The 144,179-nt window shown below is 42.9% G+C and overlaps 3 protein-coding genes across 6 annotated transcripts; 1 reads left to right on the top strand and 2 right to left on the bottom strand.

Moving 5' to 3' along the window:
• Window positions 1-4,336: 4,336 nt before the first annotated feature.
• scrn3 (secernin 3) lies at window positions 4,337-22,089 on the bottom strand. Of its 4 annotated transcripts, none has more exons than XM_003226432.4 (8): window positions 21,956-22,089; window positions 17,835-18,006; window positions 17,083-17,264; window positions 14,701-14,900; window positions 12,334-12,546; window positions 7,099-7,261; window positions 6,197-6,377; window positions 4,337-4,601 (listed from the first exon to the last, which is right to left on the bottom strand). In XM_003226432.4, the coding sequence occupies exons 2-8, from the start codon at window positions 18,003-18,005 to the stop codon at window positions 4,446-4,448; spliced, it is 1,266 nt and encodes a 421-aa protein (XP_003226480.1). In that variant the 5' UTR covers window position 18,006; window positions 21,956-22,089; the 3' UTR covers window positions 4,337-4,445. The 4 variants fall into 4 exon arrangements, with proteins under 4 accessions (XP_003226480.1, XP_062825244.1, XP_062825243.1 ...); XM_062969174.1 differs by lacking the exon at window positions 21,956-22,089 and adding an exon at window positions 19,205-21,949; XM_062969173.1 differs by lacking the exon at window positions 21,956-22,089 and adding an exon at window positions 18,567-21,949.
• Window positions 22,090-22,168: 79 nt separating this feature from the next.
• Window positions 22,169-66,756, top strand: cir1 (corepressor interacting with RBPJ, CIR1). The gene is made up of 10 exons (XM_062969176.1): window positions 22,169-22,300; window positions 27,442-27,536; window positions 28,540-28,613; window positions 33,638-33,651; window positions 37,769-37,824; window positions 38,517-38,565; window positions 38,721-38,838; window positions 60,275-60,381; window positions 62,313-62,398; window positions 65,287-66,756. The coding sequence occupies exons 1-10, from the start codon at window positions 22,229-22,231 to the stop codon at window positions 65,966-65,968; spliced, it is 1,353 nt and encodes a 450-aa protein (XP_062825246.1). The 5' UTR covers window positions 22,169-22,228; the 3' UTR covers window positions 65,969-66,756.
• Window positions 66,757-90,146: 23,390 nt separating this feature from the next.
• Window positions 90,147-94,786, bottom strand: sp9 (Sp9 transcription factor). The gene is made up of 2 exons (XM_062969178.1): window positions 94,617-94,786; window positions 90,147-92,793 (listed from the first exon to the last, which is right to left on the bottom strand). Exons 1-2 carry the CDS (start codon window positions 94,635-94,637, stop codon window positions 91,420-91,422), a joined length of 1,395 nt encoding a protein of 464 aa, XP_062825248.1. The 5' UTR covers window positions 94,638-94,786; the 3' UTR covers window positions 90,147-91,419.
• Between the last annotated feature and the right edge of the window lie 49,393 nt (window positions 94,787-144,179).

The following is a 144,179-nucleotide window of genomic DNA, read 5'->3' on the forward strand; positions in this document are numbered from 1 at the left end:
GCTAAACGGAGGGCTGCACAAACACAGCAAGGACCAAGTACAGAGAGCACAATAATCCGAAATAAACAGTTTGAGGGGAGGTCACAGGGGCTTACATGTCTTTATGCACATGTCTTTATGCACTAATGCACAGAGCATGGGAAATAAGCATGACGAACTCCAACTCTTAGCACAGCACCACACATACGATGTCATAGGCATCACTGAAACCTGGTGGGATGACTCCCATCACTAGAATTTAGCCATTGAGGGCTATAACCTCTTTCACAGAAATAGAACAAAGGGGAGAGGAGGGGGAGTAGCTTTATATGTCAAAAACAGTTACGTTGTAGAAGAAATGCAAGACTGTAATCCGGAAAACCAGCTTGAAAGCATCTGGATAAGAATCAAGGGAACCGGGACTCAAAAAGATCTTGTCGTGGGTGTCTACTACAGACCTCCGAGTCAGGATGAAGGACTTGATGAAGCCTTCTGTCAACAGCTGACCAAACAGGCACAAAGAAGAGATATAGTAGTCATGGGCAATTTCAATTATCCCGATATCTGCTGGAAAACAAACTCAGCCAAGAGTACAAAGTCCAACAAATTCCTCACTTGCCTTGCAGACAATTTTATGGTCCAGAAGGTAGAAGAGGCAACAAGGGGATCAGCAACTCTTGATCTAATCTTAACAAATGTGGAAGACCTGATCAATACAGTTGAAGTGGTTGGATCCTTAGGGGCAAGTGACCATGTGCTCTTGCAGTTTGCAATACAAAGGAATGCTGAAACTAAGACAAGTCAAACACGCATTCTGGACTTTAAGAGAGCTGACTTCCAAAAAATGAAGGAATTACTGAGCGGCATTCCATGGACGCCAATATTAAAAAACAAGGGAGTTAAGGATGGATGGGAGTTTTTCAAAAGTGAAATACTCAAGGCGCAAATGCAAACAGTGCCAACAAAGAAGAAAAATAAGACAAGTGCAAAGAAGCCAGAATGGATGTCCAAAGAACTTCTAACTGAGCTAAAGCTCAAAAATGACATGCACAAGAAGTGGAAAAGGGGAGAAATCACCAAAGAAGAATTCAAACGTATAGCCAACACCTGTAGGGAAAAGGTTCGCAAGGCTAAAGCGCAAAATGAACACAGGCTTGCCAGGGACATAAAAAACAACAAAAAAGGCTTTTTTGCTTACATTGGTAGAAAAAGGAAGAAAAAGGAGGCGATAGGGCCACTGCAAGGAGAAGATGGGGTGATGGCGACAGAGGATAGGGAAAAGGCAGAACTGCTGAATGCCTTCTTTGCCTCAGTCTTCTCACAAAAAGAAAGCCATCTTCAACCTCAGCAAAGTGGAATGGACGAAGGATTGGGGGAAATCCAACTCCAAATAGGGAAACAAGTTGTCCAGGAACACCTGGCCACTCTAAACGAATTCAAGTCCCCAGGGCCAGATCAGCTACATCCAAGAGTATTGAAGGAACTAGCGGAAGTTATTTCAGAACCACTGGCAATTATCTTCGAGAGTTCTTGGAGAACGGGAGAAGTCCCAGCAGATTGGAGGAGGGCAAATGTGGTCCCTATATTCAAGAAGGAAAAAAAGAACAACCCAAACAATTACCGTCCGGTCAGCCTCACATCGATACCAGGCAAGATTCTGGAAAAGATCATTAAGGAAGTGGTCTGCGAACACTTAGAAACAAATGCGGTCATTGCTAATAGTCAACACGGATTTACCAAAAACAAGTCATGCCAGACTAATCTGATCTCTTTTTTCGATAGTTACGAGTTGGGTCGATACAGGGAATGCTGTGGATGTAGCCTACCTGGATTTCAGTAAGGCCTTCGACAAAGTCCCCCACGACCTTCTGGCAAATAAACTAGTAAAATGTGGGCTAGACAAAACTACGGTTAGGTGGATCTGTAATTGGCTAAGCAAACGAACCCAAAGGGTGCTCACCAATGCGTCGTCTCCATCATGAAAAGAAGTGACAAGTGGAGTGCCGCAGGGCTCCGTCCTGGGCCCGGTTCTGTTCAACATCTTTATTAACGACTTAGACAAAGGGTTAGAAGGCACAATCAAGTTTGCAGACGACACCAAACTGGGAGGGATAGCTAACACTCCAGAAGACAGGAGCAGAATTCAAAACAATCTTGACAAACTAGAGATGGGCCGAAACTAACAAAATGAAGTTCAACAGGGACAAATGCAAGATACTTCACTTCGGCAGAAAAAATGGAAATCAAAGATACAGAATGGGGGATACCTGGCTTGACAGCAGTGTATGCGAAAAAGACTTTGGAGTCCTCGTGGACAACAAGTTCAACATGAGCCAACAATGTGATGCAGCAGCTAAAAAGCCAACGGGATTCTGGCCTGCATCAATAGGGGTATAGTGTCTAGATCCAGGGAAGTCATGCTCCCCCTCTATTCTGCCTTGGTCAGACCACACCTGGAATACTGCGTCCAATTCTGGGCACCACAGTTGAAGGGAGATGTTGACAAGCTGGAAAGTGTCCAGAGGAGGGCGACTAAAATGATTAAGGGTCTGGAGAACAAGCCCTATGAGGAGCGGCTTAAAGAGCTGGGCATGTTTAGCCTGCAGAAGAGAAGGCTGAGAGGAGACATGATAGCCATGTACAAATACGTGAAAGGAAGTCATAGGGAGGAGAGAGCAAGCTTATTTTCTGCTGCCCTGCAGACTAGGACACGGAACAATGGCTTCAAACTACAGGAAAGGAGATTCCACCTGAACATCAGGAAGAACTTCCTCACTGTGAGAGCTGTTCGACAGTGGAACTCTCTCCCCCGGGCTGTGGTGGAGGCTCCTTCTTTGGAGGCTTTTAAGCAGAGGCTGGATGGCCATCTGTCGGGGGTGCTTTGAATGCGATTTCCTGCTTCTTAGCGGGGGGTTGGACTGGATGGCCCATGAGGTCTCTTCCAACTCTACTATTCTATGATTCTAAGGTTTTCTTAGGCAAGGAATACTTGGTGGTTTTGCCAATTCCTTCCTCTGAAATATAACCTACAGCACCTGGTATTCATTGGTGGACCAAGTACTAAACAGCACTGATGCTGCTTAGCTTCCAAGATGAGATGGGAGCTGGTGTCCTTAAGAGTATTCAGACAGACTTGTGTATTTGTATAAAATTACTTACCATTCCTATTTGTTCCATTTGTATGGCCCCGTTTCCGCTTTCGTGTGCTGCTTACGGAAACGGGTGCCTATCCAATGTCTGCAAAAACCAAGCTGGGCCTACAGTTGAGTGCTTGACTGTAGGCTACGAGCACCGAGTGCTCAATGGCTCATGGGGCTGGCTTGCAGGGTCTGCACTCAAGTGCCGAGCACTCGATGCTCATAGACCCTGCCTGCCTGCCAGCCTACAGTTGAGCACTCAATTGTAAGCCTGGCAGGCAGGGTCTACGAGCATCGAGTGCTTGATGGCTCATAGGTTCTGCGAGCTGGGCCTACAAGCATCAAGCGTTCGACACTCAACTGTAGGCCCTGTGAGCCAGCCCTGTGAGCTATGGTCGTAGGCCCTGCCTGTCGGGCCTACAGTTGAGTGCTCAACTGTAGGTCTGGCAAGCAGGGTCTATGAGCCATCGAGCACCTGGTGCTTGGCTGTAGGTCTACAGCCAAGTGCCAAAAATCAGCGATCGTTCCCCTCTGCCTTTCATTTCACTGTTTCTTTTGTTACTGTGGGGTTGTGCCGTTCAGTGCAATCCGAACGGACAAAATGGTACAAAACCACGAAAGAAACAGATGAAAAAGGATTCAGGCCGTACTCTAGCTAGATATCTAGGGATCATTAATTTGAACATGTCATAAATACTTAACTATAGGTTAAGGTCTCACATCTGATCTGGTAAATTCCAGCTAATTATTTTTTAAGTACAGTAGAGTTCCGGTTATCCAAGATAAATCTCGGATAACCGGAACTGATGGATAATAGGGAGGCCCCATTATTCCTCCTGGCAATCCGTTTTAGGGGTGAGTGGTCGCCGAGGGACGGGGCTCCGTCCCTACGACGAGCACTCAGCCCAGGGAAGCACCCATGAGCACTGCTGCCTAGCAACGCTCACGGGCGCTTCCTCCTCCCTCTCCTTCTCTGGAGCTCCCTTCCTCGAAGTAACTCAAGAGAAGGAGAGGGAGGGGCGCCCCCGGTGGCGCCTAGGATAATACAGAGTCTCGGTTAACCGGAACTCTACTGTATTTAGAAAATGTAAGTGCTTTAGTACAACTGGGAAGGCTACAGCAGTTTCACACAACTTCACAGTGCAATTAAAAGTCTGAAAATATTGTCTGGAAATATGTTGTGCAAATGCAAAAACATAACATCCAGCTACACATTCACAAATGTTACATGGCCTGCATGGCCCCTAGTTTATCAGCAAATGTGCAAAAACTCAAATTGCTTTGAGAAGCAAGCAGTTGAGAGTGAAACAAAGTGACTGCAAAAGTTCATTAGGTATATATGCAGATTTCTTCTTCTGTGCAGTTAGAAAAAAGATGAACTACTTGATCAGCATCAAGATGTCCATTCTGCAGAATAGTCTCCATTTGGCTAATCTTCTCTTTTTCCAATTTTTGTATCTGTTCAATTATGATTTCAGCCTTCTCCTACAGAAAAGACATTTTAAAATAAAGATAACTCTTGCTGATAAAATCAACATGTCCAAAAATAATTGTACATTAACAACCCACCCATCTCTGAGGTACCAATTCCATACACTCCTGTATAAATCAAGGGCAGGGTTTGGGGCCAAAATTATAGATTTTGACATGATCCAAGAGTAGGTGAAGGGTAAAACTCGGGGATATGTTACAAAGGATGCAAAGCATGTGATTTTTTCTATTTTAAAATACTGTATTAGCTGGTTGGATCATATGCTTATGCCTGGATTAAAATAATGCATAAAGGTTAAACATCCCTTATCCAAAAATAAAAAAATCAGAAAACCTCCAAACTCCCTTTTTTGCCACCAGAACCCCACTTCTGCCTTCAAGAAAAGGGGATTGGCCATACGTCCAGCACCCAGTACGTTTTCCCTCAAAACAGCCCTTGCTCCACTACTGGCAGAAAGGAAAGAGAAGAGGGAGAAGTGGGGAAGATTCCAGTTCCTGCCTTTCTAGTCACATAAGGCTCCTGTAAAAATCAGGCTTCCAAATGTTTCAGCAGCTGTCAGCACACTTTCTGCCCTTTTAGCAAATAGCCCTTGCAACTAGGGAAGGGGGAAACAGTGGATCTGACCACAGCAACAATTGATGCTTTGTTCAGCTGCCACCATCATTCCTTTCTTCTGTATCTTGATCTCTAGTCTGCAGTGGCTCTGCATCAAATGTGTCATTATCAACAACTGTAACCACTACAAGATCTGTTCCTTGGAGAGCTAAGCAGATGTTAACTCCCCTCGCCCCGCCCGGCAAAAAAAACAAAAACCCCACCACTTCAAATTGACCTCTTCTCTTTCTTAGGAAGGAAAAAACTCCCTTTGCAGTAACATGGAGGAAGGCAGGTAGGAATGAACTGATTTGGGAATGCATGAGAGGCTGGGCTGGATTTGTGTCCTGCTCTTCAAAGGATGGTCAAAAAGGTTTGAGGAGGTCTTTGTCTCTGTGATGTGAGGACAGGCATCTGGTGCCATTTTAATGGGATGAAGGCACTCACAAACATATAAGCATATTACCATATTTACTCAAGTCTAATTTGCCATCAAATCTAATGCACAACTCAATTTTCAAAATAGCATACTCGCTGTGAAGGGCGAAATTATTAGAAAGCAACACCAATCAGATCCTTGATCCTTTTTTAAAGCGTCCCATACTACTTTACTTGCTGCTGTGTCATCCTGCTCCCAACTCCTGGATAATAACAGCAGGAAAAGTAGCATACTGAGCGTTCAAGTACATGCCCAAGTGATGCTATTAAATAGTACAAGTAGTATTAAATATACTACTGAAGGGCACCTTGTTTAAAGCCAGAAACTAGATACATGTACCACACACATAAAGCTTTGCCAGAGATTATGAATCATGGTATCCTCTTGACCTTTCGAGTAATGTGACTGAAAGGTTAAATACTCTCTTTATCCAAAAATGGAACTATAAAGTACATAATCCTTCTATAGGTAAAGTAACTTGCATAAATCCTTGCTGAGTTTTATATTGAGATTAACATATTTCACACTATACAGCTCTAACTTAATTCACCATACCTTAGAGGATTCTATTAAGTGAACTGCACTTTCATGTTTTTTGTAGAGTTCATGTCTTCTATCTGGCTTAGTTTGAAACCGTGGTTGCTGTTTAACAGGATCCTCAGGACCAAATACTGGAGAACTCGTTTTTAATAGCTGATCAATATTTGGCACAAATATAAAAGGTTTAAAGAAAGACCTAGAGAGCAAAATAAAACATGTAAAATGAAAATGATCACATGTTCACATATTGCCTCTATCTTTTTTTTTTTTTTTTAAACTTATCCAGGTCAACTGGACATTTTAATTCATTAGAAATGAGTGTTGTGATAGATTTTATACTAGCTTTACAAGACAGCAATGTTATACTTCCTTAAGTATAAACTTTGCCCTTCAAATTTAGCCAGCTGCTTATAATTCTTTTTTTACAAACAAAAGACATATTCGACAAAAATTGCCCAATCAAATCTATCTATATACTCATATGCAAGATGAGAGGTTTTGGAGTCAAAATGATGGAATGTGATACAACCCACGGATGTCAAGAGTTATTCTGAAGAGATGGAAAAGTGCCAATGTTGCCTCAGGGGCTTGCCACTCTGTTGCCAGCATCATCATTGTCCTGTCCAGACATGTCTTTGACCAATCTGCTTAGAGAGGGGATGGTTCTTTTCATTTTTAAAATAAAAGGTAAGTTGTAGTATTAACTCTTATTTTAAAAGGAACCATCCCCATTCTGAGTAGAATGGCAAAAGGAGATATCTTAGTCCATGTCCCATAGAATCAGTGGTGGCTCCAGAGCAGCCCTACAGCATCACTGGTCACGTGGAAGCCAGAAGAGAAAAGCGCACACACTGCTGCCACTACCAGAGCCAGAAGAGGAGTCAGATTTTATTCTCATGACAGTTTATCCGTATTACCTCTCAGGGTCTGGCGTTCCAGTGAAGAAATGTATGCAAGGGAGGCTCGGTTCTTGCGGAAGTATGGAAACCATGCTTCCAGTAGTCATAAAGCCACCTTCCATATTAATGCCACTCTCCTTATCTCGAAGGATTGCCATCATGGTCTCAGCTGTTATATGCCCTATGAAGAGAAAACAAAATGTATTTTCACAGTAACGTATATTCACTTACATCATATATCTATATATATTAAAGTCAAACAACCAGCACCTATTCAAAACACATTTACAAACTGGTTCTAAACAATGTGATAATTACAGTAAGAATGGCAGAAAAACAGCCACACTATTATAGTTTAAATATGAAACATCAATTTCTTAAAAGAAAATATCTGAAACCTGTTTTAAACTCTATAAGATTTTCTTCAGGGAAATCTTGCATTGTTACAAGGACACTTTCTATATAAATTATCCTTTTTAAATAATATAGCATTCTGTTTCCAAAACTTTTCGCTCAACTTGTACACAAGTAAAGCATGAAGGTTTCTCCCTTGCAATGTACTGTCAGTAACAAATATACTGTGTAAAAAATTATGGAAAGGCTATACATGCATGCAACAGCTGGGTTTATGTCAGAACAGTACAAATAAGCCTTTTGAAACCGACAAATTACCCCCCCCCCCTCCGTTGAACTAGAAATCTGATAAGCCGTGGTTAAGAAAAGTAGAGAAAATGTTGTGAAAACATTAAACTATCCAATCTCTAATTGTAGTTACATGTATGTTGACAAAGAACCACATATTAGGAACATAAATTCAAAGCACTGAATTTTAAACAAAAATCGGGTGCAAATCATTTTTAGGAAAAATAATTTTAGAAATATGAAAAAGAAACAACATTTTCACACAGTGCTTTCATTCTTTCCCTTCAGCTGGAAGAGGGTTCATTTCATCTCCTTTAAGGTGTAAGGGACAAAGGGGGACACTTGCACACAAACAGTGCTGACTCAGAATATTAACTCTTACTCTCAAAACTGTGAAGCACAAAGAAATATGTTAGCTATTATCTACATTGTGATGTCTTTAGATTCAAGAAATTTGCAGTAGTGACAACAGCAATCAAGCCTCTAGCGAAAGAAAATGGCAGAAAGAAGGACTTCTGGATGCCATTAGCTCTTGCGGCAAGCAGTGACAGAGGTCATGTTTACGATCCTATGAATAAAAGGGTATAGTAGAATAAGGATATGTTTCGGTAATCTGGTTGGCCAGGTGTCTCTCTCCCGCAAAGCTCAATGGAAGAGGACAAATACGCCAAAAAGAAGGAGCAACACAGGACAAGGATTGAAAAGATAGGAAACCGATGTTGGGGACTGCTACAACAGAATGAACAGAACTTGGAATGTTACTTTAGTAGCTGGATATGTTAATGTCCTATTTTAAAAAGCAATGTTTTATTCACTGCCCATTACTGTACTCCATGAGCACCATGCCAATTTTTCTATTTGTTTATTTATGGTACCTAATTTTTGAAACTCTTTATAAAGGGGAAAATGGCCTATGGCCTTTACCCACAAGCTTTGCTTCAAATCCTATATTTTGAAAATAACTAAGTACTTGTTACACCAAAACATAGCAAAGTTGTCCTTTGTTATAATGTTTTGCAAAAGGCACAGCTGTGCCCTTCTTCTATCTTCTATTTTTCTATCTATCTAAATTTCCATCTTTCCATCTTCTCTTATTTTTTATTATATATATAAAATTTTATTTATTTATTTATTGTATAGAGTAATGGAATCACGGCAGCGGACAAAACAACAAAACTACAGCCCCCCCCCCAACCTCAAAATTTGACAACACAACCCATCATCCATGATACAACAAAAAGAAAAGAAAAATAAAGTCATAATTAGAGGGAGAGGAATAATTGTTTTTATCCAATTTCTGCCAGTTAGAAGGCTAAGCTCCCCCCACTTGGTCTCCTAGCAACCCACTCAGCCCAGGGGACAGGCCTCACTTAGGCCTCTTCCACAGATTATCTAATTATACAGCTGTGAAGAAGGGGCCTCATATAATCCAGTTCTAAGCAGATAATATAAGATAATATAAGATTATCAATATACAGTAGAGTCTCACTTATCCAACATAAACAGGCCGGCAGAACGTTGGATAAGTGAATATGTTGGATAATAAGAAGGGATTCAGGAAAAGCCGATTAAACATCAAATTAGATAATCATTATACAAATTAAGCACCAAAGCATCATGTTATACAACAAATGTGACAGAAAAAGTAGTTCCATGCGCAGTAATGCTATGTAGTAATTACTGTATTTACAAATTTACCACCAAAATATCACAATGAATTTAAAACACTGACTACATTGATTACTAAGGCAGACTGCATTGGATAATCCAGAACATTGGATAAGCGAATGTTGGATAAGTGAGATTCTACTTTAATATGAAATAATTACTGTGATAGAATAATACAGAACAATATAATCTCTAAAACCAGGACAGTAAATAAAGAGTAACACTCTGAAAACAGCGAAATTGGAAATTCCACAAAGGAAACAATCAGGGGTCAGCTAACACCTCCCCAGAAAGGATTCTTCCAGAAAGGAAGCCGAGAAGGGAGTGAAGCAGTGTGTATTACCAAAGTCATTATTATTACTATCATTACTATCATTACTATTATTATTATGATTATTATTGTGTTGCTGTGAACTGTGAAAATGAATACAATCTGGCTCCAAGTATTAAAAACACTAAAATCAGAATATATAAAAATTACTGTGGTATAATAAAACAGAATAAATTAGAGTCTCACTTATCCAACATAAACGGGCCGGCAGAACGCTGGATAAGCGAATATGTTGGATAATAAGGAGAGATTAAGAAAAAGCCTATTAAACATCAAGTTAGATCATGATTTTACAAATGAAGCACCAAAACATCATGTTATACAACAAATTTGACAGAAAAAGTAGTTCATTACACATTAATGCTATGTAGTAATTACTGTATTTACGAATTTAGCACCAAAATATCACAATGCATTGAAAACATTGACTACAAAAATGTGTTGGCTAATCCAGAACATTGGATAAGTGAGTGTTGGATAAGTGAGACTCTACTGTAATACAATCTCTAAAATCAGAACACTAAATAAAGAACAACACACTGAAAACAGGGGAATTCTACACAGGAAACCATCAGGGCCAGCTAAAACCTCCCAACAAAGTATTCTCATCATCAAAGTCCTCTGTTTTCTCAGGGCCACAGACAGTAGAAGCACATAAAATATCGCAAACAACACCACTCTGAAAACAAGGGAATTCCAGACAAGAAACAATCAGGGCCAGCTAACACCTCCCAACAAAAAATTCACTCAGGGAAGAAACAGCCAGGCTTTAAAGCTACAAGGCCATTACATCCTAATCATTTTCCCTAATTGCAGCATTCATACTTGCCTTCAACAGACAAAAAAAAACCAATCAGAAATATTGTATATTCACAACCTTTAGGAAAGAATATCCCCTGATGGCGCAGCGTGTTAAAGCGCTGAGCTGCTGAACTTCTGGACCGAAAGGCCGCAGGTTTGAATTGGGGGAGTGGAGACAGCCCCCACTGTTACCCCCGGCTTCTGCCAACCCAGAAGTTCGAAAACATGCAAATGTGAGTGCATCAATAGGTACCGCTCCGGCGGAAAGGTAACGGCGCCCCATGCAGTCATCCCACATGACCTTGGAGGAGTCTACGGACAATGCTGGTTCTTTGGCTTGGAAATGGAGATGAGCACCAACCCCCAGAGTCAGACACGCTTGGACTTAATGTCAGGGGAAAACCTTTACCCTTTACCTTAACTACCACCAATTCCTCAATACTTTATTTCCCATACCACCATACTTCACCACAGCAACGCGTGGCCGGGCACAGCTAGTGTCCCTATAAGTAGTTTGCTTGTAACATGTTACTTCCAAACTCTGTGAATGAACAAAATCATAGAAGGCAAAATGAATGAGAGAAAAAACAAATGGAGGAAGTGTAGATGGGGGGGGGGGGGGAGAGAGCACATCACTAAGAGACACACAGTGAAAAAAGCTTAAGTTTACATATGATTTTGGAATGCACAAATCTCTGGCTAAATCCCTCTCTTCCTTTTAACAGACAGACTTAGTTTTCCAATTTAGATTTCCAACTCCCCCCCCCCCCCCCAATAAATTTCTAATGCTCCATGGCCATTTGAAAATAACAACCTTAATATTAAAAATAAATCCTCCACACCAATTTTTGAAGATTTCTTTTTAACAATCAAAAGTAAAATCTGTGGAGACTAGTGTCTTACAATAATGATTTCCTTCAAGGTATGGGAGAAAACACTTAAACAGTATCAGCCTGATAACTTGAACACCTGGTGAGACTTAAAAACAACTGAGGTAAGTACCAGAAAAATGGGGATTTACAATGTAGTATCTGATAGAACTTCAACAAAGCCTTTGCATTGCACAGGTATTAAAAATGTTCAGTATTCAGAACCTACAATTCCCCAAATGAGTGTAGGATTTACATGATCACAAGGGTATTATAGCTGCACGTAATCCAGTAGGAAGTACAGAATAGCTACAGCAATTTGGGGTGACAGGGCTCAGAGAATGAAGACTGAAACGCAGGGGTGCAATTTTATTTGGCTTTAATTTTCCTCCCAATGTGTATGTGGTTTTTCAAGCAATTTGGATATCCATATAGTAAGAGAAAATACAACTTTAACAGCTGCTGTAAGAATCATAGGCTGGAAAGACAGTGCAGTTTTTCTTTACAGCATGTATTGTATCTCCCTGTTCATTAAACCCTCAAAGTTTAATGGGAGGCAAAGAGTAACTATTGGAAAATAAGAAACAAACAAACTCAGTTACTGTGTAAAGTATGAGACAAAACACTGAAGACACGGGGAAATAAAATAATTAGACTATTGAGTGAGGGACAGTATATTTTCAATCCTGGAGATTAAGTCTCTTTGCTATAACAGGACACACAGGAGCCACCCATACTGACAATTATAAAATAATCACAGAAAGTATTATTTAGAAATACATAATCTTAAAAATGAAAAGAGGGGAAAAAACCTCTTAAACCCTATCTCTCTAGTAATTCGTAAAATCTGCACATTACCAATGGTTGTATATTATAAAGAGAGAAGTCTTAGTTGATTATCTACACCTACAAATGTAAAGTCTTATGATTTAACAAAGGTACCTTCGTATTTCTTTAGAAGTTTATAGCCTTCACAGTATCTGCTTCTTGTAGTAGTCATCCTGGCAGTATTTACATATGAGTAAGTGGCAGCAAAATCAAATTCTTTTTTGCCATCCCACCAGCCTTGGCTGGTAGCATAACTCCGAACTCCAGGATGTTCACGATCAATTTTGGTTGTTACTGAAAGCTGGTTGGAAATATTCCTTACTCCTTCTGTTGAAAAATGTGAAACCAATTCAAATGTTAAAATAAGGCTCTTCACAGCACAAAATTGGCTGAAAAATATTTAGTTAGGTTTCAATAACACACCAATAGATATTAAGAAGCACGTTAAGTCCAACTGCATGGACTTGCTTGTTGTTCTCCGCTTTTCTTTCTATCTAGAAAACTTATAGCAAGTGATATTATCCAGGTTATGTCACAGAACTGTGTGAAATTATTATGAAGCAGAAACATGCCTCATGCTAATTATAATTATAACAATAATTTACATTAGGCAAATTACAGTTATCACAAACTAGGAGCAGGAACTATGTGGCCCTCCAGCTTCCAGCATTTTTCACCACTATAATAATTAGGGCTACAGGGATTTGCAGTCCAACAATGGCTGCTATCCTGTATGGTTCAGTGTAGTGCAGTAGTTCCACATGAGACAGTATGTTAGGTTGAGGCCTATACAGGTTAAGTACCACTGCAATTCTGAAATCCAAGATTTTCCATGTGGGTAGCTAAGATAGTGATATGTTTGCTCTCTGATGGTTCAATGTACAGAAACTTTGTTTCATGCACAAATTTATCAAATACAGGCAGTCCCCAAGTTATAAACTTACACTTACACTTACAAGGGATGAGACAACACGAAGTGAGAGAAACAACCCCTAGGCAGGGAAATTCACTCCTGAAAGAGTTATCATGACTTTCCACAACAAATCATTTTTTTCAAAACCCAATGATCAGAGGGACAGAAAGTAAAGTGAAATCTGAAACAAACACCACAGGGGCATTAACCTTTAACTATACCATCCAAAACTACTATGTATATATATTAATTTGGAGTTACATACAAATTCAACTTAAGAACAAACCTACAGAACTAACTTGTTCATAACTTGGGACTATCTGTATATTGTGTATGAAATTACCTTTGGGCTATGCATGAAAACATAAATGAAATCTGTTTATAGACCTAGGTCCCATCTCCAATATATCTTATTATGCATGTCCAAGTATTTCAAAATTTTAAAAATCCAAAATATGGAATACTTCTGGGTTGCTGTGAATTTTCCAGGCTGTATGGCCATGTTCCAGAAACATTCTCTCGTGACGTTTCCTGAGGTTGCCTGCCACAGATGTGGGCGAAACGTCGGGAAAGAATGCTTCTGGAACATGGGCATACAGCCCAGAAAACTCACAGCAACCCAGTGATTCTGGCCATGAAAGCCTGGAACACTTCTATTTTCAATTATTTTGGATAAAGGATACTCGGCCAGCATATACAAAACGATGTACGGAAAAGCCTATGAAATCTCCCTGCATGGCTATTATGTGGCGCAGCATGTTAAAGCACTGAGTTGCTGAACTTGCAGACCAAAAGGTCGCAAGCTCAAATCAGGGGAGCAGAGCAAGCACCCACCATTAGCCCCAGCTTCTGCCAACCTAGCAGTTTGAAAACATGCAAATGGGAGTAGATCAATAGGTACCGCTCCAGAGGGAAGGTAACGGCACTCCATGCAGTCATGCCAGCCACACGACCTTGGAAGTGTCTACAGACAACGCCGACTCTTCAGCTTAGAAATTGAGATAAGCACCAATCCGCAGAGTCGGACACAACTGGACTTAATGTCAGGGGAAAACCTTTAACTACAACCTATGTTCTTAACAGAATGCCAGTCAATATCTAGAGGGCTGAACCTAAATTGCAGTCAATATGTTTTAGCTAATTCTGACATCAAACTCACATCTACACTCTCTTCTCTCTCTCTCTCTCTATATATATACACACACACACACACATTGATTGTTTGAAATAGCTAAAAGTGAGAATTAGACTACTTATTTGTCATGTCAGGGAAGAGAAAGATGGGAGATTCAAGACATGACCATGGCCAAGGGAGCAGCAACATCCTCACTATAATTTTCCATCAGTTTGACCTTGTTTGTTCAGTCTCTACTACGCAAAAGCAATGCCTAGTAAAAATATAACCATAGAGAAGTGGTCCTGCTTTCCATGAAACCACAGTAGCAGCAGTTATACCACTTTAATCAACACAGATATATGTTCAAGCATGACAAGACAAGTGTATTTGAAGTTATAAATGCATAACCTAATAAACAGTGTTGAATTTGAGTTAAGGTGAGTAATATTACCTCCTATTTTCTCTGCCGCCCAGTACTTTCCGGAAGTTTCCAATACCCAAGCCTCTTTTCTGTCTGCTATCAGAAAACTATTATAGTATGTAAATGCCATGTGACTCTCCGTGCAGTTTCCACCTTGGCCATATTTATCCAGCAAGTCAACAATGATAAAGACAGCTTTTTCTGCCGTACTAGCTCTTTCAAGACCAAGCCTAAAATCAAATCAACAAGTTAGCTTTCTGTAAGATTCTATTCTTAAATCCTTTTAAACAAGACTGAATTTTATCACAGTTGCAATGTTTACTCTATCAACTGTATGTATATCTCATATGCTGTAATAAGACTCACCACAACTATAAAAAATAAAAATACTTACATACAGTAAAACCCCGCTCGTTCGAGCCCCGCTCGTCCGAGCCTCCGTGCAATCCGAGCAGGAGCCACCCGTTCACCTGCTCGCTGGCGTGCGTGCTGCTAGGTAGATAGCAAGCCACCTAGCAACATGCACGGGGCGCTCGCCACTTGGGAGGTGGCCCCTGCGTGTTGCTAAGTAGATAGCAAGCTACCTAGCAACACGCAGGGGGCATCTCTCAAGGTGCGAGCGGCCCGTGCATGTTGCTAGGTAGCTTGCTATCTACCTAGCAACACGCACAGCCGGCTCCTTCGCCACGCCGGGCGGGGGGGGGGGGGGTGAACGGGGAGGGCTTTTGCAGCTCTCCCCGTTCACCCACCCGCCGAATGAAGGGGCTTTCTCCCTTTGGCAGAGGCCTCCACCAAAAGGAGGGAGAGCCCCTTCGTTCAGTGGGTGCTCCCAACCACGGGGAGGCCTCTCCGTGGGGACGCAGGCTGGATCGGGAGGCGCTGCAAGCGCCTCCCGATCCAGCCTGCATCCCCCACGGAGAGGTCTCCTCGCAGTTGGGACGAGGGCTGGATCGGGAGGTGCTTGCAGCGCCTCCCGATCCAGCCTTCGTCCCCACGGAGAGGCCTCCCCGCGGTTGGGACAAGAGCTCCCTGCCTGGTAATCTGAGTTATCCGGTTGACCGAGCTGAGGTCCGCCCGTTTAACTCAGACTACCGGGGTTCTACTGTATACAAAAAAATCCCTATATCCAGTTGCCACGTATCTAACATTGGTACATGTGTCAAAAATAAAACAAAAGCCTATATTATAAAATGTGTTGGAGTGCATTATGGGCTAGCAGATTTTTATGTAGAGGATTAAGTAAAGCATAGGATTCTTCCATACAGTCTGAAGAAAGATGAATGGACAGAGGTGACAAGATTTTGTGGCATGTAACAGTTTGCCTGGGAACAGGCCTGACCCAAATCCTATGTGACTGTTTGCCTGGGAACAGTCCTGACCTCGATCCCGGGAGTCAAAGGGACTTTCTTTCAGATCTACTGCCCAGGGCAATAGCAAATCTCCCTAATAAATATTGTTAAGAAAAATGATAAATGATAAAGTCACCATAATTTGACAATATCCTGAAGGCACATAATAAAAACAAACACCAGTAAATGAGTACTGTTAACTAGAAATCTAAAAAGCTGCAAATGCCAAAATTGTCCATATGAGTGTCTGAGTGACACTTTTGCTTTTGGATGGTTAATGTACATAATTTGTTTTGTATACAAAATTACTAAAACTATTATGTATGAAATTAACTTCTGGTTTTATATGTAAAGTATATATGAATTTCACATTTAGACTTGTGCTCAATCTCCAAGATATCCCTTTATGTGTAGGTAAATGTTCCAAAATCTGAAAAACATCCAAAATATGGAATATGGAACACTTCTGGTCCCAAGCATTTTGGACAAGGGATACTCAAGCCTATATAGAACAGGGGAAGATCTATGACTAAAATATATAATCACAATGCAGGGTGCTAGGTTTCCACTGCACAGATATTACACAAAGTACTGGAACAATAAAACACTGTGCGAGTTTGATGTGTTTTTTAATATTGCTATTAAAATTAAACAGAATGTTCACATTCACTGCTTATGTAATGAACAATTACAGTGCCATCTTTACGAGACACTAATAGTCTTCATAATATTTGGATTATGAAAAACAATCAATCCCAAATTCAGATATCACATTTGTTTTCCTTTCTAGTAGTATCATAAAACTCACAAACTGTTTTACGGCCTCAACCATTCTGGTCCTATGTGGATAAGCCTTTGATATATAGAAATCTGTTTCATCTTTTGGTAATCACAACATGAGTGAAAGTACTATAAAAATTGAGTAAAAATGCGTGGACATTTTTTGTCACCTCATACTTGTCAATGATAGTTTATAGACAAATGGGTGAACAACTATCAATTCTGATTCCTACCTTCTGCATATTTGAAAAACCAAGCACACTTAACCAAATCTTCTCCAAACCTGACAAGATCCATGCCTAGGAGTGCTTCCTCATCGTAGACGACTTCTTTCCCCCATACTGCTTCATTTCCAATGCAAACTCCATGCTCATTGGCCCCCATCTCAGCACCCCACAACCATGATGGACGACTCAGGACAACTGCATACGTTTCTGGCACTTGCTCTATTTCAATGTAAGTACACTGCAAAAAAGAGAATTCTGTAACCTACATCCCACCAGCTTTTCGGAATGCAACAACACTCTCCACAAGAAGAGGGCCAAGAGTGCCCCATTGTGGTGGTGGGAAATAGACAGGGTTAAGAAAGTCAGGGTAACCTGAAACCCTTTCCTTTCTATGCAAACTGTCCTGCCCCTGCTGTGTGAAGCAGACTGATATTCTCAGGATCTTTCTCCAACTCTTCTCATTCCAGACTTCCCTCTCTACCTTCCTAGAATAGGCAGATTTAGATTAGGTCCCGTTATCTCTCCTATCTACAATGAAGTTCTAATAAAAGGTTAACTTCAATTCTCTTAACTACCGATGTACTCGCTCTTTAGTGGCCATCTTTCTCACCCACGCAGCTGCTGAATCTTTTCATTTTGCTAACACTGATGAGTTTTAATTCATGCACCAGCTTGTAATTTTACTTGGGCATAAAATATTTGTCTCATTCTTTCATCACTTCATCTTTTAAGACAGACAGCAAAAACATTGTGACATTGTTTTATAATCGTCCTAGACACTGATGTTTTATAAGGATTTTGTTCCTACCTCAAGTTTTTCTCCTGGGCTGTGAGTTACAGCAGTGAAGTACACAATTTCTTGGACTTCATCAGAGGGTCTATCTGAGTTTTTACCAAAGATGATCCTATTGCCAATTGTGGCAGGAGGCAGAGCCACAAAAGTGTCACAGGAAGAGAGTTCAAGGCTCCTGAAAGCCATTCTGGAATATAACAAATACAACTTTATTTATTTCGTGTCAAAAGTATTGTACAACAAATACATTTCAAATAATGGAAATTAAAAAAAAAAGAAAAGAAATCACAAGCAACTAAATAGTTTTGGACCAAAAGTGGGCAACAGCAACCACATCGTCTGTAGCTTTAAACAACTCCTCCTCCGTACATGAGGCAGGGCATTGTGGGCAAGCATACATATGCTGAGTTGTTTGTTCAGCTCCACAGTCACACAAGGTGGAGGATTCCTCCAGGTAGTGCCACCTTGCCAAGTTGTCTTTTGATCTGCCCACTCCACTTCTGAGTCTGTTCAGGGACTTCCAAGTTGCCCATTCTTGGTTTGCCCCTGGAGGAAGACCCTCTTGGGGGGCCATCCAGCTAGAATTGCCAGGTTTAGCTGCCCAAAGGGACACCCTTGCTGTTGCTGGAGGAACATCAAGAGGAGTGGTGGTTCTCATGAAGCCCTTCCTTGATTTGAGTCTGGTGGGAGGAGGGTGATAGCCATGCAGTGGGTGGCTTTCACAATGTTCGACCTTTTTTCTCTCACCGTTAGCAGCAACTTCCCGTCGCACGTCAGGAGGGGCAATGCCAGCTAACTGGTGTTTATCAACAGGTGTAGATTTAAGGCATCCTGTGATGATTCTGCATGTTTCATTCAGTGCTATGTCCACCTGCTTTGCATGGGCAGACTTGTGCCAAACAGGACAGGCATACTCTGCAGTTGAGAAAGACAAGGACAACAGCTACCATTTTGTTAGTATGACACAATGATTCTATGAAAAACACAATAGGTTTGATTCTCAATTTTGGATTGTGCTACACAATCAAAATGTGTAGTATAATGCGGAACGCATACACAAAATATGTGAGCAGCTCTTTGTACTGCAGGTGTGTCACTCTGTGTTCCTGTGCCACAGAAGAAGTGTGATGGCTATATGAATAGAAGGGCTGGTCCCAATTTCTGATCCTTCTAAGATAACTTTTTGCCATCTTGACCACACTCTAATGTTGCTTAGCCACGCACTTCCCATTCTTCAACTATGAAATATAAGTGGATATTGCAATACTCCAAAATGGTGTGTGGTGCCTCTCCCATAAAAAAACCTGTTCATTTCCAAATAGAATTTCAATATGTAAAAAAGCAGGGTATAACAACATAAGCAACACAAACAAAACTACACTTACCTGCTATTGCCTCACACTGATATAAAGCCTACAGTCCCTGCAATTCCCAACAAAAATTAACGGAGAAAGCAGGGGCATATCTATATGGGTCATCTAACCCAAGGTGGGCAAGAATAGTCTCTGTGGTATCCAAATGATGCATGAAGCCTTCTTGCCCCAATGTGGAACAAGGCTGCTTAATGCAGTGTTGCCCCGTATTATGCAGTTTGGGGATGCTACAGAACTGCCCTACATGACCGGGTTAACAGTTGGGCTGGTTCTGAATTGGACCCAACTCTACTGTTTCCACAGCTGTCTCGTTTTCCCTGCAGCAAAGGCACAGAGGGATGGCACCCACCTTTGTGTCCTATTGCTGTTGTCAGAGGCCACAACCACCTGGCTGTCCCTGGGTGTTACAGCTGACATTTGCAAGTTACTCACAACTTGGGGAAGGGTAGGAGATTGTGCCTTCCTTTCTCCCCTCCCCGCATCATGTGGATGCCCTTGCAAACATCTGTAACGGTGTCTAGAGACAGCCAGGAACAATTTGGAGCTCTGTGGCTGCCACAACAATGGCAACAGGGTGACAACGGTAGGAGTGGCCATCTAACAGGATGATCTGAAGCCCGACTTGCCAGATTCATCCTGCTTTTGCAGCTGTACGGAGAGAGACAAGTGTAGCCATCTCTGGGAAGTACTAAACTCCTGACCAAGTTTTCTTGCCCATTTGGATGTATTCTAAGTCTATAAAGCTTCTGTTACCTACCTCTTTCTCTCAATTAGGGCCCTTCCACACTGCCATATAACCCAGAACATCAAGGTAGAGACATCACACTGGCAACAAAGGTCTGCATAGTTAAAGCAATGGTATTCCCCATAGTAACCTATGGATGCGAGAGCTGGACCATAACGAAGGCTGAGTGAAGGAAGATAGACGCTTTTGAACTGCAGTGTTGGAGGAAAATTCTGAGAGTGCCTTGGACCGCAAGATCCAAGGAATACTCCAGGAAATAATGTCCGACTGCTCACTGGAGGGAAGGACATTAGAGGCAAAGATGAAGTACTTTGACCGCATAATGAGAAGACAGAAAAGCTTAGAGAAGATAATGATGCTGGGGAAAATGGAAGGAAAAAGGAAGAGGGGCCAACCATGGGCAAGATGGATGGATGGTATCCTTGAAGTAACTGGCTTGACCTTGAAGGAGCTGGGGGTGGCCACAGCCTAAGGGGCTCTGGTGTGGGCAGGTCCATGAGGTCAAGAAGAGTTGGAAGCAACTGAATGAATAAACAATATGGCAGTGTGGACTCAGATAACACAGTTCAAAGCAGATATTGCAGATTGTCTGCTCTGATATTCTGGGTTATATGGCTATGTGGAAGGGCCCTGAGTCCACACTGCCATGTAATCCAGTTCCAATGTGGTATTTTATACAGCTGTCTGGAAGGCGACATACTATTACAGCAGTTGTAGTTTTCCAAGGTCTGTTTCCTCAGCCAACCAAAACTCCCAGGATTCCATCGCGTTGAGCCCTGGCAGGTAGAGTGGTGCCAAGGAGCCCGAATTCTGCAGTGTGGCTCCCCACAAGCGAAATCCCCTTCACCCACAGCTGGCCATGCCTTTCCTGACCAAGCGGCATCCTTCACCTGCTGGGTTTCCTTCTGAGGAAGAGAATGGGAGGAAATGCCTTGGACGTCACCAACGGACCCCGTTCCACTCAGGTGTCTACAGCCTTCCGTTCTGTCTTGCACAACAGGCCTGGTCCCTTTTTACACTAGGCTTTTATACAAAGCATTGCTTGGCCAGGGTTGCTCAAAGGTGGTGGAATGATTCAATTCCTATCTTAGATTCTTTCAAACAGCCAAATAAATGCTTAAAAGAGAGGGACAATAATGACTGACATTAGGGTGGCCGGCTACAAAACAGGACTGACCTCTGTGAAGAAGAAGGCATTTCAACCAGAAAAGCTTTGGGAGTTCTTTCTCCCACCCTGGATTTCATTCCATAGATATACAGTAGAGTCTCACTTATCCAAGCTAAACAGGCCGGCAGAAGCTTGGATAAGCGAATATCTTGGATAATGAGGGATTAAGGAAACGCCTATTAAACATCAAATTAGGTTATGATTTGACAAATTAAGCACCAAAACAGCATGTTATACAACAAATTTGACAGAAAACGTAGTTCAATACGCAGTAGTGTTGTGTTGTAATTACTGTATTTACGAATTTAGCACCAAAATATCATGATATATTGAAAACATTGACTACAAAAATGGCTTGGATTATCCAGAAGCTTGGATAAGAGAGGCTTGGATAAGTGAGACTCTACTGTATAACCTCCGTTTGCCTAGTTTCCAACAGACCTCAGAACCTCTGAGGATACCTGCCATAGACGTGGGTGAAACATTAGGAGAGAATGCCTCTGGAACATGGCCAGACAGCCTGGAAAACCCAAGCAAACAGCAACCCAAGGTTATGTTTACAAGTATTTTGGGGGCTGAATCTCCTCTAAATACCCCCTCCCCTTTTAACTCTTCTAACATAATATGACCCAGATATCAAGACATAATAACCCACAATATCTGCTTTGAACTGGGTTATCTTTGTCCACACTGCCATATATCCCTGTTCAAAACAGAAAATGGGGGATTTTATTCAGCTGTGTGGAAGGGGCCGCCAGTTATGGCTGTGGCCAAGAGGGGAAGATGGCGGCTGGGGCCGGCTGCTCTCGGGCCAAACCTTCCCATCATGGCGACGGGTTACGTCACTCGCCTTCTCGCGCAGAGCTCCGGCCTTCCGTGCCTTTCCCTCAACCGAGAGCGGGAAGAAAAGAAGAGGCCTTTCTCTCCCCGCTTCAGTCCTGACGCAGCTCTCCTCCTGCGGCCCTGACCAGGCTGACGCAAACTGAGGACGAGGAGGACGGGCCGAGAAAGCCCGCCCCTTTTCAGGAAGCTCCGGGTCAAAGCTTGGCTCCGGCGACTGTCAACAACACTCCCGGCGGCCTCCTTTCCTCCGCTCACTCAGAAGGGCCGGCTCGCCGTCATCATGGGGAAATCCTTCGCCAACTTCATGTGCAAAAAAGACTTCCACCCGGCCTCCAAGTCCAACATCAAGAAGGTGAGCTTCCTCTTCGCAGGAGAGGCCTGCGTCCCTTTGCTGCCCTCCCCCCTGGTCACCCTTCAGGGGAATTACTCGTTTCCTAAATACCCTAAAGCAGGCACGGGCAAACTTGGATCCACCAGGTGTTTTGGACTTCAATTCCCTCAATTCCTAACAGCCTCAGGCCCTTTCCTTTCCCCCTTAAGCCAATTAAACACCTGGAGCCAATTAAACACCCGTACCTGCCCGAAAAGCACCAGACCCCATCTGCTCCTGGAAGCTAAGCAAGGTTACCCCTGGTTATAATAATAATAATAATAATAATAATAATAATAATTTTATTTTTATACCCTGCCCCATCTCCCCGAGGTGACTCGGGGTGGCTTACATGGGGCCAAGCCCAGGCAACAAGCAATATAAAACTCAGCAATAAAAACATTTCAACAAATAAAATCACATATACCAATAAACAATAAGCACACTTTGATAAAAATCTGGGTTGACTCCTAAAAAGGATAGTGGGCCAGAAAAGTGCAAATAGTTTTGTACAGTACAGATTAGGAAAGAGGTAGGTACCAGGGACTATTATCCCATTAAGGTGCTGGAGGAGGCATACACCTAAAGACTATATACAGCAAGGAGTAAAAATGCTATAAAAATAGAATGGACAAACAAGGCAATCCCCAACTAAGGAGATCAGTCGCCAAAAGCCTGTTGGAACAGCCAAGTTTTCAGGCTTTTTCGAAAAATAAGGAGGGTAGGGGTCTACCTAATCTCCCTGGGGAGAGAGTTCCAGAGCGGGGGGGGGGGGAGGGGGAGGGGCACTATGGAGAAGGCCCTCTCCCTTGTCCCCACCAACTGTGATTGCGACGGTGGTGTGATCGAGAGGAGGGCCTTCCCTGATGAACGGAGAGACCATGCAGGTTCATAGGGGGAAATACGGTCACGAAGGTAGGTGGATCCCGAACTGTTAGTACTTAGATGGGGAATGGTAAATGAATATAAAGTACCACAGGCTAAATTTCAAAGGAAGGAAGCCACAAAAACCCCTCTAAGGATTCCTTAAGAAAAACCTATGAAATTCAAAGGGGTCACCATATGTCAACAAGCAACTGGAGAACAGGCTCATATGCACAAGGATAATCCAGGGGTTGAACTGTTGACCTGAAGGTTGGGTTGCTGACCTGAAGGTTGCCAGTTTGAATCCCTTAAATGGGGGTGAGCTCCCATCTGTCAGCTCTAGCTTGCAGGGGCATGAGAGAAGCCTCCCAGTTATCACATCCAGGCGTCCCCTGGGCAACTGGATCCTGACATCCCTACATCCTCATGATGATTTTAAAAAAATCAATGTAGTTGCTCCTTCCTTAGCCTCAGCTCCTGCTGGTGTTACCCAGAATCACCCAGTTGGAAATGGCGGAAGAGCCAATTGTATGGTATGTCTGCTTAAGTGTATGAAGAATTTAATGCACTTCAAGATTTCCATCAAGTATTTCAAGGGGCAGTCAGCCAGATCCTGACTAGTTTTGGATGCTAAGCGGAATATGCCCTGATTAGCACTTGGCCAACGAAAAACAAGACCCATGGGCAATTTTTAAGAGAAAGGATACTGTAAGTCGACATGCGGAGTGTGGAGAAGAGTAAACCACAGACCACCCATTAAAGTGCAGTCTGAGCCCTGCCACATGCACAGTGGATGACCACCTCACAGTGACACCAGAAGCACTCCCAAGTGGCCAGCTTCTGGTAAAAGGAAATCTAGTATGTTGTCGAAGGCTTTCATGATGTTTCACCCACATCTATGGCAGGCATAGATGCCTATTGCCTGCCATAGATGTGGGCGAAACATCAGGAGATAATACTTCTGGAATATGGCCATGCAGCCTGGAAAACACACAACAACCCTGAAATCTAGTATAATGCCAAGTTTTTAACTTTGTGGTTTTTTTAAAATACATTATCTGTACCCTCAATTCACTTCTGACACATTAAGAGAAAGGTTCCAGCCAAACTGAGTATTCATTCCCTAAGAAAACCTATGGAATTTAAGGTGTTGCCATAAGTCAATATATATCCTGTCCCTGGTGACCCTTTGAGCCCATTCTATAGCAGCTAACTGGGGACCCTTCCAGACAGGCCGTATATCCCAGGATCTGATTCCAGGTTTCTGCTTTAAACTGGATTATATGAGTCTACACTGCCATATATCCCTGTTCAAAGCAGGGATCCCTGTTCAAAGCAGAAAAACCTGGGATCAGATCATGAGATATAGGGCCTTCCCAAAGGGCCCTGGAGCCTATAAGGGAGCAAGGTTGATCTTTGCAGTTATTCTGAGGGTGATGTCCAATTCTCCTGAACATCAAGAACGTAAGTTTGTAAAATTTCTTAAGGAGCACCCAAACTGCCATGACTGCCAAAGATCACTTCTTAGATATAAAAGTCCCTGTCTAGGTCCCTGGTGTTGTCCTAAAGCAGTGGCATCAAATTTGTGGCTGTTCAGGTGTTTTGGACTTCAGCTCCCAAAATTCCTGGCCATTGGACAAGCTGGCTAGGGCTTCTGGGAGTTGGAGGCCCAAACATGTGGAGGGCTACAAGTTTGACACCTCTGTCCTAAAGTCATCCTTTGAAACCTGGTCATGGGATGTCCAGCACTTTTTAATAAAATAGAGGAGCCATGGTGGTACAATGGGTTAAACCCTTGTGAACTGCTGACTTGAAGGTTGGGTTGCGGACCTGAAACTTGCTGGTTTGATTCAGCGAGATGGGGCGAGCTTCCGTCTGTCAGCTCTAGCTTACAGGGACATGAGAGAAGCCTCCCAGTAACACATCCTGATGTCCCCTGTGCAATGTCTCTGTGGACAGCCAATTCTCTCACACCAGAAGCGACTTGCAGTATGTTCTTAAGTCGCTTCTGACACAATTAAAAAAATGGATTCATAGATTACTCTGTAACAAAATTTGAAAAAAAAATCTGGTCCTGGTTTGAAAGTGTTATTTCTTGTTTAATTGTACAGTATGTACTTTGAAAGTAGTTGTTATATTCCAGAAACCTTGTTTTTGGGGTTGGGACAAACTATGTTGAATTGGTTGAGACAATGAGATATTCATTGGGAAACTATAGCAAAATGTGCTACAGGATCTCCTGCCAAAACAAAGTTTTTGCAGTTTAATAAACTTTTTCCATGTGTTTATAAGAGAACTAATTAGAAAATGATATTTATAACCTAGGAACAAAAATCATGTTACATAGTATTGTCTACATCCTGTTGTCACCTCTTAACCTTCTCATTAAATGTATCTGTAGTCAGTGCTCAAGATTTATTTCCTTCTTGTGAAATGATTCACTGTGATCACACTGCTGATCACCTTTTTGACAATTTGCTATTGGTTTTCTTTCTGGTGACAGGTTGTTTGATGTTTAACTACTAGTACTGAACACTGAATTATAGTTTATAAAAAGGTAAAGGTTTCCCCCGACGTTAAGTCCAGTCATGCCCAAATCTTGGAGTTGGTGCTTATCTCCATTTCTAAGCTGAAGAGCCGGCGTTGTCCATAGACACCTCCAAGGTCATGTGGCCAGCATGACTGCATGGACCGGTTACCTTCCCACCGGAGTGGTACCTATTTATCTACTCACATTTGCATGTTTTTAAACTGCTAGGTTGGCAGAAGCTGAAGCTAATAGCAGGTGCTCACTCCGCTCCCCGGATTTGAACCTGGGACCTTTCGGTCTGCAAGTGCAGCAGCTCAGTGCTTTAACACACTGAGCCACTGGAGGCTCAGTTTATACTAGAAACTTATTCTCCAATTAATGTAGAATTATTCATTTGTCAAATTTATTTAATGAAATAAATAAAACTTGTTTGATGTGGTAGTTACATTGACAATCTCACAACAGCAGCTTGGCAAGTGTACCCAGGTTTTTAGTTGGCACATGTAAGTAAAATAGGGTGGAAATTTATCTTTGAGTGAATACAATCTGAAAGTGAAGTGAAGTCCTGACTTTGGCTTCATTTTTACAATCATTAAAATGTAAAAATTAAGACTTCCTCATTGTTTAATTATGCTTTCAGGTATTTATAGATATGTTAAATAGCAGCAATCTCATCATTCTGACTCCATAAGCTGGTTGCAAGTGTGAGGCCGTGGGGATGTCTGTCGTAATCTCCTTAGACCATTACTTACACCAGAAACTTCGTCAGATAGTGCCAACTCAGCTGCAGAGAGGCAAAACAAGGTTCCAGATCTTTTATTCTGGGCAAATCTTGCTAAACATCACACTACAGCAGGTGAAAAAAATGATAGTTTTCCAGAAGCTGGGCAGCCATGTGCTTTCCTCAGAAGAAATACAGGCCAGAGAGAGAAGGGGGAGGAGTTATAACTAGGGGTACAGAAAGCCAAGAGGGCCAAAGTACAAAGGAGGAGCTATTGCATCATACTAAGAGTACAGAAGGCCAAGAAGGCCAAACTACAAATCAAACACAATGTGGCAGATGAATATACTATGCCGTGGGACATAACACTCATACAGATCTTTGGTTCAGTGCTGGGATGACCAATCTGTAGGGCCAGTGGATGCTTTGCAAGTTAACCAACTGTTTGAGAGCTACTCTGCTTAAACTTTTTTTTCTTTACTTCCTTTCTTATTGTTGGGAAAGAAACATTATCCTCTTTGCTCCCTGATTGACAGTCAAACAAACTTTACTACTACGATAGGCTGAGCAGTAGTCTGACAGTAAGACTATGGAGTCATTCTGAATATGGAACAGTATTAATAATTATGTGTTACCAATCCATAACTATGATACAAATGTCAGCCGTAATCTTTGTGACCTCTATTTCAAATGCATTTTAGAAGTTTTACTCTAAATACTGTGTAGCATACAGATGGGTGAGAGGACCTAAATATATGGTCATTATTATACTCCAAATTAATTTTCTTGTTAGTAACCTCTTGCTATAAATGAGACTTCTAAGTTGTTTAATTTCTAGACAGATTTTTTTAAAAAAGGTATTGGCTGGTATAGTGGTGGTCTGAATGTTATCTAAACTTTGTATGTGAATATATCGGCAGTCTTTGCAAATGCCTGGATTACAATATTTAAATTTAATCAGTGTACATCATGGAGTTCCGCAAAAAAATTCAAATTTTTGTCAATTAGGTATGGATGGCAGAACAGAAAATATCTTACGACAAGAAGAAACAAGAAGAGTTAATGCAACAGTACGTTAAAGAACAGGAATCTTATGACAACAGGTGATGTTTTTATCTAATGTTATGCTAGAGAAAAATATACTATAGTACTTTACTTTTAAGAAATAGTAATAGACAATATTTTGAGATTTCTCAGTTAACTGTTAATTTTCCTTATGCATTTCTTTTTATAAATTATTTTACTCATGATATTTAAAGAGAAAAAGTCAGACAGTGATTAGAATCCTCAACGATGTAGAAGCATGTTAAAGAAAACTGTTCAAACCCACCCAGTTAATCTTTTTAAAAACCTCTTTTTTCATACCTTTCCCCTTTATATTTTAACTATGGTGAACTGCTGTGAGCAATGTATTCATGTCAGAAGGATAAGATAATAGAAATAGTCTTTTGCTAATCTCTTGTTTTCATTTTAAAATAATATTTTCTAATCTCAGTAATTGCTGATGAATATCTTAAAATCGATAAGCCTATCTGCCATAGTTTTTGAAATAGCACTCTAGAGTCTAAGCAAACTTTACCTCAGGAGTTTGCAGCTTTGATAATTCCAGTGGGTAATTTTTTATCCCAGGGTTATGTGGGAGCCTCACAAACTGCCAAAAGGAAAGGGAAAAAAATAGAAGTTACTGGATATCCACTGCACTATTTACAAAATAGATGTAATAAATTGGCCCCAATAGCTTCCAGAATATACTTGGGTTTATGTGACTAGTAGTTTTTCATAATTTGTTTGCATCGGAAAATCCCGAAGTTTTGTTCAAAACATTGAAAACGTATTTTTTAAATTTTGAGTGAATAAGCCCTACTGCTGTTTCTGGTAGTGAGCTGGTCAAGTTTCTAATGTAACTGGTAAGTTTTAATGCAGTTTCCTGACAATACTTTAAGGTTTAACTACTAGTACTGAAGACTGAATTGTAGTTTATTATAGAAGTTTATTCTAGAATTGATGTAGAATTATCTTTATCAGATTTATTTAATTAATTTAATAAATTTGTTTTTTAATGTTGGTGTGTGTTTCTGATATTGGATTGTTATACATCCCATTTAGATTGCTTATGGGTGATGAACGTGTAAAGAATGGTTTGAATTTTATGTATGAGGCCCCACCTGGAGCAAAGAAAGGTAACTTTGTATTCAGTAACTTCAGTGTTTTGTTTATGTTTGTGTTGTAAATATAATATGGTTCTTTGAGCCCATTTTGATTTAATTCTAACAAGCTTCCAATTCCTGTTGTTCCACCAACTCACATACTTTACTAAATTGAGAACTTTTATAATGGACAGGTTGCTTACTTGTAACCATGTGTCTTCGAGTGTACTCTGTGAATTCACACTAATGGAGAGACTGCGTCTGCGCGGGATCCTACGGAAACTCTTCCAAGCTAAAGTTTGAAATTTGGCGGCCTCTCTCCCCGGAGGGCATAAAAGGCTGCCCTGTGCACTCACTCCCCAGTTCCTGCGCTGCAAAGGCTACGAGAAAGGGAGAGGTTTGCACGTGGGGAAGGATTGTGTGAATTCACAGAGTACACTCGAAGAAACATGGTTACAGGTAAGCAACCTGTCCTTTTTCTTCGTGTACTCTGTGAATGCACACTAATGGAGACTAGCAAGCTGAGGTATAGGCTGGTGGGACAGAGCAAACCCGACGAGTTGAATGTCCAAAAACAATAGCTTTATTAAGGAACAAAGTGCAAAACAAGTGCAAGAGGAGATGGTCGAGAAAAAAACGACCCAGTGGCAACAAAACCTTTCAAGAGGTCAATGTATCAAACCGTGATACTCAGTATCAGGGGAGAAGTACAAGAATAACATGTTATAAACACCACCCTTAGGGAGAGAAACGTAGATTATAACAATATCCCCGAGAAAGAAAGGCATGGGGAAAAATAACGTACCAGAGGTACCAGTACTGAAGATAAGGTAACCCAGCATTTAACGGCAAAGAACAAATTGCAAGGTCAAATAGCCCCATACAGGAGGAAAAGACATGGGGCAAGTAAGTGTTACATAAGCACAATAGGGAGGCAGAAAAACACTTCAATAAAGTGGCGTGAACCCTCAAAAAACATAAAAGGCAGTAGATCTCGCTTTGAATAGGGAAGAAATGCTGTGAAAAGCAGGAGGACAAAATTGACCTGGTGAAGGCCGAGTCTCTGAGGTTCTTAGAGTCCATCCGGTAGTGGGATACAAAGGTAGAGGGGGTGGACCAAATTGCTGCCTGACAAATGGAGTTGAGGGGAATGCCCCTCAAGAAGGCAGTGGAGGCTGAAAGCCCTCTTGTCGACCGTTGGCGGATCGACGGAGGCGGAGGGCACTTAGCCAGTTCATATGCCAGTTCAATGGTGTGAGCAATCCAATGGGATAGTCTCTGGGGAGAAATCGGGTTGCCAAGTTTGTCTGCAGCATACGTGACAAAGAGTCTAGGAGTCTTACGTGTATGCTTAGTCCTGTTCCTGTAAAAAAGGAGGGCCCTTCTTACATCGAGAAGGTGAAGCCTCCGCTCAAGCGTGGAAGTCGGGTTGGGAAAGAAGGCAGGGAGGACAATATCTTGATTAAGGTGGAAAGCAGACACCACCTTGGCGAAGAACAGCCCGGTCGTGGTGAAAACGCAGGTAGGGTTCATCAACCCTGAGGGCAGCTAGTTCAGACGGTCTTCGGGCAGAGGTGACCGCCACTAGAAAGGCGACCTTCCAAGAGAGAAGGTGGAGATTGGCGGAAGCCATTGGCTCAAACGGTGCGGAAGTTAGTTGAGACAGGACAAGCTCGAGGCTCCAACCAGGGGTCGGGGGATGAATTGGAGGCCAAAGGTTGTTGTAGCCCCGAAGAAAAGTCTTGACAAGGTGACTGGAAAAGAGAGAAGGCTGTCCAAGACATTGAAAGTGCCAAGAGAGGGCAGCCAGGTAGGACTTCATCGAGGCTAAGGACAGTTGTTGGTCCGCAAGAGTGAGGAGAAAGTCCAGGACCAGCGGGACCGATGTAGAGGAGGGATCGATGGCACAATCTCGAAGGAAGGCCTGGAACTTCGCAATCTTACATGCGTAAGCCTTTGACATGGCTGGCTTATGGGCCGCCTGGAGGATTGTTTGGAGGTCTGGGTGGAAGGAGCTCAGGGAAGGATCCTCCACGCCGTCAGGTGTAGGGACGGAATGTCGGGGTGGGGAACCTGTCCTCCCTGTGAGGTCAGGAGATGAGGGACCGTCGGGAGAGTACGGAAGGTTCCTGAGCACATTTGTAGGAGAGTTGGGTACCACGGTTGGCGGGGCCAAGCGGGAGCTATTAGGATAGCTGACGCCGGAATCAGAAGAAGTCCTTCTAGTACTCTCAGGATCAGAGGGAAGGGAGGAAAGAGATAGATGGGTTCGGCTGACCAGTCCAGGAGAAAAACGTCTTGCCCCGAAGCAGGGAAGGTGTGTGTTGGAGGGGGAGGCAAAAAGATCTAGAGTTGGCCACCCCCACTCGTCGAAGATGGAATGCAGGATTTCGGGATTGAGACGCCACTCGTGGGGGGAGGTTGCGATCCTGCTGAGGGAGTCCGCCAGGGTGTTCTGGGCGCCCGGCAAGTGGACTGCTGACAGGGATATGTCTCTTGCTATGCACCATAGCCAAATTTCTGATGAGAGGGACATCAGTTTTCTCAAGCCCGTATCTCCCTGTTTGTTGATGTAATACATAGCCACGGCATTGTCTGTCTGGATTTGCACTGTCTTGTGGGGAAGAAGGCGGGCAAAGGCTCAGAGAGCTTTGAAGATTGCCAACAGTTCCAGAAGATTTATGTGCTGAGACCTCTCTTGAGGGGACCAGAGATCCCAGACCGTGAGATCGGCCATGTGAGCTCCCCATGCGAAGTTGGATGCATCAGTCGTAATTGTGATCGACGGGAGTGGAAGGTGAAAACGCAGGCCCCTGCAGATGTTCATCGGGTTCTGCCACCATCGAAGAGAAAGACGGACCCGATTCAGTACCGTTAGAAACATGGAGCTGGGATGTAGAAGATGTTTGAAAGTGTCTATAAACCATCTCTGGAGAGGTCTGAGACGAAGCCTGGCGAAAGGAGTGACCATGACGGTGGAGGCCATGTGGCCTTGGAGGACTTGAACGGAGCGGGCTCGGACCCTGCGATTGCACAGGAGGAGGAGCAGGTGTTGCTGGAGAGCCAGGAATCTGTCTGGCGGTAGGGAGGCTGTTTGAGTGAGAGAGTTGAAGAGAGCCCTGATAACGCGTATCTTGTTGGACGGGGTTAGATGTGACTTCTCGGTGTTCAGCTGAAGTCCGAGCAAGCGGAGGAGGCACAAGGTGTAAGATACATGGTTTTGTAAGGATGACGGATCGGGAGCGACAATCATCCAATCGTCCAGGTAAGGAAAGACCATAATGCCTTGTTTCCTCAGGTGAGCTGCTACTACTGCGACCACCTTGGTGAAGACCTGAGGAGCGGTGACCAGACCGAAAGGGAGGACTGCAAACTGGTAAGATTGACCGAGAATTTTGAAGGAGAGGAAGCGTCTGTGAGAGCGGCGTATCTATAGAGGTCTATAGAGGTCTTAAGTCTATAGAGGCAAAATAATCTCCTCGTTGGAGCATCGGAAGGATGGAGGCGACAGAGACCATCCGGAACTTTGAAGGAAGAATGAAGAGGTTTAGTGCTCGTAAGTCCAGGATAGGGCGAAGCCCCCCACCCCTTTTGGGGACAGTAAAATATCTTGAGAAGAAACCCCGAGCGTCCTGCTCGGATGGAGATGGTTGGATGGCACCCTTGGCTAGGAGGGAGTCAACCTCGGCGCAGATTTCCGGCGACGGGTTGGTGGAGAGGACACGGCCTGTGGGAGGAAGGCTTTCGAACAACCATCTTGGACAATGCGGAGAACCCAGGCATCCGAGGTGATAGACGCCCATTTGTGGTAGAAAGGAGCTAGACGGTCCCAGAAGTGGCAGAGAGGGAGTTTCGGACCGGGGTTCTCAGGTGGCATGGTGGCGGCAGGGGTATCAAAGGTAGAGGCGGTACCGGGAGATTGAGTGTCAGGCTCGACACTGGATATGGGGAGTAGTGGCATTACCCCGACCCCTAGTCTTAGAGGCCTGGTGTTGACAGCGGGGCTGCTGTTGCTGGCCGTGCTGGCTAGAGCTGGAGGAACGCCTGAAAATTTGGTGGCGAAAAGGTTGAGGAGGGAAGCGACGGTACCTCTGGGGAAACTATCGGGTTCGTTAGGTGTGAGGTTGGTTGGTTCCGCACTTAGATGCGAGGATTTTGAAGTCATGATTCGATTTCAATTTATCATCAGTCCCCGTGTTAAAGAGGCCGAGGGCATCAAAGGGCAGGTCTTCGATTACTTGTTTAGAAGACGAGGAGAGGCCCGAGGATCGTAGCCAAGCGTGTCGCCTGATCGCCACAGGATGACTGATCATCTTGCCGGCGGTCTGATGGTGAACTAAAGAGTCCACCTCCTGCTGGAGGGTTGAGAGGACGGAATGGTCTTCGTCAGAGAGCTTGGTGAAAAAGGGCTGAGCCTTTTTCCAGAGGATCTGCTGATACGCCCCCATGCAGGCACCGTAATTTGCCATTCGACACAGAAGAAGCGCACCGGAATATAATTTTCGGCCCACTGCATCGAACCTCTTTCCCTCTCTGTCGGCCAGAGAGTTAAATTGTCGGCCCAAAGATTGGGAGGCTTTAACCACCATCGAATTCGGGTTGGGGTGATGCTTTAGCCACTCTAGGGCCTCGTCGTCTGTACGATACCACGCCTCGATCTTTTTAGAGGTTGGAGGTATCAAAGACGGGGTCTTCCAGGTGGCCTGGATGACATCCAGTAGATAGGGAAGGAAAGGTAAGAGTGTGGCTGGGAGAGCTTGAGCCTGGACCCTCTTGAAAACAGGGTCGGTGATGGCCTTGGAGGTCTGTTTAATCTTCATCCCCAAAGCATCCGCCATTCTGACCATTTGGTCGGAAAAGGCACAAATGTTGTCTGTGGGAGATGGCGGATCAACTTCGTAGGCATCATGGGGTGGGGACAGGTCGAGTCCCAAAGAGACGACTAATGCCGACAGAATTGATTCCAGGTGCTCGACATCAAGCTCATCCTCCTTGGCCCCTTGAGGGGATCGAGGGGGAGAAGAAAGCACAGTCTCTGGAGGAGGTATCGCCTCAAGAGCAGCAGAAGTCTGTGGCTGATGGTCCTTAGAGGCGGAGGCCTGAACAGCTCGAGCGAAGCGAGACGTCTGTCTTCCCCTTTTGGGGGTCTGAGGAGGAGGAAAGAGTTCCTGATGGGCCTGCTGACGTGAAGGTACAGGCTGAAGGACCTTGATCACCGTGTGGGTCGAGCGATCAGGAGAGACCTGAGTCCCCCCCATCAGAAGAACGAGGAGGTGGGGACCGGGAAGGCGATAGTGGACACTGTGCCGGTTGTATCGGAGAGGATCTCCTAGAAGAAGCGGAGGAGGATGAACGTTGGGTCATGCGCCTCTTCGCCGGTGGGTGTTTGGATGGAACCCTCATGGATTTTCCTGGAGTCAGCGGAATGGGGCAGATTGCTGCCGGATCAGACTGGGCTTGACGGGATTCTTCCTGGGCCCTTTTGAAAGCAATTTTCATTGCAGAACACGACAGCAGTGAAGCCATATGGGACCGGGTGGAAACTACCAAGGCCAAAGAGCTTGAGGTCAACGATGGGCCCACCTTTCCAGACCGGGTCGATACAGTGGCCGTAGTAGCCGTGCAAGGCGGTTTCGAGGGTCTTCCCTTCGAGGATTTTGAACCGATGCAGGTTTTGTAGGTCTTGCCACCATTGAGGTTGATGTGGAGGCGGCAAACTCAGGAGCGAGTGATCTTTAGTGATCTTTCGTAGAGGGCTGCTCGAAGCCTAGCAGCCCTGTTTCTGCTTGCTTGGGCCATAAAGGCCAGGCAGATCCGGCAGGTACCGACGACATGGCCCTCGCCAAGGCAGAGGAGACACTTGGCGTGGCCGTCGGAATCCGGAATTTTAGCGGCACATTGAGTGCAGCACTTAAAGCGCGTAGTCAACATAAGAATGAATGAAGAGTCCGATGTGAGCTTTGCGGTGGAAAAAAAGGAACTGGGGAGTGAGTGCACGGGGCAGCCTTTTATGCCCTCCGGGGAGAGGGGCGGGGTTACCGCCAAATTTCAAACTTTAGCTTGTAAGAGTTTCCGTTGGAGCCCGCGCAGGCGCAGTCTCTCCATTAGTGTGCATTCACAGAGTACACGAAGAAAAAAGTTAGCTGTTAAATGTGATCAAAGAATCACAACTTTTCTCAAATGCTAAGAAATTGTACCCAAGGTCTGTTTCCTCAGCCAACCAAAACTCCCAGGACTCCATTGCATTGAACCCTGGCAGCTAGAGTGGTGCCTGAATTCTACAGTGTGGCTGCACGCCAACCTGGCCATGGCTGTGGCCAAGAGGGGAAGATGGCGGGTGGGGTTGGCTGCCCTCTGGCCAAGCCATCCCATCATAACTGCATACTGCCTAAAGGTCACATAATTCCCACTCCTGGCTTATAGAAGTGGGCTACTGGTTAAATATTTTTTGTTCTGCATAATATCAAAAGTTTGAATACTGGAAAACCACTGTTCTAATACAGTCCTGTGCATATTTATTTAGAAATCCTTACTAAAATGTATGGATCTTCTGAGTAAAAATATAAGAGATTTCAGCCTTAACTTTGAGTTTGATTTTTAAACTCAAAGTTAAGGCTGAAATCTCTTATATTTTTACTGAGAAGATCCATACATTTTAGTAAGGATTTCTAAATAAATATGCACAGAACTGTATTAGAACAGTGAGATTATTACACATATTGCACACCAATACATTTTGGAATATAAAAGCTTTGTCCAATAATTTTATAGATGTACTAGCTGTGTCCGGCCACGTGTTGCTGTGGCATAGTCAATTGGCCACCTTGATTAGCATTTAATGGCCTTGTAGCCTAAAAGCCTGGCTGCTTCCTCCCTGGGGGAATCCTTTGTTGGAAGCTGTTAGCTGGGCTGATTGTTTCCTGTCTGGAATTCCCCTGTTTTCAGAGTGTTGTTCTTTATTAACTGTCCTGGTTTTAGAGATTTTTTAATGTTGGAAGCCAGGTTTTGTTCATTTTCAATGGATGTCCCTAGGTAAGAAACAGGCAAGCAAGTGTGGTTTATATACCTGTTGCACCCCAGGGCAGCGTGAGCACTGAAAACCAGACAGAGACCAATAAACATATAATATCTTTATTAAAACAATTATAAATCCGGGAATGAATAGGTGGAAAGGTTGAGCAGATAATAGTCCTTTATGAAAAGGTATGAATTAGTCCAAAGCATTGAATGGAAATGTCCGATATTATTGTCCAAAATCCAGAAACCGAAACACGCTCAAAACTGTTGGAAAGTTCTTGAACGGGGAAAAAACAAGGAAGCAAGACAGAACAACAAAGTCCAAAGTCACTAGGAAGTCTTTGATATCAAGGCAGGAACGTGATGAAGCTGAGGCAAAACTTGGTTTAGGAACAAGGCAAGGAAGTAGACTTAATCCGGGTCTATTCGGGAGTCGCGGCTTGGCTTGGCCTGGCCACCAGGATCTGGAAACTTGATTTGGAAGAAACAGGAGCTAGAGTCGGTGAACCTTTCTCAGGAAACAGCAAAGTTGACACCGCGAAGTGTCCACGGTGCAAAACACTTTTATGGAACTTAGATTTGATCACAAACAAGGAAAGCCAAACTCCCTAAAGGTTCCCAAGAGAAAAACCTTCTATCCGTTATCCCCTCGAGATACCAAGCGGTTACTCCTGCAGAGTTCTTGTTTCTCAGATCTCTGGCGATGCAGAAACTCCCTTCTGTTGAAGGACACATTCTCTGGGGAACTAAAAACATCTGGTTCCGCCATGGGAGTAATATTTTCACTTTCTCTCCCAATTAAGGAATCATCCGAGCTATCAACAGCCGGCAGCTGTAATTGGAAAGATCTCTGTAGACTAGGTAAAAGTCAGAATAAGCTTCATCCTGGTCATAGTTCATTTCTGGATCAGGTTCAGAAGCCAAAGGTGGCTGGGTATGACAATACCTGTGGAATAATATCTAGTGTGGGAGAAAGAACTCTTGTCTGTTGGAGGCAAGAATGAATGCTGCAATTAGTCTCCTTGATTAGCATTTAATGGTGTTGTAGCTTTGAAGCCTGGCTGATTCCTCCCTGGGGGAATCCTTTGTTGGGAGGTGTTAGCTGGCCCTGATTGTTTCCCTTCAGGAATGTCCCTGTTTTCAGAGTGTTGCTGTTTATATACTGTCCTGATATTAGAGATTATATTGTCCTGTATTATTATACCACAGTATTTATGTATTATTATATTTATAATCTTATGTTGAAAGTGCTGCTGGGTGGGGAGCCTCTGCCCATGCTCCCTATCGGGCAGCAGCAGCGCCGCCGCCGCCAAGTGGCACAGCCTTCCCTTGGCAGGGAAAAGCCCCCAGCCAACAGGAGGATGGGTCCAAGGCGCTGCCTGTCAGAGCGCGCCTGGGAAGCCACTGAGGTGAAACTCAAGGAAAGCCGCTGCTTGTTCTTCCCTCTCGGCTCTTCTGCCTTCTCTCCCTCCACCCGCTCACCTGCCAGCTCTTGCCTTTTTGCACTGCTCTGGCCGGAGGGAGGACTGAGCTGCAAAAGAGGCGTGTACCAGGAAGGGGAGGGGGGCACACCTCATCAGAAAAGCGCCTGACTGAACTAAAACAAAGTAAGTAAAAAAAAACCAGGAAAGGCGAAAAGCATCCCTTCACACTTTGGAGTGGCTCATAGGGCCTCTGGCAGATAGCAGCAGGCCAGTAAGCAGCTGGGTGCCCCCTCGTAGAGGGCGGTTTCCCCCCACGCACAGGAGAGGGTGGGGCTAAAGGAGCTTTTGTAGCGTTTGCGCTGTATCATATTTCTTTTTGGAGTCTTTAAGTCTTTGTCACTGTGCATTTATGTTTTTTTGTTCGTGGTGGTCACTCATTGAATTGGTAGGCGTTTTGTGGCCAAATTTGGTGTCATTTGGCCCAGTGCTTTTGTTGTTTCCTCGGTCCTACAAATGAACAGTACATGACCTATCAAACGTTGTCTACAATGCTAGTATCTACAGAACTGTATATTTTATCTAATGCATTATCTTTGTTCTTTTTTCTTTCCATTCATGCTGATAATCAAACAAGAGACCAAAGAGGTAATTTTGACAATTTACTGTATTTTACATACATTTATTGGGCATGCATTTCAAAGTGCACAATTTATATCTGGCATTAATTTTTTTTGCTATTCTTTTCAGCAAGAGGGTGAAACTGAGTACAAATTTGAATGGCAGAAAGTAGCTCCACGTGAAAAGTAAGATTTATTTATTTATTATTGGGATGCCATTTATAGGGCTTTTTTTGCTTTCAGTAGGTTTCTAACAGTTTCATGTATCCAGCTGAACTGCAGTATTAAAAAACCTAGAAACTTTTTTGAATCTTTTTTTTATTTTTCGAATATGTATCATTTGAGTCCATGAGCTCTATTTGAGATCATATCCATAAATGGAGGGAAGCCAGATGAATAGAGGTCAAACTTAACAAAGTGCACTTACCACATTATTGACAGTCAGCAGATCAGGTCTGTGGCCATATAACTTTATTGAACTCATCACACAATAGTTGGATTCAGAATGCTTAATTTATACAACACAACCTTCTTGCCTCCAGAGCAGCCTGTAATTGGAGAGCAGGAAATCCATTGAATTCCAGGAGGCTACCTTGCAAAAGTCAGTACCAAAAATGCACCAAAGTGTATTACTAAAAACAACAGCAACTATGAAATCAGCACCTCTCTTTAAAAAAAAAATCAAAGTCTTGACAAATTTGTCAAAATGACAATTTTGGAACCTTTCAAACTAGCAGGTGAGACTTTTATAAACTAGAGTTTTGATTGATTGGAAGCACTCTTTTATTTCTTTTTTTGTATAGCTTGAATGTTCTGTAAAAGATAGCAGCAATGTTCTTTTTCTGTGTATATATATCTTATATTCTTGCATTTAACAGATATGCCAAAGATGACATGAACATCAGAGATCAGCCATTTGGTATCCAGGTAAGTTTTGCGCATCTCTCCCCCAGGTCTTACATATCAATGAATTTAAAATGTTCAGTAGTGTACATAATAGTTTACTAAGCCTTTATTATTCAATAATTTCATTGGACAGGAGGAGACAGAAAAATATTCATGTAGATATCATAATCTTACAGGTGCGGAACGTGAGGTGCATAAAATGTCATAAATGGGGCCATGTAAACACAGACCGAGAATGTCCATTGTTTGGCCTTTCTGGAATTAATGCAAGCTCAGTTTCCAGTGATGGCTCAGGTAGGCACTTAAAATGGCTTTTAATTAGGCAGTGATGTAATACCTTGAAATGTTTTCTCAGATGCATGTGGTTGCTATAGATTGGTAACAGCTTAGGTAGACAACAAAAGTTCTGCAATTGAAGAGTGTTACATTTTTTATGTCACAATCCTGAATAATACTTTATTGTAAAATAATTTGACAGATCTGCTTTGTATGAAATGTTTTCATGGGAAATTGCTTTGAAGAAATATTATGGTGCCCCTTCTCTGAAAGGAATAATGGCCTTTCTGGTTATAGGTGTCAAGAACCATCTAACCGGGGCCCCTTCTCCACTGCCATATAATCCAGATTATCAGATCAGATAATCCACATTATCTGATTTGAAGTGGATTATATGAGTCTACACTGCCATATAATCCAGTTCAAAGCAGACAATCTGGATTTTATCTGGCAGTGTAGAAGGGGCCATAGTGATCCCAGATGGTGTGCTGCAAGGACTGAAATTTTCACTGAAATTTTTAGAGTAATTGAGATGTTTGTGCTGCTGTAGTTACTGGCAAACCTGTGCATCACTGGTTTCTTCTCTCTGCTACTAGTAGAAGTGCCATCATCCTAAGGATGGATGCATTTTATTTTCCTTGTGTAACTCATGCTACAAAAGCAAGGCATAGAAATCCCAGAAATCACTGACTGGCAGGAATGACTATATTGAATGTACTGTACTGGAGATACCCTATGCATGTCTGTCTCACTCATTTATTTATTTGTATATTGTGAGCTCTATGAAGTTGTCAAATTAGCCAAATGATTGCCGTATTGTATGTATGGTTCTCCTTTTCCTTGCAATTTTGTTATCCCACCTTGTGAGATAGATTAAGCCAGTGGTTCTCAACTTGTGGGTCCGCAGGTTTCTTGGCCTACAACTCCCAGAAATCCCAGTCAGTTTACCAGCGGTTAGGACTTCTGGGAGTTGAAGGCCAAAACATCTGGGGAGCCACAGGTTGAGAACCACTAGATTGGGTAGAGGGCCCTTCCAGACAGGATCTATATACCAGGATCTGAACCCAGGTTTTTTGTTTTAAAATGGTTTTTATGAGTCTGCATTTCCAGATAATCTGGGATAAACAGAAAACCTAGTATCGGATTCTGGGATATAGGCCTGTCTGGAAAGGCCCTGAGTGATCATCCAGTGAATTTCTTGACTGAATAGGGCAGTGGTTCCAAACCTTTGGGCCTCCAGGTGTTTTGGACTTCAACTCCCAGAAATCCCAGCCATCTTACCAGCTGTTAGGAAGTGTGAGAGTTGAAGTCCGAAACACCTGGAGGGCCAAAGGTTGGGAACCACTGGAGTAGGGAATTGAAATTAGATGACTAAAATACAGTTCAGCGATCTAATAACTATACTTCACTGAGTCTCCACAGTGTCTTCTCAGAAATGAGCCTAGCCGAGTTTGTAGCTTTCATAAGATTATGGCTCGACAAAAACAAAACACAGCCCCGGCATTATCAAAATTTAGGACACAGTTATCTAACTCATGGATGAACTACTTCTTTATGTTAAGGGGGCAAACTTTACAAACTCATACTTCTATCCCAATTTTCCCCCTTTCAAAAAAATAAAAATAAAAACCACTTGTGCCTTCTACTACGCTAGGAGTAACATTACCATGTTTTGGTTCCCAAAACCTGTTTTAAGACCTCAGAGTCAGAACTAGAAATGGCTGGAAATCACTTCCAGTTTTAAGAATTAAACTGTAAATCCTCTGTTAAATGATATTGTATTAATATCCTCTCTAAGCCATGATGGGCATTTGTAGTAATGCTGGCTTTATAAGGTTCTAATGTAATGGTTTACTGTTCCCAGCATTTTGAATACCGGTGTTCATATAGTAGAACCAACGGGAATTAACCTTAGACATCTAGACCATAAACAAAAGGCTTGTTTTGTAAGATCTAGCATTCTTTGCAGGAATCTCTAGAGTTCTAAGTCATCCATTGGAAACTGGCAAGCGGCTCTGTCTTCTGACCATCTTTATTAATTGCCAATTGCACTTTCAGCAATTTACAGACGGCTTTTATATTTCTGCACAACCCTAGCTAAAAGTACTGGAAAATTTGGAATTTTAGATTTGGGATTTCTAGAGACCCATTTCGGAGATGTATCTGCTTTTTTGTCATTTTAATGAATTTCTAAATTTGTTTGAATGTGTAAGTCATTCTTTCAACACCTTTGCAAGTAGACAGTCTTAAAAATGCTTCTTGATGTTAAGAGTGTCACTTTAGACCAGAGAAGAGAGGACATAGCTCTACTTCATGACACAACCAGTGACTTGGGAATTGACTATAACTTTCCAAATGGAAAAAGGTCATGCCCTTAAACCCTTACATGCATTTGTGCTCACTGAGATTTAAATGCTCGGTCATTACAGAATTGCTGACTAACTGGACATTTTAATGCTCTTCTGTGAACTTTTTCTATATGTGAAGGTATCACCAAACAATTGTGTATTCAAGCATTCTTATAATTTTTAGTAGGAACCTAATTTTCTTGTGAGTTCCATGTGCATAATCAGCCCACTGGATTGCCAAGGATGTTGACATCCTATTTGTACACTTTCTGTCAAGTTGCCTGGTCATACCACATATGTAATAGGTTTAGGATGATTGCACCCATAGAGATTCAAGCTCTTGTCTGGTGCTAATGAATACCTTGTTCTTTAAGAATGGCTGTCTGAGGTTTTTACAATACCAAATAGCCCAGCTCTGTGCTGTAGGAAACAGAGGAAATAACAAGTACTCTGTATGGGTGGATTTCGTTTTTCCCTTTGTATATAGACTGTAGTGCTAATCCAGTTGATGATTCAAACTTTAAAAAAATATAATCTTTCTGCTTTCAAAAGTGTCCTATTGAATAATATATCTTGCTGGTGAATGGAGATTATTTTTACAATAAGACAATTTCACTGGATGTGGTTATCATGGGATAATCACCCCCCTGGGGTACAGCCTTGTCTGTAATCTCCCAGAAGTGTAATTATTTCATGACAACTACATACCCCTGGTGATGTATTTATTTCCATTATGAAATCTTAGTTTGACATATAAAGTAACTTACTTTGATCACTGGAAGCTACATGGTAGTGTTAGAATGTTCCAGCTGCGAGGTTTACTGAGACCAGCTATAAGCTTTACTATGTCCTTTACAAAGTTAAATTAGGCGATCAAAATGCTTCTTTAGGCTAAGCTGGTTTTAGAGATTTTTTCATGTCTGTAATCAAGATAAGGTAAATTCTGTATGCAGAGCTATATCAGTTGGGCTGAATTGGCATTGGTGGTTTACTGAAGTATAGTCAGTTCCATTCAAAATTAGGAGTAGGAATTACTCCTAATTCAACCCTTTCTCTTCCCATTAACTACTGGCATCTATTAGTTACTTATACTAATTATAAAGAATGACAATGGAGATGTAGCTCTGATACAGTAGAGTCTCACTTATCCAACATAAATGGGCTGGCAGAATGTTGGATAAGCAAATATGTTGGATAATAAGGAGGGATTAAGGAAAAGCCTATTAAACATCAAGTTAGATCATGATTTTACAAATGAAGCACCAAAACATCATGTTAGACAACAAATTTGACAGAAAAAGTAGTTCAGTATGCAGTAATGCTCTGTAGTAATTACTGTATTTACGAATTTAGCACCAAAATATCACGATGTATTGAAAACATTGACTACAAAAAGCATTGGATAATCCAGAACATTGGATAAGTGAATGTTGGATAAGTGAGACTCTACTGTACTTCTGAAGGCCAAATGAGACAGAAAGTGAGATGCTGTTAAAGAAGTCTATTTGACATTGGTTCCCCTTCTGTCTCTGAAATTTACATCATTCCAAATTACAGTGTATTCCCTGCCTCCTGACTACTAATGAAATGGAATGGGAGGGCAGAATATCATGATATCAGATCAGGTTTCATTTAATATGTATGCCTCATTTATTTGTCCCTGAAATGTTTTTTAAGATCAAGTTTGGGGCTACTTCATTATTACCATACACTTCAATCTTAACTATCTTGTGTTATTTTCAAATGCAAGACACTAGTTTCAACGTATCTTTTGCTTTAAAGCACATTTTGCTCAAGAGTGCAGTCTGCAGCACTTCAAAATGCATCCAGGGCAGTTTTTCAGTTAATCCATGGGTGTGAAACCTTTTAATAGTGGAGACAACACATTATTTACTCCCCATATTGTTTTTCTTGAATAGACTGGATTGGGTTGCAATGATTTTAACAATATTAATTTGTATTAAATGCCTTGATGAGATAATGTTAATGTTTATAATCCTAAAATCATTTGTGGCATAATCTGATTTGAGATGAATAGTGTATATGCATTCTCCAATTTCTGCACTATTGAAGTGAAACTATGAGAAATAAGAAGTGTCAGTCCCTATGCCTTTTTCTTGAATATTTTTTAAATGTTTTACTTCAAATATACAGATCTGAAAAGTAATTCGTTTCTTGTTTTCTTCCTATGCTGTCTTTCAGTAGGGGAATGACTTAAAGCAGTATTAATTTAATGATATAATGATACATAATAATATTATACTATACTAATATTATAATACATTGTATATACATGTAATATTAATAATATTATGATGTAATACAATGTAATAATAATTATAATTCACTATTATAATTGTATATTTATATTACATGCAATATTACTAATAATATTGCAATATAGTTGTATAATATAATATATTGTATGTATATATACTTGTAAACCGCCCTGAGTCCCCTTCGGGGTGAGAAGGGCGGTATATAAATGTCGCAAATAAATAAATAAATATTAATTGCTAAAGAATGTGTTGGCTAGATAATGGCTAGGAAAGAGGATTATGTTGGTGGACTGTAACACCTTGCAACCTCACAATTGGCTATGCTGGCTAGGGCTGCTGACAATGAAGTCCAAAAAAATCTGGAGGACCCCATAGTTCCCACCCCTATTATACCGGCTTATTTAAGGGCATAATCAACAATGTGTATCTGCTTAATTGGCATAATTGTGCTAACATCTGTTGCTGCAATAAATCAAACTGGAACTACAGTTAGGATACTATGTGGCCCATGTATCAGCTGCACAACAGTTGTATTTGTTGAAAAAAAACTATAGTAAATCCCAGACAAACATTAGGAGCTCCTTGTCTGATGCTGTTGTAATGGCTAAAACTACTTATAACAGAATTGCTGATTATTACAGAGCAGCTGGACTGTGCACAATTTTTGGTATGCTAATTGTTTATAGCATTTTCTCACTAGTGGTGTTTTAACATAGACTTAAACCCAAATGTATAAAGGAATCTTTCTTAAAGTGGCACAAGCTATAAACTAACCTTTTATACATGGGCTAGATGTACCTAACTTTTTATACAAAGGTTAGGCAACTGTGTTTTCCACAATGGTTACTGACCACATAATGATTGGCAGTCACATAATTTATTAAAATATATCAGAGCCCGGGTTAAGTTCACCATCTTTTCCCTTTTTAAATAACATTTTGGAATATCCTAAATTAAATTGAGTATGTGATGTCACGATACAGACTCCTCTTAAAGAGCCACACACAATAAGTAAAGTTAACAAATGTTTATTAAATGATATTTTGAACTCAGAAACACTTAACTTCAGTGTTTCAACCAAAAGTAAATGTCTTTGCTTCAAGAAAAGGCACTAAGCAAGAACAGAAAGATAACCCGGATTATCTATCTTGATAATCCGGTTCAAATGCAACCAAAACGTTCACTGGAACAAGCGCCACGCTATGCTGTGGCACAGAGAGTCAGGGAAGAGCCAAACGCTCTCAAATAATGAGTGCAAATGATACCGTTGTCAAAAGCCAAGCCAAGTTCAACAGCCAAAAGGGGAGCCAAAACGCCAAGCCAGGAGCAAACACTGTCATCAGGAAGCAGACCGGATTCAGGAGCCAGTGGAAGCCAGAAACGCCAAACCAGAAACGCCAAGTCGGAATCGCCAAGCCAGGAGCAAACGTTGTCATCGTCAGGAGCCAGACCAGATTCAGGAGCCAGAGGAAGCCAGAAATGCCAAGCCAGAAACGCCAAGTCAAGAACGCCAAAGCAGAAACGAACGCTGTCGTCAGGAGCCAAACTGAATTCAGGAGTCAGAGGAAGCCAGGAACGCCAAGCCAGAAATGCCAAGTCAGGAACGCCAAAGCAGAAATGAACGTTGTCGTCAGGAGCCAAACTGGATTAAGGAGCCAGAGGAAGCCAGGAACGCCAAGCCAGAAACGCCAAGTCAGGAATCAATCCGGATTCAGGAACACGAAGCTGTACAGCCAGGACCCAACGAGAACAGGCAGCGACAAAGCAATGTCCCAAAAACGACACCTTGCCTTCTGCAAGGGAACTTGTCTTTCAACTCCACTTTTAACTTACACCTCGGAGTCCGATGATGATGAGGCCTCCGCCCTGTCATCATTACCCACAGCTGATCTTGATCTTGATGGGAGGTGGCATACAAAAATATTATTATTATTATTGACACAACAACATTGTATGACACAGCAAACAAGATAGATATGCTGGATTTCGTATCACAAAATCACAAGTCGAACACTTCCCAAGTGTCTAGCACTGTGTGAAGTATTTTTGGATGATGATGATGATGATGATGATTATAAACACAACAAGGTGAGTCCTCAGCATCATCATCATCATCATCATCATTATTATTATTATTATTATTATTATTATTATTATTATTATTAGATGATTCACTCCTGGAATTATTATCATCAAGGGGAAAATATTATTATGGTTATTATGTGTATGTTGTTATCCTTTTATACTTTTGATATTAATTAAGAAATTAATTGTGGCATTGAATGTTTGCCATTTATATGTATGTTAACTGCCCTGAGTCCCTCTGGGGAGAGAGGGCAGTCTAGAAATGAAGTTTTATTATTATTTTATTATTATATGTGAACCTCGCCCACCAGCCCTCCAATCACTCCATCTTTGTTTAAGACTTAGATCTCCCCATGTCTCTGGTGTACCAGTAGTATGCCAGTCTCCCGATGCACCCTCAGAAACTGGTGCTGCACACACATTTACTTGAGTCCAACCTGCAGCCTCTTCCATCCCACTCTCAGACCCATCATCCCCAGAAAAACCCTCAAATGTTTCATCTTCCGTGGGAGCAGTAAGTATATCCCGAATCTTCTTTCTTCCTTATCTGACTCTTGCTCCCGAGTTGACCTCTTAGTTCCTCTACTTTCTGTTAACCCATCATCTTCCAGCATTGATTCCTCTTTACTAGAGAACCCTTCAAACGTTTCATCCTCAGTAGGAGCCATAAGTATTTTCCGAACCCGCTTTACTTGCTGTTCCTCATCAAACACCTGCTCAACATTATCCCTTTTCCTCCTACTAGCAATTTTACCAGTAGTACCAGAACTGCCCCTTGGCACAACTACAACATGTGACATAACATATCAGAAACTGATACAGTTGTTTTCTGGTGCATTTTAAAATTCCTCACCTTTTTCAACAGGATAGCGTGTTTAAATCTATTGTAGCAAAAATGACAAAAGTTCTTAAAAACTAACATTTCTTATCGTGTGAGATGTGTAGACTAAAGCCCAGTTTATCAGACACAATGCTTTGTTCTTTTTGTTCCCAGCCTTGCTAGGCAAAATCCACTAATTGTTTACAGTATTTTATTCATGTTGGTCCAGTACTTGACTATGGAAATTTGGGACTGATCCAAATCTCTGCTGCACAAAATTTGGTGATCCTGTTGGAGTTACTGTGCATACCCCCACAGTATAAGTTAAAATATTAGATAATTTCATTCCGTTTTTCTGTAGTTTCACAAACATAGCCCATCTTTCATGGGTCCCTTTTGTTTTTTCTTGGTCATATACTTTCTAGGTCACTGTTGTCTGGTGCTGTAAAGACTACTTATGTGAACCAACAAAGAAGATTCCTTCACTTATGTAGGCTGATGCCTGATATTGCTATTTATACTGCAAGAACTAATACAAGCAGCCATGTCTTGTTCAGAAAATTGTGACAGGTGGTATATGTAACAGTAGTGAGAAAATTGTAGCTGTAATTTCAAGAAGAAGTGGGCTTAGAATATATTGATGGAGTTTTTAGAGAAGATTTGTAGTGTGGATGTAGTGTATATGGATTTCAGTAAGGCCTTCGACAAGGTCCCCCATGACCTTCTGGCAAACAAGCTAGTCAAATGTGGGCTAGGCAAAACTACGGTTAGGTGGATCTGTAATTGGTTAAGCGAACGAACCCAAAGGGTGCTCACCAACGCGTCACCAAATGCAAGATACTCCACTTAGGCAGAAAAAATGAAATGCAAAGATACAGAATGGGGGACGCCTGGCTCGACAGCAGTTACGTGTGAAAAAGATCTTGGAGTCCTCGTGGACAACAAGTTAAACATGAGCCTATAATGTGATGCGGCGGTGAAAAAAGCTAATGGGATTTTGGCCTGCATCAATAGGAGTATAGCATCTAGATTCTAGATCCAGGGAAGTCATGCTACCCCTCTATTCTGCCTTGGTCAGACCACACCTGGAATACTGTGTCCAATTCTGGGCACCGCAGTTGAAGGGAGATGTTGACAAGCTGGAAAGTGTCCAGGGGAGGGCAACTAAAATGATCAAGGGTCTGGAGAACAAGCCCTATGAGGAGCAGCTTAAAGAGCTGGGCATGTTTAGCCTGCAGAAGAGAAGGCTGAGAGGAGACATGATAGCCATGTACAAATATGTGAGGGGAAATCATAGGGATGAGGGAGCAAGCTTGTTTGCTGCTGCCCTGGAGACTAGGACACGGAACAATGGCTTCAAACTTCAGGAAAAGAGATTCCACCTGAACATCAGGAAGAACTTCCTCACTGTGAGAGCTGTTCGGCAGTGGAACTCTCTGCCCCGGAGTATGGTGGAGGCTCCTTCTTTGGAGGCTTTTAAGCAGAGGCTGGATGGCCATCTGTCGGAGGTGCTTTGAATGAGATTTTCCTGCTTCTTGCAGGGGGTTGGACAGGATGGCCCATGAGGTCTCTTCCAACTCTATGATTCTATGATTTGCAAGTGTGCTCTTTAACTATATTCTTTCTTTCTTTTTTGCTAATAAAATGTTCTGTGTTAAATAATGTGAGGAACATGGCTTGCCTATAATATGGGGGTGGCCTTGTGGACTGTGTTCAGTCTGTGGAACCCTATAGCATTCTCTGAAGCACTCCAATTCCCCCCTTTAAAACCCCATCAAAAATGGCTCAAGCTGCAACCAAATGCTGCAGTTTACCTCCAAGTCCCCACTAGTGCTTCACACACAAATCTATAAAAATGACTCTAAGTCAGCCAAAGATAAAACTGGTCACATTGGGAATGATGGTGAAGTGCTTGCAGGGTTAAAGTATCTCCCAGCTCTCTATAGATATTTACGTGTACTGTAATATATGATGTAAGAAATGTAAGTGAACCCAAAGATCTCAGAAAGAGCAGATTTCCTATTTACCCATCCGTTCTTTTTGCTGTTTTTCAAAATGCTTTTTCAGTACATTGGGATCCTTTGTCCACTGAAGTTTGCAGTATCTTATAAACAGATGGTTTCAGTAATCAGGAACATCTTGGTTCCATTGGCCAAACATCAGTCATTTCCTTGCATCCCTCTTGATCAGTTGCTGGTGCTTCTTCTCCAATTCCTCCCTTCTTCTGGAGTATCTCACCACAAACCAGGTTTTCAGAGTCCAAATTTGTAAGACTGTAGTGCTTCCAATAGACAGTGTCCTTATTCAGTGTCCTCTTTTGTAGCCTGTAAAGTTTGTACAGTTTAAGGCTGTGAGGCTAGGCTGGAGAGCTCACTTACTCAGAAGTACTTGCAGTTTGCTGCAATATTACAGAACAGCCAAGAAGTGAGAATACAGTACCAGATATAAAGTTCAACTTCACACAAATTTCAGCTTTCACTTTCTACCTCAATAAAAACAATTTATTGCTGATTTGAAAATGTGTGAGCTGTTCTTCTGAAATCTTAAATGTATAATGGCTAGAGTTTAAGCTTTCATATTCTTTCCTGCACATGACTAGGAAAATAGAATAGATAAATAGGAAAAATTATATTATGTTATTTACTATGCCAGCTTCACTAGTTAGAGAATTCAGCTTTTGTTGGTACGTATATTTTGTCTTGTTTGAATGTGCAGTTTCTGATTTTAACAATGGAGTGAATGAGAAAATTACAAATACAAAGCCCTGTTTTAAAATACTACTTCATCTTCTTCAGCCTTTGTGGTCTGCCATCCTCATAATTACAAATTATAACTACAAGTAGGTATACCAGCCAGGATGATGGGAGCAGAATTCAAAGACATAACTGTGTTAATCTGGAATATCAATATGCAAAGGGATTTTGTAATACCTTTGAGTTTGAGAAAAATAAGTTGACAGCATAAACTTTTGTAGACTTAATCTACTCTATCAGAAACATGGACTGAAGTACCTAGGAACACACCTTTATAGTATGTGAATAGCAATAGAAATGCAAAACTTGTCAATGTGGTTATGAGATGACAAGATTAATTTTAATGATGGTCGTTGGGAGACAACGGTAGAAGGAAAGATGTTACCTAAAGGTAAGGAGGGTGGATAACCATAGGAATGGTGGATTTAATGTGATGCTGGCTGAGAACCAGAAAGGAGACGTGATAAACTGACCAAGGAGTCCCTCATGAGGCTTTCTAATCTTCTCTAATATGTGTACTGGGCCAGGAAATCACTCTCTCTGTTCAATTCACTATCAATGGACTGGAGTTTGTGGGGATATTCCAGTTCCGCTGTTTCTCTGCCCAGTCATCCTCAGAACATAAATTCTTAACCAAAAAAAACCCTACAAACAAAGATTAGAAAGTGAAACAGCACAATTGGAATTTATCCACAAACTCCAATCCACCGACAGTGAGTTGAACAGAGTACACTACACATTATAATGTTAACACCCTCAGCCTCATGAGGGCACCCTTGACTAGTTTATTACATCTTTTTTTCTGATTCGCAGCTAACATCGCTCTTCATTCCAATAATCATATGAATATGGTGGGAGTTATCTCCTCACTTTGGGTTTGGAGAACATCTTTTCTACCTTCTTTTCCTTCAACCGTCATTATTAAAACTGAACTTGTCACTTCACTACAATGCCCACAATTTTTGCATTTCTGTGGCTGTTCACACAAACAGCCTATGCATTCATAGCTATAAGGATGTGTTCATAGGCACTCATCTGGGGAAGTAGACATTAGTCTGCGAAAATTTTATTCTACCAACTTCCTTCTCTCTGTCTCAAAGGTTCTACAAGATACTTTGCATTCAGAATGATAAAGTAAAGGTAAAGGTTTCCCCTGACGTTAAGTCCAGTCATGTCTGACTCTGAGGGTTGGTGCTCATCTCCATTTCTAAGCCGAAGAGCCGGCGTTGTCCATAGATACCTCCAAGGTCATGTGGCCGGCATAACTGCATAGAGTGCCGTTACCTTCCCGGTGGAGCGGTACCTATTGATCTACTCACATTAGCATGTTTTCGAACTGCTAGGTTGGCAGGAGCTGGAGCTCACGCCGCTCCTGGGGTTTGAACCTGGGACCTTTCGGTCTCCAGCTCAGTGCTTTTAACGCACTTCGCCACTGATAGAAGTTGTATTTCACAACATCTCAAGTGCACCAGGTTATGCAAAACTGTTGAGCTACAGGTTACTAGTATTGATGGCTGTGTTCGAAAGGACCAAGAGATTTTTTTCTATAATTGGATCACACAACTGACTGTTTTTCAGCTTGTGATCTTAGGACCCTTTTTCATATATGCTACTTCTAAGCCACATCTTGGTATTTGTAGGTTTTTTTCCATTTAATATTATACTTTATAAATGTAGAAGCTCACATTTTTACCTCTGCTGAATTTTATTTTGTTTCAGTCTGGTTTTCTGTTCTATCAGAGTGATTTTGAATTCTATCCTGTCTATGAGATGTTAGCTATTCCCTTCCAGCCTTGTGTTACCTATACATTTATATGGATTCCCTTTATGTAAGTCACCCTTTTTGCTACTTTGCACTCAAATCTTTTTTTTCCTCTTACCCCTTTCCCCTCTACTCTTGCTCTCTAGTGCTGCCTAGTTCTTAGAAGACAGATTTCATTTGGTTCCTTCCTAAGCCATTATCTCCTTTCAACTTCTTGCCACTTTCCCAACAAAGACAGCTCAACCAAGAGTTACAGACAGTGACAGTTAAATGAGGACAGAAGACCTGACAGCTAGAATAGAGGAACAGACTAAAATTTGATCAGGAATTCTTCTCCACAAGCAAATTCACCAGACTTCATGCTATGATACTGATCCATGTCATCTTAATGCCCCATGTACAAAAAGAAAAGCAGTGTTTGAGATTACTTTTGTAGTAATTGCTTTTCAGGATGACTACAACATTACCGTCATTTTAAATTGAACTAGTCTGTTATACTCATCATACCTAGTATGACTGACATGACATGTTATCCGAGAAATATCAAATTGGATAAGCTAAAATTATTACTGCAGAATTATTATTTTTTTAAAAAAGCCCAACAAATTCCTTCACTTGGGAAAGAGGACAGTTTTGGAAATATGCAACAGAGCTTTGGAATTGAAACAGTAGTTATAAGGTCAAATAACATACCTTGAATCAAGGCAAGCTGACAATATAAGCTTTGGTAAACTGCCCTTAATAGCATTGTGCAATTCCAACATAAGACTTAATACAGCCATAGTGTTTTCTGATTGTCCTGAATTTATGCCAACATATATTTGAGCTAAAACTATAATTCTGTTTTTCAAGTGTACAACTTCATAATTTAGAGGACGTATTGATAGCATTTTATTGTTTTAAATGATAAATTCTGCTGGTATTAGTATGGCTGTGGCTGTCACTGGGTATCATATTAATTAATTGCATTGATTTGGACTGCAGCTTGTAACATAAAAGTCCTCAAGACAGCTAACAAAGTAATCTAAAATAATATAATGTTCAGCTGAAATAAAAATAGTACTGTTTTATTATCCAGGCGGAGTCCAAAAGAGGACATTAGATAGCGAAGGATAGTCCATTTTAAGGGGGGTTGAAGGAGGAAAACAATTTCCCTCACCCCTCCCCATTCCCATGTCATAAATGAGAGTTATTCACCTTACCCATGTCACAGTTGTGGAAACAACAGGGAAACGGGAAAATAGTTTTACTCCTTCAGCGTCCCTCCGTCCCCGTCCCCAGTAAAATGGACTATTCTTCTCTACCTAGCGTTCCCTTTTAGTCTAGGCCTGGATAATGGAACAGTATTAAAACAAATTATACGACTTCACAGTGCAAACTTAAAAAGCATATCCCCAAACACATGACAGGATGCTATTGAGTATTTATGCTGAGTACAATTAGAAAAAACAGTACAAAAAGTCAGACTTGTAGGAGCACTGGGAAAACCTCACAAGGGAGATAAGTCTACAATAAAAACAAACCATTCTCTAGTGAAGACACACCTACTTTCATGAGGTGAAGGTGCACATAAAATCAGCTTTCCAGGTAATAGCAGGGGTTGAGCATATTTATATAGCAGAATGATTACTACAGTTTCAGATCTTAAAAACATTTCAGATCTCTTTAAAATGGAAAAGCGGCACTCAAACCAGAAACATACTGACAATGCAAGTTCAAAAGTGTGTCAAAAACCTTGTCCATCCGTTGCCTTATTCCCTCTGACAAAAGGGCACTGCTTTGCATTACAGTTTTTGACATGCATTTTTTACATATACACATGTGAATCCACCTCTGAATGCTGAGGATGGGACAGGATAGAAATGGTAACCACGGCAACCAAGCAAAATGTTTTCTAGTTCTATCATAATATATTTGATAATACTTTTAGTATTAGTGCAATTGTCTAATAATTGTCTTATAGCAGATAGATAATATTTTACAACAGGCCACTGATTTAGGTAAGTATTAGCATGTATTTTTGCAGAGCGCAAATGAGCCGCAAGCCATCAGAGCTAGCCTCTAGAGGGCAGCATTCTCATTTCTCATCATTGAGAGTGGAGTCCCCGGTTGAGAAGTGGATTAAAGCCTTGTGACTTGAAGGTTGGGTTGCTGACCTGAAGGCTGCCAGGTTCGAATCCCACCCGGGGAGAGCGCGGATGAGCTCCCTCTATCAGCTCCAGCTCTATGTGGGGGACATGAGAGAAGCTTCCCACAAAGATGGTAAACATCAAAACATCCGGACATCCCCTGTGCAACGTCCTTGCAGATGGCCAATTCTCTCACTCCAGAAGTGACTCAGATTGCTCCTGACAAGAAAAAAAAAATCATTGAGAGTGATTTGAATTTTGAGCAAAAAATTGTCTCCTTCCATAGTTTAGCTTTAAAGTTAGTAGGCTTCTTCCTTACCTGCATCACCAAGGATGATCCAAGAATTTTGCTGCATGAAGCAGAGCAGTAATTTGCATCCTCCACTTATTAAATAAAGTAGCATGATATCAAAGGCTGGTGAAGTTATGTTGGTATGTGAGACAGATAATTCCACAAACCACTCTATTCCTGAGCTTCTCAGCAATAAAAATTTTAAAGATATTTTTAAATAGTTAGATTTTAGCCTGCTCTTGTAAGCCGCCCCGAGCCCTAGGGGAGTGGCAGCATATAAGCTTGAATAATAAATAAATAAATAAATAAATAAATAAATAAATACATTTAAAATTAGTACTTTTTCATGATACACCAGATCAGTTGCCTAGGGCAGTCATCTCATTATCTAAAGGTAGGGCTGGTCTTGTACAAGAACTTCTCCAAATTGAACTCTATATGCTGTCTGCTATAAAATCCAAGTCTGCCTCTGTTTGTTGCCTTTTGTCAATAGGATTTTTTCTTACTGCTAATTACATTTGCTTTGCTGTAGAAATTCTCAAAAGAAAAACTAATTCTTGTTCATGCTGTTGTTTGACAAAAGAGAAGCAGGGTCAGCCTAGAGCAGGCCTATTTATTTATTTATTTTATTTACAGTATTTGTATTCCGCCCTTCTCACCCCGAAGGGGACTTAGGGCGGATCACATTGTATACATATAAGGCAAACATTCAATGCCCATATACACATAGAACTGTGACAGAGACAGATGCAGAGGCAATTTAATCTTCTCCTCAGGGGATGTTTGATTCGGGCCACGGGGGAGCAGCTGCACAACATGTGCCTTCCAGATGATTTGGACTTTGGCTCTCAGAATTCATGGACATTGGACAAGCTGGTTAGGCCTTTTGTGAGTTGGAGGCCCAAACTTCTGGAGTGCCACAGGCTCTGCAGGCCTGGCCTAGAGAATGACACTTAATCATATATTATTCAAACATTTCTGCTATGGCAACAGCCAGAATAATGTCATTAAGCTGTATGACAGCTGCTTCTGGATGTGAGGCACCTTGCCTTGTCTCAAACAGTGCCCCTGTATTGTACTTATTAAAGTGCCTTCAAGTTGCCTTTCAACTGAGGGTGACCTGGTAAATTTTTATAGGATTTTCTTAGGCAAGGAATACTCAGAGATGGATTTTCTGGTTCCTTTCTCTGAAATATAGCCTACAGCACCTGGCATTCATTAGCAGTCTCTCATTCTGTTACTAACCAGGGCTGAGCCTCCTTAGTTTCCAAGATTAATCAGGATCTTGTGCCTTTAGGGTATTTTGGCAGAGTCCCTTTTGAAATACATAAATGAAAATCTTGGAATGTCCATCAACAAAGGATTCTTGATTTCCTTTGGCAGACATACCCTTGAATTGGTTCTGTGACAACCCGTTCACATTTTGGTCATGTAGAGAAAGATGCTTCACAGTTCAAAGTCCTGCTCTGTAATCAAAATATAGGTTACATCTAGCATGACACTAATGCAGGTAGTATTGTGCCACTAGCACTTACAAAAGCAAAACAATACCAACTAGTATAAACAATTAGTAGCATAAGTAATGAAAATGCTTGTGCATTGCAAGATTCAAAGTGAAGTTTTCTGAATGCTTTGTTTGTGCTAGCAGTATGGCACTATTCATTTCAATTCTTTTTTATGTAACATATACCCTCTTGCTGAGAGGGTGCCATTGAAAAATAATCACATATAATTTGAAACACAAATGGTGGAGTGACTCATACCTCTACACTTCCAAAATAATGTCCTGCAATTCTCCAAGCATAGGCTTATATAAGTCCACTAAAAAGTAAGACTGATTGACAGTAGTGTTGTCTACTATAGTACAGTGGTTAAAGCCTTGAACTGGGATTTTGGAGATCCCAGTTCAAGTTTCCACCCAGCCATAAAATTCACTGGATGAGCTCTGACAAACCACATCTTGCCAGACTGGCCTACTTTTTCATTTTCTTTGGGTTGCTATTAAGACAGTAAAATTGTGGTGGGGAATCATGCATGCCCCTTGAGCTCATTGAAGGGAAGGCATGATCTCAATGTATCAAATAATCTTATAAGAAATACATGTAGGAATTGTTGTTATGTGCCTTAAAGTCATATGTAGTTTATGGTGAGTCTAAGACAAACCTATTATTGGGTTTTCTTGGCAATATTTGTTTACAGGAGGATTTCTTTAGCCTTTGGGTCTGAAAAAGTATGGCTTGCTCAAGGTTTCCCAGTGGTCAAACAAGGATTTGAACATTGGTCTCCAGTTCTATTCCAATGCTCAAACCACTATACCACACTTGTAATGATAGACTAGAGTTTACATTTATCACTAGTATATAAATGCCATGCTTCTGTCAAAAGATCATTCCTTTCAAATGTATAGAAGGAATTCTGCGCCTTTTTGTAAATTTCTGCGTATATTTATCATCTTAAAATGCATGTCCTTACCGTGTTTAATTGAGAAAGCAAACATAAAATGCTACATATGTTATGTTAATCAACCCCTTTTATAAGTCTTTAATATTGAATGAAGTCACATATCATTCATATGCAATATACATAAATGATACTTCCCCCAACCTCTCCCTGTTCAATATATTATCTTAGATTGGCCACACAATTAAACTGTATTAGTGCAAAATCAATATTTGTCTTTAAAAGGCCTTTTTAACAACCATTTTGATTTCCAGACATCATGTTGTTTGGCTGCAAACAAAAACAATGTAAGGCTAGATTACAGGGTCCAGCTTGGCAGAGTAGTTAGGATGATGTTTAGTGTGCTAAATTAGAAACTGAAACAACTTCAGCCCAAAACCCATCCCACTGAGGAAATCATATACAACAACTTCAACTTCAGATGGAAGGGCTGTGGTGGCAAATCAATAAGCTGAAGTAAAGTGACACAACATCTTGAAAATCCACAAAGTTCACCTTCTTTCTTCCTTGCTTCTTGGCAACTTTTTGTCATTATAATCCTGCATGTACACCAAACATCTAAACCTGTACTCATCAGCTCACTAGTGGAAATAACTTCCACTAAAATTAATATTAATGATTACTAATAATTAATATTGCTCTCTATTATATCCAGATAATGAGTCTATGATTGGGTTTCCTTTAAAATTAGTAGGAGTTACAAGAAATAATCTATTAACTATTTTACCCTATTTGCTGAATCTTAGACATGGCATCATTCTCTGAATGCCTAAAACATACACTTATACACACACCTTACTATTTTCAGCATTTCATTGTGGAAGAGCACATGTATTGAGGCATGCAAAGCTATTTAATTACTTAACTATTATACCACTTTTCTTTCATCATGGGATTCAAGATGGTGTACAGTGTCTATAACGACACTACATTTTTCAAAGTTATCCATACAAAAGTTATTTTGTTGTGCATGATTAGCAACCCTTGGAAGACAGCAGTCTCTGGATCACATCTGAGATTTTTTTTAAAAAACAACATTTGATTAATAAAGAAGCATTAGCAGATGGGAAGATCAAATGATGAGAATCAAACAGAGCATTCTTTACCAGGAACTGTTGCTGAAAAACAAGCATTGTTAGTAGTAACTGTTTAACTAGTGATAGAGAGTAGTAAGAGGCTGCCAGTAGAACCCAGTACAAACATAGTACCATCATATGAATAAGTGCCCTCAACATAGCTTAAATTGTAAATGGGGGTCCTCGTGCATCATCACTATAGTTGTTTCATTGCCTCTTCAAAACATTTCTGTCTGTCATTTGAATAGCTGGTTCTGTTTATTAATTGTATCTGCTGCCTTTTCTTTGTTTTAATTATGATAATATATATGTGGTGTATAAATTGTTCTAATTACCTTGGTACACTGTCCTAGTATCTATAAAATTTAAGAACTTTTAAACTTGTTTTAATACAGTATGTGAACAGAGCAAACTACTTCTTTTGTCACAAAAATGTATGGTCAAGCTGATGGGATTGTCACCCAATCTCTTAAAAGGTGCAGTCACGGCCAGCAAGGTAACCAAGTATTTTTTGCTCTCGGAAAGAATTTTTTTAATTCTGAAAAACTCAGAAGAGGTAGAAAAAATACAGAGAAATAGAGCTCCAGTGGGTGCCACCAAAATGGAGGAACCACAAGCAGTACATTCGCTTTTATAGTTTCAGTGTTGTGCCCTTTTGGGACGTCACTCAATCATTGTCAGGCTCAATTGGTTAAAGGACAATCAGGAAATTTCACATCATAGTTCCTGTCTCCATCCTGTAGCCTCTCTTTGTCCAGTTCTTATCAGTAAGAACTCTTTGTTCCGACCCACCACATACAAGGCAAGTGTTGACGCAAAAGGGCAGGGTAGGATCCGACAATCCTCTGGCTTATCAAGGCCATCTGGGTCTATCAGAATGGGTTATGGGGTACTCACAGGATAATATGGATGTAAAAGTCATTTGTGTGATTTCAAGACATTTCTGGCTTATGGTGATCTTAAAGCAAAACCATCAGAGTTTTCTTAGCAGAATCTTTCAAAGGGGAGTTGTTTTTTTCTGAGGTCAAGACAGTGTTACCTAGTGGGTTTCCATGGCTGAGCAGGAATTTAGATTCTAGTTTTCTGGTATTCTAGTCCAACACTCAAACCTTTACACTACATTGGCTCACATGGAAGTGCAGTGCAAACCTAAAATACTTGTGGACAGATTATATGATAATATAGCAGTGGTTAGTCACTTTGTGGTGACTAAAAACAGACAAAGGACAATCAAATCTGAACTGCACCCTAAAAATAATTGAATTAACAATAAAGTCCCATAGCTCTCTACTCAGAGGGAAACTGGATTGTGTTCATAAGAACCAACAGACTCAAAAAAGAATAATAAACATGATTTTCCTTCATTGGTTGATTGGTTGAAAAACTTTCCCGTCTGTTCTGCCAGAAGTAAGGATCCTTTTTTCTTTGGATCCGGAGGCAATAAGCACTCAAGTGTTTTACAGTTCAAGAAATAAATTTATTGGAGAAGCAGTTATAATAACACAATCATTAAAAAGAAATACAAACCAAGCAAGCTTCCTCGGATCTATTGTCAAGAACCCCTGGAACGGCAACAAGGAAGACTCCAGTTCTGGCCAGCATGCAGCACCTTCCCAGTCATTAGCATGCATTGAGGTTCAATTTTTAGGCTGGTATATAAGGGTTTTTGTATCTTGCCAAGCCAAGGTGCTACATGCTGCCCAGGACAACATCCGAATCAATCACACCTGTTTTCCCCAGATATTTTAACATGTTTATGTCTTCCCATTACTCCCAAGATAAGGCCATACCATTCCAATTAGTTCTCAATCCTGAAAATATGCAGAGAACAGAAAACCAACTTGTAAAGGAAACCTTATTCTTTTAGGCAACATAGAAATGAATGGAGAAAATGTGCACATCAGACCTATCTGCTTGATATTATAGTAGTCTTCAGCAAATCTCCCCTACCATGTGTTTGTTTTGGTTGTCCTAAAATGGATATGGGATTGGAAATGTATCTAATTCTACAGAGCCCCCTCCTCAAAGCCTTGCTCATGTCAGCTACTGGCAAGCAGGAAATAGAATCCCAACTATCTCTGATCATAGATAGAGATTCCGTTTCTTGCTCTCAGCTTCCAAGACCTAACTGAGTTCCAGATCTGGGGAAGAAAGATGAGGAGCAAAGCCAACCACCTCTCACCTGGTGCTTCATTGAACATTTCCGTTGTTCCGGGAGCTCTTGGAAGCTCTATCTGAGTGTGCTTGGCCCCTTCCCCTCTTCTGCATGTAGGGAAATGAGAGAAATGAAACTGATATCATCTACTCTAACCCATGGTGGTCTGCCCTATTTCACTTCCCCATCCCTGCCCTAAAAACAGAATGGAAGTTTGGATGATTTTCAAAAGTCAGTGCAGGCACAACCTGTTCCAAGTGCAGTAGAGTCTCACTTATCCAAGCTAAACGGGCCGGCAGAAGCTTGGATAAGCGAATATCTTGGATAATAAGGAGGGATTAAGGAAAAGCCTATTAAACATCAAATTAGGTTATGATCTTACAAATTAAGCACTAAAACATCATGTTATACAACAAATTTGACAGAAAAGGTAGTTCAATACTACCTTTACGAATTTAGCACCAAAATATCACGATGTATTCAAAACGTTGACTACAAAACGTTGACTACAAAAATAGCTTGGATAATCCAGAAGCTTGGATAAGTGAGGTTTGGATAAGTGAGACTCTACTGTATTGGTTTTGAAGACCAGGTTACAGGGAAACTTATGTAGTTTATAATTGTGCAGATATAAATATCATAAAGCAAAGAAATGAGTTGATTAAATTTATTAAAAGAGGGAGAAACAGCATTTCATTCTATTGAACTTAATCATAGTGAAGGACAAAAAAAGCATTACATTTCCAAACTGTGTTTGGAAATGCCTTCTCATTCTAGTCATGGAACATACCTCTTGGATGCAAATTTAAATACTGTATATAATAAATTTTGAGGATTATACTGAAGCCACTATTTTAAAATGTTTGTAATATTAAAATATTATTAAAACATTTTACTTCTCTGTCTTAAAAGTTGGGTGTTCATGTTTATTCTTTTTTTCCCAAAAAGTGCTTAAACCTTTACATTGACTTGGCTTTCTTAGCTTACTTTATTTTTTGCACTTTTCTCAAAAGCTTTAAGCCAGACAATACCTAAACTATATTGTTTTCAACATGACAAAGTTACATAAGAAGAGAATCCCCTTGCACTTAAAGAAAAATGCAATTATTTTCCATTCTGAATCTCTAGACTGCTGTTTTAGAAAATCATATCTGATTATTTGCTCAGCAGAAGATTATTGAGTTGATTTAGCTGTGATTTTACTTAACAAAGCTTCAACTGAATTCCCACTGTGGAGTCCAAAAAAGGTAGAGAGATATAAATGATACATTCAAACTGTGATTTTTGGTGAACAGGGCCATCAATGCACCCCTCGGAGCTAATAGCGGAGATGAGAAACAGTGGGTTTGCACTGAAACAAAATGTACTGGGGAGAAACTTGACCGCAAATGATCCATCACAGGTAATGATCTTTTTATCAGTAAGCTGAAAATGTCTGTAAATCTAAATATGATTGCTTGTGAATTGTTACTTAATGTTTTTATAATATGCATATCCATAGGAGAGCCAAATAGAGAGAGCAAGGGATGTGTGTCCTGATACTTGGTCTGCTTTCTACTTTTTTATTAGACTGAGTGACAAGCTTAAAATAATTTTTCAACCCATAGTTTAATAAATGAAATGCCTCCTGTGGGTTAGTGGAGATTTAATATCTGCCAGAGGAAATGGTTTCAGCTTCCAATAGCTTTGTTATGATAAAATATCAGCTGTTTTATCCAGAGCTACTTCCATGGTGAGGACTGGGGTAAAATAATAAAAAATGGAAGTTTAGGGAATACCACCCTTGGATGAAACAGAACACCTCCCCCAGCCACTGCAGAAAGGTTATGGAGCCTTCCCCACATCACTGTGGGAGGCTGAGCTTAGAAAACAAAAAGTCAAAACATACCAGGGGTCGGAACACAGGATAGGTGCTGTAAATATTTTTAATGATCTGTTCGGCGGGGGGGGGGGGGGGGGGGTTACATTAGTTCAGAGACCAGTTGTAGCAACCTACCAGGACAGATCACTGCTGCTAGGGGCTTGCATTCACTGGCCAGAAAGCAGTTGAAACCTCCCTTGCATCACTGGAAAGAGAAACACAGCCAGCATCTGAGGTTTCTGGATCCTTGTGCTACCAGGGTTCACTGAGGGCATATCTGCACTGTAAATTAACACCACTTTAACTTGCTATGACTCAATGTTATGGATTTGTGGGATTTCTAATTTGGTGAGGCACCAGCACCCTTTGACAGAGAAGACTAAAGATCTTGTAAACTTAAAATTCCCATGATTCCATAGCATTTCGTTATGACAGTTATAGTGGTGTTAAACTGTATTCATTCTATGGTGTAGATGCACCCTGAGCCACAATGAGTACACCGTTGTGTGGTCCCCAAAGTGCACCTTGCTTATAGGGGCCTTTTAAGCTTCTTCACTTAATGTGTTCTACAGAAATAGCATGTGAAAGATTTTCTTTATTTAATCTATAGCCCGCATTTCTCCCACTGTGGGACCTAAAGCAGCTCACAACAGTTTAAAACTAAATACAGCTAAACAACAACCGTTATGTTTTCAAAAACAGTTAAAACAATTATATTTGAAAACAACACTAATTTGAAACAATGTAAAAGTATTTAAAGCATAACAATGAGAACCAAAGCACAGTACCCTGAATTACAAGACAGTTCTGCAGCAACCACTTAATGCCTGAATGAAAAGATCTGCTGGAAACAGGAGAGGAAAGGGTGGGCAAGCTTGGTCTCTTGTGGGAAAGAGTTACATACCTTTCTCCAGGATTTTTGCCAAGCAGGGCTCTGATGCTAGAAGTGTGTCTGAGTCAAACAAAGGTTTTTTGAGAGATAGCTGTGTGTTTATTTTCATTTCTGCATTTGTCCTGACATTGTAGCTTATAGAAAGTTAAAGCAGGTCACAGCTAAAACCTGATAATAAAAAATTGTAATCCCCCCAAACAACCCATTTGATACTAAACCACAAGACCTAATCCTGTTCCAAAACATGTAAAATTCATTTGGTTAAAAATAACTCATTTGATTTTTTTCTTCCTTCACATAGATGTTCATACACTGCCTATAATTTTATCCATTATCATTATACTCTATGTTTTCCTTCTCCGTTTGAGTAAGAATTGAGAAGGAAGCTGATTTCCATGCTTTTGCCAAAGTATAAAGTGAGAAGTTAAGCTATTTGTAACTATCACAATGTGATCTTTTCTTTATTATGTCTTACAAAATTGCTTGAGGAGTAAATGGAATTCCAGATCTCGTTGTCTCTCTAATTTATTATACAGTGTATGACTCAATTTGTTTTGACTAAATGCATTTTTGTTTCCAGGAATTTGTTGCTAGTGAAGGCGAAGATGACCCAGAAGTGGAATTTTTGAAATCCTTGACAACAAAGCAAAAACAAAAGCTTCTGAGGTAACGTATGAGTAGCAGGTCTTTTACAATGGGAAATTATCAAAAGATACATCAGAGTTATAGTTACTTAGAGTATCTAATATTTACTCACAAAAGCAGATAACATAAACTATCTACAACCCTGTTTTAGTAGAGGAGGCATTCTACTGCTGTCATTGGTATTAATATATGAGAATATTGGGGCAGAACTTCTGCTTTCATATTGTTTACCCCAATCCTAACTGTACCTTGTACTAGAAGATCACACCTGAATGTGATAGATAAACTAGCCTAAATCCACATGCTATACTATATATGTTAATTTATTACAATTGAGGGCTAAATAACTCCACACACTAACAGTCTGCTATAGCTAAAAGACAGAACACAATATATTTAAACAGTGAAACTGAAATTTCTTCTTATTGGATCTATTATAAGAATTTTAAATCTGTTTTATTAACAGCATTGCTTATCCTCAGCAGATTAGAAAACTAACTTTATATCTTATTCTCTTTATTTATTGACTAGCTGTGCCCAGCCACGCGTTGCTGTGGTGAAGTATGGTGGTATGGGAAATAAAGTATTGAGTAATTGGTGGTAGTTAAGGAAAAGGGTAAAGGTTTTTCCCTGACATTAAGTCCAGTCGTATCTGACTCTGGGGGTTGGTGCTTATCTCCATTTCTAAGGCAAAGAGCTGGGGTTGTCCATAGACTCCTCCAACGTCATGTGGCATGACTGCATGGAACGCCGTTACCTTCCCACCAGAGCAGTACCTATTCATCTACTCTCATTTGCATGTTTTTGAACTTTAGGGTTGGCAGAAGCTCGGGCTAACAGTGGGGGCTCTCTCCGCTCACCCAATTCAAACCTTCAGCCTTTCGGTCCACAAGTTCAGCAGCTCAGCGCTTTAATACACTGTGCCATCAGGGGATATTATTTATTAAACCTTGTGAATATACAATATTTCTGATTCTTTTTGTTGTTTTTTTGTCTGTTGGTTTTAGAGATTATATTGTTCTGTATTATTCTACCACAGTAATTATTTCATATTACAGTAGAATCTCACTTATCCAACATTCGCTTATCCAATGTTCTGGATTATCCAACGCAGTGTGCCTTTTAGTAGTCAATGGTTTTGTAGTCAGTGTTTTAAATTCATCGTGATATTATGGTGGTAAATTTGTAAATACAGTAATTACTACATAGCATTACTGCACATGGAACTACTTTTTCTGTCAAATGTGTTGTATAACATGATGTTTTCGTGCTTAATTTGTATAATGATGACCTAATTTGATGTTTAATCGGCTTTTCCTGAATCCCTTCTTATTATCCAACATATTCATTTATCCAACATTCTGCCAGCCTGTTTATGTTGGATAAGTGAGACTCTACTGTATATTGATAATCTTATATTATCTTATATTATCTGCTTAGAACTTGATTATATGAGGCCCCTTCTACACAGCTGTATAAAATGCACACTGAAGTGGATTATATGGCAGTGTGGAGTCAATATAATCCAGTTCAAAGCAGATAATACAAGATTCTAAATGGGTTATATAGCTGTGTGGAAGAGGCCTAATGAGGCCTAACTCTGCCTGTCCCCTGGGCTGAGTGGGTTGCTAGGAGACCAAGTGGGTGGAGCTTAGCCTTCTAACTGGCAGCAATTGGATAAAAACAATTATTCCTCTCCCTCTAATTAGGACTTTATTTTTATTTTATTTTTGTTGTATGAACATAGAGGCATGGATGAGGGGTTGTACTGGCAGGTTTAGTGTTTCTGGGATGTGTAGTTTTGTTGTTTTGTCCTAGGCTGAAATTTCATTACCCTTTTATAGATCTATATTTTCTTTCTATATTTTATATGCTGCTAGCTGCTTTGGGTACCTATTGTAAACTGTTAGACTACATAATTTAATAATAAATTAGTATGCTCACATGTGAGCATAGTACCAAAGACTTCAGCACATGTGGATCACCTATTTGGCAGAAGATTGGAAGGTTATCCTATGCTTGCTATCCTATGCTTCCTTTTCTAAGTATGCATTGATACAACTGGTTGTCTTTTGGGAATATATAATGGAAACTATAGCTACTGGACCCAGAGAAATGTATGAACATATATTCAGATGTTAGTTTTTGTCCCTGGTTTGGGATAATAAGCTGCTCTCCTGATCCTGTAGAAATCAGTAGCTGTACACTGGTGTAGGGTTGGTGCCAAGGGTGAGGGGGGGAGGACATTGGAGAAACATGCTTTTTGGATCCAGTGGGTGTTATCTGCTTTTACTCCACCCTGGAGAAAAGTATACATACTAGGAGAATGCACCAATAGAATTTCGCCTTACTTTGGTTTCTTAGGAATAAAATTGAAGCCATATTCTGAAGAAAATTAACATTTTAAAGATGTTTAAATTTCCTGGATATAGCTCTCAGACTTTTATTTTTCAAATCTGTTATTATTATGTAATAACAAATAATCAATCAAAGTCACTTACTAGTTCTGGGTATTAAGAAGCATATCTGTCATATTTTGTTCATAAAAATGCAGACATGACCATCAACCTCACCCCAAAATATTTTAATTATAACATTCAAACTTTGATCATTTAAAAGGAAATAGACAAAACTAGTTTTAAGGCTAAGATTCAAATTGTGTTCTCCCCTTCCATTATAAGCTATACAAGTCAACAATAGCATAACTTTTACAATAAGCAGGAGGCTTTCAAAAGGGCCAGGTGGCAAGTTTGAGGTCAAGTGTTTTTTATTTTCTAAATAATAAGCTCATCGAAGTGTGATATTTATCCTGTGGGATCTGCTTAACAACTGACCTCTGAAAGATAGCAGTCTTCCACTGTTATACCTCTCTGTTTAATTGCTTCCCTTTTCTATGTTCAAAATAAAAGGAAACTGGATCGCCTGGAGAAGAAGAAAAAGAAGAAGAAAGATAGGAAGAAGAAAAAGCAACAGAAGAGAAAAAGCAAAAGTAAACACAGGAAACATAAGAGCAGATCTTCTTCCATATCCTCCAGTGAGTCTTCAGTAAGCAGCAGCAGTGATAGTGAGACTGACAGCCAAGATAAAGCAGCACAAAAGAAGATGGATTCTAAGGAAAGAAGAAAAGCTAAGTTTTCAGAGCCTAGCAGCAGTGATTCTGAAGGGAAGGCGAAGACTAAGGGAAAACTTTATGAAGATCCCTCCAGCAGTCATGGTAACAAGGACAAAGATAGAGAGAAGTGTAGACTTTTAAAGCAAGATAGTTCTGGGGAGAACAACAAATGGAGCTCCTCTGAGAGCAAAAGAAAGCCCACAAGCAGAAATGATAACACAGACAAAAGAAGAGAATCTGAAAGATATGAAAACAGGAGCAGAAGCCAAAGCATGGAGGAGAGGAGCGGGAGAGGCTCTAACACAAGGAACAGGACTTCCAGCCCTAGTGAGGAGCGGCACAGGAAAAGCGAAAGTAAAAGCCATAGCTCAAACATATGCAGAGAGCAGCAAAAACATAGGGAGAGCTACAGCAAGAAATACATTAAGTCAGGGCATAGAGAAAGAAGCCGGAGCAGAGAGAGACAGAAAAATAGATAATGTGGGTGGCAAATTGTGTCTCTTTTTTTAAAAAAAAATCCTTTAATAAGGATACTTATTAAACATACTTCTCTTTTTTCTCATATGAGTTGGCTGTTATCCATAAAATTAAAATTTCTTTCTTCAAATATCTTGCAAAAATACAGACCTTTAAAGATCAGATTGTTTTGTTGAAAAATATGTCTAATTTGAATAGCAAGCTGCATTTGGGTGATGCATTTGATAAATCAATTTTTTAAAAAATCCAACACATCCATAAAAGCTAGCTTTTCGTGTATCGTTCTCCTTTGTTATAAAAGTAAATAAACTTGCAATGATCAGGATAGATATTCCAGGATGCATTAAATTATGCTGATAGTACTTGACATAGTTCTGGATAAAATCACTAACAGCCTCAAAACTAGATTATTTTTGGCATGAAGTATTTTCCCCCCCAAGATCCACCAAAGAGGACAATTTCATGAGTTAAAACAACAGAGGACCATAGCTCCACATAACTGTATAGCCAACGTTTTCCACCTCCTGCAGAGTATAACTTGATCAAGGCTATCTAAGCATCTTAAACCCCTGTTGGTAGATGACACTATAGTATCAAGTTATTGTTCAATAATTTGTCTAGACATGGGAAGAATGTTTACCAGCCAAACATTTTCTGACTATTGTGTGCAGTAACAATATAATATCAGCTCTCTTACCTCCCAGGATAACCTCTTCTTCGCTCTCCTGTGGTTTTTAAAAAATAGTTGCTGTTTACATTGTAAATACATTAAATACATTTTGGCTTCAAACACGTATCATATTGTTCTTTCAGAGTGGACTGCTCTTTTAGCATCATAGGCGAAAAAGCCAAATGTTGATTTTTCTTTTCAGTTCTGAATTTGTGTGAAAAAAGTTGAATGCAAGATGCAAACAAGAAACTTATTCTTGTTTTTGTTTCTGATGCAGAATATCTTTGTTTTTGTTTTTCTGGACTACCTTGTAGCATGCAAAGCTTTTATATATATATCACAGAAAGTAGTTTGTTGCAGGCTTGACTTAAATACCTTTCAAAATTCAACATTTTATGTTTGTTGCCAAGTGTCTTCAAGTTGACTTATAGTGACCCTATCCTAGTGTTTTATGGGCATTTTTAATGGGAGGTTTGCAATTGCTTCCCTCTTAGACTGAATGTGACTTCCCCAAGGTTACCGAGTGGGTTTCCAAGGCTGAGTGGGAATTTTAACCCTAGCCTCCCTGAGCCCTTGTCAAAGGTTTATGTTTATTCCCTTCTTTGATGCATCTTAAAACTTTTTTAAGAGTTTTACCATGATTGACTGAATGCTAATGAAAGTATAAAATACTAGGCACAAGAGAACTGCAAGCTAGCTTGTTAATACTACAATTAAAATAAATAAGCTAGAAAGCACCATTTATGTTGAGCAGACCCATTAATGTTGAGCAGGCCTTACTTCAGTGCTTCTCAACTTGTGGGTCCCCAGGTGTTTTGGCCTACAACTCCCAGAAATCCCAGCCAGTTTACCAGCTGTTAGGATTTCTGGGAATTGAAGGCCAAAACATCTGGGGATCCACAGGTTGAGAACCACTGCCTTACTTCCTAGTAAATGTGCATAGGGTAGCAGTCAATTTCAGAATGATCTTTAAAAGAGATATGTAAATAACAATGAAACTGAAAAGCTAGGACATCTTGGATTTCAAACATAAAAAACACTTCACACAATTCTAGCTTGCTGTGGCTCAAACAATCAGGATGAAAAATTGGCAATTTAATATCTTCAAGCTCAGAACAATTTAAATATGTTGTTTAAGACATTACATACATAGAAAGCTTTTACAGTGCTACTGAATACTGTTTAGTCTTGTGCTGTGGTGTTAATATAAAAAGTACTTCAGCAGCCTTAAAACACTCACCACAAATGTTTTTGTATTTACCGTTTCTGTCTGGTTTCACCCATGGAATGTGTTGCTAAAGAAAATATTGTCAACTGATTTTAAATATTATATTGGCACATACAGGGGCAGAGAGGCAGTAAAGGCTGAATATAACTTGTGCGAAATGCTTAGAAAGTAGTTTGGATTTGGGATTGTTCTGTATTTTGGAATACTCACTTTCCTCACTTATCGCAGGGGTTACGTTCCAGGACCACCCGCAATAAGTGAAAATTTGCAAACTAGGGACACTATATTTATTTTAATATTTATATATTATTTTAGTAGTTATACACTATTTTATGTCTTTATCAACCAATCGCCACCTCCTCCTATTGCCGCTTGGGCTTCTTTTTTCTCCCTTCAGCTTCTCCTTCCTCCCTTCCTTAGGCTGTAAATTGTAAATTTTTATAATTTATAATATTCTTTTAGCGTTTATTGAAAAACTGCAAAATAGCGAATCTGTGAAAAGTGAACCGCAAAGTAGTGAGGGAACACTGTAGTCATATTTGCACATACAGTGTTCCCGCACTACTTTGCAGTTAGCTTTTCGCTCCCTCAATGCTTTGCAGTTTTTTTCTGGGCAGCGGTGCCTGCCAGTTTCCCTTTTGCGCATTCTCCCTCCCACTCATCGGCGTCCAGCCGGGCAACTCTGGATGCCAACAAGAGGGAGACGCATGCACAAAACGGAAACCGGCAGGCACCGGAGAGGAGGCCGCCAAGAAGAAGCACAGGAAGAAGGCTTGCGAAGGGGAGAAGGGCCACCTAATTACTAATATAATATGTAACTATTAAAATAAATATAATGCCCCTACTTTGCGGATTTTCACTTATTATGGGTTATCCTGGAACGTAACCCCCGCACTAAGTGAGGGAACACTGTACATACATAATGTGATATCTTGGAAATGGGATCCAAGCCTAAACATGAAATTCATTGATATTTCATATACATCTTATACACATAGCCTGAAAGTAATTTTTTTTACACAATTGGTTTCATAACTGTGTGCATGAAACAAAATGTGTGTACATTGAACCATCAGAAAGTAAAAATGTCATTAAGTCAACCAGCTATGTGTAACTTGGTATTAATTTTGGAGTTTTTCAGATTCAGAATTCAACCTGTACATATTTACATGTTTTTGTTGTTATTGAGTGCCTTTAGGTAATTCCCAACTTATGGTGACTCTTATCATGGGACATCCTTGGCAAGATTTGTTTGGAAAGGTTGCCATTGTGCTTTATTTACTGTTCTGATTTTACAGTTTTTTAATACTGGTAGCCAGGTTTCGTTCATTTTCATGGTTTTGTCCTGTCCGTTGAAATTGTCCACATGCTTGTGGATTTCAATGGCTTCTCTGTGTTGTCTGACATGGTAGTTGTTGGAGTGGTCCAGCATTTCTGTTTTCTCAAATAATATGCTGTGTCCAGGTTGGTTCCTCAAGTGCTCTGTTATGGCTGACTTCTCTGGTTGAATGAGTCTGCAGTGCCTTTCATGTTCCTTGATTCGTGTTTGGGCGCTACGTTTGGTGGTCTCAAATCAGAACAGTAAACAAAGAGCAAGGCTCAAAAAGCAGGGGAATTCCAGACAAGGATCAATTAGGGCCAGCTAACACCTCCCAACAAAGAATTCTCCCAGGCAGCTACCAGCCAGGGCTTAAAACTGCAGGCCATTAAAACTCCAGTGTTAGGAGTTAGAAAACAGTTGACGCGTGCGCCTATTAAGAAGCCAGTATAGAAAATTAGAGGTTAGTTGAGGCTTGAGATCCTTGGAAGTAGACAGTTATGAAAGAGAGCTGTACAGAGCAATATAGTTTGAAGAGACTGTTAAAGACTCTAAGTTAAAGATAAAAACTGAAACGGTTTAAAGTTTAACCTGACAAGAAATGTACCTGTATATTTAAATACATGAAGTTATGAGTAAAACAAACATGTTATTTAAAAAAAACCTGCAGGCCATTAAAATGCTAATCAAGGTGGCAAATTGCAACATTCGCACATGCCTCAAGCAGACAAGAGTTCTTTCCTCCACTCTGAATATTCCACAGATATATAAACCTCACTTACTTAGTTTCCAACAAACCCCTCAATCTCTGAGGATGCCTGCTATAGATGTGGGTGAAACATAAGGAGAGAATGCTTCTGGAAGAACATCAGGAGAGAATGCTTCTGGAAGATGGCCATATAGCCCAGAAAACTCACAACTCTGATTCTGGCAGTGAAAGCCTTCGATAACACATTGCCCCCCTTCTGTTTCTTTAGAACAGAAGAAAAAGGGAGGAAATCATTGTGGGTTAGTCTAGATTTGAAAATACCTTTCAGCCCAGTAAAATGTGTGACCCCACTTTGAAAGAGCACATTAGGGCAAGACATCTATTTCTTTGAAAAGAGCAGTCCCTCTCTCCTCTCTCCCTGCAGCCTTCCTTCTGTTACTTGTTTTGTCACTGATAGAAAAGGGGCACTGTCAAGCTTTTCTGTGCTGGCAGCTTGTCACCCAAAACATTTCAACCCCTCTATTTTTAGTGAGCCTTTCTACATGCTCTGATTAGGTTTAGAAAGGTATATCATGAGCATGTGCCCATAATTTTGATTGTATGTTCTTCCTTGAATGAAAAGACCTTATCCTACCATTCACTTGTCCCCCTGGTTGCATGTTGCAAGTTGCTTCCCAGGTCCCCTTGGGGAGATAGGGTGGAATATGCATAAAGTATTATTATTATTATTATTATTATTATTATTATTATTATTATTATTATCATCATCATCATCCTCAGACGAGCTCTGAGGATTACCTGGGAAGGAATCCCACTGGAATATTGCAGCACACCAAAATACTTGGGAGTTACCCTGGACCTTACTCTGACTTACAAGAAGCACTGCTTGACTATCAAGCAAAAAGTGGACGCTAGAAATAACATCATACGAAAGCTGACTGGCACAACCTGGGGGTCACAACCAAACACAGTGAAGACATTTGCTACTCTCCTCCTGAATATGCATGCCCATTGTGGAATACACATCACCATGTTAAAACAGTGGATGTGGCTCTTAATGAGAAATGCCGCATTATCACAGGATGTCTACACCCCATGCCACTGAAGAAATTATACTGTTTAGCCATCATTGCACCACCTCACATCCGCCGAGAAGTAGCAGCCAGCAATGAAAAGACCAAGGCATTGACATCTCCAGCCCATCCCCTGTTTGGATATCAGCCATCAGGCCATTGCCTTAAATCAAGAAATAGTTTTCTAAGATCTTCAGAGATACTCGCAGGAACACCTCAGCAAGCGAGAGTCCAAAAGTGGCAGGCTAAAACCCAGAACCTCAATCAGTGACTGACACCCTCCAGGGCATACAGAAGACAGGGCGACTTGGAACGCACTGAACAGACTGCACTCTGGCACCAAGAGATGCAAAGCCAACCTTAAGAAATGGGGCTACAAATGCAGTCCACGACATGTATGGAGATGAGCAAACCACAGATCAGCTACTACAATGCAGTCTGAGCCCTGCCACATGCACAATACAGCAACATCAGAGGCACCCCAAGTGGCCAGCTTTTTTGTTGTGTTCTCAAATACATTACTACTTGTACCCTCAGTTCGCTTCTGACATGATAAATAAATACTTGTCCCCCTGAACCTGTCCCTCCCTTCTTGACACAGGTCAGAAAGGAATCATGACCATCTAATAATGTCTCCTTGCAATGGGAAGAATATTACTACTGAGTTTATGCTGAACAGGGAAATGTTGACAGTGTCAGTGCATCAGATTTGGAGACATGGTTTTTTCTTCATGTACTCTGTGAATTCACACTAATGGAAAAGGCTGCGCCTGCGCAGGCTCCAACAGAAACTCTTCCAAGCTAAAGTTTGAATTTGGGCGGTAACCACACCCCTCTCCCTGCAGGGCATATAAGGCAGCCCTGGGCATCCGCTCCCCAGTTCCTTTTTTCCTCTGCAAAGCTCACTTAGGACTTTTCGTTCTTCTGATGTCTACCACATGCTTCAAGCACTGCACTCAGTGTGCCACTAAGATTCCCGACTTGAATGGCCACACCAAGTGTCTTCTTTGCCTTGGCAAGGCCCATGTTGTCGGTACCTGCCACTTCTGCCTAGCCGTCACGGCCCAGGTGAGGAAGAATAGAGTGGCCAGACTTAAAGCGGCACTCTACGAAAAATCGCTCGCGCCAGATCCTGCCGCTTCAACCTCAAGAGCGATGTTGACAGCGACCGAAAAGGTGCCTTCAGTTTCCTCCAGAGTCTCCAGGTCTTCTAAGATGGCTAAGTCTTCAAAACCATCCTGCACGGTGACTACAGCTACGGTGTCAATTCGGTCAGGTAGAGTGGGATCCTCCTCAACCTCAAGTTCTCTGGCATCGGCGATGTCGGTTTGCTCCCATGTGGCCTCCCCGCTCCCAACCTCGGCGATAAAGATTGCTTTTAAGAGGGCCCAAGAGGATCTCAATGCATGTATGGGCGCTTATCAACAAATCCTTTGGGAAAAAGACCAGCCGTTCTTTGCGAAGCTCTCCGATGAAGACTGTTCAGTTCTTACCGCGCTTCAACAAGAGGCAGACTCTTTGGCCCACCATCAAATTCAGATGGCAAAGCATACTGGTGACACTGCCGGCAAAATGATTTCCCATGCAATCGCCATTCGACGGCATTCCTGGCTGAGGTCGTCGGGTCTCTCCTCATCCTCTAGACAAGTCATTGAGGACTTACCTTTTGATGCGTTGGGGCTCTTCAATGCTGGAACTGATGACAAGCTCAAATCTAACCATGACTTTAAGATTCTGGCTTCAAAGTGTGGGGTCGAACAGTCCCATGCTCAACGCACCCGTTGGTTTCCTCACCATTTCCCACCTCAGTCATTTCGACACCAAGGTTTCAGGTGGTCTTCGGTTTCCAGCCAGCAAGGCCAACAGCAGCCCCGTCGTTCAGTTCAGGCCCCGAAACAACGAGGTTGAGCTACTTCCACCCCCGCTCAAGCTCACCATTGAAACTGACACCGTGCCCCTGTGTTCGCTCTCTGCATCCGGTACCGTTGCAGCTGCCATACTGTCTCCACAACTCTCTGTCCTGCCCTCCCCACACGCCTGCCCTTTCACGGACCGTCTAGCCTCCTTCTATCACCAATGGGAGGCTATTACTTCGGATGCCTGGGTTCTCCGCATTGTCTGAGAAGGCTATGCCTTAGAGTTCGAAGAACTGCCTCCTACAGGCCGTGTCTTTCTCACCGATCCCTCCCCGGAGATCTATGCCGAGATTGACTCCCTCCTCGCCAAAGGGGCTATTCGGCCTTCTCCATCCGAACGGGACCCGTAAAGCTTCTTTTCCAGATACTTTTCGGTCCTGAAGAGAGGGGTAGGACTTCGTCCCATCCTGGACTTGAGAGCTCTGAACCTATTCATCCACTCAACAAAGTTCCAGATGGTGTCCATTCTCCCGATGCTCCAGCAAGAAGATTACTTCGCATCCATAGACTTACACGATGCGTACTTCCACATATTAATATGGAGGGTCCATAGACATTTTCTCTGCTTCAAGGTCCTCGACCAGACCTACCAGTTTACCGTTTTGCCCTTCGGCCTCGTGACTGCACCAAGGGTCTTCACCAAGGTTGTAGCCATCGTTGCAGCGCACCTGAGGAAACAAAGAATCACAGTCCACATACCTGGACAACTGGCTGCTTGTCGGTCCTGACCCGATCATGCTGCAGCTCCACGTTGCCCAAATACTCCAGCTGTTGGATTCGCTCGGTCTCCAGCTCAATGCCGAGAAGTCTGACATCGTTCCATTGAGGAAAATTCGCTTCATCAGCACTCTCTTCAATTCCATCACCCAAACTGCTTCCCTTCCATCCGACAGGTTTCTTGCCCTCCGTCATCACCTAGCAGTTTGCAAACAAAACCGGAGGGTCCGGGCCCGATCCATCCAAGTCCTTCTCGGTCGTATGGCGTCCACAGTTCTGGTCACCCCCTTCGCCAGATTACGCCTCAGACCCCTACAAAGGTGGTTCATAGACAATTTCAAGTCGTTTCGCCACTCCGAGGTTCCTCTTGGTTCCGTCTCACGTCCGCCGGTCCCTTCTCTGGTGGAAGTCTCGAGCCAATGTCTGCAAAGGACTACCATTCCACCCTGCTCTCCCATCGGTCACTATAACCACCGACTCATCAAACTATGCCTGGGGAGCTCACCTGGATGGCCTCACAATTCAAGACCTTTGGTCTCCCCTCAAAAGGGCCCACCACATAAACTTTCTAGAACTCCTTGCCATTTTCAAGGCCCTGAAGGCGTTTGCCCGCTTGATCGTTCACAAGACTGTCCAAATTCAGACAACACAGTGGCAATGTTCTACATCAACAAACAGGGTGGCACGGGTTCAAGAAAGCTGATGTCTCTTTCCTTCCAGATCTGGCAATGGTGCATAGTGGCTCTCCACCTCCCAGGCCTCCAAAACGGTCTAGCCGACTCCCTGAGCAGGATGACGAGCTCCTCCCACGAATGGCAGCTCAACCCTGACACTCTCCACCCTCTTTCACAACTGGGGGTGGCTGACTCTGGACCTCTTCACTTCTCCCCAAAAACGCACAGCTACCTCGATACAGGGTGAGACTTCCTCCAGCGTTGTTTCCTGGATGTCTCGGAGACGCCTTCCTTTTAGACTGGTCAATGGAACCCCTCTACCTGTTCCCCCTCTTTCCCCTGATACTGGAGGTGTTAGAGAGACTCCACCTTGCCTCCACAATGGCGATTCTAATAGCCCCAGCATGGCCGCGCCAGCCATGGTATCCGGCACTCCTTCATCTCTCCAGGGGGACCTTTCGTTCTCTTCCGTCTCTGCCTCACGTCCTGACCAGGCAGAATGGGCAAATTCTCCACCCGGACATCTTGTGTCTCCATCTCACTGCATGGAGGATTCTCGCCTGAGCTCCCTCCATCCAGACCTTCAAGCAGTTCTCTGCGCAGCCCACAAGCCTGCTTACGCCTACAATGTTTCTCGGTTCCGTACCTTCCTTCGGTCCCGAAACATTGACTCTTTTCCCACCTCGATACCGGTGATCCTGGACTCTCTCTTTACCCTTGCAGAGCAAAAGCTGTCTCTGGCCTCTATGAAATCCTATCTAGCTGCCCTGTCTTGGTGTTTTCAGTGTCATAGCCAGCCTTCCCTGTTTGCGGATTATCTCATAAAGACCTTCTTAAGGGGCTACAATAACCTCTGCCCACTGACACAGCCGCTGACACCTGGTTGGAGCCTCGAGCTCGTGTTGTCCCAACTCACCTCCTCCCCTTTTGAACAGCTGACCTCAGCAGTTCTCCACTTGCTTTCATGAAAGGTAGCTTTCTTGGTTGCTGCTACTTTGGCCCATAGGCCTTCCGAACTGGCGGCTCTTAGAGTGGAGGAACTTTATCTTCGCTTCCACCACAATCGGGCCATCCTCCGTCCGGACATCACCTTTCTTCCTAAGTTGGTCTCTGCCTTTCACCTTAACCAAGACATTGTACTCCCAGCCTTCTTTCCTAACCATTCGTCTCTGCTGGAACAGAGACTTCACCTACTGGACGTCAGGAGGGCTCTTCTTTTTTAATAGGGATCGAACTAGAGCAACGCACACGATGCCAAGACTCTTTGTCGCTTATGCCCCAGACAAACTGGGTAACCCAGTTTGCACCCAGAGGCTCTCACACTGGATTGCACAAGCCATTGAACTAGCTTACAAGCTGGCTAAGTGCCCCCCTCTTCTGTCGGTCCGCCTGAGATTGACGAGGGGCCTCTCTACCTCAACTGCCTTCCACAGGGGTATCCATCTCGATTCTATATGTAAGGCAGCAATCTGGTCTAACCCCTTAACGTTTGTCTCCCACTATAGAATGGACTCTAAGGCCCCAAAGGACTCTGCTTTTGCCAGATCGGTCTTGTCCTCCTGCCTGTCTTAAAGGGCCCTGTTCCCCTTACAGAGCACTTACCCTCTGGCCAAAAAAAGAAAAAAGGAGAAACAAAAATCACACCAGGTGTTGTTACTGGTTTAAAATGTTTTATTTCTGTTCCACCTTTTGAGGTTTATGAGAGTATGCTGTAATGAAACTTAGTTTACATTGCTCCTCTTCTGTCCCATACATCGATGGGTGCTGTTAGGGGTCTTTTTACCTCTTGTCCTATTTTAGGGACGGGTTACACTTGTTTCTCTTTTTTGGAGATATTGCTATTTCTGATTGCACTTGTTCCCTGCCCATACCGAGTGGCCATGATGTCAGGGGATACACTTTGACACTGTTATGTCTTTCGTTATATGCACTGGACATGTTTCGACCCCGTTCCGCATTGTGCCTTATTTCTTTTGTACCAAATAAACATTGGGTTTGGACATTCAACTCGTTGTTGGGTTTGTTCTGTCCCACCGTCCTGGACTTCAGCTTGCTAGTCTCCATTCGTGTGCATTCAGAGTACACAAAGAAAAACGTCAGGTTGCTTACCTGTAACCATGTTTCTTTGAGTGTACTCTGTGAATTCACACAAACCCGCCCTTCCATCCCTGCTGGCAAACCTCTCCCTTTCTCGTTGCCTTTGCGATGCAGGAACTGGGGAGCGGACGCCCAGAGCTGCCTTATATGCCCTGGGGGGGAGGGACATGGTTACCGCCAAAATTCAAACTTTAGCTTGGAAGAGTTTCCGTTGGAGCCTGCGCAAGTGCAGCCTTCTCCATTAATGTGAATGCACAGAGTTCACTCGAAGATACATGGTTACAGGTAAGCAACCTGACCATCTTATCTTCCAGACAAGACTTCGTAGAGCTTTGTCATTTATTTGGAGCAAGTTCTGGAGTTTTCATTCCACCTTGAGGTTTTAAATGCTAAAGCACCTACAGTGTAAGCAGGCGTTGAGTTAGAGAGACCTTATTTTAAAATGAAACTGCTGGAAAGAAAAAAAAAGCTTACATTTTTACCTGTGCGAATAAAGTGCGTTTTAATTTGTTTAATTGACTGAAATGAAGTACCCAATTGCTTAAATTCATGACTGCATCCAGCAACCCACATCTTCACATATTATATGTTTATGAGTACATTAAAGAAACCTAGGCTTCGAAATTATGTTATTATATATGTTCAGGAGTGCATTAAAGAAATTTCAAAATGTTTGTGCGAATGTGTTGCCAGGGTGTCCTGGAACCTGTTCCCTATCATACGATGTGTGTCTTATTTTGTTGCTGCCAAGTATTAAGCCTAGCTTTGCTGCTGCTCAGTCGTTTAGTCGTCTCCGACTCTTCGTGACCTCATGGACCAGTCCACGCCAGAGCTCCCTGTCGGCTGTCATCGCCCCCAGTTCCTTCAAGGTCAACCTAGTCACTTCAAGGATACGCTTTACTACTGGTCAAAAGTAAGAAAACCTAGGGGAACAGCCACCCTAGACTTTTGAGCCTTGCCTGCTTTAAGTTGACAATGGCAAATTAAACCCTGTAGGAGGTGCTGTTGGTTTACAAATGACCACAAAGCTCTACAATTCCCTTGATTTTTAAGAAAGAAAAAGGGGACGAACTCCAAGCACCCTGAAGACAGGCAACAAAATATTTTGCTCCTTTCCTCTGAGTAAATCTTTGGCACTAGATAAGAGGCAGAAAACTGCACCAACCTCGCACTATTAACTTTCTATGCATCTTTAAGGACATTAGAATAAAATATGTTGCTCAGTGGGGAGGGGAGGGATCTGGACATCAGGTTCTTCCTGTTGAAGAATCAAAACACCACTGATCTAAAGAAATAGCATTCCCCCTCTCCAGCGAATTCCAAAGCAAATACCCCATTTCCCCAAAAATAAGAAATAACCATAAAATAAGCATAGCAGGATTTCTAAGCATTTCTACAATATAAGCCATACCCCAAAAATAAGACATAGTGATAGGTATGCAGTAGTTCTGTGCGAGCTGCAAGTTGAGGCATAGAGACATAGAAAGTGAAAGTATCCTCAGTGAAGTGAGGAGCAGGACACTGCTTTAGGCAGGGCCCTAGCCAGAAAAAAAATTCGGGAGGGGTTTTGAAAATTTCGGGGGGGGGGGGTTGAACCCCTAGCACACACCCCTCCCCGCTACAAACCTGTGAATATCTGCTTGAGATAGTGCCTGGAGGGACTCTTAATGTTTTGCATCTCATAGACTTAGCATGGGGATTTGGTTAACCAGTTAAAATTCATGAGTAAACCAGGTTTTTTTTATAACCTGAAAAATTTCGGGGGGGGAGGTTGAACCCCTAAAACCGCCCCCTCGCTACAGGCCTGGCTTTAGGCATGGTGTCTCCTCAGGGGGAGAAGTAAAGCTGTGGCTGCCCTTTTACTCAGCACTGTGGGTCTCTCTCCCCCAGCACCAACCAGCAACAGTCTTGTGTGTCCTCAGGTATTGTGTGTGTCCTCAGGGGAAGAAGTAAAGTTGTGGCTGCCCTTTTTTTCAGCACTGTGTGTCTCTCTCATCCCACACAAACACCAGGGGATAAGGGGAAAGCTTCAGTAGGCAGTCCTGTTACTGAACCCATAAATGCAGATTGTTGTACCATACTGAATAAGACATCCCCTGAAAATAAGCCATAGTGTGTCTTCTTGAGGAAACATAAATATTAAGACACGTCTTATTTTCAGGATATAAGACACTGTCTTATATTTATTTTTTCTCAAGAAGACACACTATGGCTTATTTTCAGGGAATGTCTTATTCAGTGTGGTATTATTTTCGAGATCTATATCACGGGTATATGCTTAGGGTGAATCCAGAGCCATGGCCGTGAAATACCAGTATGCAAAGTGACCTTGTAGCACTTGGGAGACAGAGGGTTTCGGTTGTCTATGTGTCTTCTACCGCCAGGAGGTTTATTTCTCTCCCGCCTGAGACAGTCCTGCCTGCTCTGTTACAGACGGCCAAAGGCCCCTGTGATGCGTGTTTCCCTCAAAAGAAAACACGGCGTCAGCCTCTTCCCGGCTGGTCGAATTGATAGGTCCCTCTCCATCAATCATCACATGAAAGGAAGCTGAGTGAAGATTTGGAACTCCTCGCAAGACTAATCCAAACGGTGGCCTTTGCTAAATATTAAATAACAGTAGTACGATATGATTACTTTGAGAAACACTCTTTGGCAGCAGAGGTAGGCGACCCAAAACTCTGGGAGTGAAGGACGAGGAGTAGCAGCTGGAGAAGGAAACCAAAAAACAAAAGCAACGCATCCAGTGGGAGCAGCAAGCAGGGCTTGGGCAAAGACAAAAGGCAGGGCAAGTGGTGAAACTATTAGTATTCAAATTCGGGTGCCATTTGGATCTTGTGGAGCCCTATAAATCAATAAAATGTATATCGTGGTTTAATGGATGATGGGTTTGAGGTACTCGTATTTTAAAACGGAGGGTGGAGGAATGGAAAATGTGTCCCTTAGAAGTGTGCAAACCAGAGACAACCCTTTCGTTGCGGAATCACAGGGTTTTGCTGTAAGTTTTCAGGGCTGTATGGCCATGTTCCAGAAGCATTCTCTCCTGGCGTTTTGACCACATCTATGGCAGGCATCCCCAGAGGTTGAGGGCTATATTGGAAACTAGACAAGTGGGGTTTTTGACTTTTTAAATACTGGTTGCCAGATTTTGTTCATTTTCATGGTTTCCTCTTTCTGTTGAAATTGACCACATGCTTGTGGATTTCAATAGCTTCTCTGTGTAGCCTGACATGGTGGTTGTTAGAATGGTCCAGCATTTCTGTGTTCTCCAATAATATGTTGTGTCCAGTGCTCTGCTATGGCTGATTTCTCTGGCTGAGTTAGTCTGCAGTGCCTTTCAGCCCCAGGCAGGCTTTGAAGCTGCAAGGCTTTTCAGTGCTAATCAAGATGATTAATTCCAACAGACAAGAGTTCTTCCACCCTGGACCTTCCACAGATATGTAAATCTCACTTGCTTAGTTTCCAACAAACCTCACAACCTCTGGGGATACCTGCCATAGATGTGGGCGAAACGTCAGGAGATAATGCTTCTGGAACATGGCCATACAGCCTGGAAAACTCACAGCAAACCAAAAGAGATGATGTCAGTAGGTGAAACCAATATCCTGCTGAAATGCCTGCAACCATGACAACTGCTTCTGGTTTTCTACCTGGTTTGCGGATGGGGTTAAGGCAGAGCAGCACTTCCCACTTGAACCGTCTTGGGTATCAAAAGGCAGCAGTAATGATTCTCCTCAAGCAACTCCTTTCTGCCACCGCCAAAGGATTGCAGTGATTTGTCCTTACTAGAAGCAGGGTGAATAGTGTGATGTTAGGGAACCGAAGCCCTTTGGCACGCCGAAGTCAAGCCGCGCAACTCCGAATGTGTAGACAATGTATTATTCGGCAACGCTTTCCTTCCTTAAGGATTGCTTATGGTCATTTGCGGGCGACCCCTCTTTCTCGGCCCCAGACCAGGAAAAGAGCTTAACCCGACGTTTATTTCCTACTTAATGCACTGGATGAATTCATTGATGAATTGGTGGAGGATCACCCGGATCAGGGCTTTCCTTATTATGGGTTCGAGTTTTCCGAGCGGTGTGGGCATTTTCCAGAGCATTCTCTCAAGACGTTTCGCCCACATCTATGGCAGGCATCCTCAGAGGATGTGAGGTCTTTTGGAAACTAGGCAAGTGGGGTTTAAATATCTGTGGAAGGTCCAGAGTAGGAGAAAGAACTCTTGTTTGTTAGAGGCAAGTGTGAATGTTGCAATTAATCACCTTGATTAGCATTGAAAAGCCTTGCAGCTTCAAGGCCTGCCTGATTCCTGCTTGGGGGAATCCTTTGTTGGGAGGTGTTAGCTGGCCCTGATTGATTCCTGTCTGGAATTTCTGTTTTCGGAGTGTTGTACTTTATTTGCTGTCCTGATTTTAGAGTTTTTTTTTAATACTAGATTTTGTTCATTTTCATGGTTTCTTCCTTTCTGTTGAAACTGTCCACATGCTGCTACTTTCCAAACGAGTGCCTATGCAGACTGGAAGGCGGAGAACCACCGCCGTTTGCAAAGCTCGGAGGAAAGAATGTTTTATTGGATGGAGATGGCGGAATTTTGAGACCAGCGCGTTGAAAAGAAGATGCCAGTGCCTACACAGCATTGCTTTCTCGATTTGATTCACGGAGCCTGGAGAGGGAAATCACCCGAGAGCTTTTAAAAAAAAATTAAGATGGCGACAATGAATAAATTATTACTAATTGAAAGATTTAAAAACAAACAGGCGACTTTTCCAGCTCGCATTCCCCTCGTGGGTCGTTACAATAAATATATCCGCCCGAAGGGAAACTCTCTCTCTCTATTTATGTTGTCATTGATTAATTCCCGCGACATCATTTGATTTCGATTTGGAACGATTTGATTCTAATTTAATTAGCATGTAATTTGGATGTACATAATTACTGTAATTATGACATTCAGGTAAGGCAGCTTTAGGCTGAAAGGCAATTTAAAAAATAAAATAAATTATTACTTTCCACCCGCCCCGCCCTCCCTCGAGTTTCCCCTCCTTCCATCCCTCCCCTGGCAAAACCTCACCGGCAGGAAGGGACGGGCAACGGCTCGCCAAGCGGCAATTAGCCCGCCTTGGGAGCAGGCAGCGCCAGGGAGGGAAATAGGAGGGCTGTAAGTCCCGCAGCCCGGCAAAAAAGCCCCCGAGGCAGATCATAATCTCTCCAAGCTCTCCTTCCCCCAGGGGAGTGGTTAGGTGGATGACCGGCAGGGTGAATGTGGCCACACTCGTGTCCAGGGGGAAGCCCGCATTCCGCAAGGAGACCCAGAATAGGCCCTGGCTCTCCTGGGTTGACTAATAAAAAACTGGATCCCCTTTTAAAGAATGTGCTGGGTTTCATCCCTGAACTGCACAAGTCTCTTCTGTCATCAAGTTTCCAGTCCTCAATGAGTAGCTAGGCTAGAGACAAGGCTAAACTAGAGGAATTCCTTCCCCCACATTCCTATGCATGTTTCACAAACGGGATTTGTCATTCCTCTTCCTGCTAGCCACTCCCCCCCCCCCCCCCCCCCCGCTTTGATGATGTAGTAAGGGAATCCAGAGAGGGAACTTCCTCTTTAAGCTTTAGTGCCTTTAGCTGGCCATGTGGCCATTCGCCATTTTTCAATCTTTTGCTTTTCTTTCTACATTTTTGCCTCTCTCTAGTCTAGTCTAGGCAAAATTGACTTTTTGCCCTTTTACCTAAAGAGAATATGAGCTTTAGGACCCTTCCACACATCCATATAACCCAGAACATCAAGACAGAAAACCCCACAATATCTGCTTTGAACTGAGTGATATTTATAAAGAAGACCATCATAACATTGAAAGTTTAGGTTTTCGCCTAAGACAAGCATAGCCTCAGTGTTTTTCATCCATTAACTGCCATATATTCCAGTTCAAAGCAGATAATGTGGGGTTTTATTCAACTGTGTGGAAAAGGCCTTAGTAAACTAGTTACCTTCAAGACCTTTTCTATCAATAATGTATTTCTTTTGGTCCAATAAATAATTTAAACCTAAAGTTCTGCCTGCAATCCTAAACCATCCAGACTGCTGTTTATGAAGTTTACTTCTGTTCCTCTGCTATAGTGGAATCACTCCAACTGAGGGTTATTTTGAGCCTAACAGCTCAGATTCCCCAACAGAATGACTGGAGGCCCCAGGCAGGCTTCGGAGGCCATCGTAGAATCTTATGGACATTGGACAAAGCTAACCCTTTTCTTTTGACTTGACTAATCCTGGGGCCCCTGATGGTGGCGCAGTGTGTTAAAGCGCTGAGCTGCTGAACTTGCAGACCGAAAGGTCCCAGGTTCAAATCCCGGGAGCGGAATGAGCGCCCGCTGTTAGCCCCAGCTCCTGCCAACCTAGCAGTTCGAAAACATGCAAATGTTAGCGGGAAGTTAACGGTGCTCCATGCAGTCATGCCGGCCACATGACCTTGGAGGTGTCTACAGACAGCTCTTCGGCTTAGAAATGGAGATGAGCTCCAACCCCCAGAGTCGGTCAGGGCTGGACTTAACGTCAGGGGAAAACCCGGTCACGGCTGGACTTAACTTCAGGGGAAAACCTTTACCTTTACCTTTACCTTAATCCTGGGAAATGAAAATACCGAGTTAATTTGATGAGTGCCTAGGCTATGTCTTGGAAGATCCCCCAGCTAGCAGTTTGGGTTCTGTGAAATGGGTGTCTCGTGCTTTTGCTGTGGGGACCAATAAAGGCTGCACTTTCCCACACATTTGCTTTGCTGCCTTCGCCTTCTGGGGGCCCTTCCACACAGCCCTATATCCGGGAATTTCAAGGCAGGAAATCCCACAATATTTGCTTTGAACTGGGTTATCTGAGTCCACACTGTTCAAAGCAGATAAGGCTGCGTGGAAGGGCCCTGGGAGAGTGAATCATCTTCCAGCGTTCCCCCCATGTCCACTTTGCCTTCTGGGTGTTTTGTGGCCCACCCTGGCGGCTCTTAAACCCTTTTTATCGCTCCCGCCATGGCGGCCATTTTGTGAAAGCGCTCACAGGGCCTCCATGAGAGTAATAGCGACGGCGGCTCTTAAAACCCTTCTCCTCGCTCCCGCCATGGAGGCCATTTTGGGAACGCGCTCAAAGGTGTTCCTAAAAAAATCTAGGGAAAGAAACCTCTGGTTTTTAGATGAAAGAAAGTTAGGCGTCATTAGGAAGTGTAGTCTCCCAGTCCCAGGTGAGGCTTTGAAGAAAGCTGTAGAGGTGGAGAAAGCGGCGAGACTTTCACAAACCATTTGAGTACCAGGCTCCACTCGTGAGGGCTTTTGCGATTTCTTGGAGTCGCGCCCAATTCTCTTCCCCTGGTGGAAGCAGTCATAGATTATCCCCTGGGGATGAATCAACACCCTCATTTTCCTGCTATTTTCGAGGGGAAAGGTTTGGGGTGGGCTCGGACCATCCAAAGTCATGGAGATGAAATATAATATCTGGGGCCCTGAACAGCTGAATAAAATCCCACATTATCTGCTTTGATCTGGAACATATGGCAGTGTGGACTCAGATATCCCAATTCAAAGCAGATATTGTGGGATTTTCTGCCTTGATATTCTTTGTGGAAGGGCCCTAGATCAGTGGTTCTCAGCCTGGAGTCCCCAGGTGTTGTATCCTACAACTCCCAGAAACCCAAGCCAATTTTTCCAACTGTTAGGATTTATGGGAGTTGAAGGCCAAAACATCTGGGGACCCAGTGTTGAGAAACACTGAATTAAGCCCTCGCCAGGCTATTAGCCAGCTATCGAGCAGCACCCATTTTGCCCTCTTTGAGGCACTTGCCCAGGAAAGGCTTGATGTGCCCAGAGGAAAGCGGGCGGGAGAGGCAGTGTGGTCTCAGATAACCCAGTTCAAAGCAGATATTGTGTGATTTTCTGCCTTGATATTATGGTATATAGGGCTGTGTGGAAAGGGCCTGAGGTAACGACTTAAAAGCCTCCCGTGCAAGGAGAAATTAACGAATTTCTTAAAACAACGTCTGCTGAAAGGAAATTCGGCCCTATCAGCTTCACTGTAGATTTGGATTTACTTGAATACTGGAATATTTTTTGTTCTAAGGGTTATATAGAGAAGAGCTCACTAGAATAGTGGGTTGTTGTGAGTTTTCCGGGCTGAATGGCCATGTTCCAAAAGCATATTTTCCTGACGTTTTGCCTGCATCCATGGCAGGCATCCTCAGAGGTTGTCATCTCAAAACCTCTGAGGATGCCTGCCATAGATGGGGGCGAAACGTCAGGAAAGAATGCTTCTGGAACATGGCCATACAGCCCGGAAAACTCACAGCAAAACCCTGTGATTCCTGCCACGAAAGCCTTCGACCACACTAGCTAGAACAGTTTCTTGAGTCATAATTTTTGGTCGCTTCACGATCTCTAGATGGCGCCAAAGAGCCAGAAATTCTGTCTCCTTTCTCCTTTTCCTCCGTTTCTCAAAGGACTCCAAAGTGAATGTCAAACATAAACGCAAACCAGAGTTTGCACGCTGTAAAAGAAATGCGTTTAGCATGTTATCCCCTCAGAACATTTCCAGCTAAATTTTTCTCGCTTAAAATAAACACTTAGTATACCAATTAGCCAAATAAGAAGGATTTTCTGTTACGTTTTCCTTCATCTCCATTTTAGGAACATGGAAATATATCTTGGGCAAATACTATTGTACAGATAACGACTACAAATAAATAAGAGTGAAAGTGTAGGCTTTGAAATAAAAATCCGCAAGCAGGCAGGTTCCCCCTGGTATTTACAATAATTCAGCCATTTAAACTTCCATACAGCAAAGGGGTGAAAACGCACGTTTAAAGAAAAGAGCAGTAACTGGAGCAGAGATCAGATTCTCGTTTGATCTGAGACCCCCTCTACACTGCCATATAATTCAAATTATCGAAGCAGATAATCCACATTATCTGCTTTGAACTGGATTATATAAGTCTACATTGCAAGATAATCCAGTTCAAAGCAAATAATCTGGATTTTGTGTTGTTGAAGGTTTTCACGGCCGGAATCAGTGGGTTGCTGAGAGTTTTCCTGGCTGTATGGCTTCTGAAACATGGCCATACAGCCCGGAAAACTCACAACAATCCAAACTGGATTTTATATGGCAGTGTAGAAGGGACCTGGGAGAGGTTGGCACAAAATGCGCCTCCCTTCTTTCCTTGCAGCCACTTTGAGAGACTGCGGGTGTCTCCTATTTTTCCCTCTAGTTTGGCAAAGTCGGCTCTCAGCTTCTCCAGATGCACAAATACAAATAAGATACCTACAAATAGGTGTTTATCTCGAAAATAAATAACTTCCTCTTAATCTGAAACGTGAATTTAAAAAATGTTTTCTGAGAAGAAATAAATCCTTTGTCTTCTTCCTCAAGGAATTCTCGACAAAGACCCCTTCTTCCCCTTTAAAATGCCTTCCTTTTCGCTGCCTCTGTTCCCGGGTTCCCATCAGGGCCATAGCCAGAAAAAAATGGGGGGGGGGGGGGGTTGAAACTTTTTTTTAGCGAATCATGAAGAGTAGTTCCATAACACAAAAAACAGGCTCTGTGGATAAACTTCAGCGGCCCTGCAAACTCTCACTCTCGCCCTTTCCTCTCCGTTTGTGGGGAGCCTGGAAATGATGGACGTTTTCTGACCCGCGGGAGCAACTGGGCGATGCAAAGAGGTCCTTGATCACTGAGCTGAAGAATGGTCACCCCGGGGCTGGCAGCAAGGGGACCCGGAGGAGAGCCCTTTGATCTGTTTTATTACAGCGCCCAAACAAAGCTGACTTCTGCCCAACACCCGGCGAGGACGCATTCCTCAGAAAGAAACCCCACAACAGTAGCAGCGGCGGCGGCAGCACAACTGGGGAGGGAAGGAAGCCGCATCCTGGGGCTCACAAAGCCCCCTGTTTGCTTTGCCCCCGGAGGAGCGTGCCCCCTTCTTCTCCCCCTCCAAAGAACAACAACCCAAACACTTCCCAGTAAATACACCCTAAAGAGGAGGAGAAGGACAGGAACCCCCGGGGCAGGGTGACATGCGGGGCGATGGGGAGGCTCAGCCACTACACAAGTACCCCTCAAACCCTCACACACATGCGCGCGCGCGCGTTACATAAAGTTAAGCTTCGGCAAGAGGATAAAACAGATCAGCACGAGTGGAAGAGAAAGGGACGACTCACGCTTCGGAAAACCTGAAGCCAGAGACTATTACTAAGAAGAAGAAAAAAGACGAATCACACTGAAATTGGCTTGCTGTGAGTTTTCCGGACTGTATGGCGATGTTCCAGAAGCACTCTCTCCTGACGTTACGCCCACATCTATGGCAGGCATTCTCAGAGGTTACGAGGTTGTCTGTCATAAATGTGGGCGAAAGGTCAGAAGAGAATGCTACTGGAACATAGCCATACAGCCTGGAAAACTCACAGCAGCCCAGTGATTCCGACCATGAAACCCTCCGACAACACACAGAAATGGCTTTCCCTCCCCTGAAAATTGTAACAAAACCCGTCTGTCAGCCTTTTTCCCAACTCCTTATTGTCCTGCCCAGAGAAATGATTTCGCCCCCATTTCTGTGCCTGCATTTAAGGACAATTATCGAGGCCAGCTCAAGGCGAGCTTCGCTAGACACAACAGATGTTTTGATTCAGAGCCCCTTTCAGCTTGGCTCGCCCGCTGCCAGCAAAATCCCTTTTCCCCTGGATTATAAAATCTAACTTCATATAAAAAAGGTTTTGAATATGTTAGCCTTTCACGCTCAAGCTTAATTAAACTTTGTTTTCTCCCCTCTCACTTTTCTCTCTTTCAGCCCTTAAAGTGGCGCAATTAAAGTCAGGGGAGGGCGAAAGAGAGATACGATTGGAAAGACCCCCCCCCCCCCCCCGCTTTTAAAAAAAAAAGAAATAAAAGGTGTCCTGCGTCCGTTGAGTTGGTGGTCAGAAGACAAAGGGAGGGAAAATAATTTTCATTTCAATAATTGCCTTCTGGTCAATTTAACTGTGGCTTATTTTTGAAAAGAGCCGGCCTAAATGAGATTCCTGTCCCAAATGTGTTCCCAGGCCTCATCCGAGGCTTTAATTATTCCTGAGGCTCTTCTCTCTCTCTCTCTCCCCCCCCCCCCCCCCTTTCCCTTTAGAATAAGACGCTGCACTGGGTAATCACAAAGAAGTCAGGGAGCATCCTTGAACCTTTTCAATAGCAGAGCCACTGATATTCAAATAACATGCGAAAGGAGCATTTGACTGCATGGGGCGGGGGGGGGGGGGGAGAGGCACACACACAAGCCTTTCCAATTCACCATTTGCATAGATCAACTGCCCGTTTGAAAAAAGGAAAGGAAGGAGCAGTTGTCTTCCATCGCATTCAGTCAGGAGCCCGGCTATCAAATCAAGTGCTTCGTTTGGGAGGCTTTTTAAAACGTTTACGTTTTATCTCGCCTTGCCCTTTGCCGTTTTGACATGCAAATTCGGCGCAGTTAATTTAGACAATTAAAAGGATCTTCAAGGGAAGCTTTGTCACCGGGAATATTCTGAGGGTTTTCCCCGCGGACCAGCTGAGATAAAGTTGGCCAGAACAAATGATGTCTAGGAGATTAATTAGATATTTGATAAGACATGAATCTCTAATAAGGGAATACAAGGCACAGGGGGCTGCTGGGTGCTCCAAGTCAAAATTAATAACAGTTAACAAGGTTTTCATTTAGGCATGAAATGTCTTTTCCGGAGTATTGACTCCAGCGATGGATTCCCCCAGGAATGATTTCCCTCTAACCTGGGAAACCTTGCCGGGGACCTAATGCGGAGAATAAACAGGATTTAATAAACGCTTTCCCCTATTTTATTTTTAAATCTGCTTCATGATCAAGGATTTTATTTTTTAAAAAGTGGTTAGAGAAGGGATGCTGGTTTTTAAGCAACATACACGTCCATTTTAGAAAGAATCGACTCAGAATGTATGTGGATGCAGTCTATTCAAAGCAATGGGACTTTTGTTGTCGAAGGCTTTGATAGCGGGAATCACTGGGCTGCTGTGAGTTTTCCCGATTGTATGGCCATGTTCCAGAAGCATTCTCTTCTGAAGTTTCGCCCACGCCTATGGCAGGCATCCCCAGAGATTGTGAGATCTGCTCGAAACTACGCAAGGGGGATTTATATATCTGTAGAATGTCCAGGGTGGGAGAAAGAACTCTTGTCTGTTGGAGGCAAGTGTGAATGTTGCAATTGGCAATATATAGAGAAGCCACTGAAATCCACAAGCATGTGGACAATTTCAACAGAAAGGAGGAAACCATGAAAATTAACAACATCTGGCTACCAGTATTAAAAAAAAACCTCTAAAATCAGGACAGTAAATAGAGAACAACACTCTGAAAACAGGGGAATTAATGAATCAGAACCTGCTAATCAGCTACCAACGAAGTATTTCCCCAGGCCAGGCCCGTAGCCAGGATTTTGGTTGGGGGGGGGGGGGGGGTTAGTCTGCGTCAGAGAGGATCTACCCTAGAAAACCTTTTGTATAGTTATCCCAATACCCCCATGCATATGGGATATATTGAGCATGGTGATCAGATCATGATATGAATAAACATAACAGTTTAAATAATAAATATAAGGCCTTCTGAAGCCCCTCAAGTTCCCCCCCTACATGCCTGCCCCAGGCAGTAAACAGCAGAACTTGAAACTGAAAGGCTATTCAATGCTAATCAAGGGTTGTTGTTTGTTTTCCGGGGTGTATGGCCATGTTCTCCTGAAGTCTCGCCCACATACTTTGTTATATAATATACCTCACAACCTCTGAGGATGCCTGCCATATATGTGGGCAAAACATCAGAAGAAAATGCTTCTGGAACTTGGCCATACAGCCCGGAAAACACACAACAACCCTGTGATTCTGGCCATGAAAGCCTTTGACAACACATTGAAACATTTACACCTGCCTCAAACAGACAAGAGTTCTTTCTCCCACCCTGGACATTCCACAGAGATATAAACCCCACTTGACTAGTTTCCAACAGACCTCACAACCTCTGAGGATACCTGCCATAGATGCGGGCGAAACGTCAGAAGATAACGCTTCTAGAATACGGCCATACAGCCCAGAAAACTCACAGCAAACCATGCTATTTTTAATGTAATTTAATTTTTAATTCCTCGGGGAATCCTTTGTTGTAGGCAGCAAGCAGACAGACCTTGAAGCTAAAAGGCTATTAAATGCTACCAAAGGTGGCCAATCGAAACATTCACACCAGCCTCAAACAGACAACAGTTCTTTTTTCCACCCTGGAGATTCCACAGATATATAAACCCCACTTGATTACTTTCCAACATACCCCACAACCTCCGAGAATGCCTGCCATAGATGCAGGCAAAACGTCAGGAGAGAATGCTTCTGGAACATGGGCATACAGCCCGGAAAACTCACAGCAATCCGGCCATGAAAGCCTTCAACAACACGTAGTCGCCTCAGACTTCGTTTGGATGCAGTCTATTCAAAGCAATGGGACCTTTGTTGCGACTTCCAATAGGATGCGAACCGCAATCTTAATAGCCTGCCCTTAGCAGGATTATTTAGATACGGTGTACCAGATAAGGTGTCTTGCGGAGCCCCCTGGCACAATGATCCTTGGTGACTGAATGTCAGATTCCAGCCTTAACATTTTCATCGGATAAGAAAGATAACCCAAGAATGGCAGGTTGCAATAATGATTTCTTTTTTAAAATAAGTGGATGCATTTCCTGCCTAATATCTAGTTGGGTGGGCGAAGGAAAAAAATTTCAGAGTGCATTATTCAGAGTCCTTTAATAATACCAAAATGAAAATATTATGTCAAGTTTCCCCCTCCCCCACCATCCCAAATACAGATAAACGAATTTAAATTCTTTTATGCAACCTTAACTTACTGGTGTTTTTTTAATCTCAACGTATTAAATATCTTTTACATATATACTGACCTCCACAAAGTGCATCAGAAATAATAATAATAATTTTTGTTTTAAAAAAAGGCTCCCCTGAATTTCAGGAATTCATCCCCAGGGGGAAGAAAACTTATTGGAACTGACATTTACAAGGAAGGGGGAAAAAGAGAACACAACCCTCCATCCATCCGTCCGTGTGCGGTTTGGATCCATATTTATACACATATTAGATGAATCACAGAGAGAAATAGTCTCTGACGAGGTTTCTCACCTTGAGCTTGTGTGTGTGTGTTTATGAGTAAGAGTCTCTCAGTATTAAATATCAAAGGGTGATTGTAGATCTCATCAAACACTGTAGTAGTCTGTAGTAGGCTTAGACAGTTATAATAATCCACTCCAAGCGGGTGTGCTTTGCTCCTGGGTGGCAGGTTTTGGAACTAAGTTTGTTTCGGTTGTGTTTTTAGCCTGCTTTTTTGGAGAAGGACAGAGAACTATGGCCTGGGTTTGTGTCAATCTGGGTACGGGATGGGACTTTCACCCACTTCCCTCATTCTTCAATCACTGGTCGTGATTTGGAGCCTCTGTGGCGCAATGGGTTAAACCCTTGTGCGGGCACGACTGATTCGAATCCGGGGAGAGCGGGCGAGCTCCCTCTGTCAGCTCCAGCTCCATGCAGGGACATGAGAAGGATGGTAAAAGATCAGAACATCCGGGCGTCCCCTGGGCAACGTCCTTGCGGGCGGCCAATTATCTCAACACTAGAAGCGCCTTGCAGTTTCTCAAGTCGCTCCTGACACACACACACAATATTCTTGGTAGTGATTTATTTTTGGGATGGGGGTATTTTGTGTGTTTGTTTGCGTCTCTGTCCTCTGGGCCTGGTCCCAGTCTTTGTCCAACCACAGTCTTTTTAAAATAGTCATCAAGCTCGCCTTTTCCCCCTTCACCCATTCCCAGAACTGAGAGGGAAGGGAAGCGCGGGCTCAAAAGGGCTCCTGAGGCGGCGCGGGCGGTTGAGCGACGGTGAGGCAGCTGGACGTGCGCGGGCTTTTTCTCCTTCTTGGCGCGCTTTAACTCCCGCCTAAACTTCCCTCAGTGTCCTCGCCTCCGCCGCGGAGTCCTGCCTTCTTGCTGGCCGGCCTAAGGGTCATTGGGTACGGCCGCGGAGTCCTTCCCCCTCGCCTCATGGAGGAGCAGGTCCGGCGACTCCGAGCGCGGCGTCTCCAGGTTGGAGGCGTCCGTGTCACTGTCGCTGCCTTTCTTCCCGCCGCCTCCGCCGCCGCCGCCGTTATGCGTCTTGATGTGCTTGCTGAGGTGGTCGCTGCGCATGAAGCGCTTGTTGCAGACTGGGCAGGCGAAGCGCTTCTCGCCCGTGTGAGTCCGCAGGTGCCGCTGGAGCTCGTCGGAGCGGGTGAAACGCTTCCCGCAGAAGAGCCAGTTGCACACGAAGGGCCGCTCACCCGTGTGCCAGCGCAGGTGCGCCTTCAGGTGCGACGTCTTGCCGTAGACCTTGCCGCAGCCCGGGATGTGGCAGCTGTGCAGGCCCTTGCGGCGGAGGCTCGCCCCCGCGGGGCCCAGCCGCTCGGCCTCCTGGCAGTTGGGGCAGTCGCAGGTGGCGCGCCCCGAGTAGCGCCGGGCGGAGCGCGCCGCCGCCGAGCTCGAGCCCCCGCCACCACCTCCCACCGCCGCCGCCGCCGCCGCCGCCGCTGCCGCCCCGGAGATCATGGCGCTGACGGCGGCGCTGGAGTCCGAGTACGCCGAGGCGGGCAGCACGGGCTTGAAGCCCTCCTGCGCCGCCAGCAGGTGCTGCCCGGTGGAGAGCAGCGCCGTGGGGCTGAAAGCGGAGTGCGTGAGGGAGCCGAAGTCGGCGGTGTTGTAGGCGCCCAGCTGGGAGTGCAGCGCGGCCTGCGGGGCGCCCGAGTGCAGCCCGCTGGCCGCCGCCGAGGAGGGGTTCTGCACCTCCAGCCACGAGCCCGGATTGGCGTGCACGTCCCACCACGACGAGGCCGCCCCGTTGGACACCTCCGCCGCCGAGAGCGTGGAGTGGAAGCCCGACTTGTACCACGACTCGTAGGGGTGCGCCATGCCCACGCGCGGGTACAACCCCTCCGCCGCTGAGCTGTGAACCTTCGAGATGAACGCTGACTGCCCGCCGGGCACGTCCTGGGGCGACATCCCGCCTGCCGCCGAAGCGTTGGAAAAGAGCCCGCTGTAGTCGCTGCTGAAGGCCGAGGAGGAGGAGGGCGGCGAAGCGGAGGCCAGGCAAAAGGCGCTGCTGTTGCCCCCGCCGCCCCCTCCCGCGCCCCCGCCCGCGCCCCCGCGGCTGGAGGCCACCGCGAAGCCCGAGAGGCTGGAGCCCAGGTTGCAGCTGGAGCCGGAGCGCTTCCACGGGTGGAAGCTGCCCTTGGCGAAGGCGCTCGACTCCGGCAGCGTCGTCAGCGGGCTGGTGTTGCCAATTTTGTTGCAGGTGGCCGCCAGCATCGCCAGAGGAGTGGTTCCGAATCGTGGCTCTTCCTAAAGCAGGACAGGAGAAGGCAGGGAGGGGGGAAGGAGACACACAGGCAGGGGAGACACTCCGTTAAACTCCAGCGCAACAAGCAGGAACAACATCTGCTCTAAAAGTATTATCTAAGGGCTTCATGGCCGAAATCATTGGGGCCCCTTCCACAGCTGATTAAAATTGCACATTACCTGCTTTGAACTGGAATATATGGCAGTGTGAACTCAGATAACCCAGTTCAAAACAGATATACTGGGATTTTCTGCCGATATTCTGAATTATATGGCTGTGTGGAAGGGCCCTGGGTTGCTGTGAGTTTTCCGGGCTGTACGGCCATGCTCCTCGCGTTTCACCTCACAGGCGAAATGTCAGGAGGAATGCTTCTGGGCCATGCAGCCCGGAAAACTCACAGCAACCCTTCTACTCAGTTAGGCACAGGTCGTTCAAAGGAGGGCGAGGAGGAAAACGCCTAAAAACCTCCGCTCCGTTTTATCTCTTAACTCTTGTCTGTTTGAGGCAGGCGTGACTGTTTCAATCGGCCGCTATGATTAGCATTGAATAGCCCTGCAGCTTCAAGGTCTGGCTGCTTACTATCTACAACAAAGGATTGCCCCAGAAATTAAAAATTAAATTCAATTAAATTAAAAATTGCAGGGGTTGCTGTGAGTTTTCTGGGCTGCATGGCCATGTTCCAGAAGCATAATCTCCTGACCTTTTTGCCCACATCTATAGCAGGCATCCGCAGAGGTTGTGAGGTCTGTTGGAAACTAGGCAAGTGAGGTTTAAATATCTGTGGAATAATATCCAGGGTGGGAGAATGAATTCTTGTCTGTTTGAGGCAGGTGTGAATTTAGGATTTAGGCCCCTTCCACACAGCTGAATAAAATGCGACATTATCTGCTTTGAGTCGAAATATATGACAGTGTGGACTCCGATAACCAAAGCAGAAATTGTGGGATTTTCCGCATTGTTATATGGTGGTGTGGAAGGGCACTCAATGTTCAGGAGGAACGCAGCAAGCCGAGCTACTGCGCCCTAAAGCAATTACAATTGAGGCTTGGATCTACACTGCCACATAGCTCAGTTTAAACTGCATTATATGGCAGTAGAGATCCAAGGCCACGGCGACAAACCCACACAAATAAACGCGGGGCTTCGTTTTACTTTTTCTTTCTCATTGCCACCGCCGCCTCACACTTTATTTTTCGTGTCAGAAGCGACTTGAGCACTGCAAGTCGCTTCTGATGTGAGAGAACTGGCCGTCTGCAAGGATGGTGTCCAGAGGACGCCTGGATGTTTTACCATCCTTGTGGGAGGCTTCTCTCATGTCCCCACATGGGGAGCTGGAGCTGACAGATGGGAGCTCACCCACTCTCCCGAATGTTTAACTCATTGGCCACCGGGTTAAAGTCTCAAGTCGCTCCTGACACACGCATATTTTTTTTTTTACTTTTACTTCATTGTACTTTCCCATTGCCACCGCCTCCTCACATTTTTTTTTTCGTGTCAGGAGCGACTTGAGAAGCTGCAAGTCGCTTCTGGTGGGAGAGGATTGGCCATCTGCAAGGGGACGCCCAGATGTCAAAACTATGAAGCAAAGTTGTGATGGAAAGGAAACTAACTGCAAGGCGCCTCAAGGCAAGCTAAGCCTAAAGAAAATGAAAAAAAGAAAAAAGAAAAAAAGCGGAAGAGAGGAAACAGATTTGTGTCCTCGGAGGAATCAAAGCAGCCGCTAGTGAAACGCCAAAGCGGGAGAGCGAGGGGGTTTGATATGGGAAGAGCCGCCGTCCCATTGGTGCCCGATGCACCGCCACAAGCAACCTTGTTTGCGACTTACCCCGAGTATAGACGTAGCCATAGCCAGGTCCCTTGGCGGGGCGCGGGGATCGGAAGGGAGGCTCTCTCTCTCTGTCTGTCTGTCTGTCTGTCTGCCGCAGGCGCGGGAGCGTGCGCGGCGTCCCTCCGGCTTCCCGCCGTCCCTCGCCTCTCGCACCAAGCGCACGCTCTTCTGGCTCCGGACCGCTAAACTCAGCCCAAGTGCCGGGAGCGCCCGCTTTGAAGTACCGCTTGGCTGGGACTCTCGGCCAATGAGGGTGGAGAAAGGATAAGCAGGAGTTGCCCCGCAGCCAATCAGAAACGCCGGAGAGGCAAGAACCAGGGCTTCTCTGGGCGCGTGCCAGTCAACGGCACGGAGTGGGGAGGGGGAAGAGAAGGGGAATCACACCAATGCGCTTTGTTTTTTAAAATTATTATATTACAAATAACTTTGGATGGGGGGGGGGGATAAATCCCGGTTTGAATATCGTTATTAAAAGGAAGCAAACTTGTGACCCGCCTTCGTGGTCTTTCCCTTCTTCCACTGCAGAGAGTAATGGTAGAATTATTATTTTTTAGCGCCCAAGCCACGAATCAAGGGACATGAAAGGCACTGCAGACTAACTCAACCAGAGAAGTCAGCCACAGCACAGCATCCGATGAACCAACCGGGACACAGCATATTACTGCAGGACACAGAAATACTGGACCACTCTAAGAACTATCATGTCAGACTATACAGAGAAGCCATTGAAATCCACAAGCATGTGGACAATTTCAACAGAAAGAAGGAAATCATGAAAATGAACAACATCTGGCTATCAGTATTTTAAAAACTCTAAAATCAGGTCAGTAAATAAAGAACAACACTCTGAAAACAGCGGAATTCCAGGCATGAAACAATCAGGGCCAGCTAACACCTCCCAACAAAGGATTCCCCCAGGCAGGAAGCAGCCAGGCTTTGAAGCTGCAAGGCTTTTCAATTATAACCAAGGTGATAAATTGAAACATTCACACTTGCCTCAAACAGACAAGAATTCTTTCTCCCACCTTGGACCTTCCACAGATATATAAACCCCACTTGCCTAGTTTCCAACAAATCTCACAACCTCTGAGGATGCCGGCCATGGATGTGGGCGAACGTCAGGAGACAATGCTTCTGTAGATTACACTAATCTACACTGAAATGCTTCTGGAACATGTCCATACAGCCCTGAAAACTCACAGCAACCCAGTGATTCCGGCCATGAAAGCCTTCGACAACCACAACCTTCGACAACAGAGTCTCACTTATCCAACATAATCAGGCCGGCGGATTACGTTATGATTTTACAAAATAAGCACCAAAACATCATTTTTCACAACAAATCAACAGAAAAAAACAGTTCAATACACAGTAACGTTATGTAGTAATGACTATATTTACGAATTTAGCACCAAAATATCACAATGTATTGAAAACATTGACTACAAAAACATTGATTACTAAAAGGCAGACTGCGTTGGATAATACAAAACGTTGGATAAGTGGAGGTTGGATAAGCGAGACTCTACTGTACTGATTGTGCTTCTCCCCTCTCTCTCCCGCCCCGGTTTTCCGCTGGTTCTTTGCCTTTTGTATCCCGAATATTATACAGTTCATTAATTCCCCCTGTTTATTAAACGGGAAGAGGTGTCTCCCTGCCGCATGAAAGGGCAGGCATCCACTCCCACGGAGGCCTTCGCCTTACCCTCTTCTCTGTGGGACGAGAGAGAGAGAGAGAGCGAGAGAGAGAGAGGCAGCCAGGCACCCTGGTTCGTTCTTTGCGCACCCGTTGCTGACAGTGAGTCGGCAACGCTGTTCACAATCGTTAGAGAAAACATGGAAGCAAAGGGCAAAATCGTCACGGGGTTTGGTTACATAATACTGCGGAGGGAGGGAAGGAGAGGCCTCTCAGGGACACCGGGGTCTCTTTTGCCAAGAGCCATTGATCTGCAAAGACCAGGTCTTTGGAAGGGGAAAGCTTGATATTACTCTGTAGATATTACTTTTTTTCACGGGAGACTGACCACGTCTAATCCCCAACCCACCAAAACGCCCAAAGACTTGCAGCACATTTGTCCGCAAAAAAAAAAAAAGAGAGAGAGAGAGAGAGACATGGACTGGGATGCTGTGAGTTTTCCGGGCTGTCTGGCCTTGTTCCAGAAGTATTCTCTCGTGACAGGCCTCCTCAGAGGTTGTGAAGTCTGCTGGAAACTAGGCAAGTGGGGTTTATATATATCTGTGGAAGGTCCAAGGTGGGAGAAAGAACTGTTGTCAAGTGTGAATTTTGCAATTAATCACATTGATTAGCATTGAATAGCCTTTCAGCTTCAAGGCCTGGCTGCTTCCTGCCTGGGGGAATCCTTTGTTGGGAGGTGTTAGCTGGCCCTGATTTATTCATGTCTGGAATTCCCCTGTTTTCAGAGTGTTCTGGAACATGGCCCCAGCAACCCAGTGATTCCGTCCATGAAAGCCTTCGACAACCCTTGGGACGTGAACTCTTCGTCAAGTTATCGCCACTGCTTTATTGAAGCTAAGGACCTGCCTCAAGCTCATCCTTTGTTTAGAGAAATTGCTAGTTCCTCTCGCCCACTTTTGGCAATGTTTTTGGCCTCTCGCGTTTCTGCCTACCCAGTTCTCTCCTCTCTTAGAAGGGGATGGGTAAGACTCCAACTTCCCTTCTCGCTGGCATCTTTCTCTCCCTTTCCTCATCCATTCGCAGACACGAAATACACGTGGTTCAAAAGCAAGGGGGAGGAAGGAAGCACGTTTTATTTCTCTCTTAGTTCCTTTCCCCGTCCCCCCCCCCCTCCCTCCTTTCCTTCTCTTAATCCTTGAGAGAAGAGGGAAATACACACGCCGGCGCGTCCACACGTGCGCCGCTTCCAAAACAGAACTACACCGGGAGCGGTCAAGTCCAAGGCGCCACCGGGGCACGACGGAGCCGGTTGGTTTTGGAGGGTAGATGAGGAGGGCAGGAAAAGGAGAAAGGGCCCTGTCCTGTGGAGCGTGAGATTTGCGGAGGGGGGGGGGGGGAGGAGAGACGAGACAAAGAGTCAAAAGAGAAAGAGTTGAGACAAGATACTAGGGATGTAAGACTGTGTTTATCTATGTGAACGTGCGTTGGGGTCGGGACTGCCAAGCCTCCCGCAGCCCATAAAAAGGGGAGGGAGGGGAAGGGAGCTCCCCTGGGAGATACGTCCAGAAGCCTTAACCCAACAGGTGACCGTCTCTTCCTCCTCTTCCTCCACTGCTCTTTTGTCTGAGAGGTTTTTTTTTGTGTGTGTATCAGGAGCAACCGGAGTTGCTTCTAGAGTGAGAGAATTGGCTGTCTGCAAGGAGGTTACCCAGGGGACGCCCGGATGTTTTGATGTTTTACCATCCTTGTGGGAGGCTTCTCTCATGTCCCTGCATGGAGCTGGAGTTGATAGAGGGAGCTCATCCGCACTCTCCCCCGGTGGGATTGAACCTGGCAGCCTTCAGGTCAGCAACCCAACCTTCAAGTAAAAAGGCTTTTATCCCCTAGGCCACCGGAGGCTCCGGTGAGAGGTAGAGGAGCGCTTCTGGGTTGCTGTCAGTTTTCCGGGCTATATATCCAAGCCTCGCTTATCCAAGCTTCTATCCAAGCCATTTTTGTAGTCAATGTTTTTAATATATCATTATATTTTGGTGCTAAATTCGTAAATACAGTAATTACAACATAACATTATTGTGTATTGAACTACTTTTTCTGTCAAATTTGTTGTATAACATGATGTTTTGGCGCTTAATTTGTAAAATCATAACCTAATTGGATGTTTAATAGGCTTTTCCTTAATCCCTCCTTCTTATCCAAGATATTCGCTTATCCAAGCTTCTGCCGGCCTCGTTTAGCTTGGATAAGTGAGACTCTACTTATATTGGAAATTAGGCCATTGGGGTTTGTATATCTGTGAAATGTTCAGGGTGGAAGAAATTATTTTTGTCTGCTTGAGGCAAGTGTGAATGTTGCAATTGGCCACCTTGATTAGCATTTAATAGCCTTGCAGCTTCAAGGTCTGGCTGATTCCTGCCGGGTAAATCCTTTGTTGGGAGGTGTTAGCTGGCCCTGATTGATTCATGCTTGGAATTCCCCTGTTTTCATAACGTTTCTCTTCATTTGGTCTCCTGATTTTAGAGTCTTTTTTAAAATACTGGTAGCCAGATTTTGTTCTTTTTCAAGGTATCCTCCTTTTTGTTGAAATTGTTCAGATGCTGGCCGTGATTGATTCATGTGTGGAATTCCTCTGTCAGACTACAAAGAGAAGCCGTAGAAATCCACAAGCATGTGGCTACCAGTATTTTAAAAAAACCTCTAAAATCAGGACAGTAAATAAAGAGCAACACTTAGTAAACAGGGGAATTCCAGACATGAATCAATCAGGGCCAGCTAACACCCCTCAACGAAGGATTCCCCCAGGCAGGAAGCAGCCAGACCTTTATATATAGTTTATATATCTGTGGAAGGTCCAGGGTGTGAGAAAGCTTGTGAAATGTGAATTTTGCAATTAATCACATTGATCAGCATTGAATGGCCTTGCAGCTTCAAAATCTGGCTGCTTCCTGCCTGGGGAAAACCTTTGTTGGGAGGTGTTAGCTTCCCCCGAGTGTTTCATGTCTGGAATTCTCCTGTTTTCTAGGTGTTGTTCTTTATTTACTGCCCTGATTTTAGAATTTTTTTAATACTTGTAGCCTGAGGTTCATTTTCCTGGTTTCCTCCTTCCTGTCGCAATTGTCCACATGCCTGTGGATTTCAGTGGCTTCTCTGTGTAGTCTGACATCGTGGGTTTTAGAGTGGTCCAGCATTTCTGTGTTCTCAAATATTTTGTATGTCCTCCACCGTATTAACTGGCTCTGTGGCTTTGAGGCGTTTCCCTCGAGCAGCTCTGGGAGGAGGAATTAAATCCCTTCTCCTCCACTTGAAGGAGGGAAAAGATGGTGATGATGATGATGACCCAAGGTCCCTCCGAGTCTCCCATACCAATTGGGGGCGAGCGTCCTTGCTTATAATGACTCCTCTCCCTCCATCCCTCCCTCCCTCTGTCTCTCAAAGCCCACCTCAGATCTCGCCCACCCGACTAGCTTCCCCTTCAACGCATAAACGTCCTGCGACGTCTCTCCAAAGAACAGCGACAGGGTTGGGATTTTTTTCCCGACTTGTGTTTTTTATACACAAAAGACGTCGCCAGCGATGTGTATTAACAACCCACCCCGTTCATCTTCGACAGGGATGGACTGAAACGCCGATGTTTTCCCCTCAGAAGGGGAGAGAGAAGACAGAAAGAAAGGAGAGGGGCATCTATCTAACGCTGAAGGAGCAAGGGGCTCCTCCCGCATTTCCCTTTCCCTCGACTCCCAAATCATCAGGAGGGTCAAGCGTTTTCTGTCAGATTTCCTCGTACTCCAAAAATGTTTAAACAAAGATCAGCGTGTTATGTCGCAGTGTTGCGCCGACTGTTAAAACATTTGGGGAGGGGTTTGGGCATAATGACACGGCAACAAAGGCCCCTGCTTTGGAGTGAATCATCACCACCCTTTTAAAAGTTAAAGCAATTTTCGGGAGAATTGATTTCTTTCAGCAACCGCTTTACATTATTCAAAACGGCCAAATAATGCTCTATTATGGCGCCTGAATGCTGCCAGTCAGCCCATAAAGTGCAATTTTGTGCGGGCGGCTCGGTGCCTTATCTCTCGACTTCTTTAGAAAGAGGTGAATAATATAAAACAATTTCTTCCCAACCCAGACAGAGAGAGCAGGAAAATTGCTTCCCTTGCTGCAATCAGGGCAATTTAACTGGAGTGCAATTAGCACTATTAAATGTCGACTCTGCATAAACAAATTTGACTAAGAAGCGAAAGTGGGGTGAGAAACCTCATATAATCCGAACTGGGGGGAAAATTATGTATCCGGGTTTTTTTTTTGTCTCGGAATATGGTATATGGAATATTTTGTCTCGGTTACATGGTAAATACACAGTAGCTGAATCAACATGCATCTCGCTTCATTTCCCTCCCCTCCTCCCTTCCCTCCTCCCTTCTCTTAAATCTCCACAGGAATACTAATAAAGAAGAATGATCTAATTAAAGGCTTCAGCCCGCCTCCCGTTCAGTCGGTTAGGGGCCCTAGATCCCCCCCCCCGCTCTTTCCGTGGGGCTTTTGATCCAGAACCGCTCCAAAAGTTGCCATCCTTTTCGTGAAGGAGCAGCGGAGAAAAACAATAGGTTCGTTAAGGAGGATTGGGGGATGAAACGGTGGTCGGCGCTCCCAAATCAATCGATTGAAGAGCCGGTGCTGTTCAAAACACCCCGGGAATCCGAAGACAGAGAGAGAAAGAAAGAGACAGAAAACAGGGATAGAGAGAGTCTATTCGATGTCTGTTGCCCCCTTCTCTCTCTTGTATTTGAACACAAACACAAACACTTGTGCCTGCCCGCAAAACCTCTCCAAAAACGCCGAACTGAAGTATATTTCCAATTCAGCATGGAAAAAGAACATGAAGGAAAACTGGGGGCCCTTCCACATAGGCCTATATCCCAGAATATCAAGGCAGAAAATCCCACAATATCTGCTTTGAACTGGGTTATCTGAGTCCACACTCAGATAATGTGGGATTTTCTGCCTTGATATCCTGGGATATAGGGCTGTCTGAAAGGGCCCTGGGTTGCTGCGAGTCTCCATGTTTCAGAAGCCCGAAGACTCACAGCAACCCAGTGATTCGGCCGTGAAAGCTTTCCACAATACAGTGAAGGAAAACTGCCATTTCTAGATGTCCTAGTCTTCCGCAAATCCAATCAACACACAGTTTACACAAAACCTACACACAGGGATAGATACCTTCATAAAAACCCCAACCATCACCCAAGTAAAAAAAGAAGCACAATTGGCAGACCATGCAAAAAGAATCTGCGAAGCCCACTTTCTCCAATGGGGACTGAACCACCTAAACTGGGCTCTACAGGCCAATAGAGACTCCAACACAGACATCAGAAGAGTTTGCAAGGCCAAAAACAAGCCAGGATAGTAAAGGCAAAGATCCACCCAGAGGAATAGTGTTCTTACCCTACATCAAGGGAACCACTGACGACATAGGGAAGCTGATGAAGAAACATAACCTACAAACTATCCACGGTCCCACCAAGAAATTCCAAAAAAATGCTAGTTGAGCAAAGAGGGATCCTTTCTGCAGGAGTTTATATCATGTAGCTGTAGACTGCCAAAAGCAGTGCCTAACACGAACCCCAAACTGGACATAGCATACTAGTTGAAAACACAGAAATGCTGGACAGCTCTAACAACCACCATGTCAGGCTACACAGAGAAGCTATTGACTTCCACAAGCATGTGGACAATTTCAACAGAAAGAAGGAAACCATGAAAATGAACATCTGGCTACTAGTATTTTAAAAACTCTAAAATCAGGACACTAAATAAAGAACAACACTCGGAAAACAGAAGAATTCCAAACATGAATCAACCAGGGCCAATTAACACCTCCCAACAAAGGATGCCCTCAAGCAGTAAGCAGCCAGACCTTGAAGCTGAAAGGCTATTCAGTACTAATCAATCCACACTTTTGCATCATCCACACTTTCCTCAAACAGACAAGAGTTATTTCTCCCACCCTGAACATTCCACAGATATATAAACCCCACGTGTCTAGTTTCCAACAGACTTCATAAACCTCTGAGGATGCCTGCCATAGATGCAGGCGAAACGTCAGGAGAAAATGCTTTGGCAACATGGTTATACAGCCTGGAAAACTCACAGGAACCCAGAGATTCCGGCCATTAAAGCTTTTGACATCACAACAAACACTTGTGCTGCACGCAAAACTTCTCCAGGTTTGGTGTTCTGTTCGCTGGACGAGCAACCCGTGAAGAGGAAGAGGAAACCCGTGTGTGAACTTGGATTCGGACAAGGGTCACAAATTTTGTTTTCTCCCCGTGGGAAAAAAAGCAAGAAGGAGGTGGGGAAGGAAGCTGAGGGAGATTTGTAAGGAGTGTGTTTGTTGGGTTGCTGTGAGTTTTCCCAGCTGTATGGCTATGTTCCAGAAGCATTATCTCTTGACGTTTCCCTCACATTTATGGCAGGCATCCTCAGAGGTTGTGAGGTACAGTATATTGGAAAACGAAGAAAGAGAGGTTTACATATCTGTGGAAGGTCCAGGGTGGGAGAAAGAACTTTGGTCTGTTGGAGGCAAGTGTGAATGTTGCAATTAATCACCTTGATTAGCCTTGAAAAGCCTTGCAGCTTTAAAGCCTGGCTGATTCCTGCCTGTGTGTGTTTATGGATGGGATGAAGAATCGATTTTCCTAAGGGTCGATCCCCACAATGCCAATCTATCTTCCTTCTTCTGCTGGAAAGAGTTTCTGCTTTGGAGTCAAGGCAAATCTTGGAGGGAGGGAGGGAGGGAGAAAAGAAAGTAGGCAAGACGTGTGGACAAATAGATCAAACGGAGGGTGGCAAATTGAAAGGAACGGGAGGATTAGGCGGCTGGCTGCTAAAATATTTCAGGAGTGCTGGTTTCCTATTTGTAAACCCTGCCCGCCCTTCCTCCCACCCACCCTTTGTAAATAAACCCCCCAAAGGCTTAATGGACGGGCTTTCATCTAGGCCCTATTAGAGAAGGAGGCGGCGGCGGAAGCAGCCCCCAGAGGCCTATTTCTTTGGAAGCCTTCTCTCTCCCTCTCTCTGGGCGTGAAGCGTCTTCCCCAAAACGTGAGTTTCTTCGCCCTACTCGCACACTTTTCCCCACGTGTTCCATCTCTTCGCGCGGATCTGGGACAGGCCCACTCGGTTCCTCACTGCATCTTCCTCCTCCTTTTCTCCCCTTTCTCCCGCGGACAGTTAAAAGGGGAAGACTGTTGTGTCAAAGGAAGGTGACTAACTGATGATTTTAATTACAGCAATTGGGGGGGGGGGGGGGTTACTCAACAAAACGTCTCCAGGCTTGTTTCACGGGGGAGAAAGGCGTAGCGAACGACCAGCGGGTCCATGAAAAGCGGGGCGAAGCGTGGCTGTCATCGAAAACCCACTTCCACGGAGATGCCAATGCCGTGGCCTGCCTTTCTGCTAGCCACTCAAGCGTCTTGCCCGGGCAGAGGGTAAACTCTTGAAACATTATTTGGATAGGGTTGTTGTATGTCTTTCGGGCTGTGTGGCCATGTTCCAGAAGCATTCTCTCCTGACGTTTCGCCCACATCTATGGCAGGCATCCTCAGAGGTTGTGAGGTATGGAGAAAACTAAGCAAAGAGGTTAATATATATCTGTGGAAAGTCTAGGGTGAGAGAGGTCAGTATGAATGTTGTGTAGTAATCACTTAAATTAGCATTGAAAAGCTTATCTGCTGTCTTCTTCCTGCCTCTGGGGCATCCTTTGTTTAGAGTCGTTAACTGCCCTTGGTTGATTCATGTCTGGAAATCCTCTGTTTTCAGAGTATTGCTTTTTATTTACTGTTCTGATTTTTGAGTTTTGTAATACTGGTAGCCAGATTTTGTTCATTTTCATGGTTTCTTCCTTTCTGTTGAAGTTGTCCACATGCTTGTGGATTTCAATGGCTTCTCTGTGTAGTCTGACATGATAGTTGGTCCAGCATTTTTGTGTTCTCAAATAGTATTCTGTGTCCAGGCTGGTTCATCAAATGCTCTGCTATGGCTGATTTCTCTGGTTGAATTAGTCTGCAGTGCCTTTCATGTTCTTTGACTCTTGTTTGGGCGCTGCGTTTGGTGGTCCCTATGTAGACTTGTCCACAGCTGCATGGTATCCGGTAGACTCCTGCAGAAGAGAGAGGATCCCTCTTGTCCTTCGCTGACCGTAGCATTTGTTGGATTTTCTTCGTGGGTCTGTAGATAGTTTGTAGGTTGTGCTTCTTCATCAGCTTCCTTATGCGGTCAGTAGTTCCCTTGATGTATGGTAAGGACACCTTTCCTCTGGGTGGATCTTTGTCTTGACTCTCATGGCTTGTTCTTGGCCTTGCAGCTCTTCTGATGTCTGTGGTGGAGTATCCATTGGCCTGTAGAGCCCAGTTTAGGTGGTTGAGTTCACCTTGGAGGAGGTGAGGTTCGCAGATTCTTTGTGCACGGTCTGTCAGGGTTTTGATTGTGCTCCTTTTTTGATTTGGGTGATGGTTGGAGTTTTTATGAAGGTATCTATCTGTGTGTGTAGGTTATCTGTAAACTGTGTGGCCCAATTGTTATTTGGATACCCTGGAGGCCTGATAAGGATGCAGCTGTGCCCTGTGTTGGGAATGGACGAGCTCTACTCACCCTCTTTATGAGGTAAATTCTTATTAAAATAGCAGAGTAAAAATTGCAGTGGTGAGACTTACCCGGTGTGAGTTTTGGAAGGCCTCTGTGTCATCAGGAAGGCAAAGGGATGCAAAGTTAGCTTTAAAGTTTAAAAGCATTTATTGAGGTAAAAAGAAATCCATTGATGGATAGAAAAGGTTTGGACCTAACTATCTAATCTATCCTGTTCTAATACACGTAGACGGGTTGGGTTATCTAAGCAATCATGCATGCATTTTCAATGTGGGATGGTTTATGTAGTTAGTTATGTCTGTTGCTTAGTAACATGAGCCAAGATGCATTCCAGAGTTGAAGCCACCATATAAGGGTTTTGCATATGAAATGGGAAATGGGTGTATCCTTTCTGGGGACACACAGGAAGTGATGTACAGATGCCTCTTCCTGTCTCTTCCTCTTCCGCTCCTGACCATGCCATGCTGATGTTCCTGTCTGTTAAGAGATATGTAGTTTCCTGAACTGTTTTTCTTTGGAACTAAGATGTTTTTGCCTGTATGACCATCATCATACAAGATTGTGAGTAAACATATTTTTGCTATTTTATTTGATGTCTCTGATGCTTATTTTATGCGCATGACCTTTTAAAGGGAAAGGGGGGCTGGATATTTTGTCTTACTGTTTAATTTCTTTTTACCTCTGCTCACATAAACCCCTAGTCTTCTGCGTTTTTACTGCTCTGCATGAATGTTTAACCATATTGGAATCATAATCTTAACAGGTTATGAAAATATATTCCTATTAGCTTTAAAGTTTAAAAGCATTTATTGAGGTAAAAAGAAATCCATTGATGGATAGAAAAGGTTTGGACCTAACTATCTAATCTATCCTGTTCTAATACACATAGACGGATTAAAATAACAAAGGTATAGATAGCTACATCTTGACTAATAGAGGACAGAGGTGCGTCCTCCTGGAACAAAGCAGGAAGCTGGAATGGGCCTCGTGGGTCGCTTTTTCTCTAGGGCCAGAAACATTCCAAAGCCCTAGGAGAGATCACATTTCTAGAAACATCAAAGGGTGGGCTGACCTAAATAGGACCGGAAGCAGGAAACAATGGTGAATCCTATCTAGGCATGCTTTGGAAACAGGGAAAGGATTCCCTCAATCTAACTCTATCATCTATCTGACTACATTTAGACTTGAGTAGTCCAGGGTGATTCCCAACAATCCCCTTCTTCAGCCTGGGCTGCTCATGTCTATCAGGTTCAACATTTTCTTCTCATGGGGTTTTGTCAGAATGTTGGCAATCATGTCTTCTGACTTGCAATATTGCCATCTCATAAATCCTTCTTGTGCATCCTTCATAATGTACTCTATATCGATGTGGTTCAGTAATGTGTTGGTCTTCTCTGTTTGAGAATATGTCATACGACCTTGATTGTCTCCAAAGACTTGTATGGGTGTTGATTCTTTAATTCCAAGATCTAGCAGCAAAATGTGCAGCCATTTCAACCGCTTGTGCGCTTCGGCTACTAGCATTTGTTCCTGTGTTGTCCAGGGCATTTCCATAGAAAAATGCATATCCACAAGTAGACTTCCCTTCAAAAGTATCATTAGTCCAATCTGCACCCACATATCCAGTTAGTATGGGATTACCGGTGGATTCCAGTTTGAGTTTGGAGTTCAGTGTGCCCTTTAAGTATCTTCCAATTCTTTTGACTACAGTGAAATCATATTTAGTTGGCTTATTCATTTTTCTGTACAAAATTGTAACAGCAGCTGAGATGTCAGGTCTGGTGCCTTGACTAATGTACAGAAGTTTGTTAATACTCTCTCTGAACAAGCTCTTGTCTATCAAAAGTTCACTTTCTGAAGTATTTTCCCAGTAATTCACATCCATGGGTGTATTCACTGGATTTGCTTCTGAGCATCCAAGATGTTTTAATAAATCCAATATCTTTTGTCTTTGGTTCAGCAGAAAACTGCCACCGGATTACTTTCAAGATACTGGTTCTAACCTTTAAGGTCTTTCATGGTTTGGGGCCGGCGTACCTGAGGGCCCGTTTATCCCCCTACCAACCCCAGAGATTACTTCGGTCCGAAGACCAAAATTTGTTTGAAGTCCCTAACATACGGACTTATCATTTGTCTTCTACTAGGCAGAGAGCCTTCTCGATTGTAGCCCCTCATTTATGGAATGCCTTGCCAGTTGAAACTCGAACTATCCGAGACCTACTTGCCTTTCGGAAAGCCTGCAAAACCTTGCTCTTCTGACAAGCTTTCAATGGGTGAAAAACTCGGGGCTATGTATGTTTTTATTGTTGTTTTTGTTGCTGTTTTTATTGTTTTTATTGTTATTTTAAAGCTAAGTGTATTGTTTTAATCTATTTCTGTAAACCACTCTGAGCCAAACTGGGAGTAGACAAAGTCTAATAAATAAATAAATAAATAAATAAATAAATAAATCTCTTTGTCTTTCAATCTGTATGTCAAAACAATGACTTAGGTCTCCCAATTGTTTGATCTCCACAGCATGACTGAAATGTTGTACCATTTCGTCAAAATCAGATTTCTTTTTTTAAAATAGTTTTTATTGAATTTAAATTTTTTCATACAATAATTGCTTTTGTCACATAGCAGATATTTAATTTATCATACAATACTTGCATCATTCTTTTATATCTACTGTTGATTTATATCTACTACATTGTTAACTATCTATATTTCTTCACCACTGTGTATCTCCCCCTCCCACCCGAGCCATTTCTTATGCATTGTCTAACCAAAATCTCATTTCTTCCTGAGGCGGTAGCCCTCCATCCCTTTTTTGGAGTCCTTTCTCAATAAATTTCCCCCATACATCCTCAAAATCATTTTTTTCCATATCCCTCTTTTAACTTTTAATTTGCATGTTAGCTTGTCATTTATTGCCAATTTCCATACTTCCTTATACCATTCTTCAATTTGAACATCTATTACTTTTCTCCAGTTCCTTGCTATAAACAGTCTTGCTATTGTCAATAAATTTGTTATTGCTTCTTTTTTATCCATCTTATTGTTATTATATATTGATAATAATGCAATACCAGGGCTTCTTTCCAATTTGATGTTCATTATATCCTCTATCTCTTTAAATATTTTGTACCAAAATTTCCTTACATATCTTGCCATTTTATACCGCACTTTATCGTCCAACTGTGAAATTTCCTTTTCCCATTTCGTATCACTCTGCATTTCGCCTGGGATCTACGAATTAGTCTCCTGTTTTTAACACTGTATCCTGCTTGTTGATTTTAATGATTGTTTTTATTGATGTTGATTTTTTTACTGGGATAATTGTTTTATTGCTTTGTTACTGTTTTGTTTGTTTTATCGGGCCTGGCCCCATGTAAGCCGCCCCGAGTCCCTTCGGGGAGATGGGGCGGGGTATAAAAATAAAGTTATTATTATTATATCATTATTACAATGCCACCACATATGTATATATGTTCCCACTTCCTGACAGCCTCTCCAGCAATTTTTGGATGGTTTTTATTAATATTTGACATTTTTAATGGTGTTAAATACCATTTCCAAATTATCTTATAATAATTTTCTTTAACTCTTATTGATAATTTTTTCAAGTGCCTTTGTTTCCACAATTGCAACCATTCCATTTCATTTATTTTCATCTCTAACTCCTCTTCCCATAATTCCTTAAGAGTGGTATTTTTTCTCTCTCCTTCTTTTATTCCACCCAATATTCTATAGATTCTACCAGTTACACCTTTCATTTTTTTATAATCATCTATATCCCTTCCATTTTGTATTATTTGTTCAAATTGGTTAGGTTCCTTCCCCTCTTTATTATTTTTTACCCAATTCTTATACCATTGCTCTAGCTGAACACCATGGAACCATGTCAATTTTATTTCCCCAAATTCCTCCTTTATCTTTTCCTTCTTCATTCCCCTCTTAATCCAGTCCCCTATTTTGTCTAGGTTTTCCCCCCTTAATACTTTATCCAATATATTTTTTAATTTTTTTGGGAACTTCCTTTCCATTATAACTGGAATTATTCTTGAACCCTCCGGTATTAACTTTTTCTTATATTTAATCCATATGTCTAATACATTCTTTAACATTGGGTTCCCAATTTCCCTAATTTCCTTTCTCGTGAAATCCTTAAAAAATATATTCTGAATTTCTTCCTCTACTTTTTCAGAATCTATTTTTAACCATTCTATATCATCCTTGTTTATCATTCCTTCAATAACCAGTCTTAATCTATTAGCTTCATACTATTGTTTTATATTTGGGAGTGCTAGTCCCCTTCCTTTTGCGGTCTGTACCATAATTGTTTGTTTATCCTATTTCTCTTATTACCATTACAATAATTATTTATCCTTAGCTGCCATTTATTCAATTCTTTTTCCGTAATTTGGAGTGGTAGCATTCTAAATATAAAATTTATCCTTGGAAGTATTTTCATTTTTATTAATGCAATTTTCCCAAACCACGATAAATTTAAATTTTCATATTCTAATAATTGCTTTTTAACCTTATCCCTTAACACTATTATATTTTCCTCTTCCATTTCTTTTAAATCCTTGGTTATAATTATTCCCAAATATTTTAATTTATTCTTAATTCTTATTCCCATCTTGCTCTGTTCTATACAATCCTTTTCTTCTTCTTTTGTGTAATTCAATAGCATCATTTCTGATTTATTCCAATTTATTTGTAAACCTGTTGTCCTTCCAAATGTCTCTAAATAATCTTTTATCCTATCCATTTTATCCACCATATTTTTTATACATAACAATGTATCATCAGCAAATAAGCTTAATTTTTGTTTTGCCTTTGTTCCTACTCCCTCAAAATTTGCATCTTTCCTAATTACATTTGTGAATAGTTCAATCACCATAGTCAACAAAATTGGTGATAAAGGGCACCCTTGTCTTGTTCCCCTTGTCACTTCAATTTCTTTAGTCACTCCATCATTAATCGCTACTATTGCCGAATTTTTTTTAAATAATATTGTTCTATTAATCCTTTTATCCTAATTCCCATTCCAAATTTGTTCATAATTTCCTTTAATGTCTGCCATTCCACACAATCAAAAGCTTTGAATATGTCTAATGCTAATATCCCTACTTTTATCTTTTCCCTTTGAGCCCTCCATATTTTATTTATTACTCTCCCTATCAAGTTCGACATTTGTCTCCCCTTTACAAATCCACATTGGTCCATTTTTATGTATTTATACATACATTTATTTAATCTGTTAGCTATTATAGCTGATAATATTTTTGCATCCTGATTTACTAACGATATGGGCCTATATGACCCTGGATCTGTTAAATCCTTGTCTGGTTTAGGTATCAATATTATAAGTGACATTCTCCACGATTCTGGAATTTTCTCTCCTTTCATTATTCCATTATACAATTCTAACAATTTTGGTATTAATATTTCACTAAAACTTTTATAATATTCTGTTCCTAGTCCATCCATCCCTGGAGCCTTCCCAGCTTTTAAATTCTTAATAACATCTTCTATTTCCTTCCTCTTAATAGATTGTTCCAATAACTCCTTATCTTTTTCTTCCAATTTACACTCCCAGTTTTCTTCCACATATTTCCTAATTTCCTCAGTACAACCAGCTTTTGTCTGATATAAATCACTATAAAACTCCTGAAATATTTTTAATTTTCCTTTCATCGCTCTACATATTTTACCTGTTTTATCTTTTATCATATTTATAGTATTTTCCATTTTCTTTTTTTGTGTGGAATTGGCTAACATTTTGGAATTCTTGTTGCTGAACTCAAAAAATCCCTTTCTTAAGTATATTAGATTTTCTTGTACGTCATCTATTTCCATTTTATCCAGTTCCTCTTTCTTTGCCCTTAGCTTTGTATATATTTGTATATTTTTCTTTATTACGTATTCCTTTTCCAACTCTCCTATTTCTTTATCCAATTTCCTTTTCCTATCTTCTTGCCTTCTTTTCAAGTTTGTTTCTTTTCTACACAACCCTCTCGCTACCGATTTCATTGCATCCCATAATGTACCTTTTGATACTTCCCTGTCATTCAATTCCCAAACTTCTTGCCATTCCGTTTTATTCTATCCACTATTTCTTTGTAATTCAAAATTTTCGTATTTAATCTCCATCTTCTCATCTTATCATAGTCACATTTTAAAATAATTTCAGTTGACACCATAGCATGATCAGACACCTTAATATTCCCAATATCCACATTCAACAATTTGCTTAACATATTTTTAGAAACAAATATATAATCAATTCTAGTATATACTTTATGTACAGTTGAGTAATATGTGTATTTCCTCTCGTCACCCTTTATCACTCTCCATACATCCTTTAATTGCCATTTATTCATCACTTTGCTTAACTCCGTTGATTCACTGTATTTCCTTTCCGCTTTTTGTGTAGTTTTATCCTTTATATAATCCATACAACAATTACAATCCCCTCCAAATATTATATATTGTTCATGAAAATTACTTATCTGATCTAATACCTTTTCATAAAAATTTTTTGTTTTACATTTGGTGCATATACATTTATTAATACATATTTATCCTCCCCCAATTCACCGTACATTATTATATATCTGCCTTCATCATCTTTAACTACTTTATTTATTACCAAATTACATTTTTTTGCAATTATTGTTGCCACGCCTCTGGATTTTGATGTTCCATATGATTTTTCATAGTGTCTGTCTAATCCATTTCGATTTCAGCTCATTTGCTCCTGGTTTACCCTGGTGAGTCTCCTGCAAGAAGATCACGTCTGCTGCTTCTTTCCTCAGTAACACTTCTATTCTCCTTCTTTTAACCACCGTCCCGAGTCCTCTTGTGTTCAGTGTTAATATTTTCAATTTACTAGACAACATTACCATTAAATATATTTTCTTTTTCTGTGGCTCGGACCCCTGTGCTCCATTGACCCTTACCAACCCTTTGTTCCCCACCTTCTTCCCCCTCCCCCTTCCCTTCTTACCCTTCCCTCTCCACTTCATTTCTTCAGGGCTTTCAGCCCCAACCATGGCCCCCGGCCTTCCCAAGTGGTGAGGTGGTTGCGAGGTCTTCCTGTGGCCCAGAAACTCCCTCCCCCCGAGTGCTCATTTGATTGAAGAACTTCTAGTTTTCTTGTAAGGTTTGAATATTTTCTTGTAAGGTTTGTAACTTTCCTTGCAAGATCTGGAACTTCTCATCTGCTCTTTTTCTCTCTATTTCCAGTTGTTCCTTTAACTCTCTGGAGCTGGTTTGGATTTCTGATCTCAATGTTTGAAATTCTTTCTTTCTTTCTTCTCTTTCCTTTTCATTCAGTTGCATCATGGTAGTTGTTATCTGATGCAATAGCTGTTCATTGTCCATCCTATCTTGCTTCTCACCCCTCGTAACTTCACTTATTCCTGCACCAGATGGCAGTGTGCCTGAAGTGGTTGTGGAGGGGGGAGATCTCTGCAGTTTCCCCATTTTGGGCAAGGGTGGACTCCTTCTCATTATATTTTCAGTGCCTGTTGGGCTTACTCATTGCAATCTTGCAAACAATTTATCTGATGGTTTTATCCGATTCCAGGAAGGCTGTTGCTGCTGTTTTTTATTCATGCACGCATACAAACTGCCAACAGTTACCTTTTCTCTTCCAAAAAACTTTCGCCGCCAACTCTTACTTTAAATATAACTTCTCCAATTACTTATAATTGATTTACAATTGTTTTAATATTCAATCCCACCACTTTCTCTCACTTCTCCTTTCTTTCTTCGCTTTTAAAGTCATATTTAACTGTGTAGTTAAGTAATGGTGGCTGTTATCTTGTCTCATTCCCTCCGACCTGTTCTCCTTTTCTCCGTAAATCTCCCAGTTTACCTCATTCACAGATTTTTAGCTCATTAGATCGGCTGTTTCTTTATCTTGTTCTTCTGAATGCTTTCGATTTCTTTAATCTGTCTTTAAATGTTCATTTTTGCCTTTTTTTCTCTCTCTCCACTCGGCTGGCACAGAGGAAGGTCCTACTCAGCCATCGGCTTGGCCCCGCCCCCCAAAATCAGATTTCTGCTCAAAACAACAAAGTAAGTCATTCTTGTAACACAAAACATATGTCCACCTGTTGTTCTCAAACTTAGAATAGAGGCAAGGGTTTTCTTTTCTTTGAATAAACCCCTTCTGAAGCAAAACTTGATTTAATTTTATGTTCAGGCAATCTGGTTCTTGATTCAAATCATTATTAGGCAAGTTCATTGTGGCATGAATATGTTTAACATTCATTTTCCTAGAAACAACTATCGTCAACAAAGTTCTCAATGTTATGCAATTAACATTTGTCTCATCATAATCTCTGTGTGGTAATGATTCAATTTGCACATCCTTTATATCTGACGCTTTGATTTGTTTCTGGCTGAGCTGTTCTTGCTCTTTTTTGCCAGAGTGGCACATTTGCCATATCATCACTCATTGAGTCTAGTGCCAGCAGACTGCCTGACTCCACAGGTCTGTTGATCACCATGGGTCCACATGCATCACTTCTCATGGCCTGCGGAGGGCGTTTTCCCTCAAAGTCTTTGTCTGTAGAAAAGTTTGGCTCATGTGTTCTTCCTTTGTCTGTGCGGCCAACATCTGCCTGCAAATCTTTATATGTTCCCTTTTTACAAGTGATGCCTTTAGGCCAGAGAACTGGGGTTCGAAATTAACTTTAAACAGTCCATGATATTCATAGGCAGTAAGAATTACTTTTCCATCCTTTTGAACTCTACAAGTACCATCAAGAAAATTAAGCTGGCATCCTGAATGCATTAGCTTTGCAACTGATATCAAATTGGTTTTAAGATCTTTGCTGTAGAAGGTATTTTTCAGAGTCAAATTCACCACAGGATCTACACACAGTAAGGCAACTTTTCCTCTGGCTGTACAAATTATTTCCTCATTTCCAATGCTGCGTACTAGGCTTGCTCAAATAATTCGATTTCCCCGTTACCCGTTATTAATTCGTTACTTTCGTTAGTTTTGAAGCAATATACGGCCTTGATTGTCCACATGTCTGGATATCGCGGTTTCGAACCGCGAGAGGCCGTTTTTTGTTATGTCGTCGTTTTTTTCGTTAGGAAAAAAAAGCTTTTGCAAATCACCCAAACTCCCACCATTCAGGCCCTTTCCTTTTGCCCCTCAGCAAAAGGGGCGTCACGGGCTCAGCCAATGGGAGGGGGCGAGGGGGAAGGAGGCCGAGGAGGAGGAGGAAGACGGAGGGGGGAAATGGCCGCCGCCTCGCCTCAGCTCAGGCCTGGTGTCTCTCTGTGAGGCGAGAAGGCGGCGGATGGAGCCGGGAATGGAGAGACCGAGAGAGACAGAGAGGGGCCCGGTGGTGAGGAGGAAGAGGCCCGGGATGCGAGGGGGTGTGGGCCAGGCCCGTCCTCGGCTGCTCCCGGGGAGGGAGGGAGGGAGGACTACGACTCCCAGGGGCCCAGATTCGCACCCTCCCTCCCCCCAATACAGGTCTCCATACGATGCTACATGAACTTGAATGGATACTGTGGTTGTGTTGTCGAAAGCTTTCATGGCCGGGATCACACTGTTGTGGTATGTATTCCGGGCTCTATGGCCATGTGCCAGAAGCATTCTCTCCTGACATTTCACCCACATCTGTGGCAGACATACTCAGAGGTTTTGACGTCTGTGCGAAGCTAGGCAAGTGGGGTTTATATATCTGTGGAAGGTCCAGGGTGGGAGAAAGAACTCTTGTCTGTGGGAGGCAAGTGTGAATGTTGCAATTGGTCACCTTGATTAGCATTGAATAGCCTTGCAGCTTCAAAGCCTGGCTGCTTCCTACCTGGGGGAATCCTTTGTTGGGAGGTATTAGCTGGCCCTGATTGTTTCCTGTCTGGAATTCCCATTTTCTGGGTGTTGTTCTTTTACTGTCCTGATTTTAGCTTTTCTGTAGCTAAAAATGCATATAAAATTGATTCTATAGGGAGGATAAATGATTGGATTTCAACTCCTACAGCTTAGCTTTCTCTGCCAATAATGGTACCATACCAAACTAAACCTCCCAAGATTCTGTAGCAGTGAGCCATCTTGGATATTGTAAGGGATTTATTATTATTATTATTATTATTATTATTATTATTATTATTATTATTAGACCTTGCTCCCAGGAAGGTGCCTTTGCTGTGGCTCCCAACTTATCTATCTACCTTTCCACATATTCTCCACATTGTGTGTATGTGTATGTATATTATATATACATGAGCCCCGATGGCGAAGTGTGTTAAAGCACTGAGCTGCTGAACTTGCAGACCGAAAGGTCCCAGGTTCAAATCCCGGGAGCAGAGTGAGTGCCCGCTGTTAGCTCCAGCTTCTGCCAACCTAGCAGCTTGAAAACATGCCAATGTGAGTAGATCAATAGGTACTGCTCTGGCGGGAAGGTAATGGCACTCCATGTAGTCATGCCGGCCACATGACCTTGGAGGTGTCTATGGACAACACTGGCTCTTGGGCTTAGAAATGGAGATGAGCACCAACCCCCAGAGTCAGACATGACTGAACTTAACGTCAAGGGATACCTTTACCTTTACCTATATATATATATATACACACACACACACACACATATGCAGGGACTATATATATATATATATATATATACACACACACACACACACACAGTATATATCACACACACACCAATTTAACAAAGTTTCAGCCACAAAAACAAAGTTTCTGAAGTAGAACAATGACTTTCACAGTAAAGACAACCCAATTTAACAGGAAATAAGACTTTCAAACCAGGAACAGATTTCTGCAATTATTAAAAAATGGTTTATTATAAAAGCTATGAAAATTCGCCAAAAATCAGAGGATAAGGGAAACGTTCCAAATTTTGGTGAGCTATCAGTGTTAAATGTGTTCTACCACTGTACCAAGTTTGAAGAAGATCACTCAAAAAATGAGGACGGGAGAGTCCTGTAAAATCTCCCCTCGTGCTGTTTTTTTTTGGCCACTGCGCATGCGCGTCCGCCATTAACGAATTACTTTCGAAAATAACGAATTCTCGTTAATTTCGAATTTTTTGGGGGGCAAAATTCGGAAATGACATCAGAAACGAAACGCTGGCGCCCCCAGCTTTTGAAACGAGTTTAGAATCAATTTTTTCATGGATCGCTCAAGCCTACTGTGTACTATTGAATCATGCTCTTGGAACTCGCAGAAAAATTCTCTTTTGCAAAAATAATGCTGATTTGCTCTGGAATCAAGATACACCTCATTCCTTGATATATATCTGTCTGTCCCATGTAAGGCAACATCTGGAAACAGACCTTCTAAGTATCCTTCCTGATCTGGTTGAGAAATGGGCGTAATTAAGTTAGCCTGCCCTGTTGAGTATGCGCTGTGAAAGCGCTCATCTGCATTTCTATTCAGATTGAAATGCCTTCTTTGTTCTCCTGGATAGGGAGCATCAAAGGACTTTCTCTGGAACTTTTGCCTTGTCTTTAAATGTGGAGGCACATCTGGGGATTCCCCTTCTCTCTCTTTCAAGAGCTGACAATTCCTTTTAATGTGGCCTCTCTTATGACAAAAGTTACAGGTTATATTGTCCTTTAGCTTCATTGATTGAACCTTCAAAGCAGGGCCTTTGGCGCTGGAATGCGATTCATTTAGGGCCTGATTCCCATTGCGCTGAATGAATTCGCATCTTAGCTCAGAAATCAAAATATCAAGGGTCAAAGAGTCTTTTTGAGTATTTTTCAAAATCATTACAGCATTCCTATAGCTTTCATGTATTCCAGCCGCTACAGCTCCAATTTCACTAATTATCTCTTCATGAGATCTTAGCTGGTCAACCAGGCATTTGACCTCTTGCAGATAAAGAATTAGATCTGCCTCTGATTGCATTCTTAGAGTAAATAATTTTTGATATGCCAAAATTAAATCGGCACTCGATCCTCTCGCAAAATTAGAGTCTAGATTCGAAAGCATATGCTTTGCAGTCCTACTCCCTTTAGTTAATTGGAAAATTTTATCTGGTAGTGCATTTGTGATTATGGACCTCACCGTCCTGTTGTTCTGAAGCCACTGGAGGCACTGTTCCAGTTCTTCTGGTGGCGATTCTTGCATGGAAACCTCTAATTGTCTTGGAGTCAAAGCCAGTTCAATTCTCATCCTCCATGCCGAGTAATTCTGTCCATCATCCTGAAGCCGAGGGACAAAAGGATATTATCTTCTTTTCATCTTCAGCTTCCAAAAAAAAAAAAAATTAAGATGCTCCAAACAAGAAAGTCAAGGATATTCCAAAATCCAGGAAAAAGAATCCAAAAATCCAAAAATTAACCTCCAAATAATCTTTGCTCGTTTTTCATGCCAATCCTTTTAAAAATAGGCTTTTTTCCCTTTCTCAGCACTTCCCCGTCCTGGGCATTAAAACCCTTTGTCTTCTCACATGTATTCTGGGCCCATAACCCTTTGTTGGGAATGGACGAGCCGTTAAACTCTAATTACCCTCTTTATGAGGTAAATTCCCATTAAAATGGCAGAGTAAAAATTGCAGCAGTGAGAGGTGTGAGTTTTGGAAGGCCTCTTTGTCATCAGGAAGGCAAAGGGATGCAAAGTTAGCTTTAAAGTTTAAAAGCATTTATTGAGGTAAAAAGAAATCCATTGATGGATAGGAAAGGTTTGGACCTAACTATCTAATCTATCCTGTTCTAATATACATAGATGGATTAAAATAACAAAGGTATAGATAGCTACATCTTGTGCGTCCTCTCTGAAACAAAGCAGGAAGCTGGAATGGCAACCAAACCTCATGGGTTGCTTCTTCTCTAGGGCCATAAACATTCCAAAGGCCAAATTGGGGAAGTTTCTTCAAAGCCCTAGGAGAGATCACATTTCTAGAATGTGGGCTGATCTAAATAGGACGGGAAGCAGGAAACAATGGTGAATCCTATCTAGGCATGCTTTGGAAATGGGGAAAGGATTCCCTCAATCTAACTCTATCATCTATCTGACTACATTTAGACTTAAGTAGTCCAGGGTGATTCCCAACACATCCAAACTGTAGAATGAATGCAGTTTGACCCCACTTTAACTGCCATGGCTTCAACTCCTATGAAATCCTTGGATTTGTAGTTTGACAAGGTTTTTAGCCTTCTTCTATCAAAGAGGCTGGTGGTTCACTACAGCACCGAGCCATGGCAGTTAATGTTGGCATCGAACTGCATTAACAAAACAGGAAACTGTCACATGCATTGGAAGAACTAGGGTACATACCCTAGTTCTTCCAATGCGTGTGACAGTTTCCTGTTTCGTTTCTGTTGCAGAGCAAAGTATGTTGGAATGCCTTGTTAGGGAATCTGAGCTGTAAGGCTCAAAAATAACCTTCAGTTGGGGGCAATTCAACCAAAATATAGCAGAGTACCAGGAGTAAACTCCATAACGAGCAGAAGCTTAGATGTGGTGAGAAAGGATAGCCTTCTATTCCTTAGGATTGCTTAGGATTGCAGAGTCCTAGCTTAGTTTTTAAAATATTTATTGAAGTAAAAGGAAATACATTCTTGATAGAAAAGTCTTGGATCTAACTAACTTACTAACCTCATCTTCTAAAGGAGGAAAAGGGTAAAAATATCAATGCAGCTGCATTTTGCCTATGTTGGGTTTTATCCCTGAACGGCAGTCTCCTGTGTCATCAAGTCTCCAGTCCTTTTTAAAAAAATGATTTTTATTAAAGCTTTTGAGTTTCAATGGTGGCCCTACAGGAAAGTTGGGGAAGGATAGTCCGAGAGGAGGAATAATAGAAAAAAAAGGGGGTGGGGTGGGGAGGTGGGATAGTTCTATAGCAGGTAGCTTGAAGGAAGGGAGTGGGGGTAGGGAAAGTAAAAAACTAGTATTGGGATGTGGGGTGGATGACTTCCATTCTTCTTTCTTCCAGTTTTCTGGTCTTCCTTTAACCATAATTTTCCTTTAGGTATTCTTCTAGGTCTGTCCAGTCCGTTTCTTTCATTTTATTGTCTGCATTTTTTTTTACTAGAAAAGTTAATCTGTCCATGTCTCTTATCTCAATAATTTTATCGATAGTTTTCCAGTCCTCAATGAGTAGCCAGGCTAGCGACAGGGCTAAGCTGAGGGATTCCTTAATGTTTCCCAAAAGGGCTTTTTCTTTCCTTTTCCTGCTAGCCACTGTCTCTTCCCCGCCCCTTTGATGATGTAGTAAGGGAATTCAGTGAGGGAGCTTCCTCTTTAAGCTTTACTGCCTTTAGCTGGCCATGTGGCCATTCGCCATTTTTCAGTCTTTTGCTTTTCTTTCTATCTATGAGGATGCACTTTTTGCCTCTCTCTAGTCTAGGCAAAATGTAGCTACATGGTATTTTTACCCTTTTACCTCTTTAGAAGGTGAGATTTAGGACTCTACCACACACCCATATACCCCAGAATATCAAAGCAGAAAATCCCACAATATCTGCTTTGAACTGGGATATCTGAGTCCACATATTCCAGTTCAAAGCAGATAATGTGGGATTTTATTCAGCTGTGTAGAAGGGGCCTTAGTAAACTGTATAGCTCCAAGATCTTGTCTATCAATAATGTATTTCTTTTACTTAATAAATATTTTTGAACCTAAAGTTCTGACTCTGCAATTCTAAACCATCCTGAGGAATGGAAGCTTATCCCAGCTCATCGCAGGTAAGTTTCTGCTGGTTATGAGGTTTACTTCTGGTCCTCTGCTATATTTATGATGGAATCACCCCAACTGAGGGGTATTTTGAGCCTAACAGCTCAGATTCCCCAACAGCCTGAGAGGCAAAATGTGCATCCTCACAGGGAGAAAGGAAAAGATTCTAAAAATGGTGGAGACCATATGGTCAACCCAGGGCAGTTTTCTTAAAGAGCTTCCCTCATAGAAATCCCATTACCAGGTCATCAAAGGGGAGGAGACAGTGGCTAGCAGTGAAGAAGAAAGGCAAAGCCCTTTTGGGAAACACGCATAGGAATGTGCGGGAAGTAACCCCACAATTTAGCCCCATATATAGTCTAGTCCCTTGAGGACTAGAAATTTGATGACACAAAAACTTGTGCAGTTCAGGGATAAAATCCAACAGAATTGGCATGAAAGGAACCACGCAACTTAACTGCAAAAATAAGGCTGGAACTATAAGGACAAATAATGAAGTCTGAATCTGTTATATGGTCGGTGTAGACCCATATAATGCAGTTCAAACTACATTATATGGCTCTACACTGACCATATAACAGAGTTCAAACTGTATTATATGACTATAGATCAAGCCCAAGAGGGCTGTTGTAAAGAGCACCTTCACCATCCTGTCACTATCATTCAGCTTTTGAAAATGCTCGGCAACTCACTCCAAAAACTAGTCAGTGAGAAAGCCTAATCTTCTCTCAGTAAATATTCCCTGGTCACTGTATCTTTTCCCAATTATAACTGGAGTTCAAAGCTTAAGAAGAACTTCATCACTGACAATGAGACATTTCTCAATCTACATTGCCCTATAGCCTAGGATTTGATCCCACCTTATCTGCTTTGACCTGAATTATATGAGTTTCCACTGCCACATAATCAGGAATCAGATCATGGGAGATCCAGCCTTATTTTCGCAGTTAACTTGCGTGGTTTTTTTCATGCCAATTCTGTTGGGTTTTATCCCTGAACTGCAAAAGTTTTTGTTGTTCTACCTCAGAGGAGTGTAGAAAGGGCCTCCATTCCTCCGAGGTGGTTTTGCTAGTTCCTGAGATCTGTTACAACGCATTACACTTCAAAGCCATGGCTGTTTTCATCTTGAATATCAGTTTGCAAAGATAACTGAATTCGAGATGGAGTGACTCAATCAGGATTACAGTGGTCCTGAGTCTGCAAGAACCGAATAGCACTGAGACTTGGGTGCATCTCTGTTGAACTAATGCAGTTTGACACCACTTTAACTGCCATGGCTCAATGTTACAGAATCATGGGAGTCATAGCTTTGCAAGGTCTGCCATCTACTCTGCCAAAGAGTGCTGGTGACCAAGCTTCAGATCCCAATATTCCATAGCATTGACTCATGCCAGTTCAAGTGGTGTCAAATTGTATTAATTCTACAGCGTTCGGTCTAAAGTTCCCAAACCTGGAGAACCAAAGGTGTGAAATCTGAGGCATTTAAAGGAAGCTACAAAACTTTGTGGAGCCCCCCCCCCCCCCCCCCCCCCGTGGAGCCCCCGTTGAGTTGCTGAACTTGCTGACTGAAAGGTCGGTACTTCGAATCTGGGGGACGGGGTGAGCTCCTGCTGTTAGCCCCAGCTTCTGCCAACCTAGCAGTTCAAAAACATGCAAATGTGAGTAGATCACAGGCAGGAAGATAATGGTGCTCCATGCAGTCATGCCGGCCACATAACCTTAGAGGTGTCCACGGACAACGCTGGCTCTTCATCTTAGAAATGGGACAGAACTAGACTTAATTGTCAGGGGAAAACCTTTACCATTACCTTTACTACAAAACTTTATATAAGTGTAAATCCAACCGAACTCTGGGAGCCTTACTGCCCAAAAGAGGGGCGTTGTAATAAATCTCAATTTCCGCCCCCTGCCATCCACAAACAAGGGAAGCTTTTCCATTTCATTGACCTGCAGAGCTAAATCTTCGGGTTTGCGGTTTAGAATTGATCGTCGAATAAATGAACAATCATTATCATTTTCCAGGTCCCCTCAAATCGATTCTAAAGACCCTCCCCCCAAAATATTTGGCAATTTTGATGTGTTAGCCAAGGAAAAAAGTTAAAGGCACCATGCTTTATGGTTAGGATTGGTAGAACAACAGCTAGAGAAGGTTCCTGTGACTTTAATGATTGTGTAAAAGTAGGGGTTTGGGCAGATAACACAACCAGGTAACCAGCAACATGTGCTGAAAGTCTTTCTTCAACACAAACATTATCCCAGATGAGGTCTGAGAATATTACTGATTACTTGTCTCAACCTAGAGACTATATTCTTATCGATGCAGGTTAGAATCACGTTGACTTTGGAGCTGCTTTATCACACTGTTGACTCATGCTTAACTTGTGATCTACTAAGACTCCAAGATCCATGTGATGTGAAGGCTTTCGTGGTTCTGGAATCACTGGGTTGTTGTGAGTTTTCCAGGCTGTATGGCCATGTTCCAGAAGCTCTTTACCTTTTGTCCACATCTATGGCAGGCATTCTCTGATGTTCTGAGGTCTGTTGGAAACTAGGCAAGCGGGGTTTAGATATTTGTAGAATAATATCCAGGGTAGGAGAAAGAACTCTTCTCTGCTGGAGTTGCAACTGACCACCTTGATTAGCATTGAATAGCCTTGCAGCTTCAAAGCTTGGCTGCTTCCTGCCTGGGGGAATCCTTTGTTGGGAGATGTTAGCTGGCCCTGGTTGTTTCCTCTCTGGAATTCCCCTGTTTGTAACATGAAAGGCACTGCAAACTAACTCAACCAGAGAAGTCAGCCACTTAATAACCAACCTGGACACAGCATATTATTTGAGAACACAGAAATGCTGGTTCACTCTCACAACCACCATGTCACAGAGAAGCCATTGAAATCCACACGCATGTGGAAAATCTCAAAAGAAAGGAAGAAACTATGAAAATGAACAAAATCTGGCTACCAGTATTTAAAAAAAACTCTAAAATCAACACTAAAATCAACTAAAGAGCAACACTAAAAAAAACAACAACAGGGAATTCCAGGTATGAAACAATCAGGGGCAGCTAACACCTCCCAACTCAGGATTCCCCCAAGCTGGAAGCAGCCAGGCTTTGAAGCTGCAAGGCCATTCAATGCTAATCAAGGTGGCCAATTGCAACATACACATTTGCCTCAAACAGATAAAAGTTCTTTTTCCCATCCTGAACCTTCTACAGATATATAAACCCCACTTGCCTATTTCCCAATAGACCTCACACCTCTGAGGATGCCTGCCATAGATGTGGGCAAAAAGTTGGGAGAGAATGCTTCTGGAATATGGCCACATAGCCAGGAAAACTCACAGCAACCTAGGACCCTTCCACACAGATCTATATCCCAGAATATCAAGGCAGACAATCCCACATTACCTGAGTGTGGACTCAGACAATCCAGTTCAACACAGATATTGTGGGATTTTTTGCCTTGATATTCTGGGATATAGGGCTGTATGGAAGGGCCCGAAGACTCCTAGATCCCTTTCACAATTCATGAGCGCTACTGTTTGGTAAAGCACTAGTCTCTTTGGCAGAGAAGGCTAAAGACTTTGTAAAAGTACAACCCCTAGAATTTCATAGTATTGAGCCATGGCAGTTAGAGTAGTGCCAAACTGCACTAATTTGATAGTGTAATTGCAGCTTCAGGGCCCTTCCACACAGACAGATAACCTAGAATATCAAGGCAGGAATCACAATATCTGATTTGAACTGGGATATGAATCATAGAATCATAGAATAGTAGAGTTGGAAGAGACCACATGGGCCATCTAGTCCAACCCCCTGCTAAGAAGCAGGAAATCGCATTCAAAGCACCCCCGACAGATGGCCATCCAGCCTCTGCTTAAAAGCCTCCAAGGAAGGAGCCTCCACCACGGCCCCGGGGAGAGAGTTCCACTGTCGAACAGCTCTCACAGTGAGGAAGTTCTTCCTGATGTTCAGGTGGAATCTCCTTTCCTGTAGTTTGAAGCCATTGTTCCGTGTCCTAGTATGCAGGGCAGCAGAAAACAAGCTTGCTCCCTCCTCCCTATGACTTCCCCTCACGTATTTGTACATGGCTATCATGTCTCCTCTCAGCCTTCTCTTCTGCAGGCTAAACATGCCCAGCTCTTTAAGCCGCTCCTCATAGGGCTTGTTCTCCAGACCCTTAATCATTTTAGTCGCCCTCCTCTGGACGCTTTCCAGCTTGTCAACATCTCCCTTCAACTGTGGTGCCCAAAATTGGACACAGTATTCCAGGTGTGGTCTGACCAAGGCAGAATAGAGGGGGAGCATAACTTCCCTGGATCTAGACGCTATTCCCCTATTGATGCAGGCCAGAATCCCGTTGGCTTTTTTAGCAGCCGCATCACATTGTTGGCTCATGTTTAACTTGTTGTCCACACATATGAGTCCACACTGCCATATAACCCAGTTCAAAGCAGATATTATGAGAATTTCTGCCTTGATATTCTGAGTTATATGGCTGTGTCCTCAGAGCTCTGCAAGCCAATCTCCTAAATTTTTGTAGGACTTCCTTCCGAGTAAGACGGGATGACTTTCTTTCTCTCTTTCTTCCTTTCTTTATTGTTGTTGTCGTCCTGATGTTTCGAGTGAGCAAGAGAGAGTTTCAAAGCGAATCCCTTGAACTGGCTGCCAAGTTTCCGAAGATGTTCTGAAGAGCGGAAGCAAAACAAACGAACACACAAACAAACAAACAAACAAGGCACGCACTCAGCTCAGCGCGCTTTCAACTCTCCAAAGTGGAAACGGGTGGGCGGGAAGGAAAAGGAGCGCTTCGACATGGCAGTGGCTCATGCGGTGGAGAAGGAGGCAATGGAGGGCCGCCTCCAGAAAAGGCAGCCTTGCATGCTGTCCTCCTACACCTCGGAGCACAGAGGGAGCTCCAATGGGCTCAAGGGGGGTGGTTTGGAAATGTACTGGCAAAGACTGACCTCTGAGGAGAAAGGAAGGAGAGAAAGAAAGACTATCATTTGTATACACAGGCACAAACTGTTACTATACACCAGGGGTCCTCAAACTTTTTAAGCCTAGGGCCGGTCCACAATCCTTCAGACTGTTCAGGGGCCAAATTATCATTTGGGGGGGGGGAACGAACAAATTCCTATGCACACTGCACATATCGTATTTGTAGTGCAAAACAACAACAATAACAATGAAAGAACAATACAATATTTAAAAATGAAAATAATTTTAACCAACATAAACCTATCAGGATTTCAATAGGCAGTGTGGGCCTGCTTCTGGCCAATGAGATAGTCAGGTTAATTAGGATTGTTGCTGTTGTGTGTCTTCAAGTCATTTCAGACTTTGGGCGAGCCTAAGTCCAAAATTATTTATTTATTCATTTACTACATTTATTTACTACATTTATATCTCACCCTTCTCACCCCGAAGGGAATTCAGAGCAGCTGTATGTACATACAATCTATATATATAAAAGAGTAATGGCATCAGGGCAGCGGACAAAACAACAAAACTACAGGCCCCCCAACCTCGAAATTTGACAACACAACCCATCATCCACGGCTCTAGGTAGATACAACAAAAAGAAAAGAAAAATAAAGTCCTAATTACAGGGAGAGGAATTGCTGCCAGTTACAAGGCTAAGCTCCGCCCACTTGGTCTCCTAGCAACCTACTCAGCCCAGGGGACAGACACAGTTAGGCCTCACTTAGGCCTCTTCCACAGATTAAGTAGACTCAAGACCCTTCCATACAGCTATATCACCTGTTTAGAATCTTATATTATCTGCTTTGAACTGGATTATCTTGACTCCACACTGCCATATAATCCACTTCAGTGTGCCTTTTATACAGCTGTGAAGAAGGGGCCTCATATAATCCAGTTCTAAGCAGATAATATAACATTATCAATATACAGTAGAGTCTCACTTATCCACAAACAGGCCAGCAGGATAAGTAAATATGTTGGATAATAAGAAGGGATTCAGGAAAAGTCCATTAAACATCAAATTAGGTCATCATTATACAAATTAACCACCAAAACATCATGTTATGCAACAAAGTTGACAGAAAAAGTAGTTCCATACACAGTATTGCTATGTAGTAATTACTGTATTTACAAATTTACCACCAAAATATCACAATGAATTTAAAACACTGACTACAAAAACACTGACTACTAAAAGGCAGACTGCGTTGGATAATCCAGAACATTGGATAAGTGAATATTGGATATTCAAAAACATGCAAATGAGAGTAGATGAATAGGTACTGCTCCGGCTGGAAGGTAGCAGTGCTCCATGCAGTCATGCCAGCCACATGACCTTGGAGGAGTCTACGGACAACAGCGACTCTTCGGCTTAGAAATGGAGATGAGCCCCAACCCCCAGAGTCTGACATGACTGGACTTAATGTCAGGGGAAAACCTTTACCCTTTAGCTTAACTACCACCAATTCCTCAATACTTTATTTCCCATACCACCAGACTTCGCCACAGCAACGCGTGGCCGGGCACAGCTAGTATATTATATTATTAGCATAGCACAATATTAGCATTATATATTACTATTTGAACTATACCACTATACTGTAATATTATATGTAATATATAACATATATATATTTGACAGAAAAAGTAGTTCAATACGCAGTAATGCTATGTAGTAATTACTGTATTTACGAATTTAGCACCAAAAATCACGATGTATTGAAAACATTGACTACAAAAATGCATTGGATAATCCAGAACGTTGGATAAGTGAGCCTCTACTGTATATTATATTATTAAAACTGATATAAAAATATTATATTATAAATGAGGGCAGGGGCCAAATAAATGACCTTGGAGGGCCGCATCCGGCCCCCGGGCCTTAGTTTGGGGACCCCTGCTATACACAGTCACACACACACACACACACACACACATAATATACACATACACACAGGGCCATAGCCAGAACAAAATATTGTTTGGGGGGGGGGGGCAGGGGTTATTGGAAACTTTTAAAAAGTGAATCATGTAGTTCCATAACACAAAATAATTTAAATAGTATGGTTCATTCTATATTTTTATATAGACTTAACTAAATCAATTTTCTATTTTTAGTTACAAAGTTTTAAGTCTTAAAATAACTGAAAATGACTGTTAATTGGCAATTTATAGTTACAAAAGAATACCATACCGTCTGTTGAAAACACTTGAAAACTGTATCAATACATGTGTTGTCGAAGGCTTTCATGGCCAGGATCACAGGGTTGTTGTATGTCTTTCGGGCTGTGTGGCCATGTTCCAGAAGCATTCTCTCCTGACGTTTCGCCCACATCTATGGCAGGCATCCTCAGAGGTTGTGAGGTATGGAGAAAAGTGTATCAATACACTTTGACAGAAATCAGGCTCCATCCATAAAACTCAATGGATACTCAAGAGTGCAAGTCCAGTCAGTCCTTCTTGTCCCATTGTGCTTCTTATGTATGTTTTCAAATGTTTAAGAGTTGAAAATGACGTATACACGCACTTTAAATTGGCAAAAATTTAATTTAAAAAATTTAAAAATCAAGATCTGTAACCCAAACATATTATCAAATTTTAGAAACTACATAAAATACCTTTAATCTGATATCGAATTACTTAATAGTTTAGAAGCAGGCCCGGCCCAACATGGGACGCCGACCACGCCCCTGCGTTGGGCGCCATGTTGCGGGGTCGCTATCGAGCCCCACAGGAGCCGGGGCCACATCTGGCCCCGCCTCCCGTGGGGCTCGATAGCGCTCCCGCAACATGGCGCCCAAAGCGGGGGCGTGGTCGGCGCCCTGGCCCCACCTCCCGCGCTGCACTCCCTGGCCCCGCCCCCCCACACAGCGCGAGAGGCGGGGCCAGGGAGTGCAGCGTGGGAGGTGGGGCCAAGTTTGGCCCCGCCTCCCGCGCTGCGCACCCTGGCCCAGCCACCCTGGGGCAGCCAGGCTGTGGCAGAGGCCTTCCAGGCTGCAGCAAAGCCTTTGCTGTGGCCTGGAGAGACTCCCGCTGCAGCCTCGCTGGCCCAGGCCGGCTGGGCCAGGGTGCGTGGTGCAGGAGGCGGGGCCAGACCTGGCCCCGCCTCCTGCATCGCGTGCCCTGGCCCCGCCTCCTGCGCCACCCGCAGCGTGAGGGGCGTGGCCACGCAACACAGGGGCGTGGTCGCGCGATGCGGGAGGCGGGGCCAGGTCTCCCGCACTGCGGGGGGGGGGGGGGCGGGATTTTTTTTTTCCGCGTATGTTTTCAAATGACCTCGGGCCGGTTCTGTTTAGAAGAAATTAAAGTAGAAACTTTTAAAGCCAGCGCAAATTATCACAATTATTATATACCTGGAAACATCATAAAATTTATTTAAACAAGTTTTTCTTATGGAGCTTTTTGGGATTACAATGCCTCAAATGGATGAGGCTTGGCATAAGAGAAAAGCACAGCCCTGAAAGACACTGCCAAGATATAATGCAGCTAAGTTATATAATGAAGATTTATATTAAATCTGAGTGTGTGTATGGCTGAAAGAGTGTGACTAGTTAACTTCTGTGCCTTTCAGAGGGCTAGACTATGAGCCTGAGCAAGCAGGACCTGGCACCTCCTCTCAAACCCTGTGGCAGCAAAGTAAACAGCCTCTTCCAGGAAGGACCCAATATGTGTATAAGGTGAAAATACAGGCCTGAAGGCCACAGCCAGGATTCCCACCCCAAACCAGGCAGTTGGCCATGTAATGAAGATTTATACTTCCAATAGCGTGTCTCTGAGGCCAAGAGAGTGTGACTGCACAGTTTTCAGAACAGACTGCATCAGATGCCTTCTAGTTTGTTAGGCCATGAGCCTGGCCAGGCAGAAACTGGAGGGCCTCTCAGATACAGCAGACAACCACATGGCCCCCTCAAGAATTGTCCCAGTCTGAGGCAACAACAGCCCAAAGGCATGAAGTCTGAACAATATGGAGACCTCTAAACGAACGCTTCCTAATATATTGGTAAGGCTATACAGGTGAACATGAGACCTAGAACAAAATGGACACCTCCCAATGTAATGGCAAGATTTAAAGCCTAATGTGAGGCCTGAAATAAAAGAGAGCCCCCTCCAGTTATGCCAATTATGGGTGGACCAACTTGGTTGCCTCTGCTATATTAGCTATTGCTGCAAGTAATGACAGTGTGAATTAATTGTCAAAATTTTCTTGCAGTTCTGGAGGGACTTATTTAACGTTTCCTTCTCATAGATGTAGCATGGGGATTTGGTTAACCAGTTAAAATTAATGAGTAAACCAGGTTTTTTAACCTAAAAAATGGGGGGGGGGGGGGCTGTTGAACTCCTATGCCTTCCCCTCAGCTACAGCCCTGCATACATTATATCTCTCTATATCTCTATATATGCACACACACATGTGTGTGTGTTTTCCTGTGCAACCAATGGAAAAAAGTTTCAATACTCATTTCTAAATTAGTTCGTTACTCTTTCAGTAAGTCATTTCGCAAGGGGGGGGGGGCTTTCAGGGCTCCCTTCTCCCTAATTTTTAGAGCTATTGGGATGAAACATGCTACAATGGTAGAACACATTTACCCCTGCTACCACCCCAGGGTAGAAGGTTTCTATTTTCAGTGATACAACATAACCAGGGCATCATTTTCCCCAAGTTTCATAAAGATTTGCACATCCACTGATTTTTAGGGAATTTTAACCAACATAAACTTAGCAGTAGTATTTCACTGGAAGACCCCAGGGGCCATCCAGTCCAGCCCCCTTCTGCCAGACAGGAAAAGCAAGCACAATCAAAGCACCCTCAACAGATGCCCATCCAGCTTTTAAAATAACTGTTGGAAATAGAAACCCTCTTCAAGCCTCGACTAGTAACTTGTTTGTATATGATTCTGTTTGCTTACTGTATTGTATACTAGCTTGGGGACCTGGTGGTGCCCGGGTTATTAGAAGAAGGCACTATTTGTTTTGGAATGTTAGGAAATATCACTTAAGTTTGGTCCAGATCTATCGTTGGCTGGGTTCAGTGCTGTCTGGATAAGGGTAAACTACAACTTCCAGATTCCCAGGACAATCACCTCCAAAGCAGGCCTGTACGCACAGTTGGCTATGTTGAGGCTGTGTGCCAAGTTTTTTTCCAGATCTGAAGTCAGCTGGATTCAGAGCTGTATCGTCCATGGTCCATCCTCCTCCAAACAATGCCAGGATGTAGGGAGGGTCATGGGTGGTCTGTGTGCCAAGTTTGGTGGAGATTTGACACCAGCTGGGTTCCGTGCTGTCTGGATAAGGGTGAACTACAACTCTCAGATCCAAGGTAAATCACCCCCAAACCAGGCCTGTATGCACAGTTGGCCATGTCGGGTCTGTGTGCCAAGTTTGGTCGAGATCTGATGTCAACAGGGTTCAGTGCTTTCTAGATGCAGGTGAACTATAACTCCCAAAATCAAGATCCATTCCCACTAACCCCTGTAGTATGTTTAGTTGATCATGGGGCTTCTCTGTGCCAAGTTTGATCCCTATCCATTGTCGGTGGGGGTCACAGTACCAGTGAAGGTACTGCAAGTCCCATCATCCGTGGCAAGTGTGGTCCAGATGCATTGTTGGTTGGGTGAACAGGATGTAGGTCAAGTACAAGTCTTGTAAAATCATGGTGTGAATTTTCCCCTAACCTCTTGTTCAGTTGCTGATCAATTCCTCTGTTCACTGTGTGCCAGGAAATGGTAAGAGGCAGTGGGCAAATCAAGGAACCCTGGGATGTCCATTCTGAGGAAAAAGAACATCTAGCATGAAAGCCTTCACTTGGGTAGGGGGCAGAATGGTATTTGTGGAGGACACAGGCAGGATTTGGGCTGCATGTTTGTGGCACTCACTATAACCTGCAAAGTCAGGTGAGGGAGTGACTTGGTGGCTCCACAGCACTGGAAACTATAGCCTGTTTGTGGAGGCCGGAGGCTGTATGTGTGATTTTTGACTTTTATTATAGAGATAGAGATAGAGATAGAGATAGATAGATAGATAGATAGATAGGTATAGATATAGATATAGACATATCATTGAGTTCATTTTGGATCCTGGTTCATTTTGCAAACTTTACATAGCACTGGGATCATTGCAGACCCTTATACCTTCACAATGGGTTCCATCTGCTAACGCTATATAGCGTTGGGTTCATTGCGGACTCTTATTCCATCGCACTGGGTTTACTTTGGAAATCCGCTTATATAGCATTGGTTTCAATAAGGACCCTTATTCCTTCCCACTGGGTTCCATCTGCTATCCCTATGACATGGCATTGCGTTAATTGTGGACCCTTATTGCATCACAATGGATTCACTCTGCAAACCCTCTTACATAGCATTTTCACTTTAGATCCTTATTTCATCAAACTGGGTTCATTCTGCAAACCCCAGGGTCATTGTGGACCCTGGAGTCTGGGTCCATTGCACTGGGTTCACTTTGGAAACACCAAGTAGCATTGGAACACTCTTATTAGCATTTGGGTTCACTGTGGATCCTAATTCCATAGCTGGGTTCACTGTGGACCCTAATTGCATCACAATGGATACATTCTGCAAACACATTTACATAGCACTGGGTTCATTATAGACCCTCATTCCTTCCCACTGCAAAGCCCAGTACATAGCATGGGGTTCATTGTGGACCATTTTTTCATCGTACTTGGTTCACTCTGCAAAGCCCAGTACATAGCATTGGGTTCATTGTGGACCCTTAGTTCATTGCATCTGGTTCAATCTGCAAAGTCCAGTACATAGCATTGGGTTCATTGTGGACCCTTATTTCATCATACTGGTTCACTCTGCAAAGCCCGGTTCATAGCATTATGTTCATTGTGGACCCTTATTTCATTGCAATTGGTTCATTCTGTAAAAGTCATTACCAAGCAATGGGTTCAATGTGGACCCTTATTTTATTGCACCTGGTTCAGTCTGCAAGTCCCTGTACATAACATTGGGTTCATTGTGGAGCCTTATTTCAGTGCAACGGGTTCATTCTGCAAAGCCCAGTTCATAGCATTATGTTCACTGTGGACCCTTATTTCATTGCAACTGGTTCAATCTGCAATAGCTATTACAAAGCAATGGGTTCAAAGTGAACCCTTTTTTATTGCACCTGGTTCAGTCTGCAAGTCGCCGTACATGACACTGGTTTCATTGTGGACTCCAATTTCATCGTACCTGGTTCAGTCTGCAAGTCCCCATACATAACACTGGCTTCATTGTGGACCCCTATTTCATCGTACCTGGTTCACTCTGCAAAGCGCAGTACACAGCATTGGGTTACCTGTGGACCCTTATTTCATTGTATCTGGTTCAATCTGCAAAGCCCAGTACATAGCATTGGGTTCACTGTGGACCTTTCATTCATCGCAACTGGTTCATTCTGCAAATCTCAGTACATAATATTGGGTTCATTGTGGACCCTTATTTCATCCTACCTGGTTCGCTCTGCAAAGCGCAGTACATAGCATTGGGTTCATTGTGGACCCTTATTTCATTGCAACTGTTTCATTCTGTGAAGCCAAGTTCATAGCACTTTGTTCATTGTGGACCCTTAATTCATTGCAACTGGATCATTCTATAAGCCCAGTTCATAGTATTATGTTCATTGTGGACCCTGCAACTTGTTCATTCTGTAAAGCCGAGTACATAGTATTATGTTCATTGTGGAGCATTAATTCATTGTAACTGTTTCATTCTGTAAAGCCGAGTACATAGTATTATATTCATTGTGGACCCATTTCATTGCACCTGATTCTTTCTGCAATAGCTATTACAAAGCAATGGGTTCAATGTGGACCCTTAATTTATTGTACCTGGTTCAGTCTGCAAGTCCCCGTACATAACACTCGCTTCATTGTGGACCCTTATTTAATCGTACCTGGTTCACTCTGCAAAGCCCAGTACATAGCATTGTGGACCCTTAGTTCATTGCACCTGGTTGATTCTGGAAATCTCAGCAGATAGTATTATGTTCATTGTGGACCCTTGTTTCAGTGCAACGGGTTCATTCTGTGAAGCCCAGTTCATAGCATTATGTTCACTGTGGACCCTTCAACTGGTTCATTCTGTAGAGCCCAGTACATAGTATTATGTTCATTGTGGACCACTAATTCATTGCAACTGGTTCATTCTTTAAAGCCATGTTCATAGCATTATGTTCATTATGGATCCCTTATTTCATTGTAACTGTTTCATTCTGTAAAGCCTAGTACATAGTATTATATTCATTGTGGATATAATTGCAATTGCACCTGGTTCTTTCTGCAATAGCTATTACAAAGCAATGGGTTCATTGTGGACCCTTATTAACCGCACGCTCCATTCCATAAATCTTCTTACTTAGCATTGGATTCATTTTGGACCCTTATTTCATCGTACCTGGTTCACTCTGCAAAGCCCAGTACATTGGGTTCATTGTGGCCCCTTATTCATCGCACTTGCTCCATTCTGCAAATCCTCTTACATAGCATTGGGTTCATTGTGGACCCTTATTTCATCCTACCTGGTTCACTCTGCAAAGCCCAGTAAATAGCATGGGGTTCATTGTGGACCCCTAGTTCATTTCACCTGGTTGATTCTGAAAATCCCAGTAGAGTGTATTATGTTCATTGTGGACCCTTCAACTGGTTCATTCCTTAAAGCCCAGTACATAGTATTATGTTCATTGTGGACCACTAATTCATTGCAACTGGTTCATTCTTTAAAGCCCAGTTCGTAGCATTATGTTCACTGTGGACCCTCAATCCATTGCACCTATTTCATTCTGCAGTAGCTATTACAAAGCATTGTGGACCCTTATTTCATCGTACCTGGGTCACTCTGCAAAGTTCATTACATAGCATTGGGTTCATTGTGGACCCTTATTCATCGCACTTGCTCCATTCTGCAAATCCTCTTACATAGCATTGGATTCATTGTAGACCCTTATTTCATCGTATATGGTTCACTCTGCAAAGCCCAGTACATAGCACTGCTTTCATTGTGGACCCTTATTTCATTGCACCTGATTCATTCTGTAAAAGCCATTACCAAGCAATGGGTTGATGTGGACCCTTATTTTATTGCACCTGGTTCATTCTGCAAGACCCAGCACATCATTGGGTTTATTCTGGACTCTTATTTCATCGTACCTGGTTCACTCTGCAAAGCCCAGTACATAGCATTGCGTTCACCGTGGACCCTTAATTCATCTCAACTGGTTCATTCTGTGAAGCCCAGTTCATAGCATTATGTTCATTGTGGACCCCAATTTCTTTGCATCTCGTTCATTCTGCAATCACTGTTACAAAGAATGGGTTCATTGTGGACCCTTATTTCATCACGCCTGCTTCATTCTGCACAGCCTAATCCATAGCAATGTGTTCATTGTGGACCCTTATTCATCGCACTTGCTCCATTCTGGAAATCTTCATATTTAGCATTGGATTCATTTTGGACCCTTAATTCATTGTACCTGGTTCACTCTGCAAAGCCCAGTACATAACATTGGGTTCATTGTGGACCCTTACTTCATTGCCCCTGGTTGTTTCTGAAAATCCTAATACATAGCATTTTGTTCATTCTGGACCCTTATTTCTTCCTACCTGGGTGACTCTGCAAAGCCCAGTACATAGCATTGGGTTCATTCTGGTTCATTCTGCAAATGCCATTACAAAACAATGGGATCATTTTGGACCTTAATTTCATCACACGTGGTTCATTCGGAAAATCTTATTAAATAGCAATGGATTCATCATACCTAGTTCAGTCTGCAAAGACCAGTACATAGCATTGTGGTCATTGTGGACCCTTGTTTCATCATACCTGGTTCATTCTGCAAAGCCCAATACATCGCATTGGGTTCATTGTGGACCGTTTATTCATTGCACCTGGTTCATTCTGCAAACTCCATGACAAAGCAATGGGTTCATTGTGGACACTATCACACGTGGTTCATTCAAAAAAAAATCCCAGTACATAGCAATGGGTTCATTGTGGACCCTTATTCCATCGCACTGCATTCACATTGGAAACCCTCTTATGTAGCATTGTGTTCACTGTGGACCTTTATTTCATCGCACTTGCTCCATTCTGCAAAGCCCAGTACATAACATTGGGTTTATTGTGGACCCTTATTTCATTGCACTTGGCTCATTCTGCAAACGCCATTACATAGCAATGCGTACATTGTGGACCCTCATTTCTTTGCATCTGGTTCATTCTCCTAACAGCATTAGAAAGCAATGGGTTTGTTGTGCCCCCTTCTTTCATCATGCCTGCTTCATTCTGCAAAGCCCAGTACATAGCATTGTGTTCATTGGGGACCATTACTTTATTGCACCTGGTTCATTCTGCAAAAGCTATTACCAAGCAATGTGTTAATGGTGGACCCTAATTTCATCACTCGTGGTTCATTCGGAAAATCCCATTACATAGCAATGGGTTCATTGTGGACCCTAATTTCATTGTACCTGGTTAATTCTGCAAAGCCCAGTACATAGCAATGGGTTCGTTATGGACCCTTATGCCAACCCACTGCATTCACATTGAAAACCTCTTATGTAGCATTGGGTTCACTTTGGACTCTTAATTCATCACAACTGGTTCATTCTGCAAAGCCCAGTACATAACATTGGGTTCTTTGTGGACCCTTATTTCATTGCAGGTGCAAACGCCATTACAAAGCAATGGGGTCATTGTGGACCCTTCTTTTATTGCAGGTGTAAACGCCATTACAAAGCAATGGGGTCATTCTGGACCCTAATTTCATCAGACGTGGTTCATTCGGAAAATCCTAGTACATAGCAATGGGTTCATTGTCGACTGTTATTTCATCGTATCTGGTTCATTCTGCAAATCCCAGTACATAGCAATGGGTTCATTTTGGCACCTTATTCCATCGCACTGCATTCACATTGGAAACCCTCCTATGTAGCGTTGGGTTCACTGTGGACCCTTATTTCATTGCACTTGCTTCATTCTGCCAGTCCTCTTACATAGCATCGGGTTCATTGTGGACCCTTATTTCATCGTACCTGGTTCATTCTGTAAAGCCCCATACATACCGTGTTTCCCCGAAAATAAGACAGTGTCTTAATTTAATTTTTGCCCCCAAAGATGCTCTAGGTCTTATTTTCAGGGGATGTCTTATTTTTCCATTCAGAAGAATTCACATTTATTGTTGAATAAAAAAAAAATTATATACTGTATAGTAGTTGTCATCACAAACCAGCATAACCAGACAAACTATGAATCCTATCAAGAATTTCTTGTTACTACCATTATTTCCATATACAACACTATGGTACATTCATTTATCGATCCTGCATGTTCTGGTGTTCTGTTTGGCGGGCATGCTTCCAAACAAAACCTTTGCTAGGTCTTACTTTTGGGGGAGGCCTTATATTTAGCAACTCAGCAAAACTTCTACTAGGTCTTATTTTCTGAGGATGTCTTATTTTAGGGGAAACAGGGTAGTGTTGGGTTCATTGTGGACCCTTATTTCATCGTTCCTGGTTCATTCTGCAAAGCCCAGTACATAGCATGGGTTCATTGTGGACCCTAATTTCTTCGTACCTGGTTTATTCTGCAAAGCCCAGTACATAGCAATGGGTTCATTCTGGCCCCTTATACCGCCGCACTGCATTAACATTGGAAACCCTCATGTAGCATTTGGTTCACAGTGGACCCTTAATTCATCACAACTGGTTCATTCTGCAAAGCCCGGTACATTGCACTCACTTTGGACTCTTATTTCATAGCACTTGCTTCATTCTGCCAAAACTCTTTCATAGCATTGGGTTCATTGTGGACCCTATCAACACAATCACCATAAACAGTTTGCATTCTCTGATGAATCTCTTTTGGGGAGACACCTTCTGCTGTCAAGGATTCAATGACTCCATTTTGCTTAAGTCGCATTAACTGACTGACTGCGCAGGGTTCCATACTTCGCACTTTAACAACGCAATGCTAAGGTAAAAGGTAGAGGTTTTCCCCTGACGTTAAGTCCAGTCGTGACCGACTCTGGGGGTTGGTGCTCATTTCCATTTCTAAGCTGAAGAGCCGGCGTTGTTGGATGAATAGGCCCAATAGAGCTGTCATCAGAATACGTCTTTCTGTTTTAAAAGCATATGGCACTTTTTCACTGTTACTTATTTCCATGATACAGCACTTTATGAAACCTGTCCCCACTGGTTTACTTTTAATTACTCTGATTTTATCTGCTTAGATTTTAATATATTGTCCATTATTTTATTTTGTGTATTGTTGGAATGTTTTAAGTTTTTGTCAAATATGTTGTGTTGTTGTTTCGGGCTTGTCCCTGTTGTGAGCCGCCCCAAATCCCTTCGGGGAGATGGGGCGGGATATAAAAATAAGTTTATTTAAACCTGGCTAGATGAGGCTGGGAGGAGTGAGGGTAATCTCACCCATCTTTGTCTACCAGGTTACTCCAAGATCTTGAGGGTGGGAAGGCTGGGTCAAAGTCGTCTATATGGATTCCATCTCCCTGTCCAGGTGCCCCATCCCACAGTCAACCGTATTTGAATGTGTCCACCTGAGTGTAGGGGACTGGGACAGAATAGGGATTCTGTTAGTGCACCGACCATCCTGCTGCACTACAGTCTCCCTGCCTGAGCTATCTGGTGTGATCTCGGGCCTGGCAAGAGAGTCCCAATGGTTCATAGTGCTGGAGGACTTCAACGTCCAAGCAGAGGCCACCCTATGGGGAGCAGCTCAGGACTTCATGACTTCCATGGCAACCATGGGGCTGTCCCAACTAGTATCTGGCCCTACTCACAGAGCTGGACACACATTAGATTTGGTTTTCTGCCAGGGATGGGAGGAAGGTGGTGGTGTGGAGGAGCTGACCATCACTCTGTTGCCATGGATTGACTATCACCTGATCAGGTTGTGATGACTCATGGGCCTTGTAGTCCCGCTCCTAGTGTCACTGTGGCAGATGAGGATGAAAACATGGGGTTTTCTCCGGATCAACAACAGCCGGAATCCTTCCAGATGCCTGATGTTGATGTTCTCGCCCCAGAACCAATTAAGACAGACCTTGAGCAGCTCTCACCTCCCTTCGCTAGGAGACAGTCCTTTGCTGCAGACAGGGGAGTGAAAGAGCGGGTTCGCAGGAGCTTGAGAATTGCAGCCAAACAAGACACTGATTAGCCATGTTTCCCCTGGGAAAATCCAGGGAGTCTCACATCTGGAGAAAGCTGGGTTTCGTTTCCCGTTCTCTAGGGAAAGAGAACGCTGGACACCTGCTTGGTGGGAAAACGAGACCCAGATATAGGTGCCTGGCACGGTTGGTCCCGTGTGGAGTCAACAGAGCAGCTTCAGGAGTGAAAATGTGTTCCAGCCTTGTGTGGACTTCGCAAAGTCCGCAAATCCAGTTTCCTTGCCTTGCTTATTCAAGTATTTCAAGAATTCCCTTGCCTTGTTCTTAGTCACGGACCTTGTTCCTAGAATCAAGTTTTTATTCCAGCTTTGTTGTGAATTATACATTGGACCTTGAAAGACCCTGGACAATTCCCCACACTATTGCTTGGCAATAGTGTGTGTTTCGGTTTATTGGATTTTATCTTTGGACTCTAATATCATTTATTGGACAAACTATTTCTGGACTATATTTGACCTCATTGAAAGGTCTGCTTCTGGACTATATTTTCTACTTGCTTTTATTATTCTTATATATTTCCTTAATAAAGATATTAGATAGTTTCTTGGCCTCCGTGTATGGTTCTTGGTGCTCCGCTGCCTCGAGTGTGACACAGGTTTAGGCTTACTGCGCCCCCTAACCTCTGCAGGAGTGGAGGACAAGGGCGGTTCAAGGCATATGCCAACTATGCAGTTGCGGAAGGCGCAAGAGCCGGCAGAGCCTGGAAGGGCGCAGCGCCGGCCTCCCTCCCTCCCTCCCTGGCTCCCCCGCCCTCTTTGTGCCTTGCCCCTTTAACTGTGTCCCCGGGGCGCCTCTCTCTCTTTTTCACCCTCCGACGCCCAGAAGCAGCAGCAGTAGCGGGCTCAGCCCTTTGTTTCCCACCGCCACCGCTTCTGGATCTCCTGGCGCCCTCCCTCTTCTCCCTCCCTCCTTCCTCTTTTCCCTGCTCTTCCTTTCTGTAAGGAGGGAATGCCTTGCAGCCAGGCTTTGAATCTAATCAAGGTGGCCAAATGCAACATTCACACCTACCTCAGACAAGAGTTCTTTTTCTCACCCTGAACATTCCCCACTTGCCTTGTTTCCAACAGACCTCGCAACCACTGAGAGTGCCTGCCATAGATGCAGGGGCAAAGTCAGGAGGAATGCTTCTGGAACATGGCCAGACAGCCCATGAGAACCGCCATCTTGATCCGGCCATGCGCGGGCTGTGGAGGGGGTGGAGCCTAAGGGCACGGAGGGCCCACCCCTCCCAGGAGACCATGCCCCCTGCTTTCTAAGGAAGTTCAGGGAAGGAGAAAAAACAAAGACCTCGCAACCTCTGAGGATGCCTGCCATAGATGCAGGCAAAACGCCAGGAGGGAATGCCTTTGGAACAGGGAATGCCTCTGGAACCGTCCTGAAAACTCACAGCAACCCAATCATTCTTTTTCTCTCTTCTGTTTCTTCCCCCCTTTGCCTGCTTTCATCTCTTTTTTCTCCTTCTCCCGCCTTTTTTTTCTCCTTCCTTGAACTTCCAAGGCAGTCTTCCAAAGCACTCCTTCGGAAGCAGGGGGCATGGTCTCCTGGGAGAGGCGTGCCTTCCATGCCCTTAGGCCCCGCCTCCTCCACAGCCCGCGTGTGGCCCGATCAAGATGGCGGTTCTCATGGGCTGTCTGGCCATGTTCCAGAAGCATTCTCTCCTGACGTTTTGCCTGCATCTATGGCAGGCACTCTTCAGTGTTTGTGAAGTCTGTTGGAAAGTGGGGTTTATATATCTGTGGAATGTTCAGGTTTGGAAAAAGAACTCTTGTCTGAGGCAGGTGTGAATGTTGCAGTTGGCCACCTTGATTAGCATTAAATAGCCTTGCAGCTTCAAAGCCTGGGTGCTTTGTGCCTGGGGTAATCCTTTGTTTGGAGGTGTTAGCTGGCCCTGATTGAGGATCCCCTGGCGCCCTCCCTCTTCTCCCTCCGTCCCTCCCTCCTTCTTCGCTTCCTTCTTCCTCTTTCCCTCCCATCCTTCACTCTTTCCTTCCTTCCTCCCTCCCTCCCTCCCTCCCTCCCTCCCTCCCTCCCTCCCTCCCTCCCTCCCTCCCTCCTTTCTTTCTTTCTTTCTTTCTTTCTTTCTTTCTTTCTTTCTTTCTTTCTTTCTTTCTTTCTTTCCTGCTTTCCTCCCTCCCTCCCTCCCTCCTTACCTCCTTTCTACTGCACCGACATTCATTGGCCGTTTTCCCAGTCTCTGTGGTGGGTTTATGGCTATGTTCCAGAAGCATTCTCTCCTGACGTTTCACCTGCATCTATGTCAGGCATCCTCAGAGGTTGTGAGGTCTCTTGGAAACTAGGCAAGTGGGGTTTATATATATGTGGAATGTTCAGGGTGGGAAAAAGAATAACGCTATATATATTAAAAAAAGGAGCCCCGGTGGCGAAGTGCGTTAAACTGCTGAACTTGCAGACCAAAAGGTCCCAGGTTCAAACCCTGGAGCAGCGTGAGCGGCCGCTGTTAGCTCCAGCTCCTGCCATCCTAGCAGTTCGAAAACATGCAAATGTGAGTAGATCAATAGGTACCGCTCCGGCGGGAAGGTAATGGCACTCCATGCAGTCATGTCGGCCACATGACCTTGGAGGTGTCTACAGACAACGCCGACTCTTCGGCTTAGAAATGGAGATGAGCACCAACCCCCAGTCAGACATGACTGGACTTAACGTCAGGGGAAACCTTTTGAAATATTTTATGTTCCTGGTTTGAAAGTATTATTTCCCATTTAACTGTGCAGTACTTTGAAAGTTGTTGTTATACCCCAGACACTTTGTTTTTGTGGATGAAGGATGTCTGGCAAAAACAAAGTTTTTGCAGTTTAATAAACTTTTTACATGTTTTTATGATAGAACCAATTAGGAAATGCCATTTATAATCCAGGAACAAAAAAAGGGTTACATAGTGCAATGCTATCCTTCCACTTGTTGTGGCAGAGGATGAGGACCACTGGAACATGCAACAGAACGGTAGTCGTCAGAAGTTGTGCAGCAAAGCATATTGGCTTTGGAGAATGTGTGTATATGGAGAATGTGGGTGTCCCCTTGGCAACTGATTGTGGTTTGCAGCAAATTTTGACTTTGCAATAGGGATTTAGACATAGGAATGTGAACTATATGTCCTCTTGTTCACACAGGCAACACATTTTTCCATGACTTCACAATATCAAGCCCACTTTCAGTGGTTCACACCCCTGATCTTCTTACAGTAGGATAGATACCATTCTTTACTCACAATGCTATACAACAACTCACACAAGCTGGTCTCTGTGCAAAAGAATAAAAGGATACAAAACTGAAATAAGAAAGTATTAAGAACCAATGGAAAAATGCTTCAGTCACCCAGGGCATTCTGCGATCTCAAGTCGAACTTCAAAGACTAATTCTTATTTACAAAAGAAGTGGTTCTGCTCCATGTCCTGTGGCTTGAATTGGGATGAAAACTCACTGATGCAAGGATGCTTGTTTTGTCACCCATCTACAATTTGTTAATAGCCAAATTATAACTGTTTGTACTATGTGCTTTTCTGTTTTGCATTATACATTCCCCAAACCACATTCATCAAACGGTTCAACTCTATCCCTTGTGACCTGCTGTGGGCAAATAATATTTTATCTCACTATGCGTGTGTTTCCTACCATCTGCTTTGGTTAATGAAGCATATTTATGCTTTCTGTGTTTCAATTCCCTATCTCCCCTCTCTGATTACACTCTCACCTGTTCTCATACTTAAGTCTTTTTCACATTACCCAACTGTAGCATTTTGATATTACTTTAAATGTGTACTCCAGTGGTTCCCAAACTTATGTGGCCCACCGCCCCCTTTCCAGAAAAAATATCACTCAGCGCCCCCTGAAAATTATTTTATTAAAATGAAACAGAAAGATATATGTATTAATGTTTTCATAAAATATAGTAAAAAATGGTGTAAATTAGAAATATTGAACTTTGAAATTATGAAACTATTTTTTGAAATCAGAGTAGAAAGGTAATACAGTTAATTATCGCCCCCAAATGCACCTGTGGCCATCACTGCTCCCCTGGATCACTGCAGCACCCACCAGGGGGTGGTAGCGCCCACTTTGGGAATCACTGGTCTACTCCATCCTGTGGCATACTGGGATATATCATTTTTGTGAGGTATTTAGAATTCTGTATGAGAGGGCCCTAGGGTTTCATGAAACAACAAATTGTAGCATTCCATAGAATGCAGTGATGACAGTTAAAGTGGTATCAACCCAAGCACATATGCAATAATCTGTCAGTTTAGGTGTCACTTTGTCAATCTCACAAAGTGGACTGCATTCCACCGAAGCTTGTGACAAAAACAATTTATTAGTCCTTTAGGTACTATTAGACTTTTTATCATTTTAATGTATTACTGCTGGAACATAGAATCATAGAGTTTGAGGAGACCTCATGGGCTATCCAGTCCAACCCCCTGCCAAGTAGCAGGAATCATAGAATCATAGAATCATAGAATCATAGAATAGTAGAGTTGGAAGAGACCTCAAGGGCCATCTAGTCCAACCCCCCGCTAAGAAGCAGGAAATCGCATTCAAAGCACCCCCGACAGATGGCCATCCAGCCTCTGCTTAAAAGCTTCCAAAGAAGGAGCCTCCACCACAGTCCGGGGGAGAGAGTTCCACTGTTGAACAGCTCTCACAGTGAGGAAGTTCTTCCTGATGTTCAGGTGGAATCTCCTTTCCTGTAGTTTGAAGCCATTGTTCCGTGTCCTAGTCTGCAGGGCAGCAGAAAACAAGCTCCCTCCCTCCTCCCTATGACTTCCCCTCACATATTTGTACATGGCTATCATGTCTCCTCTCAGCCTTCTCTTCTGCAGGCTAAACATGCCCAGCTCTTTAAGCCTCTCCTCATAGGGCTTGTTCTCCAGACCCTTAATCATTTTAGTCGCCCTCCTCTGGACGCTTTCCAGCTTGTCAGCATCTCCCTTCATCTGCGGTGCCCAAAACTGGACACAGTATTCCAGGTGTGGTCTGACCAAGGCAGAATAGAGGGGGAGCATGACTTCCCTGGATCTAGACGTTATTCCCCTATTGATGCAGGCCAAAATCCCATTGGCTTTTTTAGCTGCCGCATCACATTGTAGGCTCATGTTTAACTTGTTGTCCACGAGGACTCCAAGATCTTTTTCGCACACACTGCTGTCAAGCCAGGCGTCCCCCATTCTGTATCTTTGATTTCCATTTTTTCTGCTGAAGTGAAGTATCTTGCATTTGTCCCTGTTGAACTTCATTTTGTTAGTTTCGGCCCATCTCTCTAGTCTGTCAGGAAAATAGCATTCAAAGCACTCCTGATAGATGGCCATCTGGCCTGCTTAAAAGCCTCCAAAGAAGCCTCCACCACATTCTGGGCAGAGAGTTCCACTGCTGAATAGCTATCACAGTTAGAAATATCTTCCTAATGTTCAGGTGGAATCTTCTTTCCTGTAATTCGAAGCCATTGTGCCACATCCTAGTCTCCAGGGCAGCAGAACACAAGCTTGCTGCCTCCTTTCTGTGACTTCCCCTCACATATTTATACATGGCCTTCATCATGTCTCCTCTCAGCCTTCTCTTCTGTAGGCTAAACACGCCTGTTCTTTAAGCTGTTCCTCATAGGGCTTGTTCTCCATACCCTTTATCATTTTAGTCGCCCTCCTCTGGACACTTTCCAGCTTGTCCACATCGATTGCAGTGCCCAGAATTGGAGACAGTGTGATTCCAGGTGTGGTCTGACCAAGGCTAAATAGAGAGGTAGCATAACTTCCCTGGATCTAGAAACTATCTTCCTATTTATGCAGGCCAAAATCCCATTGGCTTTTTTAGCTGCCGCATCACATTGTTGGCTCATGTTCACCTTCCTGTCCACAAGGACTCCAAGATCTTTTCCCCACGTACTGCTGTTGAGCCAGGCATCCCCCATTCTGTATCTTTGCATTTCATTTTTTCTGCCTAAGTGGAGTAGCTTACATTTGTCCTTGTAGAACTCCATTTTGTTAGTTTCGGCCCATCTCTCTAAACTTTTAAGATTGTTTTGGATTCTGCTCCTGTCTTCTGGAGTATTAGCTATCCCCCCAATTTGGTGTCACTTCCAAACTTGATGATTGTGCCTTCTAGCCCTTCATCTAAGTCATTAATAAAGATGTTGAGCAGAACCGGCCCCAGGACAGAACCCTCTTATGGCACTCCACTCGTGACTTCTTTCCAGGATGAAGCACCCCCTGGGTTTGTTCACTTATCCAATTACAGATCCACCTAACTGTAGTTTGCCTAGCCTTTATTTGACTAGTTTGTTTCCCAGGTCATGGAAAACCTTGTCGAAGGCCTTACTGAAATCTAGGTACACTACATCCACAGCATTCCCTGCATCTACCCAGCTTGTAACTCTATTGAAAAAAAGAGATCAGATTAGTTCGTGTTGACTGTTTTCAATGACCACATTCGTTTCTAAGTGT

This window comes from Anolis carolinensis, chromosome 1 (genome assembly GCF_035594765.1).
Source record: "Anolis carolinensis isolate JA03-04 chromosome 1, rAnoCar3.1.pri, whole genome shotgun sequence".
Classification (NCBI taxonomy): Eukaryota; Metazoa; Chordata; class Lepidosauria; order Squamata; family Dactyloidae; genus Anolis; species Anolis carolinensis.

Bases quoted from the DNA above. Each gene is read 5' to 3' on its own strand.
- scrn3 (XM_003226432.4), bottom strand. From the start codon at position 18,005: ATGGCTTTCAGGAGCCTTGAACTCTCTTCCTGTGACACTTTTGTGGCT. The intron at 12,547-14,700 runs GTAATATTACTC...ATTTTTCAACAG, and splicing joins GGCGGCAGAGAAAATAGGAG to AAGGAGTAAGGAATATTTCC. The intron at 6,378-7,098 runs GTAATACGGATA...TTTGCTCTCTAG, and splicing joins GGAACGCCAGACCCTGAGAG to GTCTTTCTTTAAACCTTTTA.
- cir1 (XM_062969176.1), top strand. From the start codon at position 22,229: ATGGGGAAATCCTTCGCCAACTTCATGTGCAAAAAAGACTTCCACCCG. The intron at 37,825-38,516 runs GTAAGATTTATT...TGCATTTAACAG, and splicing joins AAAGTAGCTCCACGTGAAAA to ATATGCCAAAGATGACATGA. The intron at 62,399-65,286 runs GTAACGTATGAG...TCAAAATAAAAG, and splicing joins CAAAAACAAAAGCTTCTGAG to GAAACTGGATCGCCTGGAGA.
- sp9 (XM_062969178.1), bottom strand. From the start codon at position 94,637: ATGGCTACGTCTATACTCGGG. The intron at 92,794-94,616 runs GTAAGTCGCAAA...GTCCTGCTTTAG, and splicing joins TGGCTACGTCTATACTCGGG to GAAGAGCCACGATTCGGAAC.